The 133,035-nt window shown below is 56.5% G+C and overlaps 41 protein-coding genes across 41 annotated transcripts; 22 read left to right on the forward strand and 19 right to left on the reverse strand.

Annotated features, from left to right (window-relative positions):
• Positions 1-2,872: 2,872 nt before the first annotated feature.
• Positions 2,873-3,182, reverse strand: D7B24_006178 (uncharacterized protein; the record flags this gene model as incomplete). Its single annotated transcript, XM_028640317.1, has 2 exons — positions 2,873-2,915; positions 2,977-3,182. 2 exons carry the CDS (start codon positions 3,180-3,182, stop codon positions 2,873-2,875), a joined length of 249 nt encoding a protein of 82 aa, XP_028495429.1.
• Positions 3,183-12,129: 8,947 nt separating this feature from the next.
• Positions 12,130-12,375, forward strand: D7B24_006179 (uncharacterized protein; the record flags this gene model as incomplete). The annotated part of the gene is made up of 1 exon (XM_028640318.1): positions 12,130-12,375. One exon carries the CDS (start codon positions 12,130-12,132, stop codon positions 12,373-12,375), a length of 246 nt encoding a protein of 81 aa, XP_028495430.1.
• Positions 12,376-14,008: 1,633 nt separating this feature from the next.
• D7B24_006180 (uncharacterized protein) lies at positions 14,009-14,746 on the reverse strand (the record flags this gene model as incomplete). The annotated part of the gene is made up of 1 exon (XM_028640319.1): positions 14,009-14,746. One exon carries the CDS (start codon positions 14,744-14,746, stop codon positions 14,009-14,011), a length of 738 nt encoding a protein of 245 aa, XP_028495431.1.
• Positions 14,747-15,160: 414 nt separating this feature from the next.
• D7B24_006181 (uncharacterized protein) lies at positions 15,161-16,787 on the reverse strand (the record flags this gene model as incomplete). The annotated part of the gene is made up of 2 exons (XM_028640320.1): positions 15,161-16,668; positions 16,736-16,787. The coding sequence occupies 2 exons, from the start codon at positions 16,785-16,787 to the stop codon at positions 15,161-15,163; spliced, it is 1,560 nt and encodes a 519-aa protein (XP_028495432.1).
• A 500-nt stretch (positions 16,788-17,287) lies between these two features.
• On the reverse strand, positions 17,288-23,710 carry D7B24_006182 (uncharacterized protein; the record flags this gene model as incomplete). The annotated part of the gene is made up of 6 exons (XM_028640321.1): positions 17,288-17,662; positions 17,735-22,236; positions 22,304-22,469; positions 22,523-22,879; positions 22,943-23,183; positions 23,238-23,710. The coding sequence occupies 6 exons, from the start codon at positions 23,708-23,710 to the stop codon at positions 17,288-17,290; spliced, it is 6,114 nt and encodes a 2,037-aa protein (XP_028495433.1).
• Positions 23,711-24,210: 500 nt separating this feature from the next.
• D7B24_006183 (uncharacterized protein) lies at positions 24,211-25,125 on the forward strand (the record flags this gene model as incomplete). The annotated part of the gene is made up of 1 exon (XM_028640322.1): positions 24,211-25,125. The coding sequence occupies one exon, from the start codon at positions 24,211-24,213 to the stop codon at positions 25,123-25,125; it is 915 nt and encodes a 304-aa protein (XP_028495434.1).
• A 784-nt stretch (positions 25,126-25,909) lies between these two features.
• D7B24_006184 (uncharacterized protein) lies at positions 25,910-29,415 on the forward strand (the record flags this gene model as incomplete). The annotated part of the gene is made up of 4 exons (XM_028640323.1): positions 25,910-27,296; positions 27,375-27,898; positions 27,986-28,684; positions 28,738-29,415. 4 exons carry the CDS (start codon positions 25,910-25,912, stop codon positions 29,413-29,415), a joined length of 3,288 nt encoding a protein of 1,095 aa, XP_028495435.1.
• Positions 29,416-29,773: 358 nt separating this feature from the next.
• Positions 29,774-30,529, forward strand: D7B24_006185 (uncharacterized protein; the record flags this gene model as incomplete). Its single annotated transcript, XM_028640324.1, has 2 exons — positions 29,774-29,926; positions 29,984-30,529. The coding sequence occupies 2 exons, from the start codon at positions 29,774-29,776 to the stop codon at positions 30,527-30,529; spliced, it is 699 nt and encodes a 232-aa protein (XP_028495436.1).
• A 5,377-nt stretch (positions 30,530-35,906) lies between these two features.
• On the forward strand, positions 35,907-37,478 carry D7B24_006186 (uncharacterized protein; the record flags this gene model as incomplete). Its single annotated transcript, XM_028640325.1, has 1 exon — positions 35,907-37,478. The coding sequence occupies one exon, from the start codon at positions 35,907-35,909 to the stop codon at positions 37,476-37,478; it is 1,572 nt and encodes a 523-aa protein (XP_028495437.1).
• A 1,034-nt stretch (positions 37,479-38,512) lies between these two features.
• On the reverse strand, positions 38,513-39,946 carry D7B24_006187 (uncharacterized protein; the record flags this gene model as incomplete). The annotated part of the gene is made up of 4 exons (XM_028640326.1): positions 38,513-39,248; positions 39,325-39,451; positions 39,510-39,751; positions 39,816-39,946. The coding sequence occupies 4 exons, from the start codon at positions 39,944-39,946 to the stop codon at positions 38,513-38,515; spliced, it is 1,236 nt and encodes a 411-aa protein (XP_028495438.1).
• Positions 39,947-41,619: 1,673 nt separating this feature from the next.
• On the forward strand, positions 41,620-42,418 carry D7B24_006188 (uncharacterized protein; the record flags this gene model as incomplete). The annotated part of the gene is made up of 3 exons (XM_028640327.1): positions 41,620-41,895; positions 41,962-42,217; positions 42,294-42,418. 3 exons carry the CDS (start codon positions 41,620-41,622, stop codon positions 42,416-42,418), a joined length of 657 nt encoding a protein of 218 aa, XP_028495439.1.
• A 2,008-nt stretch (positions 42,419-44,426) lies between these two features.
• On the forward strand, positions 44,427-46,019 carry D7B24_006189 (uncharacterized protein; the record flags this gene model as incomplete). Its single annotated transcript, XM_028640328.1, has 3 exons — positions 44,427-44,615; positions 44,687-45,628; positions 45,687-46,019. The coding sequence occupies 3 exons, from the start codon at positions 44,427-44,429 to the stop codon at positions 46,017-46,019; spliced, it is 1,464 nt and encodes a 487-aa protein (XP_028495440.1).
• A 1,099-nt stretch (positions 46,020-47,118) lies between these two features.
• Positions 47,119-48,277, forward strand: D7B24_006190 (uncharacterized protein; the record flags this gene model as incomplete). Its single annotated transcript, XM_028640329.1, has 2 exons — positions 47,119-47,726; positions 47,788-48,277. 2 exons carry the CDS (start codon positions 47,119-47,121, stop codon positions 48,275-48,277), a joined length of 1,098 nt encoding a protein of 365 aa, XP_028495441.1.
• A 555-nt stretch (positions 48,278-48,832) lies between these two features.
• Positions 48,833-52,021, forward strand: TTF2_2 (transcription termination factor, RNA polymerase II; the record flags this gene model as incomplete). The annotated part of the gene is made up of 6 exons (XM_028640330.1): positions 48,833-49,193; positions 49,267-49,352; positions 49,430-49,522; positions 49,593-50,237; positions 50,296-50,705; positions 50,770-52,021. 6 exons carry the CDS (start codon positions 48,833-48,835, stop codon positions 52,019-52,021), a joined length of 2,847 nt encoding a protein of 948 aa, XP_028495442.1.
• Positions 52,022-52,500: 479 nt separating this feature from the next.
• Positions 52,501-54,949, forward strand: TYW1 (S-adenosyl-L-methionine-dependent tRNA 4-demethylwyosine synthase; the record flags this gene model as incomplete). Its single annotated transcript, XM_028640331.1, has 2 exons — positions 52,501-52,546; positions 52,629-54,949. 2 exons carry the CDS (start codon positions 52,501-52,503, stop codon positions 54,947-54,949), a joined length of 2,367 nt encoding a protein of 788 aa, XP_028495443.1.
• Positions 54,950-55,539: 590 nt separating this feature from the next.
• Positions 55,540-56,449, reverse strand: D7B24_006193 (uncharacterized protein; the record flags this gene model as incomplete). Its single annotated transcript, XM_028640332.1, has 4 exons — positions 55,540-55,668; positions 55,734-55,834; positions 55,937-56,182; positions 56,389-56,449. 4 exons carry the CDS (start codon positions 56,447-56,449, stop codon positions 55,540-55,542), a joined length of 537 nt encoding a protein of 178 aa, XP_028495444.1.
• A 680-nt stretch (positions 56,450-57,129) lies between these two features.
• On the forward strand, positions 57,130-59,363 carry EXO84 (exocyst complex component exo84; the record flags this gene model as incomplete). Its single annotated transcript, XM_028640333.1, has 4 exons — positions 57,130-57,363; positions 57,423-57,636; positions 57,693-58,959; positions 59,015-59,363. The coding sequence occupies 4 exons, from the start codon at positions 57,130-57,132 to the stop codon at positions 59,361-59,363; spliced, it is 2,064 nt and encodes a 687-aa protein (XP_028495445.1).
• Positions 59,364-60,071: 708 nt separating this feature from the next.
• Positions 60,072-60,950, forward strand: D7B24_006195 (uncharacterized protein; the record flags this gene model as incomplete). Its single annotated transcript, XM_028640334.1, has 4 exons — positions 60,072-60,135; positions 60,209-60,321; positions 60,360-60,450; positions 60,556-60,950. The coding sequence occupies 4 exons, from the start codon at positions 60,072-60,074 to the stop codon at positions 60,948-60,950; spliced, it is 663 nt and encodes a 220-aa protein (XP_028495446.1).
• Positions 60,951-61,344: 394 nt separating this feature from the next.
• SNRPA1 (U2 small nuclear ribonucleoprotein A') lies at positions 61,345-62,419 on the reverse strand (the record flags this gene model as incomplete). The annotated part of the gene is made up of 5 exons (XM_028640335.1): positions 61,345-61,587; positions 61,637-61,771; positions 61,855-62,119; positions 62,213-62,285; positions 62,341-62,419. The coding sequence occupies 5 exons, from the start codon at positions 62,417-62,419 to the stop codon at positions 61,345-61,347; spliced, it is 795 nt and encodes a 264-aa protein (XP_028495447.1).
• Positions 62,420-63,123: 704 nt separating this feature from the next.
• VPS15 (Serine/threonine-protein kinase) lies at positions 63,124-67,828 on the reverse strand (the record flags this gene model as incomplete). The annotated part of the gene is made up of 2 exons (XM_028640336.1): positions 63,124-67,541; positions 67,615-67,828. The coding sequence occupies 2 exons, from the start codon at positions 67,826-67,828 to the stop codon at positions 63,124-63,126; spliced, it is 4,632 nt and encodes a 1,543-aa protein (XP_028495448.1).
• Positions 67,829-68,928: 1,100 nt separating this feature from the next.
• Positions 68,929-70,854, reverse strand: D7B24_006198 (uncharacterized protein; the record flags this gene model as incomplete). The annotated part of the gene is made up of 3 exons (XM_028640337.1): positions 68,929-70,269; positions 70,325-70,487; positions 70,547-70,854. 3 exons carry the CDS (start codon positions 70,852-70,854, stop codon positions 68,929-68,931), a joined length of 1,812 nt encoding a protein of 603 aa, XP_028495449.1.
• A 4,646-nt stretch (positions 70,855-75,500) lies between these two features.
• D7B24_006199 (uncharacterized protein) lies at positions 75,501-76,668 on the forward strand (the record flags this gene model as incomplete). The annotated part of the gene is made up of 2 exons (XM_028640338.1): positions 75,501-75,539; positions 75,595-76,668. The coding sequence occupies 2 exons, from the start codon at positions 75,501-75,503 to the stop codon at positions 76,666-76,668; spliced, it is 1,113 nt and encodes a 370-aa protein (XP_028495450.1).
• Positions 76,669-77,571: 903 nt separating this feature from the next.
• PPH1 (Serine/threonine-protein phosphatase PP2A catalytic subunit) lies at positions 77,572-78,898 on the reverse strand (the record flags this gene model as incomplete). The annotated part of the gene is made up of 6 exons (XM_028640339.1): positions 77,572-77,644; positions 77,713-77,785; positions 77,844-78,377; positions 78,430-78,535; positions 78,591-78,632; positions 78,740-78,898. 6 exons carry the CDS (start codon positions 78,896-78,898, stop codon positions 77,572-77,574), a joined length of 987 nt encoding a protein of 328 aa, XP_028495451.1.
• An 882-nt stretch (positions 78,899-79,780) lies between these two features.
• Positions 79,781-82,303, forward strand: GEF1 (glycerol ethanol, ferric requiring protein; the record flags this gene model as incomplete). Its single annotated transcript, XM_028640340.1, has 1 exon — positions 79,781-82,303. One exon carries the CDS (start codon positions 79,781-79,783, stop codon positions 82,301-82,303), a length of 2,523 nt encoding a protein of 840 aa, XP_028495452.1.
• Positions 82,304-82,636: 333 nt separating this feature from the next.
• D7B24_006202 (uncharacterized protein) lies at positions 82,637-83,453 on the reverse strand (the record flags this gene model as incomplete). The annotated part of the gene is made up of 3 exons (XM_028640341.1): positions 82,637-83,047; positions 83,108-83,204; positions 83,263-83,453. 3 exons carry the CDS (start codon positions 83,451-83,453, stop codon positions 82,637-82,639), a joined length of 699 nt encoding a protein of 232 aa, XP_028495453.1.
• A 665-nt stretch (positions 83,454-84,118) lies between these two features.
• On the forward strand, positions 84,119-85,752 carry D7B24_006203 (uncharacterized protein; the record flags this gene model as incomplete). The annotated part of the gene is made up of 2 exons (XM_028640342.1): positions 84,119-84,142; positions 84,193-85,752. 2 exons carry the CDS (start codon positions 84,119-84,121, stop codon positions 85,750-85,752), a joined length of 1,584 nt encoding a protein of 527 aa, XP_028495454.1.
• An 82-nt stretch (positions 85,753-85,834) lies between these two features.
• Positions 85,835-87,475, reverse strand: D7B24_006204 (uncharacterized protein; the record flags this gene model as incomplete). The annotated part of the gene is made up of 1 exon (XM_028640343.1): positions 85,835-87,475. The coding sequence occupies one exon, from the start codon at positions 87,473-87,475 to the stop codon at positions 85,835-85,837; it is 1,641 nt and encodes a 546-aa protein (XP_028495455.1).
• Positions 87,476-88,593: 1,118 nt separating this feature from the next.
• On the reverse strand, positions 88,594-89,586 carry D7B24_006205 (uncharacterized protein; the record flags this gene model as incomplete). The annotated part of the gene is made up of 2 exons (XM_028640344.1): positions 88,594-89,304; positions 89,362-89,586. The coding sequence occupies 2 exons, from the start codon at positions 89,584-89,586 to the stop codon at positions 88,594-88,596; spliced, it is 936 nt and encodes a 311-aa protein (XP_028495456.1).
• A 604-nt stretch (positions 89,587-90,190) lies between these two features.
• VPS17 (Vacuolar protein sorting-associated protein 17) lies at positions 90,191-92,137 on the forward strand (the record flags this gene model as incomplete). The annotated part of the gene is made up of 3 exons (XM_028640345.1): positions 90,191-90,712; positions 90,772-91,225; positions 91,278-92,137. The coding sequence occupies 3 exons, from the start codon at positions 90,191-90,193 to the stop codon at positions 92,135-92,137; spliced, it is 1,836 nt and encodes a 611-aa protein (XP_028495457.1).
• Positions 92,138-98,431: 6,294 nt separating this feature from the next.
• Positions 98,432-99,851, forward strand: D7B24_006207 (uncharacterized protein; the record flags this gene model as incomplete). Its single annotated transcript, XM_028640346.1, has 2 exons — positions 98,432-98,542; positions 98,697-99,851. 2 exons carry the CDS (start codon positions 98,432-98,434, stop codon positions 99,849-99,851), a joined length of 1,266 nt encoding a protein of 421 aa, XP_028495458.1.
• Positions 99,852-100,467: 616 nt separating this feature from the next.
• On the reverse strand, positions 100,468-101,759 carry COPS6 (COP9 signalosome complex subunit 6; the record flags this gene model as incomplete). The annotated part of the gene is made up of 2 exons (XM_028640347.1): positions 100,468-101,423; positions 101,474-101,759. 2 exons carry the CDS (start codon positions 101,757-101,759, stop codon positions 100,468-100,470), a joined length of 1,242 nt encoding a protein of 413 aa, XP_028495459.1.
• A 4,440-nt stretch (positions 101,760-106,199) lies between these two features.
• On the forward strand, positions 106,200-107,109 carry BCP1 (Mss4p nuclear export; the record flags this gene model as incomplete). The annotated part of the gene is made up of 2 exons (XM_028640348.1): positions 106,200-106,280; positions 106,339-107,109. 2 exons carry the CDS (start codon positions 106,200-106,202, stop codon positions 107,107-107,109), a joined length of 852 nt encoding a protein of 283 aa, XP_028495460.1.
• A 106-nt stretch (positions 107,110-107,215) lies between these two features.
• Positions 107,216-108,082, reverse strand: ARO7 (chorismate mutase aro7; the record flags this gene model as incomplete). Its single annotated transcript, XM_028640349.1, has 2 exons — positions 107,216-107,951; positions 108,012-108,082. 2 exons carry the CDS (start codon positions 108,080-108,082, stop codon positions 107,216-107,218), a joined length of 807 nt encoding a protein of 268 aa, XP_028495461.1.
• Positions 108,083-108,708: 626 nt separating this feature from the next.
• Positions 108,709-110,892, forward strand: MDV1 (Mitochondrial fission protein; the record flags this gene model as incomplete). The annotated part of the gene is made up of 4 exons (XM_028640350.1): positions 108,709-108,780; positions 108,871-109,477; positions 109,533-110,557; positions 110,617-110,892. 4 exons carry the CDS (start codon positions 108,709-108,711, stop codon positions 110,890-110,892), a joined length of 1,980 nt encoding a protein of 659 aa, XP_028495462.1.
• Positions 110,893-111,999: 1,107 nt separating this feature from the next.
• Positions 112,000-114,857, forward strand: D7B24_006212 (uncharacterized protein; the record flags this gene model as incomplete). Its single annotated transcript, XM_028640351.1, has 3 exons — positions 112,000-112,107; positions 112,185-114,308; positions 114,399-114,857. The coding sequence occupies 3 exons, from the start codon at positions 112,000-112,002 to the stop codon at positions 114,855-114,857; spliced, it is 2,691 nt and encodes an 896-aa protein (XP_028495463.1).
• A 588-nt stretch (positions 114,858-115,445) lies between these two features.
• On the reverse strand, positions 115,446-117,548 carry D7B24_006213 (uncharacterized protein; the record flags this gene model as incomplete). Its single annotated transcript, XM_028640352.1, has 1 exon — positions 115,446-117,548. One exon carries the CDS (start codon positions 117,546-117,548, stop codon positions 115,446-115,448), a length of 2,103 nt encoding a protein of 700 aa, XP_028495464.1.
• Positions 117,549-119,112: 1,564 nt separating this feature from the next.
• D7B24_006214 (uncharacterized protein) lies at positions 119,113-120,916 on the reverse strand (the record flags this gene model as incomplete). Its single annotated transcript, XM_028640353.1, has 2 exons — positions 119,113-120,604; positions 120,675-120,916. 2 exons carry the CDS (start codon positions 120,914-120,916, stop codon positions 119,113-119,115), a joined length of 1,734 nt encoding a protein of 577 aa, XP_028495465.1.
• Positions 120,917-122,553: 1,637 nt separating this feature from the next.
• ALG7 (tunicamycin resistance protein) lies at positions 122,554-124,057 on the forward strand (the record flags this gene model as incomplete). The annotated part of the gene is made up of 2 exons (XM_028640354.1): positions 122,554-122,973; positions 123,068-124,057. 2 exons carry the CDS (start codon positions 122,554-122,556, stop codon positions 124,055-124,057), a joined length of 1,410 nt encoding a protein of 469 aa, XP_028495466.1.
• Positions 124,058-125,082: 1,025 nt separating this feature from the next.
• On the reverse strand, positions 125,083-127,914 carry MLL5 (myeloid lymphoid or mixed-lineage leukemia 5 (trithorax, ); the record flags this gene model as incomplete). The annotated part of the gene is made up of 1 exon (XM_028640355.1): positions 125,083-127,914. The coding sequence occupies one exon, from the start codon at positions 127,912-127,914 to the stop codon at positions 125,083-125,085; it is 2,832 nt and encodes a 943-aa protein (XP_028495467.1).
• Positions 127,915-131,274: 3,360 nt separating this feature from the next.
• NPC2 (Phosphatidylglycerol/phosphatidylinositol transfer protein) lies at positions 131,275-131,933 on the forward strand (the record flags this gene model as incomplete). Its single annotated transcript, XM_028640356.1, has 3 exons — positions 131,275-131,486; positions 131,554-131,770; positions 131,823-131,933. 3 exons carry the CDS (start codon positions 131,275-131,277, stop codon positions 131,931-131,933), a joined length of 540 nt encoding a protein of 179 aa, XP_028495468.1.
• Positions 131,934-132,273: 340 nt separating this feature from the next.
• On the reverse strand, positions 132,274-132,822 carry VMA7 (H(+)-transporting V1 sector ATPase subunit F; the record flags this gene model as incomplete). The annotated part of the gene is made up of 4 exons (XM_028640357.1): positions 132,274-132,414; positions 132,473-132,610; positions 132,673-132,708; positions 132,766-132,822. 4 exons carry the CDS (start codon positions 132,820-132,822, stop codon positions 132,274-132,276), a joined length of 372 nt encoding a protein of 123 aa, XP_028495469.1.
• Positions 132,823-133,035: the final 213 nt, after the last annotated feature.

The raw sequence follows: 133,035 nt of genomic DNA on the forward strand, positions 1-133,035 counted from the left end.
CTTCTCCATGGCAATCTTGCGCAGCTTCTCCTCCTCCTCACGGACGCCCCCCAAAATGAATAATGATCTGCCGGGGGAAGGGGGCAGGGGGGATCGGTACCTGGGCTGCCTTCCCTGCCTGCCTTGCCTTGCCTGCCTATCCCCTTGAGGCGTCAGTCAGAGGTAGTAAAACAGCTGCCCTGCCCTAGTCGCCCCCCATAAGGTATACCTAAATTGGCCTACCGTTCCTAAGCCAATACTTCTGCCATGCAAGCAATCGCCCGATCAGCGTCGTGATGCCTTCGCCAGCGACAAGCACAGACAGACACAGACACAGACACTGGCCCATGTCGCTCAGTGGCCTCGCTCGTTGCCGTCCAACAGCCGACACCGGGCCTGTCACCCGCGCACTAACCTGCATGTCGGCGCTTCTCCTGCCCGCACCTTGCGCCCCTTAACACCCCCCCTTGTTAATCCCCATCCATCACATCCGCAGTACCCGCAACGTCGAAGCGCAGATGGACGGGACCGAAGGACGCACACACGCACATGACTGGGTAATGGGAGTCTGCAGGTTCATGGAGGGGAAGCGGGACATGCGCTCACCCGACAGGCTTGGCAACGAGCATCCAATGCGTCAACTACGCCGCCGGCCAGTCAAAGCTTGGTGGCTCAAGCTGTGTGGGTTGGTGAGGTGAGGACGAGCGAGCGACAGACAGTCACGAGCATCGGCACACAAAGTTATCATCGTGTGGCCTGAAATAAGGTGTGAGGCGAGGGGAAAGAGGAGACCTGTCACGACAGCGGAGGGTCTTCACCCATGACAGTCCTGTTGTGACACTCTGTCTCTGGCTGTATTTTCTCTCTGTCTATTTCTTTATTTCCCTACCATTTCCCTTCTTGCATATCCCCGGCCGCCCTATGCTGTGTTTTCTCACATGGCGCTGCATGGCAGTCCTGGTGCAAATGACGTAATGAGGCATGCGAGACGCAAGTTGTAAGTTGCCCTCGTCTCGGGCCAAGCTCCTTCGAAAACCTCCTGTCTGCCCTGTCCTGGCCAACCTACCTAGATCCAAGGCAGGCAGAACATCAGACTGGCCCCCAAAGCGGGATCCTCGTTGCCAGAGTTTCGGTGTCATCGGCCGGCGACAGTAGGTAACTACCTGCCTAGTGGCTAATGCACCCTTCGCTTGGACGACGGAAGGTAACATCGGCCGGCCTCAACTGTCGTGTCTAGCGAAGCTTCCTCGCAACTGGTCAGCCTAGCTTCCGCCCTTAGCTCCCGCTCATTCCAATGCCCCGCCCCCTGGCCTTGCGACCTGTCATGAGCGATAAGGTGCGCCGATCAGAAGCTGACGTGTAAGCTTTGAGTGACCTGCTCGCCTTGCGCGCTGCTGCTAATGATAAAGGCCTGGGAGAGAGAGAGAGAGAGAGGGGGAGGGAGGGAGGGAGGGACAGAAAGGGGGAGCCGGCCCCGCGTTTCTCGAAGGACGATGCTGGCCGCTGCTCGACCCTGAATTCGATAAATTGGCTCGGGGTTGCGCACGCACGCCGTGGTCAAGTAGAGGCTCCCAGGCACAGGTCCTGCTCGACTCCCCCCCCTCCCTTTTCGCTTGTCTAAACCTGATCGATCCTCGCCTCAGCGTACCATCACATGACGCGGCTGCAATGCGAGTAAGGATCCACACAGAGTGCAAGGCCTCAATCCAAGCTCAGGCCCGGTCCCTGCGACATGAGCTTTTCCATTGTGTAGAGGCTGCCTTGGTTGGTCCTTGTTCTGGCCGACCTTGCATAGCCAAGGGACTCACCTTACCTGCCTTGACTTACTCAGTAGCCAACCGATGGACGGTTACGGTACCAACAGTCAATGGGCCGGCAGAGAGAGGCCTGGTTGTCGTCAGCGCGCGTGTTCGCAGCCTGAAAAAAGCTGTTGGCTGGCCGCAGGGATGAGAGACGCGTTGGACACGCAGACTGCTGCTGGCCCCTCCCGTCACTGATGTGCTGTGCCGAGCCCGCCCCGCCCTTGACAGGTTTGTTCATGCCAGGTGCGTGGGAAGCCGACGTCTCTCTCACACCCTGTACAACCTTCGTCATCCGTGCGCCCCTGCCCCCGAGGGCCGTGCTCGTTGTCGCTGCTGTCAACTGTCTTGCGAGCAAAGAAATTCCCCATCGTCGCGCAAAGTTGAACGGTGATCCTCGATGTCTCGCAGTGGGTACCCCTCAAATAAAGAGAAGATTGGCTCGGTGCAAGCAATGTGTACCGCTCAGCTTGTCGTGTGGCCTTGCCAAATGCTTTGGCTCGGGGTTTTTCGCCCACCACACATTGTGTGCCAGCCGCGTTGCGACCCGGTTGGTTGTTGTGTCCGCGCTAGAGAAAACTTCCGTGTCTGTTAACTGAAAACGTGCCGGTCAAAGTGAGAAAGGGATAAAAGAAATTGAAAATTTGATTACTCCAGCGGGAGCCAGAGAAGCCTATTGACCTGAAGCGTCTACTGAGATCCCTGCCATCCACGCTGCAGCCCACTGACTGTGCTTGTGCTAAGGATAAACCACACCGTCGTCATTGCCGCGGAGCCTTGCGCTAAGTCTTGTAGGAGAGAAGAAAATAATCTTAAGGATAGTGAAATGAGAAAAAGTGAATGGGAAAAGTCGAAGGTGGAAAAGGGTAGAAAGCTGAAGAGAATGACGTGTCCTGCCTGCTGTCATGACGGCATCACACTTGCAGTCATTATCCTCCAGCTGGTCTTGCGCTGCAGGCCAGCTCATCCGAAGACGTATTGGTGTAGAAGGGAGACAAAACCCGACCAGTCGAGTCTACTTATCTCGTGTGCGTCGGCTTCGCTGATAGATGCGAGCTGTTGTTGAGGGTCCATACTATAGGGATGGCTCCTCATCAGAGCTTGCGACTTCGGTAGCGAACCGTGGAGGGTGGAGGTCTTTTTTAGACTGTTAGGTGATCGTCATGTAGTTATGTGCATACAAAGGTCACCAACCTACGATCCACGGCCGGCAGCTTGGCAATCGGGGCAGTATGAATCCTTCTCATCCTTGACCTCGTTGTAGTTGGGGCAGCTCTCAACTGGCTGGTTCGACTGGTTCGCGCGAGCGATGGCGCTCCTGAAAGAGGCGCAAGATGTCTCGGCAGGAGGGTACGAGGGTGAGCTGTGGTTGCACCTGAAGACGGTAAAGATCTTGGAACACATTTTGGCTCGAGGTGATGACCGGTGGATGTCGGTGACTAGGTCGAGGGCGCGTCTAATGGAACAGGGTACTTTAAGAGAGACGTTGAGGAGATAAGATGTGAGGTTTGGTCTTCGTGCTGTGTAAAGCTGAAGACTGGTGACTTGAAAAGAATCTCGAAATGTGCCAGGGTGCCCAGTGGTGATGATGATGTAGGAGCTGCTTGGAGTCGAAGGATTTCTTTTTTTCGCAGAGGCGATGTCTTTGGGCCTTTATATGACTCTGTGACACGACAGCCAGACATTGGCTATTGACTTGAGAGTGAACGTATAATGGTGCGAGCTGACTTGTTTGCCATCGTCAATCCTTTCCAACCATGCAAGTGCAATAGGGCGAAATGATTTCACCGACGGGGCCGAATGGAAGTCTAGATAATGACGGTTGGTTGCTTGCACTCCCGCAGTGGTGATGTTGGAGGTGCTAACTGGGTGGTATGTATGTTGGTTCATTGAGGACCCGGTATCACAGCCGCAGGGAGATGTGTGTGAGCTGGCGGTGGAGGGAAATATGGCAAAGTCGGGCGCAGGTCAGAAGACAGAGAACTTGTACCTCTCTCGGTCGAGGTACATGCAGAGGCAACGGGGCCTCCAGGCGGGCCAGATGGGTACTGCGTCGATTTAAACCGCGCCGGTGCGGGAGATGCCTGCCAGGGAGCGTAAGGGTGGGAGGCCGTGGAGTGATGGGCCTGCGGTTGGGTCTAGCAGAAGTATCGACAACCTACACCACAACCGAAGTGGGTGATGGGGCCGGGGTACCTTTTTTTTTGTGCTCTTCTCGATCTTCCCACCAGAAAGTCGACGCAGGTTTCTAAGAGATACAAAAGACCACGCTAGCTACTATGAGGAGTGCATGCGCAGGTGACAACCAGCGTAGAGGGGGTGGCGTCTGACCTAGAGCTTCTGGAAGACGATCCGTAGTTGGTGCGTAGTAATTCGTCTCAAGGTGTGTGCATATGGTGTGGGTGTGTGCGTGTGAGTGGTTTGGAAGGGATCCCTGGTGTGTGTTGCATCAACCTACTGCTGCTGCTGCCGTCGCTGCTGGGTGGCCTCGTGCCTTGGGCTCGGTATTTCTGCGTTTCCCCCCCCAACTGACCAGGTAGGTGCGTGCATGCACAGGGTGTTGGACACTTGACGCAATGCCTCGACGGCAAGTCCGGTGTCCAGAGAAGCAGGCAATTTCAGCTATCCCGTTGCAAGGGCTGACTGGAGATGGTCTCCTGGGCAGGAAGTTGACCGTCTGATCATGGAGCCCCCAATGGAGCAACTGCCAACACAGAGAGTACGGGGCGGCCCGGTTGAGTCGTTGGTGAAAGATGAAAAACCACGTTGAGAAGTGGTTGACCCAGGCTGAGAGATGGAATATTACGCGATGAGCGAGTGTTGGTCGTGTCACAACTTGTGTGTGGGAGAAGAGACGGGCTGCTGGTTGGAGGGCCCCGCTCACGCATGGTGAAGGCAGATGCAGATATTCATAATCCTCCGCGATAGGTACCCGCTACTGCCCCATTGTTCTACGTACTGTCATATCCTAATTGGGATCGCGGTAAAGATGCGGGAGAACTACCTGGACGCCACAGCGCGCCCGCCCAGGTCACTCGAGGCAAGCAAGGGGGGGGCTGGTTGCAGGGCCTGCTTCCGATTTGTGGCGAGCAGGCGCGCCAACTGCACCTACGGTAAGGTAGGCAGGAGACCCCCATGTGCCGTCTGAAATGTGTGTTCAGGCAAGGAAGTAACGGGGGAAAGCGAGAGCTAGGTAATCTACGTACAATAGACAGATGGGCAGGTAAAGCAAGGCAGGGGAGGCAGGCAGGCAGTCTAGCCTCCCTGCAATCGCCCAGGCCGAACCTGCTTCGATATCACAATCCGCGGTCAGCAACGCTTTGGCAAGGTTGGCTTACCTTGTCTGCTTCTTTTCGGACCGGATACGCAGAAAGGTGCTTCACAGGAAGGTTGTCGACCCTTGCTTTTGAATCTGTAGGTACCTAGGTAGTCTTGTACGTCGAGCTTGTGCTACAGAGATGCGCTATGGACCGCTAAGATGTCACACATGGCAGCGCCGCAGTGCGTGTTCCGTGGTTAACTGGTTCAGGCATGGCCAGTACTAGGATGCCTTTGTTCTTTTAATCGCCTTCTTCAAGCCCCTGTGAGCCTAGCTGCTGATTAAAAGCCCGGAGAAGCGACGCCAGAGATGTGTGGCTTGCTGAGCCGGCTCGAGGGACAAAGCAATCGAACGAGGAAAACACGCCAAGGGAGCTACGGAGAGAACGATGAGAAAAGAAGACATCGTATTCCTTTCCTTCGCTGCTTGAGCGGCCTGCGCCTGACCACGTCCGCCAGTCATGCTGCCAGACAAGGACAAGGATTCAATGTACATGCAGGGGAGGGCCGGGTGGAGGGCAGAGAAGAGACGATTTCCCCAAGAAATAGCATGCCCGCGGTGCGAGCTCTGGGAGTGTCAAAACGCGATCATCAGTTGGTCTGGTTCCGGGGTGTCCCCAGCCAGGCCCGATCTGACTTTCAATTAGAGAGGGTACGTGCGTGCGTCGGTGTATCAAGGTCTCCATATTTGACACTCTGCCAACCGCGTGCCAGCGTGTGAATGCGTCGGTTCATGTACGTCGGCTAGTCCATGTCATGGACGTGGCCGGTCCCCCGCCTGCTTTTGATTGCGGTGATGCATGAGATTAGCAGCTCTCCTTGACAGGGAAACTGGGCAGAAGAAAATCGAATCTGGAGACTCGCTGTGTTGGCTCGATCTGCGCAGGCTTGATGACTACACAACGGACTGTCTGACCAGCGACCAGCTTTGCCTGCTTCAAGGCCATGGGGAATGGTTTTCTGCCTTATGCGACGCTGCAGCATCGGATCAAGAACTTCGTGTGCGGCGACGTGGTGCGGTGGGTTCGTCGGATGCTGTACTTCTTGCAAGCTGTACCAGATGTGCGTGTTTCTCTTTTTTTTTCTTTTGCTTTCATGTGCACACAAAGTGAACCCGCAACTTTGTGCGTGTGTGCAATGCAAATGACCCTTCCCCGGCCCGCTGTCCGCGATGTACGCAGCCGTGCCCTGTAGGACGCAGGGACAGCGAGGTCATCACTATCACATTATTCTGACCATGTCGATCTGAAGGCGGGATGGCGCCGCCGACGAAGAGGGGCGTGGCGATGGTGGTCGTTCTGCATTGCATTGGTAGCTGGCATGCCTGAGTCGAGCCGAGCCAGCTTGTCGACGACGGCCCCATGCGCAAGCAAGGAATGAAGTCCCAAGCCGTACCGACTGCTCAACAGGGCTCCCGGAACTGGCAAGGTCGAGATCGGCCTGTTTGGTCCGGGGCAGAAGGTGTTGAGAACCGACCGACGTCGATTGATCGTTGACAACGTGAGTGCAATCGCAAGCTTGCATGGCAAGTCCAACGTAGGTAGGTACATCGGAATCATTGAACAACACACGGGTCGAGATGATGCCCTGGCTTCTGGAACCCCTGCCACACTGCCTGTTCTCTGTATGACATCGATTTTGCCATGTCGTCGAGTGGTTGAATACCTGTCTTCATCGATTATTCAACCTCCTCTTTCTCCATGTTGACTTAGCAACTGCATTCGTGAGTGGAAGTAGTGCACAAAGATGCATCTAGACCAACGGGGCGACAATCACCATGCCTACTCCTCGTACCTGGAGTGAAAAAGGTGACGGGGAGCTGGGGTGGTTGAGGGGGAGGGGGGCCTGTGCATATGGCGGCTCTGGGGGATTGCACACAGTGTTAGAGGTGTGTGGGGGTATATTATCGTTCTCGCCTTTGACTTGTGATTTGAGTTCTAGAGCAATGAGAAGCGGCATTCTGCACGGACGCACTGTGTCAAGTGCATCACCACCACTTCGCCTACCCCTGTCTACCTAGGTACAAGTACATAGGTTGCCATGTCGCTGCAGGCAGACAGGACCTGGAACTGGGCAGGTTCGATACACATGGCAATGGTACAATGAGGCAGCGACTGCCTGCATCTGGTGAGTGCTTCCCTGTCCTCTTTTCTCCCAACGCTCCTGGCTCCTGGCTCTCGGTTCTGAACGACAACGGTCACGAGACGAACCCTGGAGGCAAGTGATGCTGGGGTCAGGATTGATTCGGGATGACGCCCCAGTTCTACTTCTCGCGCACCTCATCAACACGACTGTCTTTGCTTTTTGTCGGTGCTTGAGTCATTCCGGGTTTTGACTTGACGATTGACTCCTTCTCTAGACATACTTGATGGTCTCCAAGCATAACGAAGGGTAGGTGCCTGTAGCCAGACGCACACCACCAAAGTGCGCCAGTTCTTCAGCTCTGGCTAGCTTGGGGCAATATCACCAACATCACCGCCCCCCGTGGACACGTCGTCGACCTTCCACCTTCCTCTCTCGGATGAAACATGGAGCGGAGTCGTCAAAGCGAGGGCGAACTGATTGAAGATGCCGTCGCTCGATTTGTTACTAGCCCTAGTGGTGGCGCGATCATGGTCCACGGGCAGCTGGCCAGCTCCTGCGCACCATCACTCATTCCCTGCCCCTGACTGTCTCGGCATGCCGCTGACCAAGTTTGTCTCCCGTCGGCTCAACTATCTCGAGTTTGATTGAAAATAGCTTAAAGCTCTGAGGTCTGGGCAGAGCAAGGTTATGCAGCCTCCGCGCGGGACATTACGAAGAGAGGTGGTCTCCCACCATGCCGCCTCGTCTCTTTTCGGCTTTCAAGGCGTCCATCACAAAACAACTAACTCTCACCGAGATTCTGTTGGTTGGGAGCTCGTGTTGGCTGTCCGCTTAGATAAAAAACCAACGCCTGCGTCCTGACTCGTTTGGCCGCAAATCGAAGACCACTGACGCAAGCTGGAGTTACCGATCCATCGAACCATGCTCAAAGCCTTCATGCGGCCGACCTGCAACCCCCTCTTCTCTACCGGCATCATCTGTGAGCTCTCCTGGTCAGGCATCACCCTCGTGGTCCCAAAGTCATTAATTTTGCTGAATTAGCCAACCCTATCAACCTCACTTGGCTCCCAACCCAACGGACTACGGCAGGCAAGAGTGCAGCGCCGCATCTTCAATCCGTTTCGTGTCAATACACAGGTGTAGCCATGAATGAAGACTTTCGTTCGGCTTTACATAGTTGACTCTACGGCAGTCGGGCACCTTCTAGAACAAGCACCTGCCTGCGCAGCCACCATCAGCATTGCTGAGGTATGCAACTCCTCCGTCGTGCTCCGAACTGAGCTGCAATCGTCTACCGGCGCGGGAGGGGGGAGTCAGTAATTCAACCACTTTCAAGGTTTCTCCACAGAATTACCCATGACCGCACGAGTATTCGCTATGGGATAGAGCCAGTCGTGTCCGTTGCGGGATGCCAACAGTGGCGGAAGCTCACGCATATGCCTCACCACGCTTGTTGGACCGTCCATTGTGGACTGTGGCAAGCCATCATAATCGATCGCCGACTGCTGCCAATACAGTAGGTAAGATGAGGGAGGGGGGAGGGGGGTAACAAGGTTTCTACCATCAGGCACGCGCGCCTTCTCAACTTGCCAGGTTCAACCAGAGCTTGACCTACGTTGGCAGGCTGCCTCTACATGCGCATGCATTGCGTGCATCATGAGCTCATTCAGGTCGTCTGCGCCGACAAACGAGACGAGCTAAGCACGCAAGAGGCGTGTATCGGTTGTCTACCGCTCATTAACGCGGTGGACAAGTTGCATTTGGTGGATACCTGACAGACTAAGTTGCATGCCAGAAGCCACTTCGACCGGCCCCGTGCCCACCTCCAGGACCGGCTTGCGGGGACAAACACAAGAAGAGGTCATCGAGGCATCAATTTTCCCGCTCGGAAACGCAACAGACGAGCTCCAACACCTGGGCATGCGATAAGCGTGTGACGAAACCGCATGCGCGCTGGCAACCACCAATCAGCACCAACATTCTGACCTAAGCGCCGAGGCCAGTTCACGACTCGGCCATCAGCCACTACTACCGCTCGAGTAGCCGCACGCCCCTTTTAAGACGACCACAGACAACTGCTATCGACGACGTAATTTGTAACGTGCCGACTATTGATCACGGAAACAAGGAACAGCCCAGCTCTATACGATCAGGTGTCCAGCACAAGATCGTATGCGATTCAACATACCACTTCGTGATTGGTCTTGCCTCTCAACTTCCATATCAAGCTGCGGCCATGTCGAAAAGCGAAACCCCTGGCACAATCGAACATGGCGGTCTGGCTAGATGATTGTATAACGCCGAACGCCTGAGGCCTGCGGCGCGCGGTCTGCTCACGGCTAAGATGAACCTGCAGGTTGAACCACACCGTCACCAACACGGTTGCAGCGTCTGACCTCGAGACAACGCGGTCGACATACTGTTAACGGACCGATCTTTCCGTAACCAGTCGAGCAGGGCTGTATCGAGGATGATGGCGTCTGCCCGAGGCTATTGTGCCCCATGAAGCTGATCGAAACAGGCGAAATATCCCCGTTCTGGTTGACCCTGACACCCATCAATACCAACAACATGTGGCACTCGTAATCCCCGCCCCCCACAAATCAATTGCCTGGCCGGATGAGACCTCCGGCTAGCACAATCAGTTTCCTGCCTACGTTGACCAGCTCCATGCCTCTTCTGTGGCTTGAGAGGGGGTTCCAAGTCACCCCTGGTACTATTGGAAAAACTCTGCTTTGCTCGCCGCTCGGGTAACACTGCCAAATCATCTCCGCTAATGCATGACCGAATCACAATGCCTTTCTTTTGTGGCAGTATAGCGCACTCCGGCCACCCCTCAACAGGACTGTTGGCTCGGCAGGGACTTCAAGCCGGTGATGAGTTGGTCTGTTCATGGGACGATGCGGCATGCCGGTCATCAACGAAGTTGAAATTGACTCAGTTGGATGCCAAGCTCCCAGGGGTGCCGCGGCCGCGGCCCGTCTGGTCGCATAGCTGGCGACCTTAGCAGCCGCGGAACCTACCGTCATTCGTCTTGAGAGTGGGCAGATTCTAGTCTCTTCAGATCTGGCCTCTGTTGGGTCAATCATCTCGGGAATGCAGATTGATCCGTCAAAGCCTGTGGAAGACTCGGGCAGATCGAATAGCACTTGGCTACATTCTTTTTTTGCCACGTGAAGCCAGCCTCTACCTCAGAAGAAGAGGGCAAACCGATACGACGACGGACGCTTCCATCCTTGCAGGGCCAACCACGAACCCGAAGAAGTAGGCAACGCCAGCCGACTTGACCGTTCAATGCGTTACAAGTGGTGAAGTGATCTAGCTTTCGTCACTCACCATATGCCGGCCAAACGGCTGTCCTTAAGTGGTGCGGTGGTCATGGGTTGGAGGTGGAGTGGTTGAAGCCTCGTCATGACCTGAAAACGCATGGCCTGTCAGCTGATTTGATGAGTCTGCAGTCCCCTTTCGAGATGCATACCCGGTGGAAGGTGAGTCGAGCACGAGCTGTCGAGGGAACATACTTGCAGGTCACGAGATCCTCCCCCGAAAATCACATACCTGACTTGCAAGTGACACCGAGGACTAAAACTTGCCAAGGCCAGGAAAATGCCAGGCCTGTTGCTCCCCGGCTAGACTCGGACAACCTTTATGAGGGCTAATGGTGGACAATGACTGGGTGTGAATCGCTGGCAAGGAGAAGATTGCCGACTGACCCCCGCACCTCCACACCCTTTCACCTGCGAGCACGGAATACACAGAATGCACGAGAAAATGGTAGACGGAAAGGAAAAATTGCCGTATGCCCGGCACCGTGAGAGTGTGTGGCACACTGTCACTGGCACAGTAAGGCTCGGTAAGGCATCGGCAAGCAGGCGGGCGACCGGCTCCAGCTGCGGTGATTATCGTCGTTCCGAGAAATCCTCTTGACATGCGCCGGAGACCCAATGGAAGACGGCCAGGGCACCGTTGAACCGGCTTCTTGGCTCGGAGCACATGGAAAGACAATCTGACATCTGAGCCGAATGTCTCCACATCTGCTGACGATGCTACGATATCCACGCCGGGCCGGCGCCGTCGATTTTCTGGAGTCGTAGAAACCACCTGTGATGACCTCTTACCTGGGGCTCGCTCCCCGCGCCCCGCGCGACACATGACAACCTCCAATTTTCTCTCTCTACTGGGTGTCCAGCACCAGCTGCACCACCCTTGCGCCACCTGCGGGTACCATTGGCACTGGGGGCAACAGCGGCTTTTCTCTTACGCATTCCTCTATCATCATTGCGCCTCTGTTGCTCTCTTCAACGGAGGGCCAATTGACTGAATTTCGGCCCCACGTGTGTGTGCGAGCGAGCGCGCGCTGTTGTTACTGGCGCGGCAGGCCGCAGCGGGGACAGAACGAGAGACACTGCGAAATGATGTGAGGGGGTCTCGAGACGAAGATGCGATCCAGATTCTTTTTTGGGCCTGGGTCATGGAGCTTTTGCGGCCCCATCGTCTCTGATTTGGGCGCAGAAGGTGGGTGAAACACCGTGGCCTTCGGTACAGTGGGGGTCTTTTTTTTTGGCATCTTCGGCCGAGCACTGGTTTTGGGGGTGGTTCTGATCTCAGGTCGCTCCCCGCCTGCACGTCTCCCCCCTCCCAGCCCGAGACGGTCGTCCACCCTCTGCTCGAGGCGGCATTCCTGTGGCCACCTGTCGTGGTGCTGAGGTGGCCTGACACCCTTGGAAACTTAGCTCATCACGTCCGAGCTGGTGGTGCTCAGTCTACCGCCGTGTGTGGCCTGGTATATAAATATGAGATGCTGTCCTGCTGCATCCAACAGTCCATCTCTTCTTCATCAGCCCAAGCTACCAACCTGCATCTCGCACAAACACAACCTCTCGAAAATACACTCCTACGTTTGAACACCTACGACGCCGTTTTAGCCAACCGACAAACATCATTCACAATGTCTTCTCCTTCTTCCTCCCCTCAGCTCGAGCAGGCGAGCAGCTTCGCCGTCCCCGGCCGCCCTACCAACTTCCTTTCGCTGGCGCCTACTACCTCTTCCACCTATCCTCAAGCTCCTGATGCGAGCCGCCCTCTTGCTCGCCGCTCTTCCAGCGTGAGCAGCTCCAACTCGAACGCCGCCGGCCTGCAGTTCCTGCGCCTGGGCCCCGTTCACTACGGCGAGCACCCTGATGACCGCGAGTAAATCGTCGCTCTTGTCAGCAGGGACATTCGTTACCATGCTGGATCATGACAAGCGCCCGTTGCATGACAACGGCTGATGATGCAGGGCATCTGAGGGCGAGGCTGACATGTGGACGCGGGGAAACGGGAATGCAGGCAGCGAGCATGTTTTGTCTTTCATGGGTTTCGAGTTTATCTGGTGGAACCTACGACGGGAGCTTGGGGAGTCAGCGCTAGAATGGGATATTGCTTTTTGTTTGCCTGTCAAATCTTTAGGGCGGTCGGTACTCCAGAAAGCGATAACAACTTGGAAGCCTCACAGAACACACAAATGACGACATGAAGTTTTGACTTTGCTTGCGCATCAACCTAATCATGCCGGCCTGGCCGTGTTGGTTTTGTCGCCTCACTGTCTCTTTCCTGGCCTCTTGGCATGTGAAATATGCCCGTCGTCGACATTCTCTGTTTGGCCCGAATGTCAATCAGGTGCCGTGCCAGGCAGGCCTTGGCTGGGTTCAGCAGCATGCCTGATGACGAGGGCGGCGGAAGAAGCTGCGGTGGTGTCGATCGTGGCGGTGAATGTGCCGAGGGGCGGGATGAGACGGGCATGTCTCACGCGTGTGAGATGAGTCTAAGTCTAAATTGGTGAGGAATGGGGGGTCACGGAGGGGAAAGACCATCAGTGCCCGTGACAATGTGCCACGGCATTGATGAGCTGTGGGGGTTTGGGTGGGAAGGACGACTGTGCGTGTCTGCTTTGCGAATCGAGCTAGTCATGGAAATCGGTCAACTTCTCAGCAATCGGTCTCTGGTTGCACACACATACACACATGCGTACGCTTTGCTGGCAAGGTGGACAAAGGAGGGGGCGTGTGTGGCACGGACGGGAAGCGCGGGGCGGGACGACTGTAGAGCGAGCGGGTGGCTTGTTTTCTGCCCTGTTACTAATTCCCATGCCGTACTTTGTAGGAGGGGGGGGACATTCGGTGTTTGCGGCGACGAGATCATGGCGGAGTGGTGAGGATTGGGGGCCCGGCCGGGCTGGCGGGTGGGATGTTTTGTTTCGTGTGGTGATGGGTCATGGTGTGGGAAACAAGCTTAAAACGAGCGTTGATGCGCTTGCTTGGCTACCTACCTATATTTAGGGGGATAGGAGAAGTGTGTGGTTCGTGCGGCTCGTTCGGCGGTGCCATCTGATCTTTTTTTTTTTTTTGTTTTTGTGGTCTGTCCCGCTTGGCTTGCTTTGCTTTCTGGAACGCGGCCTTGTCACGGTGATAGGGAGAGCTTCAGGATAAGAATAGCGAAGGTCGGACGGACCAAAGCGGCTTTCCCCTGTGGACAGGATTGCGAATCGTGCATGTTTGTTTTCCGCTGCGAAGCCATCTTGACTCTGCGCTTCTCACGTGTGAGCGTCGGCTTGCATGATGCTGACGACCCTTTGTGAGTGAGAGCGAGTTTCGCGCTTTGGAAAGCGTCCACACTAGCTTGCTCTCTGGCAGACAATGTAGCTGCAGGCACTGTGTATAGGGATTGCGATGGGGGATTGGCTGCAGATGACCATCAGCTTGCCGCAGGATCACAGCCTGCGTGACAAGCCAGAGCCCGAGATGTTGCGCCGTGCGAAGATCTGATCACTGCCGACGCCAGGAAAGGCTTCATCTCCCCACCCGTGCAATGTGCAGCTCCGGGTCCTCGCCCGCGCACTCGGCCGCCAGAGCCCGCCAGTCCACGTCAGCCACGCCGCGGCCGCGCCCGGCGTAGCAGCACGCGGCCCCCTCGTCGTGGTACGCGCACCACAGCGGCCTGTGCGCGGCCAGGACCGTCAGCCGCGCCGTCTCGAGGTCCGGGTCGGCGAGCAGGCGCAGCAGGGCGCGGAAGGCGGGCGACGACGCAAAGGCGGCATCCTCGGCGCGCTCGGTCTGCGTCGGCGGCGGGGCGGGACGGTTCGGGGCTACGGGGCCGCGGTGCCGGCGGACGGGCATCAGGACCGTCAGATGGCGGAGGCTGCCGGCGAGGATCATGTCTGTCAGGGCCGGCAGCACGAGGGCCGTGAAGGCTGTGCCGAGGCGGGCGGGGCGGAATGTGAGGTGGCGGATGCGGCGGCGGGCGGAGGGGGTCAGGAGGATGTTGTGGTAGGGGTCGGCGAGGGCGCGTTCGGTGGCGGCGCGGGCGTGGGCTGTCAGGTCCAGGATGAACGTGTTGGAGGTGTAGTAGAGCAACGAGGCCGTCGCATGGAGGAGGGGGTGAGAGAGGAAGAGATCGTGAGGGAAGGGGGTGCAAGGCGTCAGAGGGTTGAGGGGTATGAGATCTGGGGCGGTGGTGAGGTAGGAAATGATCTCCTCGCGAATCTCAGGGGGAAGGTCAAAGAACCGATCGAATTCGGGAGTGCCCATGGCGAGGTATCGGCAGGCAGCGCGACTGGCGCCGTGGGGCGCATGGTTGAGTACGGTAGGTAGCGAAGAGGGTGATGAAGCTCGTTGAACATGCCCACTAGCGATGGACCATGATACAGTGTGGCTAACTACCTGAACAGCCCGTACACAGTGCATGCGGCTGAAGCGTGTGTTCAGTACCAGAAGTCAGCTAGGCTGCTCTCTATGTGCCATATCACTTCTGACGAGATTGCGAATCGAGTTTGGTTGTAAAGAATCAATAGTCAATAATTGCAGCAGTACTATCAACAAGAGGACTCTACAGCGCCTGACCTATTTGCCACCCCTCTGCCCCCCCCAAAGGGGACCATGATCATACGCCTGCCGGGTTCAACGCCTTTCGCAACCTTGCGTAGAAAGAAAAAAGAACCATGCCTAGAATACCGTCAATGTGTTAACCAACCCGTTCTTGAGAACTTCAAACACGAGCCCTGGGAAACCATAAAGCGTCGTGGTCGAATCATCACCGCCGTCCAGCTTCTGCACGCCACCATGGCCGCCGCTGTCTTCCCAGCCACCGAGAAACTCGACGCTGCTTCCGGGGCTATCGCCCCATCCACGGTTCAATACCATGCCCCGTTGCCTCTGCGTCCCATCTCCGCTTGGTAGTAGGCCCTTCCACGCTTCGTGCAGCCTCTCTTCGATGTCCGTGAACCTGGCCTCCGAGTTGGCTGTTATTGTACCAGCAGCGTCATCCTCAAGATAGCTAATCTCCCACCGACACCTCCGATGACGGTTGAACTCGTAGGAACCCGGCACGTTTCCGTGAAGCACCAACTTTGTCGCTACGAGCCGGTCTGGGGACTCGGAGATCGCCGTGCTGCTCGGCGGCAGTGTCGTCGTGTCAGTGGTTGGGGGAGGCTGTGATGGCGGATTAGGTGTCGAAACGAGGACATCAAACCCGAGGTAGAAATAGTTGTAAAAACACTCGCCACCTACGCGGCCCACGGCATCGTCCTCAACAACTTCGTCGTTGGAGTCATCGGAGCCCGTGTGCGCCGACGACTGATCCGTGTCAGTCAGCTCGTCAGGGCGCGTAGTATCCGTCCCGTTGGCGCGCGTGCGGCTGTGACTTGCGGTGCGGATCTTGTGAATGGTCATTCTCTGGTCGTTCTTGCGGTATGTCGCATTCGGGGGTCCCAGCTCGGCCACGAGCTCCTGAGGCGTCGTCTCGCCGAGCCTGACCCAGAAGGATGCGCCCGTCCACTTACGAAAGAGCTGAATCTTTCCACCCCCGTGTATCTTGACGAGCGATATCTCATCGGGTACCACGTCCTTCCCCCTTGGAAGAACAGGTACCGTTTTGATGCTGGGGAGGATCTCGCTCCAGATGTTCTCTCGCGCCTGTGACCACGAGTCGCCGGCGAAGACAGCCATAGACGTCGCTATCTGGGCGGCGGAGGATGAGAGGAGAGAGACGACGTCCTTGTTGGGCGAGTAGGCCGACTGCGCGAGGCGAAAGGTGAAGGCCACGCCTGGGTACGACAGCACGTAGTTTCCCACGTCGTCCGGCGAGTCAGCCGTCGGAGGAATGTACTCGCCGCCATAGGTCGGGCCCAGAAGCCGGTGGTATATATGTCGAAACGTGGGTCCGGCACTCGATTCTCCGGGCGTGGGCGACGAGGGCGGACCTTGCGCGTTCGCAGGTTTGACAAGGTCACGATCTTTGAACGTGATGTGGTTCTTCGTGAAGTCGATGATCTCAATCAGTCGCAGACGCTGCTCTGGTCCGTCGAAGCGCAAGCGCAGGCCGTTGGCAGGGAGGGTGAGAGACACAGGGTCCTCTATTGGACGTTCACGAGAGTAAGCGAGGTCGAGCTGCGGGAAGCGTTGGGGTTCGGCCTTGAGTCTGGTCAGGACATCATGGAGCGAGGCGCCGAGAACTGACAGGACGTGCTGATTAGCAGCGGAATGATGAAGAGCCAAGCACAAGGTCGTGGAATAGCATACTGAGGAACCCCAAGGCCCGGCCTGGGTGAAGCTGTGCGGCGAAGAGAGACATGGCTGGTCGATGGTGGGGAGTTGAGGTCAAGGAGGCCTACCAGAGGTCCTCAGCCTGGCGTGGGAAGGTAGAGCTAAATCGGCGAAGAGCGCATTCGGATGTTGAAAGACAACGAAAGTCGGAAGGGAGGGCGGTTTGCTGTCGCGAAGAGCTGATCGAGGCAGGGTGTTGTTGCGTAGTCTGCGCGTTGTTTGACGGCCCTGGGCCTGGATGACGAACGTCACGGGATGGAGTTGGGATAGAGGGGAAGGTCCAGGTGATAAGATAGATGCGTGGTACCTGCTGCCCCTCAAACAGGTTCAGACACAGTGCGGGCTGGATCTCCACGCGCCGTCCGACCTGCTGACTCGGTTATTCAATTATAGAGTCGGTGTATCTGTCGAGAATACACCTGATGCACATGGGCGATGATGCGGTGTACTCTGATGCCTCTAGATCAGCTTCATCCAAAGCCCTACCGCAGCGTTCTTTCTACCTTGGATACAACATGTGTCGGCGTTCTACTTCTCGTCCCCACTACTCTCGTCCTCATTGAGGCCTTCGTCACTATCCTCGTCCTCGATACCGATACTGCTGTCGCTCCTACTGTCGCTGTTGCTGCTGCGACTTGCGCGGCGATCTCTCTTCGTTATCCTGAGCTCGGTCTCGCCATCATCTGACAACGATCCGGATGCATTATCGCCATGGTCCCCAAAAGGCGTGTTCGCCCCAGCTGCTTCCAGACTTTTCAACCTCTCATGCTCAAACTCGAATCCCTCTTCCTTGAATTCATGCTGTCCGTGGATCATCTCTTTGTATCGATAACATTTGAAGCAGATTTCAACAAAAGATTCCACGGGACACGATATGCAGCGCCAGCGTTTTCCGCTCATGTCCTAGGATCAAACGCACGTCAGCTCACGACTCCAAGGCCGTCAGGGTTGGTCCCATGTCGGGGCACGACTCACCGACATGCAAGCAAAGCATTCGCCATGTGACCAATTGCCCTCCTCAATCTGGTGAAACTCTTCGTCCCATACTCGTTCAGGCTCGACACCTTCACTACCTTTGGCTGCGCTGTCCGGCTGCAGCAGAGCTTGAACCTCTGCGTCAAGGCCGTTGAACCTCGCCAGTCGCAGCGGGGACCACTGATGGTCCCAGCCATCTCCTCGTGCCCATATATCTGCGCCCTTGGCGATTAAGAGGTTGATCCTTTCGACTGGGAACCGTCTGTTGGTACAAGCCCACATGAGCGGGGTCCATCCGTCAGTGTCGGGCGCGTTGACCAAAACGCCCGGTTGATCGAGCAGGACTTCAAGCTGTTCGGGGTGCCCGCCGTGAGCAGCGTAGTGCACTGGTAACAAACCCATCTTGTCGGACGTCAAAACCGAGGCACCGCGTGATATGAGTGATCGCAATGCCGGCCCAAAATCTAGCCCTATTGCAGCCACATGTGTTGGCCGTCGACCGATGCTATCCTCAACTTCAGTGTTGGCCCCATGCTCCAGCAAGTACTCGAAGGCGACGCCCGGCCTATGAGCCGCCGCCGTCAATGGCCACCCGAGTGGTCCACCATAGATGTTGACCGGCAAACCGAGCTCTTCCACGAAATACTCCAGCGTCTCCCGGGTCCCTGTCATGCTGCTACTCAAGTAGCGTGCCATCAGATACAGTATGGATGAACCTGTTTCACCGCTGAGCGCGTTGACATCTGCACCAGCTTTCACGAGCGCTTTGAGCACTGGAAGGTCGCAGTTTCGGACAGCCTCGTGGAGAATTCCTTCGAAACCTGGAGCTGTTAAGTTCGGCTGGGCCCCTTTCTTGATTAAGTACAAGGCCGACACGTCGTTGAAGGGACTTTTCACGGCCTTTGCGAGAGGTGTCAACCCACCGTTGTTGACAGCTTCAATGTCTGCCCCTCCCATGACTAATTTTCGAAGAACGTTCCCTGTTGCAAGCAATGGGATAAGATGCAATGCCGAATCACCTTGGCTGTCTTTGGCATCCAGTTGGGGTCGGGATTCCAGCAATGCCTGCAAGCATGCCTCTTGCTTCAGACAGTGGTGCAGAGGCAGGTTGTCCGTACCGGCGCCATGGTTCGGGTCCGCCCCTTCGTCCAAGAGAGCTCGAATCATTTCTGGCGCATCATCTGATGACGACTGACACGCGCGGCATAGAGCCGTCATATGTTCGTCATCCTCAGCCTCAAGATTCGGTCGCGGGGACCGCTCGAGTACCGCTTTCAGAGTTCCCAAGTTATCCCACCTGACTGCTAGAAGCAAGGCCGTACTCGAGTCTGCCACACGATCCGGATCACCCCCTTTTGCGAGCAGCAGCCGCATAGCTTCTGGGTTGTCATACGCAGCATGAACGGCGGTCCAATCCTGGCCGTCCAGCTGTGCGTTCGGGTCCGCACCCTTCTCGAGCAACATCTTGACGATCAGGACATGGCCACGCCAGCTTGCTAAGTACAACGGGGGGTCGAGATCACCCTCGTAGTGATTCGGATTAGCCCCGCGTTCCAGCAAAAGCTCCACAATCTCTGTCAAACCTTGCCTTGCGGCGATGGTCAAAGGCGTGTCTTTGGTGTCATCATCCCCGGTGCCTTTGAAGACAGCTTCAATCTCAGCCCCGTGATCTAGCAGCAGCTGAACGAGTTCCAATTTGCCGGTCTCAACGGCAACAGAGAGAGGCGAGGCAAATTCTGTCGTTGACACGTTGGCTACGGCCCCGTTCTCAAGCAGCATCTTGCAAACGTCGACATGTCCTCCTCTGGCAGCGAGGTACAACGCACAGCCACTGGGTCCGTTGGCGTTGGCATCGGCCCCTTTGGACAGGAGCAGGGCCACAATTTTGGCGTAATTATTCTGGGAGGCCTGTACGATGGGTTTCCAAGTTGTCGAATTGGCCTCTTTGTCGTCGGTCTGCCCATAGGAGTGATCAGCCCCGTGTGCTAGCATGACTTCGACCGCTTTGAGCCGGCCCCAGTCTGTGGCGCCTTGCAGGGCTGTCACGCCGTTCTCGTCTTGCGCCTCGATTTCGGCGCCCTTTTCGATGAGAAGCCTGACAATCTCAGGGTCGCCGACTAGACAGGCTACCGTCAGGGGCCGAGCGCCTTTCTTCCCCACCGCCAGAATGTCGGCTTTGGCGTCAACAAGCACTTTGGTTGCCTCAAGGTGAGGGCCGGACAGAGCTACGGAGAGTGGCGAGGGAAAGTATGGCTCCATAGTGTGGGAGTCCTTGGGATCTGGACTCAGGCCCAACGCAAGGAGTCTTCGCAAGTGATCGTGCCTCCCCAGGTCACTGAGCTGGGATAGCAAGTTGTCGGGCCATTCCACTTTGGCGGCGTTACCGTCACGGGATGCGTATTCGATGAGAACCTCGACGACAGCGTCGCATCCGTCGCCGGCTGCGAATCGAAAGGCGTCTTTGAGTGCCGCTGGACTCGGATCCCTTCTCTCGATGAGCAGAGAAACGACAGAACTGTGGTTGCTGGATGCTGCCTCGCTCAACGCGAGGTCGCAGTCCGCTGAAAAGGTGGCCGAGTCCTTGTCCTCCTCGAGGCGTCGATCAAGAAGATCGTCAAGACCTGTCGACGCAATCTGGGGAATGGGGGAAAAGTAGTGGCGAAGCGGAAATCCGAACATCATACGACTGATGGCAGCCTCTCGCCAGGACCTTGATGCCTTTACGTCGCCGAAGAAGGAGTATGCGTACTCTTTGGGGGCGTCCGAGCCGGCAAGACGGTAGTGGTCCAACCAGTACCGGGCTGCATAGGAAACAAAGTCGCGACGAGGCTCAAAAGCAACCCAGGAGTCTTTGGCAACATTGTCAGAGTGTTCTTCGATCAGAGGATGGACGTCCGGCTGGAGCAGGTACTGTAAACATAACTCTGCCATCGCACCATGGGCCTTCGAGTCCATTTCTTCCGACAATGGTTCAAAGAGGGACCAGACGAAGATCTCTTGGCCTCTCAACTCAAAAACGCCTGGGAAGTTGTGAAGCAGAGGGTCGATTATGCCCGCAACATCAGCGCCCGTGAGTGTCGCTCGAGGATGCGCCATGGCGGTCAGAGCAACGGCGGCTTCGTGGCTCGACAGTGGTCGCAGTGTGTGTCGAAGAAGAGTGACGAGCCTATGCGCCTGGGATTGGGTCTCCTGGTCGACAAAGTCAAGCATGCTCCGGAAAACTTCATCAGGGCCAAGCGACTTTGGCCTGGCGACAAGCGCCTCGACTGTGGCCATTGTGGCGTGTTGGCTCTTGCGGAAGAGCCAGTCGAGAACAGCACAGGCGGGTTTCGTGGTCTCGCCCTTATGTTGGCAGACTAGAGCCTTGAGTTCCTCTTTGATGTGGTGGAGCACTGGCCTGTCATCCAGCACCCTTAAAATCCGGGAGTTCATGGCTGGGACCGGCACGGCATCGTCAACCTCTGAAGTGGGGGTTCCCTCGCCCGCTACAGGGTCATCATCCGCTGCTGGAGTTTCTGAGGTGTTTTGAGGGATCTCAATGAGGATATCGCCATCCGTTTTCGATACCTGGTCGGCAGCTGGAGCTTCGGCATCATCCTTCTTTGATTCTGTATCAGGATGGATATCTGGGCCATCGACAACGGCATCGCCGCTCTTCTGGGTATTCCCGTCGCCGACGACAGATCCCGCAACTGCCACGTCTGGCTCTGGTACTGGGCTGGACCCTCGCACGCTGACACTCGCCTGAGAGTTGGAACTCGGACTGCGCGGACGCCACGTCGCCGCGTCTGCGGCGTTGATCCTCCAAATACCGCCAGACGGCACCTCCTCCGCCTTGAGGAAGTCGGGATCGCTACTGTCGAACAGCCACTTGTCACGGCTTTCCTTGAGACTTCCCAGTCGGATCAACTCTCTCAAAAACCAGTTGCGGGACTCCTCCTCGCACTGGTCGAAACAGCCGACGCAAAACGTGATTTTCTCCGTGTTGTAGTTGTCTCGTAGCCCCATAAAGCCCTGGAAGATGTCGACCAGGTCGCTAACATTGACGTTCCTGTCAAAATCTTCCATCCCCTCCGCAGCACTGCCGACGTCAAAGCTAAAGCGGGAAATGATCATGGTGAGAAATGTTATGAGCATCGCCTTGATGTCCCTGTAACGCGCATCGGTCTTATCGAAACGGAAGTAGCATATCCAGTTCTCTCCTTTGGATGGATGATCCTTGAGGTACGTGTATATGCAGGTGAAGATGGCCTGTGACATGCCGACAGCTCGTGAAGCGCCGATGGACTGCGAGGCACTATTGTCTGCCTCTTCGACTTGATGATGCACATGCATTATGCTGAGACCTCGATTGCTTGCCAACCACTCGTTGCATGATTCATGGTCGATGAACCACGAATACAGGTCCTCGTGATAATCCCTCCCCGAGTATGGATAAATCGGAGGAGTCGATGAGAGGAGCCTCTTACTGGGTCTTGCTATGCTATCATGGATGTTTGTATCTGGTAACTGGTAAGTACACCAGCAGCAGTCTGCGGCAAGGAGAATTTGGGCGGGGGCACAACTTACAAAAGGGGAGTTCATTAATTACCCTCTTGATTTCCAAGGGCCAGTCTGAGTCTCCTTTTGCTGGCTTACGGGTGATGTTTTTGTGCGATCTGTATGTGTGGCAACAAAACTCAAACGGCGTCTCGAAGACGGCCGTGAATCTGTTGAATGGGAAGGGCGAGCCAGTCTGGGAGCCCGGTCAGAGGATATTGCGCGGTCTGAAATGGCACAGGCGCTTACTGTTTCATTCTCAGTCGCGAAGTCGCGGTTGTCACGACAGTACACGCTGAAAATGCTTGCGCGGAGCAGCATGTTGGTGTCGAGAAACTCGGCGTTGACCGTCCTGATATCGCGTGCCAGTTGCGACGCCTTGCGCACCAGGCCCGGGATCGTTGTGTCCGTGCTGATTAGGTCGATCAGCTCATCCTCTAGTCGCTCCAGCTCTCTGATGCGGTTTGGGACTGATAAGAAGATCAGGGTTGACGTCTCCCAAGGAATGTTGCCATATTTGGCGGCATTTGAGGCTGCGATGACAAGAGCTTTCTTGACGATGAGGCCGCCGATATCATGGCCTACGAAGACGATTGGACGGGGCTTCTATTGAAACGTTTCTGTAAGGCATAATCTTGCAAGGGGCGCTTCACACAGGTGCTCACTTACCTCTGTGTCGAGACCTTTCCTCGCCTCCACCAATTCATCCACCAATTTCTGTGCTTCCTCGTTGATGCCGTCAGGGAAGTAAATGTGAGTTGACTCCCAGTTGGTTTCGTACCAGTAGTATAGTTCCCGGACTGTCCAATAACCAAACAGGTCTTCTTTGATCAGAGTTTTGTTCCACGACTCCCCTTCATCACACCATGTGGTTGCCTTGCTGCCATGGAGGCCATGCACGAGAACAACGCTGCGACGACGTTAGCTCAGCCCACACGGATAAGAGGTAGAAAAGGCGACGAACTCAAAGTCTATGCCATCTTTAAGAACGCCGCGATCCCCGTCCACGAGGCCAAAATCAGGCTCATCATACGGCACATATTCTATAGGTGCAATCTGGTCTGCCGGTGATTGTGTTCTCACGCTCTCCGGCGGCGGCGGTGTAGTGGTATCAGCTTTCCCGTCGCCGTTCTCGTCGACGCTTTTGTCTTTGGCTTTCTCGCCAGATTTGATGTCGTCCATGGCGTCGCGGCTTTGAGTTGACCCCGCGTCCGACCTGTCGTCGGCATGACTACCAAGCTCATCTTCCGAGTTGCTTCTCAGGGAGGCGGCATCACCGTTGGGTCCATCGTCTTCGTCTTCGTCTTCATCATCGTTTGCAGACGAGCCTTCGTCCTCCGACTCAATGACCTGGGACATCTTGCCTCTGCGTCGCTCAGTGCCGCCGCTCTCATGACTGCTGGATCGCGAGCTTTTTGGTGATGTCGCCCGCGCCATCGTTGCTGTGTGTGGTTCTGCTCAGGCTTGTTGGCCTACAGTGTGGCATGCAGCTGTCCCATGTGAAGCAGCGAAATGAGTCGCAAGTATGACTAGATGACTTTGCAGGTGATCACGGGCTGAACTGGGTAAGCTGTCTGGCCATTGCGAGTCTAGGCCGAAGCAAGTCAGCCAAATGCGCGGGCAGGGTACACTGCAGGAAATGCAGCTGATAATTAGCCCCGCGAGCCAGCAGATGAGGGCTGACGAAGATCCCTCGTGGGGGCTGAAGGATTACACCCCCTGTCGGAGTTGAAGCCAGGGTGCGGGTGTGTTCTGTATCACCGACAAGGTCGTGGGACCAAAAACGGCGCATTGCCGCTGTGAGATGGAGCACGCTTTAGTATTTAGGAATGGGACGACTCAAGTCTCTATGAGGTGCTGTGGGATAATAGCACGACACGAGGACTTTTCCTACCATCGTTACTTGATTCCCTTTATCGCACCAAGACCAGCTCAACATGGCAGACGAAGCTACCACAAAGGACGCCAGCGAGCTTGGACTCGATGAGACTACTGAGACCTTTGACATTGACCTGTTTGGAGGTGGCGACGAACAAAGTGGCTTCCATACGAAGAACGATCCCAGCGCGCCATTTCAGCGTACAAACGTGACCAACCGCAAGGGCGCCATCGATATCAAGTGCAATCTCGTCGATGTCGTCCACGGCAAATTCGACCCCGACGGGGACGAGTACGCGACCCTCATCGTGCTGCTGTTCCGCTTTGACCCGCGGAAGCGTGCCCGGCGCGTGGCCGAGGCGCAAATCTCGCTGGTCTTCGACGGCCTCACAGAGGACGACCCGCGGCCCGTTGTGGAGGCAATTTCCTTCGATGGACGCTATTCCGTCGCGCCGACGACGCAGTCCGAGTCTGTGACCCGGGGAGCTGAGGGCACTCTCGGCCTCAGCGCCATCCAAGGCGCCGAGCTGTCGGGTGGTCTCAAGGTCGAGAAGACAGTGACGCGCGACATGGAGCACTTCACAACAGTCATTGGGTCGGTGGACCTCATCGGCTACAACTACGGCGAGCCCAACTGCGCGACCTGGTCGCTTATCGAGAACGAGGCGCGCGAGACAGGTGTGCCGGCTGCCGTGAGGGCGGGGATCCTGCTGCGACGGACGGAGGAAGAGGCCAGGTTCAAAGCGACGATCAAGATTGAAGTCAAGGCCGATTTTAAGACTTCGATGGAGCGCTTCTTTGGTGGAAAGCCGAAAGATGACCCTGTGCTCTTCGACCCCGCGAAGAAGCCGACAAACAAGCTCATGGTGTATGACACGGAGGATCTGGGGGCCTTGGACCTGGAGAAGGTTTCAGACGTCACGTTCCTGACTGTGAGAGACGGTGCAGTGAAGAAGATTGGATCAACACAGTGAGCTTGTTAGGCATTGATGTCAGAGATCAAAGTCAGGCAGTTCGGACCTCTTTTCAGACTGAATAACATCTGAGGTCATTTTTTGTTGTCACCATGCAAAATGTCTTTGTTCATCCTCGTCCACAGCCCTGAAACCCGTCTAAGTCAAGACATCGAGGCTAGGCTCGGCCCGGGGCCTTGATTCATTGCAAATACCTACCTGCTGCGGGTCTGAGTGACTCGTTTCTGCTACGGCTAATACTACCTAAATTCTTAGCAAAGCTGGCTCGCTCGAACGACATGTCGGATCATACCCAAACATTTATCGCATTCATGATCCCATCCTAGTTCCAGGCTCATGGTGGCATGGATGCTGACAGTGACCAAAGTCCATCCTCTAGACCCTCTCTCAGGGGGGTGCAACATGACGGTCGAGCTGCATGGCTCAGCTGCCCACATTCGGTTCGGGGGGCCCTGGCTTAGCGCTTACAGGTCTTTGTCCTACTCGCCAGCCTTCCAGTGAAATCCATGTCCTGCTTACACCTGGCCGTCCACCCGCCCATCCTCAGTGGTGAGGGCGCCTGCAGCAGAACAGAAGTGGGTTAATTATCACTCGGCGGATTTGGGGGCCGAGGAGCGATCACGTCGCCCTTGGCCAGCCTTTCCAGCAGCTGGCTTGTGTTGCTATGCTGGCAAGTGGTCCGTCTGTCGAGCTGCCATGCCGCGACTTGACTTCAGACGCTATACCTACCTGCTCGTCGTGACTGGACTCCAGGTATGAGACGAGACTGATCGTGGCTGTCGCAATGGACACTCCAAAGACGCCGATTGAGGGCAGCGCCTTTCTGCCAGTTGGCGAACCAGATGGCGATGAGGAGCACAACATGAGCGCTGTAGAAAGCGAGCTCGACGATGAGGCGGAGAACGACGACGATGAGACCGATGACGATGATGAGAGTCATGCGTCGTCGGAGGAAGACCCGGAAGTCGCAAAACCCATTCAGACGAAGATCTTCGAAGCGATCGAGAAGATCAAAACGAAGACCTACAAGCTCGGCAATCGCGACCAGCGCAAGCAGTTCTTCGACACCTACGGCGAAGCCATGAAGAACCGAACTGAGGACGACGATCTTACATTTCTGCACGTTCTTCTCAATACGCGCGACATACCGGTCAAGACGCTCGAGTCGCCCGTCAAGCACATTGTGCAGAAGTACCCTCGACTGCTCCTCGAGGCTGACCGCGAGAAGAAGACGCCGCTGTATATCGCCATCGAGTCCTCCAAGATGAGCCGCCTCGCCGAGATCATGATCGACGGCTGCAAGTACTTCGACAGGGCCCTTGCTAAGCCATGTCGTGAGAAGGGCGAGAACTGCCTGCACCTTGCCATGCGATCGCGACATCTGCCGGGTGCCGTCAAGCAGAAATTTATCAGGCTTGCGCCCAAAGAGGCCATTTACGCTCAGGACAGCAAGGGCTACACCCCGCTCCATTACGCTGTCGAATTCAAGCGTGCGAATGAGGAGCAGCTCGAGGTTGTCAAGCAACTCATCGCCAAGGACGACACGGCATTTCTCAAGGTCACCAAGGCTCCCGATCCCCGGTCGGTGTACCAGTATGCAGAGCACACTCGCCTTACCTACGACGTCCCGAAGGCATCAACAAGGACCCCCGCAAGCTCCAGATCAAAGGATAAGAATGCCGACTCGAGGACGCCAGGAGAGCAAGACGCATCCAGGGATCAGCCTGAGCCACAAGCACCGGCAGCGCCCAAGCGTGAACTAGATCCCAAGTCCAAGCGAGAGGCCGAGAGAAAAGCGCGCGAGGAGATAGAGGCGCGACAGAAGAAGGAAGCCAGTTCGCGCCATGGTCAGGGCAGAAACGAGAACCCCGATGTTAAGTCTCGTGAGCCTGTGGGCCCGCCGCCCGTTGATGGATCGCGGAAAGGGGACGCCGTCGATCCGCTGATCCGGTCGCTCACCCGCAAAGCTACTGTCACATTTGATGAGACGGCAAAGGAAAAGTCTTCACGCAAGTCTCGCAAGACGGTCGAAGATCCAAAAGAAGCTGAGGAAACGAAGAAGAAGCTGGAGGAGTGGTCAGCGAAGATCCGTTTGGAGCTCAAGCTGCATTGCATGAGGACCAGAGCTCCGGACGAGACGACACGGTTCTTGTACGGGAAGAATAAGGCTGGTAAGATTCCGCCCTGTTACAGGCGCAGTGTGCTCAGCTTTGGTTGTGAAGGTTGGCTGACTGAGTTCTGACGATCAGGCACACAAATCTGTTTCGAGTACTTCGGCGCTCCAGCTGCCATCAAGTCTCGCGATTTCAAAGCTAGTTTCGAGCACCTCCGTTTTGATGAGGTCCTGCAATATGTTGCCTTTCCTCGTCTTGAAGTCGAGCCCAAGCCGGCTCTACACCCGAGAACTAACGCCGCAGACGAGGACTATCCCCTCGAGAACCTAGGACGCGGCCGGACCGACATGATCTACTTCTTCGACTGGCTTCGCAAGAAAAATGTTAAGCGCATTATCAGAGTCATCGTACAGGAGGTCGACGGTCAGCCTTCGCACAGTGACGAGGCTATCGAGCGGGCCTTGGCTGGCTTTCAGGTCGAGGCACTGGACTGGCAGAAGCCAGATCTCGACCCAGATACGATATGTGCCGTCAGCGAAGAACTAAGGGAACTGACGCTCCACTGGCGAGGAAACAATGCCGTGCTAAAGGGCTGGAGTGATAACGACGGCCTTCGCCGGCTGCGGCATCTGGAGAAGGTCCATATGCACATTCATCGGGTAAGCTCTCTCCTTTGCTTGGTGACAATTCCCCCACAGCTGCCTGCTGGGTACGATGAGAAGGCAGAAGTTAACCCAATGACCCAGGACCTTGAGACCGTTGATCGATCCCTGCTGTACTTTCAAAGGTTCTGCAAGAGACTCAATGAGGATTGTGTTCCAGCCGCTCGAGAGGCACCGCTACCAACAGACGAGGCTAGACTGTCCATCTCGATTCCCAACGGCAACGGCATTGGTGATGATGCATCTGAAGTAAGCAGAGATGATCAGGGTGAAAAGATCGAGACATTGGCCTTCGCGCGTCGCAAACCCGTGCAGGTTATCTCACACAACAACGACATTAGAGCAGACACATCCCTTGGTGCTACACCCTCTGCCTCGCAAGCAGAGGCCAAGGCGCAGGCAACTTCTCATCGCTGGCTTGACACGACTGACAACTTTGCTGACATGATTCAAAATGTGTGGATGACTGCCATGCGCAAGGGTCGCGGGGGGCCAACTCGTGACCAACCTCTGCTGAAGCATGTCGTTGTTGCTCTCATCGACGATGGAGTTGACATGCATGATCAATCTCTCCAGGGCAAGATCCTCGATGGTCAAACATTCGACCACGGAGACGACTTCCGCGTTCGTCCATACTGGGTGTCGGAAAAGGGCCACGGTACAGTCATGGCAAACATGATCTGCCGAGTCTGCCCCATGGTCAAGATTGTGGCCATCCGCTTGGATACAAGAGCTTCGTCCACTCCAGGCAAGACGAGCATTGTTGTTCGAAGTGCGGCAGAGGTAATTTCAATCTTTATTCATCCTTTTAGTCGGACCACAACTGACACTTTCAGGCCATCGAAGCGGCCGTCGAGAAGGACGCGCACATCATCTCCATGTCCTGGACTGTCGCTCCACCCACCGACACCGAGGATAAGGAGAAGTTTGACGAGGCGATCCGTATTGCTGCCAAGCAGAAGATCCTCATGTTTTGTTCCTCCAGCGACGGCGGCCACTATTCCGACACTGACTACCCGAGCGCCAGTGCCCGCGACAGCCTATTCCGCATTGGCGCCGCCCAAGACGACGGTCTTCCGTACTCGTGGGCTGGGCCCGTCGACAAACTCGACTACATTTTCCCCGGCGTGGAGGTGGTGCAGCGCAGCTCGCGGCCAGCACCAGGCACGCTCGCCAAATGGAAGCCCGAAACAGGGTCCAGCATCGCGACCGCTCTAGCGGCTGGGCTGGCGGCGTTGGTGGTGTACTGCGTCAAGATAGGGGCGCTGCATACGCAGAGCAATCCAGGGGCCAAGACAACCGGCGTCACGGCAGCTGATGTTGACCTGATCAAGATGCACAAGAACATGAAGCAGGCTTTCGACGGTATCGGTGCAAGCCGGGAGACGCAGCACAAGTTCATCGAGGTCTGGCGGTTGTTTGAGTCGGCGGTTGGCGAGCTGAGATCAGGAGACCATGACAGCCGCATGGCGGTGATTGCCAACTTGGCAAGGAACCTGGTGCGAAGGTCATGACCTGAACCAAAGGCATTAGACAGGGCAAATACATGCAATGATAAGCTGAGACATGAAAATCGGATCATGATCCGAGGCGGGTGCAAATGATCGTGTTCCCGGCATCAACGGCATCAAAATGCTTCCGAACAGCAAGTCCGCGGGATATGGCGACTGAATTCCGAGCTATGACGATGAGAGCGACATGGGACCATTCATCCTGTCACTGATGCGGAGTTTGTTTGAATCCGTGATTATCACGAACGGAGGAATGGTACAAGATGATTTAAAGCTGAGAACCGTCGCTCTTCCTCGTGAGGCGGAGAAAAATCCTCTTTCGCTCTGTTCAAGTAACCCAACAATCAACGCAGATCAAGCGATGGCATCTTCTACGATCCTCATCTTCGGCGCAACCGGCCCAGCAGGCGTTTGTTTGCTGCGCGAGAGCCTCTTCCGCAAACATGCCACGGTCGCCTACGTGCGCAATGCCTCGAAGCTTCCTGACGACCTCACCAAGAACCCTCTGCTTGAGGTAAGATGAACAGTCGCCTATTCGCACGCACGACTCTGGAACCTAATCCAAACATAGGTAGTAGAAGGCCAGATGGATGATACAGACAAGCTCAGTCTCGTCGTTTCAAGGGCTGCAGTCATCATTTCCCTTCTGGGACCGACCGGAAAGACTACAGGGGAGTATCCATACCCGGGCTATTACTCGACCATTATTCCGTTGGTGCGCCAGCACTCGGTCAAGCGCATCCTCGTCTTGGCCACCGTGTCCGTCGAAGACAGCGACGATAAGTCCTCCTTCGTGCGTCGCGCTTTGGTGACGGGCGTCAAATACGGGTTCGCGGCAGCCTATCGCACCAATGTGGCCATAGCAAAGGTATTCCGGGAGACTGCCGAGGGTGTCAACTGGACAGTCTTCCGCGTCGGCATGGTTCAGGGCGAGCATGACGAGGGGAGCTGGCGGAATGACAGGCAGGGTGTCGTCTTCGCGGGATCGGTCGGCGAGCCTGGCTGGACTTGGAACATCAAGAGGGGCGCTTTGGCGAAGTGGCTCATCGATCGTGCTGAGGTTCCGAACGAAACTCTGGCCAACCGGACGCCTGCTGTGAGTAACCTCAAGGCATAGGATCCGGAACATCGGCTAGCGAGGAGCTTAGTATGGACACTTGACACTTGAATGGTGGCATCTCGGGCATGGGGTATTATCAGGGTGCACTCGTGAGATCAATTACTTATTGAAAGGAAATTTTATCATCTCAGCGGGGCACTTATCCTAGTGTTGACGAAGTTCGTTATGTTGAATTTACAGAAGCCATTTATGTCACGACAACCACTTCATCGATCTTGTCTCCCACGCTAATGAACCAACATGTATGAATGAATGCTCACGAACCGAACAGAATGGGTTGCCTGACTTGTGTAGATTTAACATGCATCAGGTTGACCATTTGATCACTTAAGATCGAGAAACATCTGTTTAAACCTCCTCCCCCTATTGGAAGCTCTGCGCAGGACAACTGTGGACGAGCTTATGAGTATGGATGGCGAGCCGCCGGAATATCTTTCAGTGTACTTTTCAGACCCTCCCAGCTCAAACTTCGATATTATAGTGGTATTGGGCAAGGCCGTAACGGAAGCCGTGGCCGGAGAGCCAGCAACGTGATACTCGGACGTAGCGGTGCTCGCAGGTCCGAGCACGAAAGCTATTGAATAGACTGGCATCAAGAAGTCTGCAGCAAACTTTGAAGCGGACCGCATCAAGGGATACCCTAAGAGATACCGGCACAGCTTTGGGGAGGCATCGGGTAAATGCGACTGATTTTTCAGTGCAGGAACTGTGAAGGACCAGGGACGGACCAGAATATGTATACACCTTGAATTAACTGCCATTCATCCACTGCGATGTGTGTGCTGCCGGAGAGCTATTCGCTGCCATTGCAAATAAGCTGTCAGAAGAAATAAATTAGCAAAGGAGACAGAACAAATATAATAAAGATGCAATTCCGTGAACACAGTCGCTGACCATCATAGCGAGGCCAGTTGTAACTCGGCCGAATGCACGTGAACCAGGCCAAGAATGACTTGGGATGCGCCGTTCAGAATTTGAACCACAACTTTATTGTCATTTTACACGCAGATTTTGAGAGCTTCTCGGGGCCGTCGGGAGTTATATACACGGTCTGGTCTCGGGTGTCTGCTGATGGTAGCTTATATCTTGCATATGACGATCAGCCTACTAGTTAGTACTTGCCGTACGTTAAGCAGTGCTTGCAAAAGCCATATCTGTAGAAACTGTAGTTGCCAAGAAACCTCTTAAATCACGTAGAGGACCATGTAGCTTCTCGTTCAGATATGCTGCTTTCGAAAGTTATATCCCACTGACGATCAGGATGCACACCAAGAACCTGATTCAAGTTCCAAAACGAGGGCGACTGGCCATTCAAGCTGTCTCCTGGATGGGGATAGACGAGGGCAGATGTGCAGGAATGACGACATTCCTGAAATATCTGTCTGAATTCACGAGGCATATGCCATGGCAGGCCCCAGAGCCATGCAACACATGGTAGATCTGAAGCAGTCGCGTCCAATGACCTGAACCCGTAGCTGCTAACCCTAACCCGATTCGATTAGATAAGCCATATATGCCGTTGTCAGAAGCAGCAATCACAAGCCAAGCCGCAGATCCGGCCACCCGCCATGGCGAAGGCGGCGCCAGGCATTCCCAGCCAAGCGTCGCACCCAGCGACCGACCCTCAGCAACCCACCCCCCCAAGCAACCGGGGCGCTGCCGGTGCCGCGGGAGAGCAGCGCGTTAGACCAAACCTGGCTGCTAGGTCTGCCTATCGGCGCTACCCTCGGCGAGCGGTCGTCTGCTGTGCGATGGCACTCCTGTCGATTCTGGTGTGTGCCTGTCCGCGCGGGCTGTCCTGGCCTAGGCATTAGCTGGTGCACCGGCGCCGGTGTCGCCGGGCGGCCTCTCCAAGGCGCAAGCTCGCAAGAGAGAGGGGCAGGCTTCGTGGCCTCAGCCGCGTTTGGCCTGGATCGAGGGGTAGACGCAAGTCAGTGAAACAGAGTTTGGACGGAATGATGATTAGTTTGCGGGGATTTTTGCTTTCTTCTCTTCTGGCATTGATTTCTCGCTTTTTCTTGCGCCAACTCACTCGTTCGTCGATGGGCTGGAGGATGTCGTGTCATTCGCGCAGCGGGCTGAGATTCCAGCTTCGGAGACGTCGGGGATGTGGGAGGATTGTCCATATGGAGCAGACGACGTGGATGCGGTACGGGCATACGAAGACGGACTGTGACTGGAGCGATGGAACTGGAATGGAGGGGTCGGCTTCAGACGAGAAGCGAGGCCAGCCAGTCCTGACCGCCTGGACGGCCACCCTTACCCCCCATCCCCCCAAAAAGGCAGATAGCTGAGGATAGGATTGCCGCCGCCACCTGTATGGTCGATGCAAGGCGGAGGAACAAGGTCATGTGCGGATGGCGGGGTAGAGGAATGTGATGTGACAGTGAGATTGGAATGTAGATTGCTGACGGTGCCGGGATCTTGGGCCGCTCGCTGTTTTCGGTCGGTGCAAACTGTCCAGGACATGAGGCTTTTCGGTGCATCTGGCAAAGAGAAACCGGCAATCATGCCAGAAGATCATGCCAAAAAGACTACTGGCACTAGAGAGTGAGTGGTTTGACGCTCAGTTGGGAACGACGACTCAAGATGTTGGATCGCAGATTGAATGGGCCATCGACGTTTGTTGTGACGGCACGAGTGGATGCGCAAGCGGGTACCTATCTGGCAATGTCATGTCATCGCCGGGTCGGGATAGATGGGCCGGGATTGTGTTGACTGTTCATGTCTGTTACATCTGGTAGGATGGTACGTACGAGTATACGGTCCGCTCGTCTCTGGGCTGTTGCCAGGTTGTCAGTCATTTGTCGTCACTCGATCGGTCAATCATCCACTAGATCAGAGGGCCGGACCCGTGTTGTTGGTGGTGGCCTGGCCTTGGCCGGCGGACCTTTTCCTGGATGAACCCTTGGCGGCTTGGTCCCTTCTTCGCGTCAACAAATCATCACCACCGCCACGACCCCTTCTTCTTTGTCCACGTCTGTCAGCCAGACAGGCACCAGGCAGGCGGCGCTGTGGCTGGGATCCGCGATGATGCAGGCAGACACACACACTGCAGAACGCACAACGCCTGAGACATGGCTTTCTCCGCCATGGTGTCTCTTGCGGCCCTGTTGCTTACATTGGGTGCACGTCTTGAGGGCGGTGTGCTGCGGGATTGCAGGGTGCAGACTAACTCTCCCGTATGCTCAACAGGCTGCGTGCGGTAGTCGTGTCGTGCGTGGCCCAGCAGTGGCCAGCAGAGCAGCGGGCCGGTGGGAGAAGCAGAAGAAGAAGTACACATGGAAAGACATGCGCCACAACGCTGAGGAATCTCATGCGATGTATGAATCGCGGAGAGGTTTGCATCGGCGACCAGATGCGCGACGGGGAAAGAGGGCCACGGAGGGGCAGTATAATAATGGCTGAGCGGCGGACGAAGCTGAGCGCGAATGGACAAAGGGAGAAAATCGGGGGCAGTGAGGGGCAAATGGCGCGCAGCAGAGGCGAGGGCATTCGCACTATGAACGCTTGGCTCGGGCTCGTTGCGCGGCGCCGAGGCGGCGCACTTGGGTGGCATGATCACTTGCAAGGCTTGCGAGGGTGATGGGGAGGACTGGCTGGCCCACAACTCGGGGTTGTCGGCAAACGAACACAGACGGAAGGGGGGGAAATGATGGGTACCCAAGCAGATGATGATGTGAAAGGGTAGTGAAGGATGGCAAACTGTGTGTTTCTGAATTGGCGATCAGTCATTAATCTGGGGTTCACCTGGTGGTCCTGGCGGCGCCTGATGTTTGACGGTTGACGTCGCCGGCGGGGATCAGTGCAGGGATGAGGAACAGCTCCTCCTGGACTGGTCGTTCCCTGGTCCTCCAGGATGAAGATGATGATGCTGGTGAGCCGTGCTGTGCTGGTTGTGCTATGCTGTGTTGTGCCTTGGTCTGACCCAACGGTAGGCTGGCGCGCGCGTCATGTTCGTGATGCTGGTTTCAATTTGATGCAGACGAAGACGGGACGCGGGTAACGGTAACGGTAACGGGTAGCTCGAGTCGTACGGGTGCAAGGTGGTGGCGAGCAAGGTGAGAGGCCTCTCAAACATGGAAATGATGGCCCAGACGAAAGCGAAATGGGCGACGGGCTGTCATTCCAGTCAATGCTGTCAATCCAGTGAGACCCTCGCCTTTCCCATGCTGAGACCCTCCCACGATCTCCCCAGCAATCTCCCCCCCACGTGCCACCGCTCCACCACCGCCGGAAGCACTGATCTGCTTCTGCGCCGGCCCTGCCAGTGTGCCTGCCTGCCTGCCTTGCCTGCGTCGTACCCGCCGTGTCGTGTCGCTCCTGCCATCCATCGCTGCTTTCCTCTTGCCAAGCCAACCGATCCTCGGCGACCCTGAGGCCGGCCTGCGCTGCGTTGTCAGGGAAGACGTTGTCAGGCAAAACGAGATCGAGAGGGAAAGAGCAGCCACCCAGGGGGGAAAGAGGGACCAGAGTCAGTCTGCTTGCAGCACACAGCCCAAAAGCTCGCAAGCAGGAAGCAAGCACACGGGCGAGGCACCTTCTTGGCACCTTCTTCTCAGCGCTCAGCGGAGAAGGTCCCGCAGCACCGCCGCGCCCGCACTACCCGACATTGCGGTAGGTGGGTGTCGTCGTATCCTCCATCTCCCTTCTTGACTCTTGCTCTCTGCGCTGCTCCCCACCTCCTTCCCCCTCCCCCCTAGTCCCTGGCGCCTAGTACCTCGCACCTAGTACCTAGGTAGTACCTAGTGCCCAGTCACCCCATCTCAGCCTGCCTGGTCTCTCCGCTTGCTTGCTCGCTCGCTCGCTCGGTTGGCTGGTGAGGTGCATGCCATCCTCCCCGACGGCGCAACCTCCATCTCTCTTCCGCCTCTTCCTTTCCTTCCTACCTCCCCTCCTACTCTGATCCTCTGCTCTGCAACCACCAGGTTTCTTGTCCTTGTCCTCGACCAGGCAGCAGACAGCCCTTCAACACCGACAACAACAGCAGCAACTGCTGTCGGTACGCAAACGCATACGCATACGCACACGGCGGTCCGGCACACACTACATCGTTCGATCGATCGACCCCAGATTTCACCCCGTATTGCGTCTCGCGCTACCACCCCCTCTCACTGACGGCAAAACGTCAAAACACCAAACAACTCCGCCGGACCCAGACCCGAAACACCAAAAGCCCAGTCTACGATACGCAACACAGCTTTCTGCCACGACGATCTCCAATGTATTCGAAAGGCCAGACGCCTGTGCCCTGCGCCAAGTCATAGCTCTCGCCCGCGTCAATCACCTGGACGTCACCCGTCCACCCATACTCGACCCACTGCCGCCGGCACAGCGACAACCTACGCACAGCATTCAGAACAGGCACAACAACATGAAGGGCATGGCCGTGGCCGAGTCGTATGCCGACTTGGCTGGCACCGCACCTGCCAAGTTGACCAAGTCACGCAGCAAGGCTGTCGTCAAACCCATCCTCAAGAAGGTGGGCTCTCAGTCGGCGAAGAGCTCTCTCGACATTGACCGCACCTGGGAGGAGCAAATACACTATGGCAGCCACGGCTGGGGCGGGGGAGCCGGCCGTGAGCGTGATGTGAGCTTCACCACATCAACTACCGAGCTCGACAATAGCAGCTACGCCAACACCAGCAGCGCGAATGCACGATCTAAGTACTCGCATGCCCGGTCCACGAGCGGTGCCTCACACGCAAGCATCGCCACGAGTAGCGGCAGCGGGCCTGGAGGGTATCGCAGCGGCAGCTTTGTTCACCCCTTTCAGCAGACCCCGCGGACCTCAACACCGCCCCTCTCTTACGCCAACTCTCTCGCCAGCCTGGATCAGCCCACACAGCAAGGCAATAACAACTCTCGCGACTACTCACCGACGATCACGGAGGATGAGGACCTGGACTTTGATCCCAGCTACAGTTATAACCACCCTGCCAATGGCCTCCAACCTCAGTCGCGCTCGCTCTCGCAAAACAACCTCCACAACTACGCCGCCAATACCAACACAGCCGGCAACACGAGCAGCAGTAGCCCCAGGCGCCCCTCGCTTGCCAGCCAGCGCACATCCTCCCTCTCCGACGTCAACCAGAACCCCCTGCGCATCAACACCTCGAACCGCTCCACCTCGGTATCGGGAGGTTCCCGCCTGGCCAATGTTTCGAGCACCTCTGATCTCAACCTTCTCTCCGAGTCGTACGACTCGCCCGGCGCATTGTCCCTAGCTACTTCGCCGCCTTCCAGCAGCACGCCCGCCTTCTCTCCGCACTCTTTCACAGCGACCTCTCCCATCTCACTCTCCACGTCGGCCTCTGCCATGGGTCTACGTACTTCGCTCGAGGGCTTTCGCCTGCGCTCTCGCTCTGAGCTTGGCTCGGATTATCACCAGGAGCGTATTCGTATCGAGCGTCAAAAATGGCAAGACAAGGAGCGTGCGAAGCAGCAGAAACGCGATGAGAAGGAGCAAAAACGACGCGCGCGCGGCGACCATCACCGTACCGAGTCAGACGCTCGGGATCAGCAGGTAGAGGCCGCTGCCGAGGCCCTCATCAAGGCTCGTGCCGCCGCTCTCGACGACGGACTTGACGACCATACCTTCATCCGCAGTGACACTGCTGTTGAATCCACCTATGCCGGTGCTGGCTTCGCCGAGCTCAAGGAGCTCCCGCGCAGAGCTCGGTCTTCGGAGGAAGGTCGGCGCACGAGGAAGAAGACTGCCGCCGCTTCTCTTGGCGCGAGCTTGTCCCCTGTCACAAGCCAGCATGCCATGTCGGAGAAGAGCGTGCCAACGTTCGCAACCCGTGGCTACGCAAGCGTCGCGGCACAGGGTGTGGCATTTGAGACGCCACCGCGTGGCCGTACTGCTAAACGCAAGACTCAAAGCGCGTGGACAACTTTTACCTTGTGGTTCAAGTCGCTGCTGCTCAAGTCGAAGCGCCAGTAGCTTCTTTACCTGAAGGATGAGCCTCCGGACACAACGCAGACGCAGTTTCCCCTATGAACGTATGGGCTATCAAACTGCGATGCACAGGACATGGTCATCGAAAACGATGGCAAAATGTCTTTCTTCTCTGGCGCTAGAAAAAACAACAAACAACATACACGGCCATATCTTTCGCTTCGCCACTATACCCCTTTCTCACGGCAGCAGTACAAACCTCGACCAACTTTTCTCTTGGTAGAGGCAACCAGTCTCGTTTGCAGGCTGAGAGTGCTGCCGTTCTCTTTTTGATTTTATCTCGTCAGGATCTTGATCATCTGGTTTTTTGCAGGGCGTTAGGTTATGATTTAGGGATTGGGTTCGGGCCTCTTTATATCTTGGCATCATCCCCAGCAAGGGGCCAAACGGACGGGCCAGGGGTGCATTGCAGGAGACATTCATGCCAGGGAAACATTTTGGCTCCCGAAGGAGGGCCTGGAGTTGGTGGGTTTTGTGATTTTAGAGCGTTGGCTTTGGTCGGAAGTTATGGATAGATAGCCTTTTGAGGACAATGAACAGACAATCCGCCTTCCTACTTTCCGCTCTTCTCCCGTTTCTTCTTTTCAATTCGCTTCAAAATTGAGAACGTGAAGAGGCATGTGAGAGCACTCTGCTCGGACCCCACCACCTCTACCTTCATCGATGATCCAAGAAAACAAAAAGGTGATACACAAAACATACAACACCAGGTATTCGCTGGTGGTCACCCACCCAACTACTGATCCGGCCCTTACTGGTTTATCGCTGGGAGAGCAGACGGGATCCCGAGTTTTCCAGTAGGTATGGTCGTATGTGGTGGTTAGCACCCTTTGCAGAGATCATGTTTGTGGTCAGGGCTCTTGTGTGACGGGCTACGCATGTTGAGAAGGGCAATGGAACTAGGAATGCAGAGCATTCATTGAATACGTGCTTTGATTAAACTGTTCGATTTTTCGATGATGAAAGCTTCCAATCACATGCGTGGAAGAAGGTCGGGTCAAAGTTCTCACGCAGGCGACCTACACTCTCCTATCCCCGCCTCCCTGCTGCCCCTTCTCTCTGAGGTCTTTCAAGCACGGCGCATGGAACATCTCGCCCGTGAGCGCCAGCCGCAGCGTCCGCACAGCAACAACAAGCCACAAAAGGCACACAGATAGCGACAAGACCATGGTCAGGACCCGAAACACGTCGCTGTCGAGCTCCCGTCCCAGCATGCCCGTGCAGGTGGCCAACACGCCCAGGGGGAACGTGAAGCCCCACCAGCCCATGTTGAAAGGGAACTTCTGCAGGGCAGCGAGGCTCAGCAGCGCGAAGGACAGCCATGCCAGCGCAAACCCCCACATGCAGAGGGCCAGAAAGATGCCGAGGACGTAGAGGATCTCGCCTGCGCGCAGCAGCGGGTCGGCGTCGACGGTGCCGGCTGGGAAGAGCGACAGGGCGACGTTGCCGAGCTGCAGGATGCCGAAGCCGCCCTGGCCGAGGGGCCCGATGGGCAGGAAGACGGAGACGATGGCCTCGCGCGGAGGAAGGCTGTGGACGGTAAGGCGATGAAGGTATAGAGCGAGAACGAGGGCGGAGAAGCACTGTCCAAGACCCCAGAGGATGTATGAGACGGCAAGCGTTGTCACGGCGTGAGTGCGGGAGGGGAGGGCGGACGCAACGATGCCACCCGTGGCCGCGGCAACGACGGTTGGTACGATGGGGAGCAGGTAGGCGGCTGTGACGGCTTGAAGACCGGGCTTGTGTCGATGCATGCTGCTTTCATCAGCGGAGTTCCGACAGCGAAAGGTCAGGTATTCTCATGATAGTCGAGCTTTGTATTGCCACTTACACGATGAAGGGGACGGCTACACAGGTCGTGACAGAGATGAGCGCATCAAACCACCAGAAGCCCCAGGCCAGATACACAAGCCAATCTCCCCAGTGAGAACAGACAAAAATCATCATGTTGATGATGGCTGCTATAAGTCAGCGTTGATCCTGGTCGTCATGGTCGTGTAAGTGCGTGAGACTCACTGGCAAAACCCATGGGAAAGCAGCCCAGGAAGAGAGACTGGGCGGGATGTACCATCATAGCAGTCCAGATTTCCGGGTACAAGGCGTAGCGAACGACGGTCATGACGGTAAACACGGAGAACAAGCCAATGTTGAGGATGAAGAAGCCAACAGCAACGCCGTGAGAGATCCAAGGCATGTTGTAGGGCAGGTTGCGAAGCAAGATGCTGACGATGCCAGTGCCCATTGTGACTGCAAACCATCTGCATGTCTGGTCAGATCTTGTGGTCTGCTCGGCAAGCTCGTCTGGGGATCGTGGGTTCTCACGATGGGGTAAAGTTGCGGATGATCCTTCGCCATCCTACTTCCTCCTTGCGCTGGGTGCCTGAGCAGCCACCATTCCTAAGTTGGAGGGCGCAGGGCGTCTCTGCTGTGACTACTGTCGCCGCACTGGACATGGTGAATTCCCGGGGCGTGGTAAAGTCTGGTTGTTGACGAGCTCAAGATTGTAAAGATGCTGTCGACTTCGGGCCAAGTCAGGGTGTTCTTGCAGTCGCGTCGGCACTGCACTTCACGAGATAGCTACGGAGAGGAGACCAGTGGCGAGTCGACGACCTTGGACTATGTATTCTAGACATTTCCAGCCAGAAGTTCTGCCTCCAAACAGCCAAAACTCTTCACCGTCATGTCCAGGCGAAGCTGTGACTAATAGCCCGTAGGATGACCCCATCTCGGGTACTGCCACTTGCCTGAGTCCCTAGTGTTTGGTTACGAGCTTAGATCCCTCTAGGTGTTACGTTTCAGTGGCGTGCGGTCGCTGTGTCCGCTAAAAAAAAACCACTGGCGACCCCTTGGAGAACGCGCCAGCGGAGGAATGCCCGATGTGATCCAGGCGCCCTTACATAAGCAAGAGACCTTCCCCCTCAAGCCCAATGGGCACGGCGCCCTGTGAGGTCGAAATCTGTCTTACGGCCCTGACTCTTGGCTTTTCGCATCACTTCACATGGTAGGCAGCTAGTGTAACATCAACAAGGTTCGATCCAGGTCCTGCGTAAGCGCATCTTGATATCTCGCTATGTTGTGCCTACTCCGAACGTGATGCCATCGAGCCCCGGCCCTTGGCCGATGCGTGCTATTTTCTGTGGTGCTCACTCCTCACGCAAACTGGCGTTGTGCATCGAATGGCAGGTCTGTTACGACAGACTTGAGATCACCAGAAATAGAACTCTTCACCTCTTTGCACTCGACGGGACCAAGAGTTGACTTCGTATTGAGGAATGAAATCAAAAGCATACTACGTACATATCCTCAATGGTCTTCGATGTGGACTGCGTGGTGGTCGGCGCCGATGCGGCCCCTGCACTCCACTCGCCATCGGCCCCGCCGTCCGCCTTGGAGACTCAATCACACCACTGCGAACTTCGGCGCTAAGTCGGCGGAGACCCGTGACGCAAGCCCAACAAAGGCTGCTAAAATTGGACCGTTGTAGCGGTTCAGGGTCTAGTGTGCAACTGTTCAGCAAAACCTCGCATGCGTTGTTTCCGCTGTCGGAAGCTGCCGACAAACCGGCCACCATTTCCACTTTGTGACCTCAAACTTGCTCATACCAAGACGTTGACGACGACGAAAACAAGACGCCAGACAACGCCCTCCATCGCCTATCGACGGCTTTTGCCTCCGCATAGATCCCATCTTTGCCGCCACCCGGACTGGCACACCGCATTCCCCGCCAAGCAGGCTATGACCTTATGCGTCGCACCCCTGATCACGAGGAACCCTTTTGCCGCAGCCCTCCGCACGACCTCCAATCGATCCGACGACAATCTCCGTGTCGCTGGCGCTGCGAGTACGCACCACCGACCACTCAGCCCGAGTCAACGTCCACTTCTGCCCCACACCACCCCAGTGTCGACGACCATCGGATCATCCAGTCTCTCCGAGCCCTTCCGCCCACGTCGAATTGTCGGGTCGCCAGACAGCAGCGAGCCTGAAACTAAAGGACAGTCGACGGCCCTCATCTGCCCCCGCTTCCCAGCCAAGACTCATTCATCACCGCCATCGTTCCATAGCCATATGATCAACCTTTGAACCAAACAAGACCCCCTCCAACGTATACTTCATCTTCCCAACCATGGCCATCGACATCATCAACCAGATCCACTCGGCCTTCGGGTACGGTTCCTCCAAGGCCGATGCAAACAAGTTCGATCGTCTCGTGCAAGCGTTGAAAACAGCCCTTGGGCCGTCATCGGGCCTCGACTCGGATGACATCGACGTCGACTACTTAGCCGCTCTGATGCGAGACTACATCTCGTCTGAGGAGGATTGGGCCAAGTACGCCTTCGCTGATGCATCGAGGGGATACACCAGAAACCTCGTCGATGACGGCAACGGCAAGAGCAACCTCGTAAGTCCTAGACCGATAGTCGTAAAACCATGCCGGCATCGAATAGCATCTAACCCCCGAGGGCAGCTCGTCCTCGTCTGGTCGCCAGGCAAGGGCAGTCCCATCCATGACCATGGCAATGCCCACTGCCTGATGAAGATCCTCAAGGGAGACCTGACCGAGACCCGATATGCCTTCCCCGAGAGTGGTGGTGATCAAGACAAACCCATGAAGGTTGTGTCTGAAAGAACGCACAAGGAAGATGACTGCGCCTACATGGCAGATGAACTTGGTGTCCATCGTGTGTGGAACAAGGGCAGCGACTTCGCTGTATCCCTTCACCGTGCGTAGCTTCCTCCCCACCCCCCTCCGTCGCTTGACGTCGCGGCATCGACTTGACTGACAACTGGGACTACCAGTGTACACACCACCTAATGTCGCCAAGGGGGGTTGCAATGTCTTCAACCCAGAGACGGGCAAGCGTAGCCACGTGCCCAAATGTGGCTACTACTCGGCACATGGTCGTCGCCTGCCGAGTTCGTAAGCCATAAGGTGACGTGATCGATAAGGGCGGCGTTTGGGTTCGAGTTTGAATATGGATAAGGCGTGCTTGGAATTCTACTTGGCAAATTGCTATGATCTGGAAGATGGCTGCGTGCGATGGCATTTCGTTTCGTGTCGGCGTTGATGGCGCAGAGCAGAGCAGAGCGTCGTGACCGTGGCAGATTGATCGGCGACTAACCGGAGTTCAACATCCTCAAGTCATGTAACCCATTAAGGGTAAATATGGATAGCAAATATAACGAAGAACCATCCTACACAAGCATGAGAAGATGAAATGAGGTTGCAGGAAGAGAAAACCACCAGAGAGAGCCGCATAGTTGCTCATTGCCCTTGTGCTGGGCCATCTTCTGGTCACGTGAAATGTCGTGATTTTGCAACATACATATCATTGGTCAGAATGGATCCACCCGCGATGGCGTGCTTTTCTCGGATCAAGGGCCTGGAGGCTTCATCATCAGGCTTGACAGGGTGGCATCCGTCCGCGGTTCAAGTACTCCGTGTAGGTACTGACGGCTACAGGTAGTGCTTATCGGGGCAACATTCGATAATCTCATTCATCGCTGGCTGGTGCTACCTCATTGCTCGTCCGTCACGGCACCCACCCAGCACCTAAGGTAGGGTGCCGCGGGGAAGCCCATTCAAGGCCCCAGAGTACCTTACCTACCAACCTTACCTACCTAATTATAGGTAGCTCGGAATTAGTGATCAAGTCTTGAAAGTGCCACTCATCCATAGCAGTTTGTTCTACCTGTTGGTAAAGGTAAGCCCATCCAGCACGACGCGCCTGCACGAGGAGCCATGGTCGTGCTCAGGACGAGAACAAGTAATAAAACGTCCTTCCACAGTAGTCCTCGAACCCAGGTACTCGGGGTCTCTAACATGGGTAATATTCAGCACGTACGCATAGTATAATATCTTAGGAGGAGTATCAGCAAAACTTCGGTTTTCTCATCACCCTAGGTTGCTGCATTGCGAGGGGGCAACGTAGCCTGCAAACCACTTGGCGCCTATCAACCCTTCACGCTTTTTCAACCAAGCCACCAACACCTCCTATTTCATTGATACACCTTCAGTCCGCCAAATTTGTGCTCAGATGAAAGTGTAGGAAGATCATTTTTCGGAGCCTGCAGCATCGGAGTGGTTGATCTTCGGTTGAGCATGTTGCCAGCAAGATCTAGTTCCTCACATTGACTTCCACTTCAGAACAGAACACTTGCTTGCTTATCTCCTCTGGCTAGATCCTGTGCTCTCCCTTGTCTCTGTCGAAAAGATGCTCGGTGGTTCAGTGGATTTGATATCGAGATGCTGCTTGTCCTCAACAGCATGAGCAAAGATGACTATGAGCACTACCTTTTCTCCCATGTCGCCATCCGGTACGCCAGTCGCATCTTTGTGAAGCTGCGGCCGGCCGGAGGCGATCGTCGACTGCGGAACAGTCTGCCCGCCGGGCGATAAGACGGCGCCGCGGGCAAAAGGTCGAGTCCCCCCAAGCCCGCAGATCAACCCCGACCTGACTGCATCGGGCAGAAAATATGCCTCCATCTCAGCGTCACAAGTATCTCGAAGTACTCATAAGTGCACAGGGACCTAATCCTCTCGTGCCTAAAGATCATAGCCTTCTTATCGACTCGAACTCGGCGACGCCCTTACCCCACGTCAAGATAAGATTCCCGGTCTTTGAGGAAGACCGAGGTCAACCCCCAGATTCTTGGCGGAATATTGATAGGTAGGCATGAGCTGAGCATCATTCAGATGGTAGATCTTGATAGAGGGCACAGCACATAACCGCGGGCCAATATGCCCATGGCCTGGTGTAGATATATTGAGGTGAGGCCTCGCGAAGGATACGGTAAAAGGAAAACTCATCAAACCTGAGAAGTCAAGCATCAATCGATCCGCAAAACTTAGGTGCAGTCTTGTGACATTATACGTCTAACTTACCTCGAAAATACCCTATCTTGCCCAGATTATCCTTCGCCTCATCCGTCATGTCGCTCAAGATTGACGAGAAAGAAGGGGACGTGACCACAACACCAACGGCTGGGAGTGTGGTGGCGGAATCGAGCAATGCTATTGATCCAGTCTTGCAGAAACGGGTCATGCTTAAGCTCGACGCAGTCGTGTTGGGATGCTTTGGAATCATGTATCTGATGGCGAATCTGGACAGAAACAACCTGGTGAGTCGCCGATTCCCGCAACTGCGTACTCTGACCTTCAAGATGACTGACATGAATTTCTCGTTGTGAAGGGCAACACCAATATCATGGGGCTGCCCGAAGATCTGGGCCTCGAAGGCAATGAATTTGGCAACGCAGTAACATTATTCTTCGCGACTTACGTTGCCTTCGAGGCCCCTTGTTCAATTGCCCTCAAAGTCGTCGGACCAAAAAACCTGCTGTCGGTCTGTATGCTCGGCTGGGGCGTCACTTGCCTCGGCATGGGCTTCATCACCAACGTCCAACAGCTGTACGCCTGCCGCCTGATCATTGGTGCGTTCGAAGCCGGACTGATACCTTGCATCAACGCCTACATCGGCATGGTCTATCTCCGTAATGAGATGTCCCTGCGCTCTGCCATTATGTACGGCTTCAGCGCTTTGGCAGGTGCTGTTGGAGGTCTGCTAGCCTCAGCCGTTTCCAACATCAACGCAGGCGGCCTGCCCTCTTGGTCCTGGCTATTCATCATCGAAGGCATCATCACCATCGCCTGCGTTCCTGTCCTCTATACCATTTTCCCCAAGGATCCCCGGACCGCCTGGTTCTTGAATGAACAGGAGCGCGAAGTCATGCGTCTTCGTTTCGAATTAAACCCTCACCTGTCTCTCGAGGACAAGTTCTCGTGGGCCAAGGTGTTCAGCGCTTTCAAAGACCCGAAACTATACCTGCATGCCGTCCTCGAGTTCTGCGTCAGTCTTTCGCTCTTCAGTTTCATGACCTTCTTGCCTGCCGTCATCAGAGGATTGGGGTACGCTAGTGTCAAGGCCCAGCTACTCACGGTGCCGGTCTACCTCTGGGCCACCGTCGCTTATATCGGTATTGCCTTGGCGTCTGACCGTATCGGACTGCGCAGCCCCTTCATCGTTGGCGCGTGTGTGGCGCTCATCACTGGCTACACGATGATGCTCGCTAGCACGACCATTGGAGTCCGCCTCGCGGCAGTGTTTTGCCTCGGAACAGGCGTCTACGCAACGGTAAGCCATGTGAACAAAGCTGATCGTATGGCCGGTTCACTAATGTTTCTTTTGACAGTGTGGCCTCTGCATTGTGTGGCTAAATAGCAATTTCGCGGGACACTTCAAGCGTGCCACGGCGCTCGGCATCGTGTACAGCGTAGGGAACAGCTCAGGCATCGTCGTTGGCCAAATCTTTACCACGTCGAGCGCGCCACGGTATCTGAAAGGCGTGCGCATCAACACAGCTTTCGCTTCATTTGGGATCGTGCTTGTCATTCTACACGTCTTGGCACTGCGGCATGTGAATGCGAAGCGGAGGGAGAGATTGGCGACGCGGCTTCCAGTGGTGGTGGAACAGCCCAACGTGGGCTTCAGTGACTATGACGACACTTTTCGGTACAACTTGTAGGCGCACTGGGCGTCGGTGGTGGCTCATGAAGCTTGACTTCAGCGTCATGAGATGCAGGATATTTTCATCGATTTGTGGCCTGGCATGAAGTACCAAGGCGATTTTGTGGAGTGTCCAAATGGAATGGATGATGAATCTATGCTCTTTGTCCTCGCACCGACCGCCCTTTTCACCCCAAAGTAGGTGCGCAAAAGTACATTACATGAGAGGGAGTTGCCGACTGAACGAGAGCGACGGAGATACTTGACCCTTGGGTCGACTGTAGTGCGAGTTGGACTTCGCCCAGTCGATATCGAGTAGTATGACACATCACCATGTGATTGCCGTCGAAGCAAAGTGTGTGTGCCCTGACCAGAGTATTAATGTTGTCTCTGAACCAGCGAGCCATATATCTCTTTCGGTGGGCCTTCTTGTCTGTGTAAATTGCTGACGAAGGGCAAATACGAGAAGGGGTCCGGAAGACAGCTTCATGTTCCGAGTGCTCGGAACATTCCGATGCGAGCTCTGTTCACAGCACCCCTCAGTATACCGCTAAATCTACAGCATCCATGCGTTGCATTGCGTGAGTCGTAAAACACTTTGGGTTTGTCATCGTAATTGATGTGTCGTATCCGGTTGGGTTGATGAGCCTACGTCATTCGCTTCACTGGTATCGTCGGCCGGCCCGATGGCCGGGATAGGGTGCAGTGCACCGGACTAGGTTATCAGATCAAGCTTGGCCGCCTGTCCGGCCGGTCAGCGCACCATCCCATGCCAGAACTCGAAGATGGCAGCAAGGCAAACTGAATCATGGTGCCTAGCTTACGCCAAAAAAAAAAAAAGTGACCAGAGCGGCTGAAACAACACCCTAGGAACCTGGTCATCGCGATTTCTCACTACCTCTGACTCGTTAAATGCCGATTTGAAAACGTTCGGGTCGAGCTAGCCGCGCGCGATGTCAAGGCAGCAACAAGAGGATCATCGACGTCACGCAGGATACCCTTTTCATGATCTGTTGTGGATCTTATAAAATCACCGGGGACCTTCTGGCCTCGATTGGCGGGTTCAAGTCAACCCGGATAATCGTTGCCTCCCAACCACTCTCCTACTACATCACATCATGCCGTCAACCCTCTCACAGCTATGTAGTGCCCTGATAATTGGCACCCAACTTTGTTCTGCCGATACACTCTTCAGGTTCAACTCCACTCCGGAGGTTGAGGTCAGGTCGCTGGATGAAATCCATAAGGCTGCCCTTGCTGAAGGCGGCGTTGTTACGCTGTGGCACGGCGGCGACGAGACGAACCAGCAAGATGCCCTCAAGCAGGCGTTTGAGGCCCGGTTTCCTGGCATGACTCTCAACGTTACTGTCGACCTTTCCAAGTACCATGACGCCGCTTTCGATGACCAACTGGCACATGGAAACGTCACCGTCGACTCGATCATACTACAGACCGTTCACGACTATCCCCGCTGGGCGGACGAGGGCGCTCTGCTAAACTACGCACCTCTGGGATTTGATGAGATTACACCAGCCTATAAGGACTCTGTCGGCGCATCCTGGTATGGCATAGTCATATTTTTTTGGTCCACCATCTACAACACCAAGAAGCTGCCCGGCATCACCATCAAGGAATGGGACGACTACCTCCAGCCAGCGCTCAAGAATAAGCTGGTGTTGACCTACCCTAACGACGACGACGCCGTTCTCTACGCCTTTGATCTCGTGTAAGTTTTGCTGTGTTCCCTCCTTTTCGGGCGTTGAAGCATCGGCTGACACGCAGCGCAGCCTCCAACGCTACGGAGTCGCTTGGTTCGACGCCTTGCTCGCCCAGAACCCTCGCTGGGTCCGCGGCACGGCGACGCCGAACACGGTCCTCTCAGCCGCCAACATGACGCAGGCCGCCTCGTTCACATCGTCTATCGGATACCAGGCGCCGACAGGCATCAACATTACACTTCCCGAGCAGGGGTTCTTCGTGTCCTGGCCCCAGACGGCCGCGATCCCTAAGGATGCGCCTCACCCCGAGGGCGCGAAGCTGCTGCACAGTTACATCTTGTCGCCCGAGTACCAGCAGCTGCAGGGCTGGTCGGTCCGACGCGACGTGCCTCTGCCGGACGGCTTCCCCTGGGGCGCGCTCGAGACGCTCAACTCGACCAACACGGCCGCCTTCATGGACTGGATGATGGACAGAGAGAAGGTCGGGAGGCTGAGGGATTGGTTCGAGAGGCGGATCGGCACGGCGCAGGGACTCAGCCCTCTCGTGGATAACCTGTAGAAACCATACCTGGAGCAAGTTTGCCGTCAAGATGGAAGCATTTCGCTAGTGAGAATGGTCAAGTCGTTGTTGATGCTGCTTTGTCCTCTTGCGCTGTGTGCCGTCCCTGCTTGAAGTGTTTGCAAGGCGTGGTGCAGCAAACCAAGATTGGTCGACAGAGCAGGCAGGCCATGTCTGTACATGTAGTCAGGGTCTTAGTGGGCCTCATTGGGCCTCAATGGGCCTAGACCTGCAGCTACAGGGGAAGGTAGCACCCGGAACCCGGAATCCGTCACCTGGCAGGAGGGCGGGTATACGCCAAACTGCCGGACCCGCAGCCCTGTACTGTATGGGAAGGAAAACGAACCGTGACACGAACCAACGCGTCTCGCTTCATGGCCTGGGATTTCAATGCCCATCTGATTCCCTTTCACCCATGTTAACCTCTCCCATATCTTTCTTTCTTGACTACTAGAATTCAATTCAAGAGAAAGCGCCAGAGGCTACACTACTGCATCTTTCCAATCCATAGGCTGGGTCGACAGCTCTACAACCCACCCCGTCTGTTCACCCAGCATGTCAGGTCCAAAGAGGTATCACGACGTCATCGACCTCACAGACGATGTCGACGAAGGCAGTGGTAGAGACGAAACCTTCTCGGGAGGGCCTCCACGCAAGAGACATGCTCCGTCGTCACACCTCTCGCAGAGCTCTCCAAGTCGAGGACACATAGCTTCATCCCAGTCGAGCTCGAGTCAAAGACATAACGCCACTTCTACGTCTCAGTCATCGTGGAGTCCACGGGTGCCTCCACATCGGGGCCCCCAGAACGGGAGGGTCTATCCATCATCGTCTCAGCCCATCGCGGATGACGTCGAGGTCATTGACCTCACGCAGTCCAATGATGAACCGTCAATGGAGTTTTACGGATCATTGCGTACGTTTCCCGTGACATGCTTCGCATACAGGTCTCTTGACCAGGTAATCACATCAAACTGACTCTGCGGCAGCTACCAAGGTTGTTGGCGTTCGATATTATGCTGGCAACGCCTCGGCGGGAGAGATCGTGCTGTGCAACCGAGAACCTCACAATCAGGTATGCGACCGACTTCTAAGCGCCATGTTGGATTGCTGTGTGGCAGCACGGAACCATGACACTGACGGGTGCAAAAGTACGATGCAAATGCTCTGCAAGTGACCAATGTGTTGGGAGACCAGATTGGACACATACCGCGCAACGTGGCTGCCAAACTCGCACCTTACCTGGTGAGCCCCTGGCCGCCTCAGGTTCCGACGAATCATAGACGGGAAGTTGGACAGCTGACAGCCGTCCTAGGATCGAGGCGAGATAATGCTAGAGTGTCAACTGAGCGGCGAAATGAATTTCTACGATTGTCCCATCCGCCTGAGGGTCTACGGTCCAAGTGATCGCGCCGCGCGCAGAGCCCTGGAAGACCGCCTTAAGAAAGACAGGATCTTCAAGGCCGCCGAGCTCAGCTCAAGTAGGACCGAGGCCGAGACGAGACGTGATGAGGAGGCACGCGGCGTAGAATTTCGCGGAGTCGGAACAGAGACGAACGCGCACCTCAAAGCAAGGGCTGATGCTGCCGAGCTGCGTATGCAGCAAGCTCGCAACGCGACGAAGTATGAACCACCTGAGGGTGTAACCATAGTGGATCTCGTGGCAACGAGCGAGACAATCGATGTACGTAAGGGTGCGGATGCCATCAAAACCATGACCGAAGAGCAAATGGCTGCCATGCCCATGGCGGACGAGCCGGCCTTTTTGGTGTCGAAACTGCTTCCGTATCAGCTGCAAGGCTTGCACTGGATGCTTGCCAAAGAAGACCCCCAGCTCCCGAAGAAGGATTCCTCCGATTCTGTCCAGCTGTGGAGGTGGCAACAGAACAAGCGCGGCATGGTCAATATCGCGACGAAATTTTCCGTCGCCGGTGAGGCAAAACTGCTGTCGGGCGGGATTGTGAGTTTTGCTTCCAGCCTGGATTTGGCGTATAAGTTGCTGACGATGCTTCCCGAAGCTTGCCGATGACATGGGTCTCGGAAAGACATTGCAGGTGATCAGCTTGATCCTCTCAGGCACAGGCAGCGGCCCGACATTGATCGTGGCGCCCGTGAGTGTCATGAGCAACTGGCAGCAGCAATTCGATGCACACGTTCGCAAGGATAAGGCACCGAAAATCCACATCCACCACGGCTCTGCGGCCTCTGAAGAGTTGTCCGGGTACGACGTCGTCATAACAAGCTACGGGAAACTAGCCAAGGAGCGTCTGGAGAAGACGGATTCTGCTCGTGGACCGTTGATGAGTGTTGACTGGAGGCGAGTCGTGCTCGACGAGGGTCATACCATCCGCAATGCGAAGACTCAGGCAGCCCGGGCGGCCTGCCAACTCAGGGCCGCGTCTCGGTGGGTGCTCACCGGCACGCCAATGTACGTTTGTCCTCAGATTGAAAAGCCTCGAATCACAAGAGAGAACATCTGCTTACGAACCCAGTGTCAACAATCTCCAGGACCTCCAATCAATGCTGGCGTTCCTCCATATGACGGGCGGCGTCGAGCAGCCAACCATTTTCAACACGGTCATCACGCGACCCCTGACCTGGGGGCACAAAAGAGCGGAAGCCCTTCTCCAAAGCATTATGCACGATTTGTGCCTTCGCCGTAGGAAGGACATGGCTTTTGTCGACCTTAAACTCCCGCCCAAGACAGAGTATGTCCATCGAATCACGTTCAGGAGGGACGAGAACGAAAAGTACAAGGTGCTGCTGCAAGAGGCGCAGGGCGTCCTCCAAGAATACCAGCGTAAGGCCAGGACGGGCCGCGTACAATTTCAGAGCGTCCTTGAGAAGCTGCTGCGCCTGCGGCAGACATGCAATCATTGGACGCTCTGTCGTGCTCGCATAGACGACTTGCTCAAGGTCCTCGAGGGCCAAGACGTCGTGATCCTCAACGACAAGAACAAGGCGCTCTTGCAGCAGGCGCTGCGGCTGTTCATCGAGACGCAGGAGGACTGCCCCGTCTGCTTTGACACGCTCAGCGAGCCCGTCATTACGCACTGCAAGCATGTCTACTGCCGGAGGTGCATCACCAAGGTTATTGAGCTGCAGAGGAAGTGCCCCATGTGCCGGCAGACGTTGGGCATGGAAAACCTACTTGAGCCGGCCCCCGAGGAAGGGCAGGACGATGACGCCAATGCGTTCGACGGCGATTTCAAGAGCTCCAAGACGGAGGCACTGCTGAAGATTGTTCAGGCGACGTGCAAGGACCCACAGTCCAAGGTTGTCATCTTCTCGCAGTGGACGTCGTTCCTCAACATCATCCAGACGCAGATCGAGGAGGCGGGGCTCAAGTGGACGCGCATCGACGGCAGCATGAAGCCCGACAAACGCGATGCCGCCATCGCGGCGCTGTATGACGATGCCGACACGAAGGTCATGCTCGCCAGTCTGGCTGTGTGCAGCGTCGGCCTCAACCTCGTCGCGGCCGACACGGTCATTCTGGCGGACAGCTGGTGGGCGCCGGCCATCGAGGATCAGGCCGTCGATCGCGTGCACCGGCTGGGTCAGAAGCGGCCGACGACAGTGTGGCGCCTTGTCATGGAGAACACAATCGAAGAGCAGGTGCTGGAGATTCAGGCGGCGAAGCGGGAGCTTATCAGTAAGGCCTTCCAGGAGAAGAGCAAGGAGAAGAAAACGAAGGAGACGCGTATGGCGGACATTGTCAAGCTATTGGGATCGCCTGCCTAAGGGCTGCAGGTGGGTTGTACGATATATCAAGAGCGCAGGCGGAGACGCTCGTGATGCACAAACTGGCTCGTCGAGCGTCCTCTGGTAGGTAGCAAGAGCCCGGCATGTTGGACACAAGCGTCACGTCAGCGAGTTGGCCGTCGTCACAGACAGGTCTCGTGAATAGAATTGAGAGCATTTCACAAGAAGCCCGCTTCCGAAGTCTGGAGTCTGAAGACTGAAGGCATGCCAGACAAAATGAAAGGGGGCTCCAGGAGCCTGTCTGTTCTGTGGTGGGCGAGGTGGGGCAGGCATGCAGGAAGCCCCGCGCCAACGCGCCGCAGACTTTATTTTAGTGAATTCGACATCGACCCAAAGTCGACCGCGGGGCACCATCTCTGCATCGCTCAGAGCGTCGACAGCCCTCGGAGGATTTTTTTCCCCCTTTGCGACGACTGACTGAAGACCTGGTCTTTGACCGAATACTACAGAATCAAACCATGTCTGGTTCCCGGGACAGCTGGGCCTTGATGCCCCTGCTCAATGGTAAGAGAAACTGCCCTCCTGAGACCACCTAGCCAATCGACTCGTGCGCAAAGTTGCTGACATGGGCTACCGAAATGTCCAGGCCTCCACGATGCATGGCAGCAGGTTCGCATCCCTGTGCTGCTCGTCGTCGCTCTCGGCCTCGTCGGCCTCCGAATCTATCTGCAGGCCACCGGCGCAAAACCCGAACAGCTAAAGGCCCTGCCCAAGAAGCTCGCCGCCGACAAGACAGTCGCCGAGAAGGCGGCCCTCGCGCGCGATGCGAAAACCGAAAAGCCCCCCCTCGTCACCGAAGCATCTGCCGCACCCAAAGCACCCAAGACGACCGCCGGCCCGAGGCGAGTCAAAGGCGGCGTCGTGCGCCGCCGGTCCTCGGACGACAACGTCGACAAGGCCGCAGCGCGGCCGCCGCGCCGGATCCAGCCGCTCATCTTCTTCTCGAGCATCACGGCCACGACGCCCAAGATTGCCAAGCAGTTCGCCGAGGACCTCGGGCGCGACATGCACCGGGCGGCGCCCGAGACGAGCTGCACGTTCGAGGCGCCCGAGCTCCTCGACCTCGCCGAGGTCGACTTTGACGACTACTTCATCACGCCGCCCAAGGCCAAGGGCGACGTCGAGCTCCTGTACCTGTTCCTGCTGCCGAGCTTCAACATTGACACCATCAACGACACGTTCCTCGAGCACCTCAAGGAGATTCACCACGACTTCAGGATCGACACGGCCCCGCTCGCCCCGCTGCTCGGCTACTCTGTCTTTGGCTTTGGCGACCGCGAGGGCTGGCCCAACGAGCAGGAGGGCTTCTGCTTCCAGGCGAAGGAGCTCGACAAGTGGATGGCGAGGCTGACGGGCAGGAAGCGAGCTGCTCCCGTCGGCATGGGCGACCCCAGGACGGACTACGCCGAGCGACTGGCGGAATGGTCGGAGGGCATCGTCGAGATTCTGGGCCAGCTGGCGCGCACGGGTGGTCTCGGTGAGGGCATGCCGGGCAGCGGTGCGCCTGTCGAGAGCGACGAGGAGGACGTTGACGAAGAAGACGACGACGAGACCTTGGTTGAGGACGGCGAAGCCAAGCCGGAAAAACTGAAGAACAGCAAGAACCTCGAAGACGTCGAGGATCTGGGCCGCATCATGAAGGATTCCAGACCCGACGCCGCGCCGGCTAAAGGAAAGGGAGCGCCCATCGCTGTCGACTTTACGACCTATGGCAAGACGGCGGCCAAGATGGCGCCCGCTCCGACGGTCAAGGAGATGGTGCCCAAGAACTCGCCCACCTATGCCTCGCTCACAAAGCAGGGCTACACCATCGTCGGCTCACACTCGGGCGTCAAGATCTGTCGGTGGACAAAGTCGGCCCTGCGCGGTCGCGGCTCCTGCTACAAGTTCTCGTTCTACGGCATCGCCTCGCACCAGTGCATGGAAACGACGCCGTCGCTGTCCTGCTCCAACAAGTGCGTCTTCTGCTGGCGCCACGGCACGAACCCGGTCGGCACGACGTGGCGCTGGGTCGTCGACCCGCCCGAGGACATTTTCAACGGCGTCAAGGCGGGCCACTACCAAAAGATCAAGGTGCTCCGCGGCATGGCGGGTGTGCGCGCCGACCGGTACGCCGAGGCGCTGCGGATCCGCCACTGCGCCCTTTCCCTCGTGGGCGAGCCCATCTTCTACCCGCACATCAACGAGTTCCTCGCCATGCTGCACGCCGAGCGCATCTCGTCCTTCCTCGTCTGCAACGCGCAGCACCCGGACCAGCTCGCCTCGCTGCGCGCCGTGACGCAGCTCTACGTGTCCATCGATGCCGCCGACAAGGAGTCGCTGCGGCGCATCGACCGGCCGCTGCACCGCGACTTTTGGGAGCGCTTCATGCGCTGCCTCGACATCCTGCGCGAGCGCCGCCTCAAGCAGCGCACCGTCTACCGCCTGACCCTGGTCAAGGGCTTCAACGTCGACGAGGAGGTCGACGGCTACGCCGCCCTCGTCGAGCGCGGCCTGCCCTGCTTCATCGAGGTCAAGGGCGTCACCTACTGCGGCACCTCGACCGCCTCCAACGCCGGCCTCAGCATGAGCAACGTGCCCTGGTACTGGGAGGTCTGCGACTTTGTCAAGAAGCTCGAGGCCCGCCTCGGCGAGAAGGGCCTCCAGTACGGCATCGCCGCCGAGCACGCCCACAGCTGCTGCATCCTGCTGGCGAGCGACCGCTTCCGTGTCGACGGCAAGTGGCACACCACCATTGACTACCAGCGCTTCTTCGAGCTGCTCGAGGAGAGGGGGCCCGACGGCGAGTGGCGCGCCGAGGACTACATGGGGCCCGCGACGCCCGAGTGGGCCACCTGGGGCAACGGCGGGTTCGACCCCCGTGACGACCGCGTCGACAGGAAGGGCCGGAAGATTGAAGCCAAATAAGTTGGGCGGGTATCTTGCAACCCAGTAGTTGAAAAAAAGAAAATACGATTCATGACAACCCCACGTATACGTGCCCCTGAATGCCCATGGTCCTGACATGTCCTAACATGTCGTGCCGTGAACAATGACAGCAAGATCGCGCCAATCGAAAACAGTAATGGGACAACTTCAGCATGACGCATAGCAGGGCAATTAAACGTGTATTGTCCGCGGACGCGCCGCCTCGGGCTACGCATCCCCTTTCACTTTTTAACAAAACTTCGCCCCCCTCCCTTCTCCCCCAATCATCAGTATACAGTTGGCTACCACGCGGGCGTCTTCTCCCCGCGGGTCCCTCTATCAAACAGCGCATTCGGCTGGTATGGTACAATCAAAGACGTCGTAAATCCTTGTGGGTCAGGATTGCCCCTTCATGCCGGATATCGCTGTGAACAATGCTGCACGAGGGGTCGCTCCTGCGATGTCCGGCTTCGGAGTGGGTTTTTCTTTTTTGGGCGGTGGTACAGAGTGGAGGAGTTGGATCGTCGGGCCAGGCCCTTCGAGGTGTGCTCGACGGGAACGACCCTGGATGTTGTGGCCGTCACAGCGCTTTAGTCGAGTCCAACGGTGGGCATGTCGGACAGGTTAGGGCCGCTGCCGGTGTAGGAGCCCTGGCCACCGGAGCTGATCTTCAGATCAGAGTCGGAGGCGATCATCTCGGCGAGGATGTCGAGAACGGGCTGTGGTGCGATTAGCGTCTGCAAGCAACCTCGGTTGAAGTCATGGTGAGAGTGGTCTCGCATACCTTGGGGACGGTCTTGTCGTAGATGCTGATCAGGTCGTTGGGGGTAGGGTAGACCTTGAGGCCCTTGTAGAAAGCAAGAGCGGCCTCGACGACGTGGTTGGCTATTGTTTCGCAGCGGTTAGCTTCCGATCATGCTGTTGTCCCCCATCTTTGTAGCTAGACTGGCCCGACGGGGGGAGAGAAGCAAGCAATGGCAAACTCACGATCGGCGGCCAGCGTCTCGCCCTCGGAGACCTGTTGCAGGAAGTAGGCCTCGCGGCCCTCGACATCCTCGGGGAAGCCCTCTTCCTTCGCCTGGACAACGGCCTGGGCGATAGCCTGACGCTGGCGGACGGTCTCGAGCTGGGCCTCCTCCTTCTCGGCGCGGTGCTGCTTGCGCTCGTTGCGGCGAAGGTCACGACGGAAGTTGGCGTTGACGCGGCGCTGGTAGTCAAAGTAGAAGAGGTAGGCTGAAGAGGTGCATGCTGGTTAGCGGACGATGGCCTTGTGCGTAGAATGGAGGATCCCATAGGACAACCAGGCGCATGGTGCTTATGCTGCCAGAGACGACGCAATGCGGACAGCCAAAGGGGTGCTTGATAGTTTCTGATGATGCCTCGGTCGAGCTCTCATCTACTTCCTCAAGCCCTGGCAAGGAGGTTGATAAGAAACTTACCAACAACGCCGGTCGCGGCAGCGGCGACGGATGCCGTCACTATCGTGGATGATTGGACCATGATGAAATGAAGATGGAACGAAGGAGCCTCGAAAGAGAAAAGGCGGCGACAAGAAATCCAAGCGATGGATGATCGGTGGCAGACGTCGGAGCGGGCTCGGTCTAGGAGCTGGTCGTCAAAGAGTTGAGGGTGGTGACGAGATGGGAGAGCGTCGGGGGTTGATAGGTCGAGTGTCGAGAAATGAAGCTGGTCTATCGGCCAGGGACTCGGTAGGGCCCTCGATTGATGGAGCTCTACTACCAATTTTTTTAGTTGGTCTTGAGCCGGGGTCTCACGCGCCAGTGCAGCACCACACCGGCGAGGCCTTGTCCGATGCATGTGTGTTCGGCTAAACATCGCCAAAACCGTGAGCTCTGGCAGAGAAACATCCACGCCGACCCACGGATGCTGGACGCCTGTAACTCAGGCTACTGATCCCTCCCAAGCTGTTCCCCACACAGGCCAAGCCAACACGTCTGAGCTGCCAGAGCTCAGTCAACGTCGACGACCTGAACCGAACCCCGGTCCTGACGAAACACCACCTACCTACCTACATATTCATTCAACCCCAGCTTGATGCGTCTCGTCACTGCCACCACGCTGGAAGTGAATGTGAGCAGTGGCATCTCGACCACAACCGACGAGCTCGCCTCTTTCGCATCACGGCCTCCGGTCCACCACTCACCTATTCGGCCCATCCAATGTCCTCCGAACGCAGTAGGATCTCCTTGAGATCAGGCCCCCGCCGGAAGGGGGGTCGCCCAACCATCAGCGCCCCGCGACAGATCTCTGAACCCATCCCACAGAATGGACCGTCTCCCTTGCGCAATGCGAATGGCCCTGCCAGTGGCCCAGCCCTTCGACCCGTCAATGAGGCACCACCGCCTCCCCAGCAGCGCCAGCGCCCTCCGATTCAGCCTGGCGGAGGTAATGCGGTAGGTCGAATGAACAAGAGAGATCATGCACAGAAAGCTGACGCGTGCTTTGGACGTAGACCTCCGACCTAGTCAAACGACGATACTCAACGCGCTTTGGCAACTTTCCCGAGGCAGGCTTCGACGTCAACAATCCCCCCGTACCCGCCTTACCCACTCTCGACAAGTACGAATCTCGCGAGAAGCGTGGAGGGCCTCCACCATCTAGAGGTGGCGCGGCACCCACGATCGACCTGAAGGCTCTACGAGATCCCAATCTCAACGCCGATCAATGTGGGAAGATGATGACCCATCGTTCGCGACTTGACCACTGACCAAATGCTTCTCAGATGTCGCCGGGCTGCTCAGTGATGCAACCGAGGACCAGATTCAGGAGTACCAGGACTCCCTTCGACAGCTCAAGTCGAGAGCCCAGGCCGATCTCCAACAGAATGTGATGCAAAACCGTACCCAGTTCATTAAGATTGCCCACGAAGCCGACAAGCTGAAGGATGAGATGCGGACGCTCCGAAACCTCATGGCTGAGTTGAAGGCGAACACTACCTCTCTCCGTGCAGCAGCGGGCGGTCGTAACGAATCAACCAGCCTCAATGGCGAGCTGTCAACGGGCCTCAGCAAGAGGGACAAGCGCAGCTCCGTAGCCGACCGCAGCGCCTTGTGGAACTCGCAGATGCAAGCCCTGTACAAGAACGTCGAGGGGACGCAAAAGTTCTTGCCCAACGCCCCCGGTCGCCATGTCATACAGAACGCCGGCCAGTGGATCGAACTCGACAATGCCACCTACAAGTCCCGGCGCGCCACACAGATCTTCTTGCTGAACGACCACCTGCTCATCGCGTCGCGCAAGAAGCGCAAGACCGACGGGCCACCCCGTGAGGGACAAGGCAACATCATCAAGCTGGTTGCAGACCGGTGCTGGCCCCTCTTGGATGTGGAGGTTTTCGACATGGCTGGGTCGAGTGAGTCGTCCAGCACGAGGAGCAAGCTGACGGACGCCATTCGCGTCCGAGGCAACGGCCAGGAGTCTTTTATCTACCGCACGGAGAAACCGGACGATCCCGACAAGCCGTCCCTGCTTCTGAACATTCGCAAGGCCGTGGAGGAGCTCCGCAAGAGCCTGCAGTCTGAGATGGAGGCCAACAATAAGACCAAGGAGACGATCAACTACTTTGCGTCACGCGACCCGGGGCTGTTGCAGAAGGCTGAGCTCCTGGAGACTCTGTCGGATATCAAGGACATGCGCATCGAGGTGGACGGCAATCAACAGAACCTCCGCTGGGTGGAGGGCCAGATGGACGAGCTCGACATTGAGATTGCGCTGCAACACTTTGAGAATGCCGTTGAGAGGGTCGAGAAGCTCAAGAAGCTTGCGAGGGGCTTGAAGAGCAACGCCGTGGCGCAGGACTTTATCAACTTCAAGGTCGAAGAGCGCTGCGTCAAGGTGGCCGATATGCTGCTCCGCGAGCTCGACATGTACCACAACATGGCCACCAAGACGAGGCGCATCGTGTCGTGGCTGACGAGACTCGGCTACGAAGACCGTGCGCGCGAGTCGTACCTCCTGGCGAGGCACAATGTGATCCAGCATCGATCAAGGTCAGTCAAGCTTGCTGTCAGCTGTACCATGACCCATGCTAACCCAGAATGCCAGGCAATGCACGTTCCAGGGCGACCTCCACCAGTACATCTGGGAGATCTCGTTCTGCTACTTTACGCTCATCAAAAACACCGTTACCGTTTACCAGTCTTGCTTCCCACCGCCCATGATGAGCACTTGCGTCAAGTGGGCCAAGGAAGAGGTGGAGGCCTTCAACCTGATTCTTTCTCGCCAGCTCAGCAGCACGGAGCGCGACGGCAAGGTGTGGTCCGAGTGCATGGATCGCGCGCAGAAGCACGCCTCCATGCTGGCCGAAGTTGGTTTGGACTTTAAGACAATGGTCGGCCAGGAGCTGCGTGAGTTTAAGCGGTCAGACAGCCCAGTAGGCCTGGGCTTGGAGTGAGGGATCTGGAGGGCGCATGAGGGGTCTTGGGGGTGCTGTATGAGCGCGAGGCTCGATATTTGTCGATGTCTTTCAACTCTTATAACGATTCTATGCAGCCTCTATTCAATCTAGCCATGTCATCGTCAAATTCAAACACTGTGGATAGGGCAGTCTGCTGGAATGATGTCCTGTACAGCGATGCTGAGTGCGAGGGTTCAGGGGCACATCAGGGGTTGGTGCCAGCCGAGGGCAGCTGGCGCATTTTGGAGCTCCCTCGCGCGACCATCAACGCGTCCCTGACGCCCCATCTTTTCAACCTCACCTCTTAGACGGTTGTTCCAATTCTCATAGCTGTCCAGACTTGACACACAACGTTGAGAAGCTGTGCTATTCTTGCCAGACAGAATATTAGAGGTTTCTACGACGGTTGAGGTAAGCATGTCCCTTGTCAACGATCGCGTCCACGTCGGCCCAGCCTTATAAAGGCTTCCCATGACAATGTGAGCTTGGCATACCCTATGATGAGTTAGCTATGCCAATTTCATCTCGAAGTGAGCAGTGGGCCAAGCTTCAAGTCATCAGCCTCTTGGTCACGCAAGTCAAGCATCATGAGGAGCCGCTCACATCAAGCACAAATGAGAAGCTTCATGACCGCATCACTAATGAGACCTCTAGATCTGATCCCGTTACCACCAGCTCTCTCAGTCCCACCACGTCCTCACCGCCATGCCCTACAACACCACAGCCATCCCTCCCCGCAAGGAGGTCACAGGCCAGCCGGCCCTGCCCCGTATGTGCACCGGCTCTCACGACCGATGAAAGCGGCCAGCCGGCCAGACAGAGCACTAACAAGGCCGCCCCAGTCGCTCGCGTCAAGAAGATCATCGCTCAGGACCCAGACATCAGCATCTGTTCCAGCAACGCCGCGTTCATCATCACAGTCGCCACGGCACGTGCAAGACAGATCCTCGCCGATGTGGCGATTCGACACGGCCAGCTGCTAACAGGGCGCAGGAGATGTTCATCCAGCACCTCGCCAACGAAGCCCACAACCAGGCCAAGCTCGACCGGAAGCCCCGCCGCAACGTGCAGTACAAGGACCTAGGTGAGTCCTCTCTCGCCTCCATTCAGCACATGCATTCCTCGCAGTTATTCGCTACTGTTTCGGTCGCCATAGGTGCCACTAAACTAACAGAAAGAAAAAAAAAAGCCAACGCCGTCGCGCACAATGACAATCTCGAGTTCCTCGAGGACGTCATCCCCAAGACGACAACGTACAAGAAGATCAAGGGCCAGGCCCAGGCGACCCGCGCCCGCGTCGCCGGCGAAAAGGTCGCCGCCGACGAGACGCTGCCCGCGCTGGCGGGCACCAAGAAGTCGCGCGCCGCCGGTGCCGGTACCGGCACCAATGGTGCTGCGGACACGGGGGCGCTCCGGCCGGGTGGTGGTGCCAACGGTGTCAATGGCACCGCGTCGCGCGGCGGCCCAGGTGCGGCCTCTGCTGCTTCCGCTGCGGCCATGGACGACCCCAGTGCGCAGCTGCAGGCCGAGATGCGGCAGGCGGCCGGGGCGGATCACGATGGCGACGTCGACATGACGGGCTAGTGGCCGGTTGGCGCGTCGGTTTTGCGGTACTGGGCGGAAAGGGAGTGATGCGCGCGCTGTGGTGGACAGGGGCGCAGTGTCAGCAGCAGCAGCAGCAGCAGCAGCAGTGGATGTACGGAGTGTACAGTAATGACCTGTAATGATGACAACGAGGTGTTTTGATCATAAACTACCCAGGCCTCCCTCGGGACCTGTTTTTTCCTCTACCGATGCCGTTTTAACGCCGTGTGACAATGTCAAGTGGTAACGAAAAATGAGAAACAAAAAAAAAAGAGCCAAATGTGCCATCGGGGGCATCTGTTCCCCTCCTCCACAGCCCTTTGCATACGTCATGTTCATGTCGAGAATCGACTGCCGTTCTCCAGAGGGTTCAAGCCACAAGAAGAAGGCAGGTTTATTCCTCCATGACATCAGCATCGAGGTGCACGCCGGGGGGTAATGTCCCCTCGTTGAGCATCTTCTCGAGCCGGATGATCTCCTGCAGGCTGTCGGCGCGCTTGATCATCTCCTGCAGACGCTTCTTCTCCTTGTCGGTGAGTTTGATGCGAGACAGGCGCGAGCCCTGCGCCTGGTCGCCGGCAGTAGCGGTGCCGCCCGCAGCGCCCGTGTCGAACGTTTTGGACTTGACGCCCATGATCTGCGCAGTCAGCATGCCGTGTTGGGAAGGCGGAGGGTAGGCGACGCACCTTGGAGGCGAGCGCCGTCGGCTCGTCGGCCGTGCCAAACAGGGCGACGGCCTGCTGGCGCTCGGCGTCCTTGACCTTGACATAGTCGAGGAAACGGACGCCGGGACACCGCCAGAGCACCCAGTAGCGGTAGTTCTGCGACGCGGTCAGCTTTTCCAAGGTCCTCCATTCGCTCGCCCGTCAACATGACGCGTGCGGAAGGGGAGGGGACCACGCACCTCCTTCCTGGTGACAGGGTTCTCGATCAGCACGAGGTGGGTTAGGCGGGCAAACTTGGCGAGGACATCGAGGTCGGCGAGCTCGGCGATCTGGTTCGAGGCGAGCACGAGGTGGCGCAGGTTCGGGATGGCGGTGGGCAGGGCGGGCTGTATGGAGGCGACGCGGTTGCGGGCGAGCAGCAGGGTGGTGATGCGCGGCGACAGGGGGAAGTTGCCGAGGGTCTGGATGTCGTTGTCGGTGAAGTCGATCGAGTCGTGGGGCTGGCTTGTCAGTCTTGTGTTTGTATTGCGGGGACAGCATCTCGGACCCTGCCAGACAGGCGCAGGGGCACAGCAGGAGGAAGGGAAAGAGACTCACGCCGGCAGCGCCCAGGTTCTCAATGGCGGGGATTCGGTGTCCTGTCTCGCACGCGCCCGGCGAAGGGGCCTCGCTATCAATTCTGGCTCTAGATCAAAAGTGTAGCATCTGTTCTTGTCGCAACGCACCTCGGAGATCGAGCTCGCGCTCCTTGAGCGGGTTCAGGTAGGAGAGAGAGTCCCTGATGAGCTCCGCCGTGAGCCGCATCGTGGGCGGTCGGTGGGGTTACCGTGGTGGTGTCGTGTGCCTCGTGGCGAAGGTGATTGAGACTGAAGGCTCTGAGTATGGCTTCTTCCGTCCAAATTGTGTACAAGCCGCTGAGGGAGGGTGGATAGTGGCGGCGACGGTCGTTGGTTGTGGTGCAGGAATCGGCAGGGCTAATAAGCGTGGAGTGCGCTTCTCATGGTCGACAAGGCTGAAGATGCGGTATGCGGAATGTGGTGGGCGCCCAGAGCAAGCACGGAGCGGGCAGCAGCGACCAGACCAGACCAGACCAGGGTCAGTCAGTGAGGTGCAAGTGCCGCGGGGAGGAAATTTTGGTGGTGCGATAAGATAAGAGCTCGACGCTTGTGCTCGCACTGTACACACTGTGGGACGCCACGAGAACAGCTGCAGAGAGAGGGTGCCTCTTCTCATGGATTTGATCTGGTGCTTTTGTTTCTGATAAATGACACTCATGGGCGAGGAGCTCATGCCAAGGAGCAAAGTTCAATCCAACACAAGCTCGAGGCCTTGTCGCTGATCCTGGTACGAATGTTCATGTCGTGATCACCAACTCGCAAGCAAACATCACAGGACAACGGACAAGCATATGTCGATCATCATCACCTGAAAAAGAAAGCCCAGAACCATGTATCGGTATCTATCCATGTTCTACCCTGTCCCAAGCGCCAAACAGCAAAAACGCCCTCTCATGAGAAGATGAACACGACACCAGACCGATCAGTAGACACCGTCATGCAATAGGGCATCTCCAACACGGCCACGTCCGTAACCGAGTCGAGATGCGCCTTGAGGAGCTGCTGCTGCTGGACCGAAACGACCGTGGACCGCGAGCTGCGCCCGCCACCGCCGCCCGCACCGTTCTTCTCACGCCCGGCCCCGGCATTGGGTGCCGTGGGCGCCGCACGCGGGATCCTCTCCGTTTTGACCGTCAGCGCCGCCGTCGGCTGAGACGCCGTGAACACGGGCCTCTGTTCCTCGGCCGTGAGCCCGCTGTAGACGGTCGAGTTCTCGACGCGCGCGAGGTCCCAGAACCGCAACTTCTTGTCCGAGCCCCCCGTCACGATGAATGCGTGCCGCACGTCGCGTGTGTCTTCGCCGACCGCCGTGCCCGCGACCATGGCGCGCACGCCGCCGTCCGCTGTGCCGTGGCTGCCGCCGCCGCCGCCGCTCGGCTCGATGTTGGTCGCATACCGGCCCAGCATGCCCTCGGCCCTGTCCTCGTCGACCTGCCACGGCTCGTAGCCCCTGAGTGCCTCCTTGCTGCTGCCGCCGACCCGGTAGATCTCGCGACATGTTGTGCGCTCGAGGTCCCACACCGTGACTTCGCCCTGGCCCGTACCGCCCGCAACGCAGACCCACTTGCCCCGGCCCTTACTAGGATGCACGCAGACGCGGTGGATGGCGCTCTTGCCCGGCACGCCCCAGCCCTTGAGGCGCATCTTGAAGCGCAGGTCCCACAAGTCTAGGACGCCGTGCGACGTGCCGACGCAGAGCCAGTTACGCTTGCGGTCGATGCAGAAGCACGTCGGTGTGCCGTGATGTACCGGGTTCTCCAGCACATACAGCAGCGACATGGTCCGCAGGTCAATGGCCAGGATTCTCGATCTGTTCGTCGCCAGCATCAAGACTGAGCTGGCGTCCATCTTGAAATGCTCACACCACACGGCATGCTCGCCCTGCGGCAGCTGGTACTCGCGCAGCAGGCGCAGCTTCAGATATCGCAGAACCCCGGCGGCGCCCACTGTCTCAACCTTGACAACGTGGACACTGCCGTCGCTGGCGCAGCTGATGAAGGTATGCGTGTTCTCCACGAAACACAGTGCGAGGACGTGCGCGTCAGGCGCGTGCTTGTGAATCTGCCTCGAGCGGTTGGTAATATTCTTCTCCAGCCTTGCCGTATCCCAGACCCGAACGGTGCCATCGTCTCCGCCGGTAAGGAAGAAGACGTGGTCTGGGGAAGCGATGAGACGGTTGATGGCGCCCGCATGCTCCCCAAAAGTCGCCACAAGCCGTCCGGTAGGTCTCCATGGCTCATCGCCCCCGGGTCCTGTCGTCTTGTTGACAATCTCGCGGCGGCTGACAGGCGTGACGAGTGGTCCGAATTCGACAATGTCATGCGGGAACACATTGACGTACATGGCATCGAGCATCTTCAATATACTGGGGTCGTTCCCCTCGTATGAGTGATTGGCCTTCACATTTCCGCTGAGAGTCGCTGCGCTCGGTTGGCGGTCCCCAACACCGGGGCGGGCGCCGGTATCCTGTGAAAAGGGGCCTTCGACCTCTCCAAACGCATTCGTCTCCGTCATGCTCGTCTCAGGCACGCTCTTATTACTCTCCTTGCGTCCCAGAAGACTCAACGCGCTTGCTTGGTGTCGCATGGCTCTCCGTGACGCATAAGGCTGATCCTTAACGGAAGAATCGTCATCAACTGGGCTGCCGACGGTCAAAAGGCTCCCTTGACCCGTCCCTACCCTCTTCTTTGTGTCAATCGGTCGTGTGCGCGAAACGTCACGAGAGGGAGGCCCTTCAACCACACGTGTCCTCAAGCTGTTCAAGGTAGCCAGGCGTCTCTTACTCGCCGAGTCGTTGATCGTCATGGACGCATCGAGCAGTGCGTCCGCAATAGTGTAGGGCCCTTGCTTGACCGGCTCAGGCGTATCCGGCAGCTGCGGAGGTAGCTCTTGGTCAAAAAAGACCGTCTGACGGGTGATGCCGAGGCTCTGGAGGGATACCACTTCGTTAGTCGTGGTGGGCTCGCCGGGACTCTCAATGCCGGTCTTTGTGCGGCTGAGCCGCCAGATAAAGTCTCGCAACGCTACGAGCTTGAACTCATCTTCGTGGCTCAAGCCAAGGTTCTTCAGCCTCGCCAGCCACTGGTCATCTTCCATCGTCCTCGCTGACTGCCTGAGTGTATTGACGTGCAGGTCCTTGGACGACTTGGTCGCAAGGCTGGTGGGCAACGAGCTAGATACTGAGGGACGCAGCTCCTGCGACGGCGTCCAGAACTTGCTCTTTTTGGTCTTCTGCGCCCAGCTCAAAGCCTGGTCGAACGCAGCTCGGGATAGCGGTCGTTTCAAGGTGTCCAATAGCTCGAGCTCGCCGAATGCCGGTATCCTGTCTGTTTTCAGATACGGCTGAATGAGCGGCAGCACGATACCGATGATGTCGGCCGGCGACAGCGACTTGGACGCCTGCGAGAGGAACTCTGACGCCGACTCGCGAATCCACTGGTTTGGGTGCATTGTAAATCTGCCAATAATATCGATCAGCTCCCACAACCTCGCCCGGGACAAGAGCCCGAGATTAGCCAGCTGCGCCAGGCAGTGGAGAGTGGACTGCACGACAAACTCCTCGGGGTCGGTCAGCGCCTGCACCATGAGGGGCAGCATGAACTCCTCGAGGCTGACGCTGCCGACAAGCGCCGAGATCCCCACTATGGCATCGAAGAAAGCGCACTTCAGTTTCCAGTCCCGATCGTTGAGGTATGTGTTGAGGTGGGTGAGCAGAATGTCGTTGGCCTCAGCCGGGCCGAAGAAGATGCACAGCTCCGGAACCGATGTCAAAAAGGCGCGCCGGACCGAGACATCCGTGTCTTCGATGAGTGTTTTCGTGTGTGCTTCGAACATGGAGAAGAGTTCGCGCTGAGCATCATCGAAGAGATTATCAGCCAATACCTCTGCTTCTTTGCCTGGTTCCACCTCAGGATCAGCCACAGTCAGAGCACCGTTGGCTTTCAAGGTCGCCGCCATCTCAAGGAAGCGCAATGCAGTCGACGCGAGGCCTCCCAGGCACGAGGCATACGTTGCTCGCACGAGTGGGCTCACGGGTGGGGAGGGGCCGAGAAGCGAAGTCTGGAAGCGCGGAAGAATGTACTCGATGAACACATGCGCGTTGACAGGGGAAATGGCTGTCACAAGCTGCAGAAGCTGCGTGATCGACCGAGTCGCCGCGATGACAACAAGGTCCGACTTGTCACCGAGCAACAGCACCAAGTACGGCAGCACCCGGTCCAACTTGGCCAAGTCGGGTATTCGCTCAGCAAAGGCAAGCAGGATATCGCACGCCCGGACCCTGGAAGCCGCGCGAGCCGTATGCCTGATACTCGACACGACAAGAGTCAAGAAGATAAGGGTGCCGTCATTTTTGGGACCATCCGGATTGCCCGTCACGTACTGCTCATGGTTCGGAATGTTGAGTCGAACTGGGAAATGCCCGAGGCCGAGCTTGCTCGCCAGGGGTACGACCTGGGTGTCGCGCTTGCCAGGTTGATAACCGAGGAAATATGAAATCTTATCAAAATCGAGGAAAATGCGGTCTATCCTGTCATCGGCCTCGCCAAGGTTTCTGGACGCGCCAGAGATCGGGCTGTTGCCCGAAGAAGGGTCCGTGACCAGCTCCATGTACTGGTGAAGAAAGTTGTAGAAATACTCTGGAAAGACCTTGCCCTTCCAGAAGTCGAGATATTGCTCCGCTGAGTATCGTCTCTCAGGATCAAGTTGCACCATGCTCGATATCATGTCCCGAACGTCCCTGTCCGGTATGCGGCTTATCTGCGAGATGACCGGGTCATACTCGCCCCTGCGGAACTTGTAGATTTGACTCAGGGTGAAGATGGGCGCTTCGAGGAAGACTTCGGCGATGACGCAACCGGCGCTGAAGACATCCATGGCCCAGGTGAGCTTGGCCTCTTTCGTGCCCACGTCATCCGGCGCAACGAATCTCTCGGGCGCCAAGTAGCAGGTCCGCCGTCCAGAGGAGTCAAAGTAGTACGAGAAATCGCCGGGGTTGTCATCGGGAAGCAATATTGGTTTGATGGGCGAGGAAAAGTCAGTCAGGTACAGCCAGTTCCAAGACGTCACAAGGGTATTCTCGGACTTGATGTCGCCGTGGTAGATGTCCCGTGCGTGGCAGTCACGCAGGGCGCAGAGCAGCTGAAAGGCGAGCCACTTCTTCTCAATGTCTTCGAGGAAGGGTCTCGTGCTCATGCGGTCGTACAGCGAGTTGTAGAGAAACTGACGGACGAGGTAGCCGTTCGTCTCGGTTTCGATGATGCGTTGAAAGGGGAGTGCGTTTGGGACTTCGGCGAGGGCCTTTCGCTGAGCTAGACAAGAAGAGAGAAAGTCAACATGAGGGGGCACATACATAGGTGCGGGCGCCATCGTATCTCTACCTACCGATGAGCTCCTTTTTGTACTGGTCGAGCGACAGGGGTGTGTAGGGTTTGGCCAGGACCTTGACCAACACGACGCCATCGTGGTGTCGTGCGCGGACGCTCTTCATGAAGCGCGCCGTGCCGAGGCTCCGCTCGTACACAAGGTCAGACAGCTCAGGAACATCGATGCTGGCCGAGCCAGCATACGGCGTCGCGAGAGAGAAGCCTTGGCCCATGGTGTCCGTCTGGCGTTGTGCCTATATGGTGCCTGGTGTCGGTGTGGCGGATAGGCCAGTCATCTTGGTAAGGTAGAGGGCAGGTGGTCAGGTCGGAGCTGGGAGCTCTGGGTCTTGGCTGCGAGGAAACACAAAAGCGCTGGTTGATCGTCTATGTCGGGCCTCTGCCCGTGCTGCCTGTTGTCGATTTGCTTTGTCGTCAATGCTGCAGCTTGCTAGCTACCCGCTACTTAAGAGGTACCTGCATAGCGTTGTCGTGGTGGGACTGTGAATGGCTTGGTGGTTGGAGCTCAGTACCTGGGCAAGGTAGGGAGCACGCGTGCGGGGACTGACGTCGGCGGGACAGGTCGTCTAACCCCCGACAGTGTGCATTTGGAGGCTCGTGATTGGCTTAACAGACGCTCCATGCGTTGCTTGTCACGAGCTTCGATCCTTCACAGACCTAGCCTCATACAGACGACCTTGAGTACAATTGTTGCACGTGGGCAAAGAGCACTATTCAACTACATTCGACACGGCCATATTGGTCACGAGCGCAAGTTAAGACAGGTCATTTAAGTAAATTAGGATGGCATGAAGCCAATACCTTATGAAGATGCTTAGAACCTTCAAAAACTCTATCCTCTTCACCTCTGTCTAACCCTGCCAGTCATAACTTCTACAACGACGTGCAGCATCTGGCGTGCCCCTTTTCAACATGAAAACGGACAAGTCAAAATTAAAGCCACAGAGGTGCTCTGCCCGACCTCTTCTCATCCCCCAAAACCACCTCTGACGCGCAGTCCGGGTATAGTGACAGGGCGGTTAATTCGATAGAGAGAAAAGAGCCACGCCAGATTGGTCGCACGATGAGTAGGGACACGGAGAGCTGCCGATCAAGCGCAACAGAAGCGGACCTGTATGTGCAACAAACGTCGGTCGAGAACGACGTGGCCCGCCTTCGCTTGACTGGTCGTGTATGAGCATGGTAAGCTCGCCGCAAACGGAGAATGGTAGTATGAATCGTAAAAGCCTGAACGCCATAGCCAAATGCCACAAAAAACAAGAAACTGCTGTCGTAAAGACGTATCTCAAGCTCATCACAAGTGTGAGTGTGAGTGTCAGGGTATCGGATGGCCACTGGATCCCGTTTCCGTGGAGCCGTCGCCTTCAATCGTTTTGCGCCAATGTTCTGGCAGGCAGACGCATACCAACGGGAACGCCTTGATCTCGCCGCTGACGGGTGGTGATGTGTCGCGCGCGCGGGCTGATGTGCTGGACACACCGCTGTCTCGCTGTGCTTGTCGTCGGGCGTCCCACTCGTCGGCGCGCTCGTCCATCATGACACCTGTCGCCCAGCCATCGTCCCAGATGCCCACCACTTTGAGCATGTCGCCCCGTTCCAGCGAGAACTCATCATTGGCTCGAGGTTGGTAGGCCCACAACACGGCAACCCTATCGCCCGGGTGAATGTCGTCAGACGAGTAGTAGTCTTTGAAGAATGGCAGCTGCTCGGATTGCTGACTCGCCATGCCCTGGGGAGACGACATGCCGCCCGCACTAGTCGGGGACTGCGGGTCTTCGCCTGCCAGGACCGAGCTGCTTGATAAGGAACCGTGTCTCCGGGTGGGGGGCGGGCGCAGAACACCCATTCCGGTGCGGCCATCGGAACCCGGGCTGCTGCCAAAGTCGGAGGATGAATTGTCGTCTCTACCCCGGCCTGCCATGTACCCAGCGCCGGCACCTGCCGCGGCCGCCAGGCCCGTGTGGCGTCCACCGCTCGGCGATGAGTCCGAAGTACCCTCGAGAGCCGACATGCGTGCGATGCGACCGCCGGGCAGAACGTCAAACCCAGGAGCAGCGGCGGGCGCGCCCGTCTTCTCTGCCAAAGGACCTTGTCTTGAGGGCGAGGGCTGGTTGAAGACACTCCCATTATGGCTGTCGTTCCTTCTGCGGCGCCGTCGCAGGCAGACAATACAGAGGAAAATGAGACCTGCAATGAGGATGAGGCCCACAATAGAACCAATAACAATTCCAGCGATTGCACCGCCGGAGAGACCACCGCCGCTTCCATTGTCGTTACCGTCTTCCGATGGTGCCGAGGTACTGCTGGTGCTGGAAGTGGGCGAAGATGTCGGCGGCGTGAACGTCATGGAAGGAACCAGAGAGGGGAGGACAACATCGGCGCATCTGTTGTCGACATCCGAGTTATAACAGCAAGTATCCGTAGAGTTGATGCCACCGGATGCGCAGTAAGAGCAAAGACCGATAGTGCTGTTGCCGTAACCGCAGTTGTTTGGTTCGTTGGCCACGCCTTGCACACAATTGGCAGTCGAAAGAGAGCCAGGCGGGATGTAGCAGTTTGTGAAGTCGGCTCGGATGAGGGAGATCAAATCATTGCTTGGGTTGGGGCAGAGGTTTCGATCAGATGTGATCAGCGCTTCGCTTTGCGCGTAGAACGCCTAGAACTCGTCAGCACAAAGCTTGTTGAACAGAGCCACAGCAATGGGCGCTTACGCAAGTGTCCGCACACAGTGGCGGCGCATCATCGCCCGCCAAGTTGCAGGCCTGAATGGAGTTTTGCACAATGGCATTGCAGATGACCGAGGTTGTGAAACGGGGGTACAGCTCATCGGTGTTTCTCAGGTCGATGTTGCCGCATCCAAAGTTCTGGGCGAATCTGAGCAGGAGGGTTAGTTCTTTTTGCTGTTTTTACGTGACTTTACTCGTCAGACTTACTTCTGCTGCACATAGGTCGTCCGGATGTAGGATCCCATTTGCTGATCGAAGGTCTCTCGACTGGAAACGAAGGGCAGGAAAGGGAAGATGTCTGCCACAAAGCCAGTCGTCGAGACAGAGGCGGACTGGAATGCCGGGCACATCTTGGAGCCTTGGAGTGAGACACATTGGCCGTTGCCTTGCGCAGAAACCACGAGGGGGGCGGATAGCAGAGACAGCAGGATTCCGGTGGTCGTCGGTTTGGACCGAGTGGCGTGGCTCGAACGCGAGCGTCTCGCCGAGGGAGCGGCGCCTCGAGAAACGGCCATGACGATGCGCGTCTTGGAGAGAAGTGTGATTGTTGAATTATAGGAGCTGATGGTCCCAGAAATGTAGAAGGTAGGCGGTAGGCGTGATAGCTGGTAACCAAGAATTTCTCTGAAGACATAGGTTGGTCAATTTGATCGAGCGAAAAGTAGAGAGCGGGTTCGAAATCGAATCTGGTCAACTGCCGTCGTTCCAGTCCTGGCGTGCCAGCGACGGCCTCTAGCCAAGAGCCGGCGCATGGAAGCGTGGCAGCCACGAGCGGCGAGCGGAGGGGGGTGTGGACGGGCAGCGACCATTCAATCTAGCGACACGACTCAAGTGTGGTATGGGAAGGTACGAACCTGGTTTCACAGCAGCAGCACGGGTATGATTAAGATATCCCGACAACGAGACAAAGGCAGTAATAATCCGGAGAAGGAGAGGCGCAGGATAACGGTGGAAAGAGTGTCAGGCGACTTCTGGACGTGATTCAGCTGTTGTGGTTGCCTCTGCCAATTGCAGCGGATCCGAGGAGTCGAGGATACTGCCGCAAGTGTGGAGCTGAACGGCTGAGGAGGCGGACATGCGCTGTCCACTGTCGGGACTAGGTCGAGCAGCCGTCGTCGTGTTGAAATGGGGGAGGGTGGAAAAAGAATAGATCGAGACTGAATGCGGGTGTCGCGCAAAGAATGGCTAACGAGTGTGTGGTGAGGGTTGTACGGCGTATGATTAAGAGTAACAAAGGCGCGGATCTGGTCTAGAAGGAAGGTCGAAGGCAGCGGTGGCCGGGTGATGGAGAACCCTCCGGTCTAGTCGTCGAGGTTGAGTGAGTCGTGAGGCTGGGAGACGGAAGACGGAAGAGACTCGAGGCTAGCGATGGTGCGGGTATCGTTCTCTTTGTTTGTCGTTAGGAGAATTGTCGTTGACAGAGAGGGGCAACCCATGAGAGGATATCTCGCTCGCTCCAACCTCTGGCGCGCGGGATGCCACACGATACACTTGACGAGGTCGACGGAAGGAATGCACGTCGACGACCTGACGAGACGAAACAACAAGACGACACAGCGGCAGCGAGAGAGAAGGGGAATGAATGGGCCGGGTGGGCAAGATCAGAGAGAGAGAGGTACAAGCCAGACAGGAAGGGGAGGAGGTGGTGAACGGACCAACCGAATAGGCAAGGAAGCCCCGGGTCTGATTCAGGTCCAGGAACCAGCGCCAGTCGTGAGGGACAGGGGTCCTGGCCGGGGTGGTGATTGGACGGTATGAGGATACGTCCAGGTGGGGCAGGTGTGTGCAGTGGTCTCGCCCCGACCGCCTCCTTTCAGGGCATGCATCCGCTACAGGATCCCCCCGTCAAATCGGCCCTGGCCTCTGCGTCTTTTACCTTCAATACATGTACATGGTACACACCGTCCTGACAAGCACCACGAACCCTGAATCGAACCCTCTTGGCCTCCGAAGCGAAGCAGCGGGAAGGGGGTAGGAGACGGAGCAAAACGCGATGCGCACACAAAGAGCGGGAGGTTCCAGCCGGCCCGCGACCGCGACAGGGCCATGTCAGGGCACGCCATGGCCAGACACAGCTTCCTGGGATTCTCGTTGACAGAGCTGTCAATCTACAGGAGGTTCCTAGCGAAGGGCTAGGCATGGGAGGCCGAGCGGTACGAGCGGTCGGTGTTCCTGGACACACAAATGTTGCACATTTGCGAGGTAAATGATGTACATGTACTCGACATGAACAAGTGGAAGAAGGCAAGTATAAAATCGCCAGTCTGCGAGACTATCTTCTCCATGGCAAACGAAACACACAATTTCGTCCCGGGGAAACGAACAGTTTCTCGCTGTCTCCCTTGCTTCACTGTATCTCAGGTCAGGTCCGCCAGCTCGCTGCTAGCGGCGTCATTATGATTCGACGAGCAATAGGACCGTCCAGGTTCCGGACAATATACCATGCCCAGGTACTTGTATCTCTTCGAGGCGCTGGCGAGACGACTCTTGTTTCTATCGGAGCGGGCATCATTAACGCGACCTGCTTGTGTTTGTGCCTGTCGAGATGACAGGCCTCTACGATCTCAGGTGTTCCTACAAGCTCGACACCAGTCCATGGTGCACCACTTGATGAGAGGTACAGGTTGAGTCCTTCAGCAAAGAATTCTTCTTCTGCATCAACTTTATTGTCATGATTGCACGACAGGCCCAGTTTGGCTCCCGGACCTCGTCCGTGCTACCTATAACGGTCGCGATGCACAAGGCTGTGCACCCGTTGTCCACACGGAAATCTCGTCTGATGTTCGCTCCCACGCTGCCGCCAGGGTCGTTTATATGTATGTAGATTCTCAGTGGTATCAGGTTACACACCACCAGGACATCCTCCATTCCAGCAGGACGTTCGCGGAAAGCTTCAGATGGGTGTAATACAACGACGCCCTCTGGCCTTCTCTCGGGCCGCTTCAACGCCTCGAGAGACGGTTGAATCAGCAATGGAGGTCGGCAAGGTCGAGTGATAAACAACGACCTGACGGAGGCGCGCGTTGACAAGGACCAGGTCTGGGTTCCAGGATGATCATACACGGCCACTAACGAAGAGGGACTAGCCTGGAAGAAGAAACCCCCCGGCCAGCCAAGGCCACGTTTAAGATTTGTCTTGGGTTGGCCTGCGGTTATTGGCTGAAGAGGGCTGCCAAACTGTCCGGGGCTTGGGCAGAGCGAAATGACGATGCGTGTACCGTGGTATCGCTTCGTCGTGTCGCTGGTTCGCCGCCAGCCTGTCAGCCGTGAGCGCTGTTGGGTCGAACAGACGATGAGAGCCAATCTCCGCCAAGCCGCCCAACTGCCGTCGTGTTTGTTGAAAATGACGCGCTCGACGTGCGTTTCTTCGCGCCAAGGACGAAAGCCTTCAAGTCATCGGCTGTTTTGTTTTTCCGAGCACGAAACGCGGCACGTCCTGACCAAGATAATAGTACATCGTAGTACCCTACGCAGGAAAGTTACTGTGGCACACGGTGATATTGGGTCAAGTAAGGGACACGAACTGGGACGCTCGGCATTACTTTGCCCCTGAGTGATGAGCATCACATTCAAGACTCGGCAATGGCCCCATGTCTCCCATCTCGAACCCTTCCCTCGACTATCTGAGACCTAGGCAACCTATGCGACGCGCCGTCGACGGTGTCTTTGCCTGGCCTGATGCGAACCCCCCTTTCTAGGCCTACGTTGCGAGGCCCCGAGCTGGCACTTCGAAACAAGTGATCGCTGTAGAATTGGACCATAACAGCCAATGCTATCGCCGTGGTCCCTGAACCACATCACACGTTGCTCGTTCTGCGATTCGACGGGCAAGACGCAGGGCATCTTGGAATGCAATACGGGCTTCACGCGAACTCTCCTCAAATCGTTACATCGCGAGGTGGAGAGCCCTACCAACGGCATGGCATGTATGGCAGTGTGACGTATATGTCGCCTTCATTCCTGGGAGCGAGCGACAGAACCACGGGCTTGGGTCGTGTTACCGCATGGCCTGCTCGTGGAGGTCGCAAGGTGCCATTGGGCGGCTTGACAACCGGCGCTGCGTTCCCACGCCTTTCAGTCAGCCCTCGGGGTCGAGGTTTGGTCGCGTAGCCTGCCCACCACCTGGCCGCATGACTGACCAAAATGCAGCATGACAGAGGGAACAGCGCCCGGCAACCCTCACATCAACAAGATGGCCACCGTTCGTTTGCTGCGACCACGTCTTTTGGGGGGGCTCACAGCTAGCAGATGACAATTGTTGGTAGGTGGACAACGCGTTTGCGTCACCAGTCACATCCCTGGCACCAAGCAATCGAGCCTTCAGAGTATCTCTCTTTATGAGCCATGAGCGAGCTGAACTCCACGGCGACCACGAAGGCCGGCGTTTGGGGAGCTGGCACGTGGAGCATTATTCAGCCTGCGCTCGCTTTCGGGCTCTGGCGCGTAGATCGAACCCGTGCAAAGGCGAGAGAGCAGTGCTGGAGGCCGAGCTTGGTCGCCCGATTGAGCGTCAGCACGGCCAACCGGCGCTTACATTGTCCGTGGTCGCGCTGGTTCACAGCAAACACGGTGCAACCGACGCTGCTCATAACCACCGACCTCCGACATCACGACCAGTGACCCACCACTTCGTCCACCTTGGGATGAGCCTGGATGCCCGATGCACGCAGCGCCCACTCCTTGAGTGGCCTGCTGTCGCATGGGCTGCGTGGAACTGTGTGGCACGTTCTTGTCATGTCACGGCAAGGCGTGGCCAACGGGCCTGGCAAACACCCTCTGGACTTAACAAATCCCGACCCCCGGCAAAATGCGGAGGTCAGTGAAGGGGTTTCTTGATGAAGAGCTCTGGGTATATAGCCTGTTACCGTCGTCTTCCCCTGACGACGAGCTTGTCTGGACATACTGTATATCAGCCGCGATCCCAAGTCATTCATCATCATCATCCTGGTTGCAGCCTCAATATCACCAACATCCTTTCCGTCTTCGGTGTGTCTTCTAGAACACTTCCTGCGCAGATCGGGGGCCCCTTGCCTGCATCCTGTACACACAGAAGGCGCAGCGGGTTACAGTTCCGATACACCATCACGATTATTGGTGCCGATACTTGCATTCTCTTGGCACCTATCAGCCCTGTACTTATCCATCTTCGGGCTTCGATACCATGTCTGATCAGGTGCGTCTAATCCACAACGCCCAGGGCGTTGACGCCCGCGACGTCTTACGTCGTCGTCCCTGGCTTGACTAACATCATCTAGCCTCGCCCTCCATATCTCTCGCCGTTTCCCGTGGCGGGTCTCATCCCCAATACGTCCACTGACGTGCCCGTGTCCGCCGTCCTCCTCGTCTTATACCTTGCCAGCGTACTATCCAACATCCTCATCCTACGCCAAAATAAAGACCGGGGCCGCCCCTTTCCCTTCCAGGTACTCCTCATCATCTACAGCGTCTTCCGCATCGTGGCTCTCACGCTCCGCATCTCCTACGCTGCCGGGCCGGACAACACCAACCTCGCCATCGCCGCCAACATCATCTCCAATGCCGGCGTCATCGTCATTTTTGTCCTCAACCTCCTGGTCTCGCCCCGCCTCATGCGCCGTTTCTTCGGTGCCCGTGGTGCAACAGGCTGGCGTCGCAAGATTTCCACCATCCCCTTCTTCGCCGCCATCCCCTTCCTCCCCATCATGCTGCTGACGGTCGTCAACGTCACGATTCTCACCTACTTCACCAACGACCCCAAGGTGCGCCTAGACTGCCTTACCGCCCAAAAGGTCGCCTCTGTAACCTTCGTCGTCATCGCTTTCCTGCCCGCCCCCTTTGCCGCCGCCGTCGCCATCCTGTCACCCCCCATGAAGAAACAGCACCACCAGGAGCAGGCCGAGAAGGAGGCGACCGGCAGCTCTGCCGCCCGCCGTAGCTTCGCCTCCCGCGTCATCCACCCCGACGACCGAAGCACCGGCACCATCCGCGGCTCTGCTTTGCTCATGGTCTTTGGCTCCGCCGTCCTGACCGTCGGCGCCGCCTACCGCACCACCTCCATCCTCAGCCCCCGTCGCATGCCCGGCGATCCGGCCTGGTACCACGAGCGCCCGGCCTACTATTGCTTCAACTACATGCTCGAGCTCATTGTCGTGGCCGCCTACCTCATCTTCCGCTTCGACCAGCGCTTCCGCGAGATCACGGAAGAGGAACAGGAGGCGCAGGGCACCCTCGTCGCGCCCAGCTACTCGGACCGGAAAGATAGCGAGGAGGCCGTCGCGTCCAGGGCTGATGGCGAGCAGGATGGGCCTTCGGCGGCGGCTGCTGCTTCCAAAGACGGCGAGATTGTCTGAGGCGGAAATGTCGGCAGGATTGCAGCACGGGAAGGCGTTTGGCTGTTTTGATACCACTCCACACTAGACCATAGAGAGCTCCAGCGGGCAGGGCTGCCACGATTAAGTTTTGTTCTGTTCAATACCAATGAATATATCGAAAGGCAATCCCATGCATAGTTTGCTGTCGCAAGTCATGACGAGCAAGTACTCGCAGGTGGTCGATGAAAGAAGAATGGCACACTAAGTGATGGCACAGATTGTAGGCGGAGGAATGATGCCAAGTTGCAGACCTTTGAGGGCTCTGCCTACCTGTAGATTGCAGCGAGGAGGAGACAGAACTCGTCATCTTTTTTTAAACTGACGTGATCCCAACCGATGATACAGGTTTTACATGAGTGAATAGGCCGCACCTAACATGAGACTTGTCAATATTGGCAAGTCAGGCGAATGGTCGGCTACGGGTCAGCCGACAATGCAAGTGGATGAACACAGAGCAGAGCAGAGCAGAGCAGCCATCTCTCGTCACAATCAATCCGACGTAATATGTAACATGACTTCTCATTAGGCATCAGCATCTTCACCTGGCGCTGCTTGTCTATGACCCGTAGAGTATCTAGAAGTGCCGCCAGCGATCATTATACGAGGGTTGCCCTTACGGTGAAACATCTACTGGCTTGCGCGAACCGCACGCAGACAAAACGCTAGTGACGCTCCCAGCATAATTGGGACAGCAAATACAAGGCTCTTTTTGGGTCGGTTGGAAACAAGTGCTGGCCCTTGGATTGATCCTATCATACTAGGGTGGCCGCGTACTGGCGCACGTGGCCCATGGTCCAGCGCGTCATCATAGCCTGCACCTTTCCGTGGAGAACATGCAGAATGCTCACGAAACGACGGTATTTGGGTATACATGGGATTTGATCAAAGGAAGTAATCAGGCGTGCGTCTAGACACCATGGGCTCCCCAGCACGAGGGCATGGGTCGAATTGCAGGCTGTTGAATGTCAGTTGCGGGAGATCAGGTATTGCTTGCGCGGGCGCGAGACGGGTGGGATTACTCACAAGGTGTATTTGAGGTGCTCATCGATTTCCATAATCGCCGCCTGATTACCGCAACGGTAGCAGTAGTTGGGTGCTGCAAAAATTAGACATTGCTTTCGAATTGGTATTGATGGAGCTAAGGGCAGACTCACCAGAGAAAATGGTGACAACATTCCGGTCTTGCGACCAATTATAGCCCTCCATAACAAGCTGATGCGCACGTGCGATGAGCGTCAGGCCGTTGTTGTGGTTGAAAGCTTCGGAAATGTCCTGGCCGAATGTGTAGCCCGCACCACGGGGAGAGATTCCCCATCCGCAGCGGTCATCGGGGTCAGACCACAGGAGGTCGCACATGGGCCCCTCGTGGGGAACCTCCTGAATCCTGTCAAGGGCTCTGATGTTATCGAGAGTATCAATACTCGGGGAGAGACCGCCGTGAAGGCAGAAGATCTGGTTGTCGATGAGGGCAGTGAGGGGAAGGTAGTCGAAGAGGTCGGTGAAGAACTTCCACACGTTGGCATTGCCATACTTTCGGAGGCACTCGTCGTAAAAGCCGTAGACCTGGGTGATCTGACGCGACTCGTGGTTGCCGCGGAGAATGGTGATGCGTTGCGGGTAGCGGATCTTGAGCGCGACGAGAAGAGTCACGGTCTCGACGGAGTAGTAGCCTCGATCGACATAGTCGCCTGTCCATCAATCAGCAAGGGCGCAAGTAAATAGGAAGCGTCTTGGGCGCACCCATGAAGAGGTAGTTGGTGTCAGGGTTAGGGCCGCCAATCTTGAAGAGTTCCATCAAGTCGTGAAATTGGCCGTGGATATCACCACAGACTGTGACGGGGCATTTCTATGATGCGGGGTCAGCAAGCTGGCGACCGGGCTGAAGCGGTGGCGATACGTACGACTGGTTGAACATTGGACTCCTCCTGTAGGACTTCGCGTGCCTGTAGGTTGTTCATGGTCAGATCAATCATTCTGAAGGGTCACGCGAGTCCTTGCGATAAGATCACGATGTTTGTGTGTTCAGGTCTCAACGAGTGGCGCAGCTAACCTTTTCGCAGAGCCTCTGGACATCCGTCTCGGCCAGCTGCTTGCAGCTCATCAGGCTCTCGATCCATCCATCGAGAGTAGGTATGGTGGTTGGCTCCAGGTTCGCGAGGACGGGGGAGACTTCGGCTGGGCGCCCAGCGTCTTCCATGTTGGTGTCCATGTTTCTTGAGGTCAATAGCTCGAGACGATTGGGGGAAAGTGCGGTGAGATGGAGCAACCGGGCGTGTGCGTGTTCGTAAGCGTGATCGTCGTCAAGGACAGGGTCGTGGAGGTCGTCAGCAAAGGAGATGGGAATGTGTTGCTTGGTCAGGGAGCTGATCGCGAGGTCGGAGGGAGAGGGACGGCTTGGGGAGGTGGTGTGTAGCACCGGGACGGATCAGGGTGTGAAGACGTGGGGCAATAGCCTCGTTGAGCGGCGCCCGAGCTTTCCCCGTTGATGCTTTTGATCGGAAATGCCGATGGTGGATGGATGCGATGCGCGACCAAAAGCGTCTTCGTCGTTGTCGTCGTAGCCTGGTTGGTTGCGAGGTCGGAATCTGGGTGAGGTGGTGGACGTTGGGTTGTTGTTGATGGAGGTAATTGGCAGGAGAAAGGATGACGAGACGGTGCGATGCAGTGCGTGTGCAGGTCCCATTTCCATCAACCCAGTGTTGCTTGCTGTGAGAGATGAAGGGATGGGGCCAGGGGCGGTGGGGTTACTGAGGTACCAGCACGTGCACCATAGTTCCACCACATTGCAAAGTCTCTCATTACCAGCGTAGCTCTGTCCTGGGAGTGAACGCAATCCCCCCCCCCCGGAACCCCTTGGGTACCTGCTTTACCTCACCAGGTGGTAGGTGCATCGGCGGTACGTCAAGGTCCCTTGGCCAAAGAACAGCTCGCTGCCTCGATCGAGCTCGAGCTTCAACGATTGCCAATACCCCCCCCCACGACCAAACCCCCAGAGAATCGACCCCGAGTTGCAGAAGCAGCCCTTACCGACGTCATTCAAGCGTCAACACTGATTCGAGCGTCTCGCGAACATGATCGTGCCCTCAACACCATGACGTCGCACACCACTTCCTTCACGCAGACCCCAAACCTCAGTAGTCGCCGGCCGTCCATCAGCTCGAGGTTATCGTTCGCGATCTCCACTGCCGAAGAGGGCGGGGGCACGAGACGTAGATTGCCGGCACAACAGCAGATTGAAGAAGAGATCGCTGAGATTAAGAGATATGAGGACTTTACAACAATAGACTGGGTTCAAGATGCCGCGCGGGAACAAGCGCGCAGGAAGTCCCGGCGTCGTCGCCGGGCTGGCCTTGTCGACAACGGCATGCCCGGATGGAGGTATCGCTTGTGGGAGTCATACGACGCTGCACAAGGCTGGCTTGTTGTCACCCTGATAGGCATAGCCATTGGTCTCAACGCTGCGTTTTTGAACATCATCACTGAGTGGCTGTCCGACATCAAGATGGGCTACTGTACGACCGCTTTCTACCTCAACGAGAACTTTTGCTGCTGGGGCGAGGACAATGGCTGCGACGCATGGCATCGATGGACTGGCTTTGGGCCCGCAAACTACTTTCTCTACATCGTCTTCGCGACGATATTCGCATGCACGTCGGCGACCCTTGTCAAGTCATTCGCCCCATACGCCGCAGGTTCTGGCATCTCCGAAATCAAATGCATCATTGCCGGCTTTGTAATGAAGGGCTTCCTGGGATTCTGGACCCTGGTCATCAAGTCTGTCTGCTTGCCACTAGCCATCGCATCGGGCCTCTCCGTAGGAAAGGAGGGTCCCAGTGTTCACTATGCCGTCTGCACGGGCAATGTCATTTCGAGATTATTCGCAAAGTACCGGAACAACGCCTCGAAGACGCGGGAGATTCTGAGTGCCTGCGCCGCGGCTGGCGTTGCTGTCGCCTTCGGAAGTCCCATTGGCGGGGTTTTGTTCTCCCTTGAGGAGATGTCCAGCTATTTCCCGTTAAAGACCCTTTGGCGAAGCTACTTCTGCGCCCTGGTTGCTGTTGCTGTCTTGGCAGCCATGAACCCCTTCCGAACCGGCCAACTGGTCATGTTCCAGGTCAGCTATGACCGCGACTGGCACTTCTTTGAAACGTTCTTCTACATTGTCTTGGGTATCTTCGGTGGCCTCTATGGTGCCTTCGTCATGAAGTGGAATTTGCGGTACCAGGCATTCAGAAAGAAGTATTTGTCCAAGTATCCCGTACTCGAGGCAACTCTCCTCGCCTTTGCGACGGGCATCATCTGCTACCCCAATGTCTTCTTACGGATTGACATGACAGAGAGCATGGAGATCCTGTTCCTCGAGTGCGAGGGCGGCGAAGATTATCACGGCCTCTGTGAGAAGGAAAAGCAATGGTGGAACGTCTTCTCGCTCTCTATAGCGACTGTCCTGAGAGTATTCTTGGTCATTATCTCCTATGGCTGCAAAGTCCCGGCAGGCATATTCGTACCATCCATGGCCATTGGCGCTTCATTTGGGCGGACCGTGGGCATTCTGGTTGAAATGTTGTACCAGGCGAATCCGCAGAGCGTATTCTTTGCCGCTTGCAAGCCCGACGAGCCTTGTATTACTCCTGGAACCTACGCCTTCCTCGGATCAGCTGCCGCCCTGAGTGGCATCATGCACATCACGGTCTCCGTGGTCGTCATCATGTTTGAACTCACCGGAGCCCTGACCTACATCCTGCCGACCATGATTGTGGTTGGTGTCACGAAAGCAGTTAGCGACCTTTTCGGCCACGGCGGAATCGCTGATCGCATGATTTGGTTCAGCGGATTCCCTTTTCTCGACAACAAGGAAGAGCACAATTTCGGCGTCCCTGTATCTGAGGTTATGGGTGACTCCGTCGTCTTCTTACCCGCCGAGGGCATGGTAATCGAAGAGATTGAACAACTAATGGAAGAACACAAGTATCAAGGATTTCCCATTGTGGAAGATGCCAGGACCAAAATCTTGGCTGGCTATATCGGTCGTACCGAGTTGCAATATGCCCTTGAACGGATCAGACGAGAAAGGACCATCTTGCCTCGGACCAAGTGCATTTTCATGCAGCCATCATCGCATGGCTCACCGAACCCGAACGCGCCCTCTGCATCGGCCAACGCCGACTCCACACCACCCAGCACCGTCGATTTCAGTCGCTACATTGACAGCACCCCCGTCACGGTCCACCCCCGACTCCAGCTCGAGACGGTGATGGAGTTGTTCCGCAAGATCGGACCCCGTGTCATTCTCATCGAGTACCATGGCAAGCTCGCTGGCCTCGTGACGGTCAAAGACTGTCTCAAGTACCAATTCAAGGTCGAGGCGGCCGAAAATCCGCGCGTCGACCATCACCTTGTGGAGGGTCAGGAGAGACTTTGGACCTTTATACGCAGAGCCGCGGGGTGGGTGTCCGGCAAGGTATCAAGCGCTTCTGGTGGCAGGATTCGTCTGAATTCTGTTGATGAGCCACGGAGATTTGGCGGGCCCAGCAGCAGTCGGCAGGGCACCCAGATCATGGACGGCGATGAGGATGATATCCACGATGGAGGCGTGGAGCTTGAGCACCGCTGATTGTGTACGATTTCACGCTTTGAAAGTTATTAGATCTGCTATTTAGGTACATTGGTTTGGGCGGCGCATCGGAATTTGTTCTACGTGCGGTACTTTATTCAAAGACATACGCCAACAGTGGCATTGGGTTGTATTCGTCACCAGTGTTCTATCAGTCTTACAATTTTAACTGTCAACACACAGCCTGCCTTCTTTCCGATTCCGTGTCATAAGTCATCTTGTCTGTTCAGGTGCAACCAGCTGCAGCTCGGCCATGATGTAGCGTAACCTAGAGCAGGTGTATGGAAACTCCTTCCACATATGGAAACACCATAAGCAGTCACATGATGTAATCTACCTCCGACCCTGCCCATTGCTTCCCTCAGTGCTCAGATCACCCAAATCGATGATATCTTCGTCGTCGTTGTACCCGTTGATCTTGGGGCCACGCTCGTCAACCGGGCTGTCCGGTACAAGTGCAGGCTGCTGCGGTACCGCCGCGTACCCGCCATCGGTGGCCTCCTCGCCGGCAGAGTCATCCTTGCGGCCGACAATCACGTTGCCAGCCACGAGGAGAAAGGCGCCAAACCACCACATGGGCGGCAGGGACTCGGAGAAGATGACGAGGCCGAGAAGGGCCGTAAGGACGAAGTTGGACGACGTGTTGATGATGGACACGCGCGTCGTGGAGCTGCCTTTTGCGAGGGCCTTGGTAAACAGAGTCCACATGATGCCGTTGAAGAGAAGGTTGAGGCCGAAAAAGACCTGAAAGGAGGGAGGGTTGTTAGATTGATGAGCTGCGGCGGGAGCCTAGATAGGGCTTACGGCTCGGAGCACAACTTCAAAGGCGCCTTCAACGCTGGTCAGGTGAAGCATCTTAGAAAGGCTGCTTGCGATGGTCGTTGTGAGTTGCGTAGTCGTCCTGGTAGCGTGAGTGGGTGAGGTCCTACGTAAGAATGGGTTGGGCTGAGGCAACTCACAGCTTAGCGAAGACGCCGTTGAAGGCAGCGCAGGCGCCGCTCGCAATTGCGAGAACGACCCATTTGTTTTGCTCAGCCCAGCTCATCGTGAATATAGGGCTTTGGACCCCAGTCTGAGGTTGAATTGAGTTAATCGAAGCCCTAGGTCTTTGTTCTTGTTGACTTGGCTTCGGCTGTCTCTGGCGCAGCATCGGGCGTCGGGCTGATGATGCTTCGATGGAGTGGAAAAATCGAAGATGATCTTAGCGACTGCGGACGGCGGCCAGACGTTCAAGACGATTCCGGCAGATTCTTAAATTAGAAAGCAAGCAATGTCGGCAACAAATGAGAGCGGCGTACAAAGTATCAGTAGCTCAATCTTTGATCTCGATCACTGGCGAGCTTCGTCGTGAGATGTTGTTGACAGACCACCGAGTGAACCGGCGGCTATCCAGAGGTGGCATTGGACGGGATAGCCGACATAGATTTGCCGCACTTCAATGGCATTTGCCACACACAGCGCCACCAGCGCCTTATCATAAGCGCACGTCGATCATCTGAGCTGCTGCAAGCTGCGGGGGGATTTCTGGGGAAGGTCCATTCCGAAGACGGCCAAAAGTGTCCACCAGCATCGCATCACAGGCGGAACCTCGAATACGTACCGAGTAGCTGTCTGCTTTCCCTTGTTTTCGCTTCAGCTTTGCGCAAGTGAACAGACCCTCTTTTTAAACCGTGCTACAACTTCACTTCGAGCATACACGCAGAAGAATCGGAAGCCGAATTAAAACAAACTGAGTGTTGCCAACGAATTCCACTGGATCGATGTGACCGTCATCCGTCTGGGTGCGTCACACGATCGATCAAGATCCCAGCCAACATGGAAGAATCACCTTTAACAAAGGTTTGCATTTCAGCTGTTAACGGCCGCACCTAAAGCTGACATTGAGACAGGCGCACGACCATGCGAGAGCTGCCGCAAATGCATCAACAACTATTGCCATCAACGAACATACTCTTGCTGCAGGCGAGTTCGCCAAGGCCGCCCAGTCCACGACAAGCATCGAAGCTCTGAGGACACTCAAGCTCCTTGAGGAGCACCACCTGCGCCTCTCCGAACTCCTAAAACTCCCCGTGCGCCGTCTTGAGCGAACCGAATCCGACGAGAAGCAAGCAAACAACGCTACGGAAATCACCAACGATGCGACATCCAAGGGCGAACAGCCAGCAACGGCGCCGCCTGCCAAGACAGGACCTGTCCCATCTCTTCTACAGTCCAAGCGATACCAGGCCGCCAGGCCCATGACGTCTTCCATCGCCAGCAACCTAGCCTCGGCCAGGGGCATCAAGGCTCGCGACAGGGGTCAGCCAGTGCCGCCCAGCGTTAGCAATGATCAGGCCCCCGGCAACCTTGAGGTGTCGCCACGCAGCGAAAGATCCAGATCCAAGATGCAGAATGTGCTCGATCAATCCGGCAGGCCTGGCTGGGTGCCCCCTACAGCTGGACCATCAAGAGCGGAGACACAGAGGTCGAAGGAACCGGAGGCTGAGGAGACAGCGGCGGCACCGAGCGATGATGGTTATTCTCGTTTCTACAACACCTTTGGAACTATCATGAATCGCCTTTCCGCTCCCTTGGCTTTCGCTGGACTGCCCCTCATCGCAGAGGAATCTGCCCTGCAGGAAGTTGCAGAAACCTGGACCCCTGAAGCCTCACCGCCTGTCAAGCGCACAAAGCACAAGTCGCCAGCACCGGCAGCCGAACCGGATCTGTCAAAAATCTATTCGCGCGCGACCATGCGCGCCATGTCTGGCCAGAACCCCAACGAGTCTTTCTACGTAGTCCCTACAAGCGGACACACCATGTCATACGCCAACATTCTCAACTTTGCCGACAAGGAAAAACGTCGTATGGACGCCTCCCTCCACGTCGGAGGCGACAGCGGTCGTTTCGAAGATGACGAGGACGATTTCGTGGATGCTCGAGATACACCGATTGCGCCCCCCTCGCCCACGAAGCGCCGTGGCCGCGGCACCATGAGCCACGCCAACGAAGCCCGGTCGTTTGCTTCGGGGTCTCACAAGACGGCGGAGGAGCTGGCCATGGAGAACAAGAGTCTCAAGGATGTTCTCGACAAGCTGAGCCGCCGCCTACACGCTTTTGAAGCGAGTGCCCAGAACTCAAGCCTTGCGCTCGCAGAGAGTATGCGTTTTCGGAGGCCAACTTCGCCACTAGCCACCTCAGCTGGCGGCCCTCCCTCTGGGCCAGGGATCGAAGATACGGCCGCTCTAAAGGCGAAGAATAAGGAGCTTGAGGAGCAGATGGCGTTGACTGTGCAGCGGATAGAGGCGTTGGAGAAGGAGAACCAGAAAATGGAGCGCACGCTGGCCAAGTATCGCGAGAAGTGGGAGAAATTGAAGGCGGGCGCGAAGGCAAGGCGGGAGGCGCAAGGAAGCGTAGAAAATGCCGCTGCTGAGGAGGACCCCGGCGCCAGCGAGTCTAGGGGCGGCTGAAAGCAAGAGTCGCAGACCTGAGACTTGGCAACCCATCCAGCCAGTATAATAATGGCAGTAATCGTGACGGCCTCAGCTGTTATCATGCGCTGTCCTCGGCCGCACTCCCATCGTTGGCGATGAAGTGATCTCCATTCCACCAGAAGCTCACGCTGAAACTGACACTCAAGCTCCTCACGTAATGCCACCATCCGATGGGGATGTAGAGCATGTCCCCCTCTTCCAGGATGCACTCCCAGTACTTCAGGCTCCTGAACTCCTCCAGTTCGATCGCATCCCGTGCCTCCTCGCCGTCGGGTAACTCGTCCCAGCCTTCGATCACGCCGACGTCGAACGCACTCGTGTTGTGCATGTCGATGCCCTGGTCATCCTCGCCTCGCGGACAAAGCGCCTCGGTATCATGGGGCGAGTAGAGCCGGACGTACTTGGCGCCAACGACCTGGGCGAGGAGGTTGTGGTAGGCGTCCGTATGAAGGGGTGTGATGGTGCCGGCCGGGCCCAGCCATGCGTTGATCAGGGGGAGTGGCGTTTCCGGCTTGTCAAGTTCGCGAGATAGAGGGTGGGGTGGTGGGCTGGTGTAGCAGAGGTCTGGGGTCGGTATATCATTGCGGAGGACGGGGAGCTGCGTGAAGAGCTCATGTTGAGCTAGGTAGCTGACCGGCTTCGGATCAATAGACTCGGTAGTCTTCTTTTGAATATCATCATCGCGGACCTCGGATTTATTGGGCGCTTCGGGGCATTCGAGCCTATCAAGAAGCTCTCGAAAGGTGATGAGCTCCTGGCCCCAGCCCTCATCGACGTAGGTGCGCCCGACCTCTACCGGAACGAGCCTTCGACCGCCAAAGGTCCTTGAGAGGAGATATTCGGGCTTGCGCCACGGCCTGGTCGTCATGGCGGGCCAGTCATCCATGAGCCCTTTGACAACGAAAGGCAAGAGCCCGTTCGGGCCGCGTGAGGTACCTTCGTCCATGTACTGCTGGAACTTCTGCATGGATATTTGGCGGAAATTTTCCACAGGATGTCGAAGGTCTGGTTCGAAGATGCGACTCTGAGGGAACGACCGTTCGCTATCCCATGACCCAGAACATGATGGCCCGGTATCCAGCCGTGGCCTTTTGGAAGGACGGGTTTCACTGTTGTTGTCTGACTTTGTGTGGTCCACCGCCGCGTCCTCAAGAAGCTGCAGGAAGCACTCAACTGACTGCCTCCCACGCGTGATGCCAGCGCCGCCGGCCAGGATCAGTGCCTTGTCAAGCGCCTTCACGGCCTGATTGAGGTCGCAGTCGCTTAGCAGAGTTGATGCAGGTCCATCACTGGCTGGATTCGTGGGTTCATGCAGTGGCGATGAGGCGACGAGACAACTTAATTTGAGAAGACTGAGGTCTGTGTATAGTTGACGCCAGCAGTACGGCAAATCTTGGTACACAAACTCATAGAACTTCTTGTAAGTCCTGTCGAGCTCCTGATCAAGTCGTTCCAGCAGCTCAAGCGCATCCCCTCTTGAACCTAACGAATTGGTAGGACTGAAAGCTCGGAGCGCCAGTGTGTCAGCTGCCAGGCGGCCCAGCGTCTCCAAAACTTCTTTGGGCAAAGCAAGCAGTCCTTGTCCGGCCGGCGAGCCTGTCGGCATGCTGCTGCGCTTGTGTGCATCCAGTCCAATATCCGTCACAGTCACCTTGCATTTAACCATCAAGGCATCTCTAGAACTCCGCATCGCTTCCATCGTCGGAGAAGCGATGGACTTCAGGAAAATAAGGGGAGTGAGGCCGTGGTGTTCAGGCGATAGAAATTTAAAGTGGTCGTCTTTTGTTGTTGTTGTTTCGACAATTGTCGGTTTGGCGCTACTGACCAATAGCGTACCTGCAACCAGAAGTATCTGAGTGAGCTTTACGATAGTCTGCTGAACACATAGACAACTGTGGTCCAGGAAAGGGAAAATCTGTCTATGAGATAGTTTTCAACAACATTTCGATTGAGCAACATTATCTTGGTTTCCGTATCCCATTGATCCAGTCTACGCCCTGCGCCCCCCCATAGATGCAACGCCATGATTTGTGCCGAAATTCAAGAGCTGGCAAGGTCACAAGGCTATTCAATTCCTGATGAGCCAGATCCAGAAAATCGTGCAGAGTTTTGTTGACAGATTGACAAGAAGATCATCCGAAACGACTTTCCTCTGGCGATAACGGCTTCTCCGTGGACCTTAGCCCCGAATAGCAGATCTGAATGAATCCTCGATGTAAAACCTTGCTAAGCCCCTGATGGCTTTAGTTCATCCTCGATGTGAACGAAATCAAGGCAAAAACCTCCAAGCCCGTAAGCCCCTTCTACCAGATGGACAGAGTCTTTGGCCAATGCGTGAGCCTGATCTGGCATTTACGGTCACCCCACCGCAGTATTACACTAGCTGACCCAATGTTGGGTACGTGTGTGGACTTGTTTGAACTTGCGAGGCCACCTGTAGAGACCAACCAAGCTTTCGACTTGGTCAATCCATGTGAAGATACTTGAATGACAGCATTTCTCCAATCGTAATGTTGGCTTTCCCGTCTGTGTTTGATCCCAGTTAGCTACCCGATGGGTACCATGTTTCATGGCATTGTCGCTTCTCCAACAACAGACTTACCTCTGCGGAGCTCGACGGACAGAATTATACCCACAAGTCGTGGTAGACCTCTGGCTGCACAGATTGCGGCATGGGCAGCCTTAGATAGCGAACGGAAGGGATGGGCCTGACTTCTCCTGTCGACTTCTTCCCCCGCCAGTCCTCCATTTTGCTGTCAGCGCATCGCCAGACTCAATGGCGTCACAAGAAAAAAGTCGACGGTGATCAGAGGACTGCTATGCGTCTGTCATTTTTGCGTCCATTTTTCGCATCATCTCTTCCTCCTCATCGAGGGCTTTGTCGCCATTCCCAGTATGGACGCCCCTCCTCCTCATTTCTTCGTCCACCTTTTCCCTCGTCACCATGCCCTCGCACACGAGACTGGGCAATGTCTCCTGTTGCTGCGTGACCCAGCCTTCCAGGCTCCGCATGCCGACCACGAGAAAGCCAAGCTCCTCCCGATCGACATCAAAGACTTCCCACCACTCGCACTCCGGCATCTTGGCCTCGAGGTCCTTCGCCGCGTTGTATATTGCTGCCGTGGCGAGCGCGTTGGGTTGATGTGTCAGGTAGAGCATTTGCGGTGACAGCAGCGCTGTGTTCAGGTACTCAATCGTGCGCTTGCCAATCGTGCCTTTGGGCAGTCCTAGAAAGTCCAGCGTCTGCAGATATGTCACTCCCAGGGGATGTGGTAGCGACACGTGCGTGTCGAAGGACAAGGCGTAGAGTATGCGTGCCTCGATGGCGAGCATTCGATTCTTGAAGGCAAAGTATTCGTCCTCGGGTTGGTAGTAGGCCGTCGGGTCTTGGTCTGCTGGCGGTTTGCCGCCGTGAAAGAAAGCTGAACCGGGTGAGAGAAGATATGCGTATACGTTAGAGAGGTCGCGTTGTGATCGTGGGGAAGAGCCCATCTTGGCGACAAGGTAAAGGGAAGCTGCCGAGGCATCCTGCGTCTTGTCAGCTCCAGTGCAAACTTGAGAGCAAGGCAAAGAGGGGTGTCATACGCTGAACTCGTAGGCCATGGGAGGCTCAACTAGCCAATATCGGGCGAGGAGAACGTTGGCCTGGGCTGTCGTGGACTGCGGCAACTCCAGGAGCATGCCGGCAGCCTGTGTCAGGCATTGTGTCGAGTAGAGGATGATGTCCTGGAGATCTGTTGGCAGCGAGCTGAAAGAAGTTCGACGATGTAATTGCGCGGCTGTCGCCAATGAATTAATCATGTGCGCCATGGCTCAGGGTATCAACGTCGACCTGGTTGCTTCTTTCTCGTCACCGATTCTCCAGCTTGTCGCCAGTGCCCTTCAGTCTGCTATCGAATTCACCTTCCCGACGAAAGAACGAGCAAGACACGAACGACGTCATGTCATTGGCCGGAGCTTGTCTTCTCTTCACTGTCGGTTAGCGCTATCAGCCGTACCTGTCGCGCGTCCGGGTTAGGGTCAAATGGCCCAAGCTCATCCCCACGTTGTACCTACCTTGCCCGACCTCCCAATCCGACCCACTACCCATGAACGACGACAGGCAGGGCGAGGCAGCAGCTACGTAGGCGGAGAAAAGCACCAGTCGCGAATCAAACACCATCATACGCAGCAACGCACCCACGGATTCGTCTCGGGCACTGCGAGGAATACATTCAAGAGACACTCGGAACTCTCATCTCGGCTCTTCGTCTTCCAGGCATGAAAGCTACCGCCTGAAGACCGAGTACCTGCCCGAGCCATCACGATTATCCCCGCATCTTCCGACTTCGACCTGCTAACCTAAGCCCACACCATCACCCTTCGTTCGCCCAACGTCCACCACCCGCAACCTCAATCCGACCGAGTTCGCACAATGGACTACAGTGCATCAATGCAAGACGATAACCCCGCTGGAGCCTCGCCCTGGGGCAATTCGCCCGCCTCCTCGCCGCGCCAGGCCAAGACGGGCTTCGGCTCGGTTCTAGGCAGTGAACCTCCAGCGTCTCCCTTTCGCTACAATTCCACATCCTCCGGCAACAGCCTCTCTCAAGAGCAAGAAGGCGGTTTCGAGAGCCAGGATTCGTTCCGGAGACCTGGTACGGCGAGCTCCGCGTCTGGGACCGATGCCGGCACTGAGGACCTCGAAAGCACCGAGTCGGCACCCGAGAGCCAACGGCAGGAGGCCACGGAACCTGCCGAGCAGCAGCAGCAGCAGCAAGGCGGCTCCGACGCGCCGCACCTGCCGGCCGGTCAGGAACCTGGCAGGCCAGCGGCGCCTGGTCAGCAGAGCCAACGGCCACCGCAACCCCAGCAGCCCCAGTATAAGCTCATCGCAAAGATCACTGGCCTTGAGAGGACCGGGAAGAAGGATCCTCTCTTGAGGTTTGATGTTCACGTAAGGACAAGTCAATGCTATGAGATCTTTCTTCATCGAGTCTTGCTAACCATCGGCAGACTAACAACCCGAGGTTCCGAACCACACAATACCGCGATGTGCGCCGCCTTCATTCCGAATTCGTCAAACTTGCCGAGCATCTGATCTCCGCCAACCCAGATTCGCTCGTCCCGGCGGTACCCCCGGCGCTGACTTCCGCAGGCGCTGGCACAGACGAGGACGAGAACAGGGTCAAGGCGCTGATGCAGCGCTGGTTCAACTACGTTTGCAGTAGTGACACCCTGACGAGGGATGACGAGATGGTCCTGTTCGTCGAGAGCGACTTTGGCTACAGCCCCATGGTAAAGAAGAAGCAGCCCGCTACGGGCGTGCGCCGCAAGATTCTCAAACAGTTCGCTCCGCCTCCTGACGACACGCCCGAGCTTCAGGAGGCTCGGCCAATCGTCAAGCTGTTCTATCTCGGCAGCATGGATGCTGGGCACAAGGTAGACAAGATGGTCAAGTGCCGCCGAGGTGAGTTGGTATTTCTCATATAACAATGTAGCCAGTTACTGATGCGCCTCAGGCCTCGGATTAGCCGAGTCGGACTTTGGAGTCAAGCTCGGAGCGATGAACGTTCAGGAACCACACCCTGGCCTGTCCAACGCCTACCGGAAGCTGGGCAAGGTCATTCAGACCGTGGGCGATTACCACGCCGCTCAGGCAACGGCACAAGCCACAACCATTGGAGATCCCTTCCAGTACCACTCGACTGATGCCTTCATTGTCAAGGAAACCCTGACCAACAGGCAAATCCTCACGCGCGAGTTCATTCAGGCGCAGGAGAACACGCGCAGCAAGCTCAATGCGGCTGACCGCCTCAAAGCGAGCTCTAACGTACGCCGCGAGAAGGTGGACGAGGCCATCACGGCCCTCGACGACGCACGCCAGAACGAAACCTACCTGTATCAGAAGACGACACGCGTCACCCAGAACCTCGTCCAGGAGCGCCGCAAATGGTTCGGACGCACGGCCGCCGATCTGCGCCTCAGTATTCGCGAGTATGTCCTCCGCGAGATTGACGCCGAGCGCCGCACCCTCGCGCTACTCGAGAGCGTTCGCCCAGACATTCGCTCCATTGACGCCTCCGGCGGCCTGAGCAGGCTCGGCCGTGAAGCGCACCCCGCAGTGCGTCGCACGAGCCTGGCCGCCAGCCAAGGTCCCAAGGGCGATGCTTGGAGCGGCGTGCCGAGGCGATCCGAGGTCCACCGCACCCTCTCGAGCAGCGTGATGCCCGGCCTACCTGAGGACGGCGAGGCCGACGATGCGCAGGGCGCAGGTCACGGCAGCGCGGCAGGTGCTCGCGGAAGCCTGGCCGAGGAGGATGACGAGGACCGGATCGACGCGAGGAACGCGGCCAGCCGATTGGCGACGAGCACGTTCTGATAGCTTAGTGCGGTTGGCGGCAGGCAAAACGAAGAAGGCGACGGCATGTCCTTGGGAGTGTTGTGAGTGGTCTAGTTGGTGTCGGCGGCAGCAGTGAATTCCCAAGCCTTATTGTTTCTTACCCCCCCTCTCTACCCTCCTTAGATGGAGTGATTACCACGAGGCCGATTGTTGATTGATGCCTTACGGTAGACAAGAGACTCGCAGGCATGACGTGTTTATGCTGTGTCTGTCCATGCATGCGTTGTTCCACACACCAGTCTGTCTTTCGCCTCACGTATCGAAACGAAACAAGTCAAGGCATGTGCTTCCGTCTAATCCGTACCGCAAGCTCCGCATCTCGGTCGCGCAGCGGAAACTATGTCAAACAGGTCCGCGTTCCGAACCTTGTAGCTGAACGAGATGTGACGAATGCAGAAGACAAAAAGTATGCCTCCCCCGGCTCTGCCTCCGGGTGCCGGTGGAGGGTATGTGGTAGCAGCTCGCGGGCAGGATTGGCTGGTTGGTGCATGTCCGATCCGACCCCCTCCCTCCGTGACGCACAACAATGCTGCTGTTGCTCTCGTCGTCGGTTGCCTACCTACCCTGCCGTGACACGCAGGTTGCAGCTTGGGGACCGCACGCGCATGCATGCATGCACAATCTTCCCTTGCTCATGGTCGGTAGGTAGGTAGGTAGGTCCCCAAGTTATCTACCGCCATAGAGGGTCCATATTGCAACATCGACCGCCTCCTCATCCTGGAAGAGAGGCACAGCGGCCGCTTCAAGAGAGTACTATGTAATGTGGCAAATAGGGGACCATCACACTGTACCATGCCGTCACATGCCGCTGGCCACCGTCCTCGGTCTGTTCCGATCGGTATAGATTAGCGGTGAGGGAGGCGCCAAGGATGTGTTGAACGAGGGATGGTGACCTGAAGCACTCGCCGCCCGCGCAAGAAAACATGGTCGGCTGCATGGCACGGCACCTGATGTCCCACCCACCTTTCAGTGAACGTCATTTACCCGTTGGGCATGGTTCGGACTGTGCTCTCCCAGCGCCCGAATCGGGAGCTTCCCAGGCCCCAACCGAGTCCATCAACACTCTTAGATAAGGACGACCAATGATTTGGGCAGATAACTGGGTGGTCTCGGTCAGAATTCGCGCCGTAAAGACTCATTGTACCCAAGATGTCGGTCAAGCTTTGTCCCAGCAGCATGCCGTGGTACTCGAGGTGCAGCGAGCGACAGCGTGTCATCCCAATCTTGTCACGATGGCCAGATAGAGATAACCCAATGTGTTGAAGCTTGACGACAGCATGTGGCAATCTCATTGACAATAGGTCGCCGCGGCTGGTCAAGGTGTCCGTTCCCAAATTGGTCTTGTGACCGAGGAAAATCCTAAGCTCGTAGAGTCCTCGAGGAGTGTCAGTTTTCGCCCCCAGAGGATGCGTCGATGACTCGGACCTTGACTGCCAGTCGCTCAAGGCTGCACGTCCCTTTACAGGCCTGACAAACATGTCAAGTAAGCCAGCGGTGTTGGGTCAATCTATCTGACATCTGCAAATCAATCTGACTGATTATGTGTCTCGGGCTTGATCCCGGAGACCTGGTCAGGCCTTGTATTGTAGTTTGATTTAGCCACAATGCTACAGTGAGCAGAATGGCCAGAGTTTTCCCTTGCTCTCAGCATATTCCGCCGTTGCGTCGTTGACCACACTCAGGCCTCAAATGTCAGGACTCCCCGACTGATTTGAGGTGGATACCATGTTGAAATCGAACGCAGGGCGATGGCAGAGTGTTTACTGGCACAGCGGGTTCTCAGAGCCGGCGGCCCTGGTGCCAATGACAGGGTTACGTACCGACGAGCCGGGGACAGAAATATGGTTGTTCTTTGCTTTTGGACTCAAAGAGGGGTTCAAGGGGTTCAAGCCTTGGACCCCGAGAGATTCCCCAAATCGATTCCGTCACGAAAGCTGGCGGCTAATCACTCCTCTTGTTGGAAGTGGAGAAACTGTTCCGTCAGGGCCCAGGGGTTGTGGAGATTTAGTCAACCTGGGACTTTGATCGATGCCGGCTGCCTATATTATCATCGGTGTCGACGGTTGCGATCATGGAAATACTGTTGAAAATCATATTGGCATGAGAGCATTGCACTTGTTATTCCTCAGCAGGTACAGCCGCTGTCTGGGGTCATATTATGCCATGTGGCTCTCACCAGGTAGTGCCATGTGCGCATGATGTTGCTGCTAGTCAATAACAAAAGCAGGCAAAAGATGCTGGTCCATGACCGTACTGCGTCATCTCAATAAGGATCGGTCTATTATGGACCAAGTCGGATCACTGGCAGTTTGGAGTACTACATGTACTGTGGTGGATGCTTAGAACTGGTGTGGCAGCTCTGATTCCAGGACAGCAACAGGGTTTGGATGCAGCACCTTGCTTGAAATCCGATTCGCGGGATATTATCTCTGTGCTCTTCGGGCGTAGCGACTGACTGGCTTCTTTAGTCGCGCCGATTCTGATAGCAGACGACATGGTTATCGTCATGACTCGATATGGCTCTGTTATCGCGTGAAGTTATCGCGGTGAGTGAGCGGTGCCAGCGCCTTCGATAGGCCGCAGGGCAGATCATTCCTAGTCGAGTCCCTGCGCGGACGGGCTACCATTTCCGAGGCTTCAGGATCACTCACTCCTTTCTAGCGGAGCGAATCGCATAGAAAAACGAGGGACTCCAGCGAGTCAAAATGTGTGCAACGGCGTAGAGGTTTGGTGCAAGATTTATGCAAGTTGCACGGGGAGAGAGATCATCAGTAAGTGTGACCTTGAGATACTCGTCATCTCCTAGGATAACACCCTTTCGAGGCATCAGTTGCACCATGTCCAGGACAGGACATGAGATAGCCTGCGCAATTTGGCTACTCGTGTTAGCAGGGGGCACAGTGGCATATACAAAGTTTCGTTTTCTTGAATTTGGTTTTCTGCTTGACCATGTACCGTGAAGCGGCGGTCGTTTCTGCCGGCAGAGGGAGTGGCAGCTTCCTCAGGGTCCAAGATGGTATAATGTAGAACCAGGCCTCGAGGTCGCGAGTTTGTGAGCGCGCTGTACTTACTGTACCTGGGTACCTTGACCCAAGGTAAGGTACCTAAGTAGAGACTAGGCGCATAGGTGGGTTGAACCCTGTAGGTGCCATGTGTAGACGCAGCCATCCTCGGTGGCGGCGTCAATCGCTATACAACCGCTGTCCACGGATAAATTGAAGTGGCCCACGATGTCCGCTGGCGAGCATGGCCCGCTGTCGTGGTTCCATGACTGTTCGGCCTGATGTGTGGGGCGGCCAGGGGAGGCAGGGGGCTGGACGCGACCGACTCTCCTGTCATCGGCGATGTCAGGCCCTCCAATCCGGCCTCTTCCTGGGACACCGTGACCGAGTCGTGCCGCGTGGGCGCCCGCTGGCATTGTCGATTGTCGACTAGGTATCATGGATGGGAAGACATCGGGAGGAGAAAGCCCGGCACCTGAGTTAAGGTACCCAAGTTACGGTAAGGTATGTGGAACTGAACCACCCTCGACGAGTCCTTGCCATACGCCTGAACTAGGTACCTAGGTAGCTTGGTGGGGTTCCACAAGGCGGGAGGGGAGGCAGGAGCTCTGCCACAGCACACTTTGCAACCATCCGTTGCCAGGCATGTACGACTTGGGGAAGCTGGGGCGCTGTCTGGGGTTTTCGTCCCCACTGGAGGTGATGGGCGAGTGGGCCAGCCTTGCCTGTCTGCATCGTAAAGGCGGTAGGTGTAAAATGCCGGACGGATGGTGATGGTGGCTGCCTGTTGATTTTTGCTGACCATGTCACCTCAGATGCCATGCGTTCTGTCCACAAATTTTACTTTCATAAAACTTCCCTTTCGTTTCTCTCGGTAAGTCTTTGGGTTGACACTGACGACATGGATCTACGAGCACCCACAGAAGCAGACGCTTCGTCTCGTTATACACGGAACTGGCATAACCTTGTCCCTGCGGCACCTTGTACTGCGATTTCGTGGTGGCAAGCGCCAATCGAAGACTCGACCGTTCGCACCTTATCCCGCGATTTCGACTAGCCAAGCTCTTTCCGAGGCTATTCCAGGCATATACGAGTACCCTGCGTCCAGCCATGTCGATAGACCATGAAACACGCAGATTCAAGCCATTTCGCGTAGCATGGAGCCAGAGATGCGGCGGCGGACCAGCTATCCCTGGAGAAATGACAACCTACATGCCTTGCATCATCGCTAGCTACACCCAAGTCGTCCAAGCCGCTTCGGCTTCCGAACATTTTCTCCATCTGGCCGACAACGGGGTAACCAGCAACAGTGCCCTTCATTGCCGAGACGATCAAACTCAGGTCATGTTATTTCGGAGACTTGATCTGCAAGCCTGCTTGCACGGCACCATTGATGGCCCTTCGCATGTCATCCCAGCTAAGGCCATGCGTTTTCGCCGTATCACCTCCGTGGCTGGCAAGTCGCCAAACTGTTGAACATGAGAGCCATCAGGCACCGAGGCCTGATCATAGCTGATTCAGTATCCTGTTGACCTTGAAATTCTCTTCCCGCTTCTGTGGTTCTCGGCCCACGTCTACCGTGTCATCTGCGCCCAAGATGGCGCGCTCGAGCTCGTCACCAGCAATCAATACCACTGGGCGAACCAAGCCCTGCATCGTGCGGCGAACCCATACGGTCTTTCTTTATCTTTCTTTCTTAAGCAAGGCAGTTCTCCTGCTCGTATCAAGGTCTTCACGTCTGCCAGTCCAGTTTGCGAGCCAGCCGGCCCCTGGCCGTCGTATCTTCGGGTGTTCTGACTGACTTATTTCACCGCTTTTCCAGCGTCGCTGTCGGCTTGCCCGGCTAAGACGATGAGCATCTATTTCGCAATGTTTCCAAGCCTGCACACATTGTTATTTCACACCTTGTCAGGCAATAACAAGGGGGTTTGACCTGACCGCCTCGTAACCGCTCACTGGACGTGTTGCGAAAGCAATTGTGCGGTTCTCATCCTGGACTGTTTGACCCGCCGCCACCAATCGCCGTGCATATCATCATTCGTCTCTCGCATGGTTCCCCTCACCGCAAGCCCAAGCACCCAGAAACCCAAATTTCGTGCGGCCTTGCAGCTTGGAGCAAATCCTTTTGTCTCCCGGATTTAGTTGCCCTGTTCCATCTTCAGAACTGGTACATGGGCGAGCCTGGTTGAAGTTGAGCACATGTAAGACTATGTACCTACTTGGAGAGTCCGGTAGTGCAAGATTCTGGTTCGCACGCCAACAATAGCCATGGCACATGCGACTGACACTTGGCTCCCACCTTCCTGAAGCTGCGTTCCCAGCAGCAAGAGCAAAAGCTATCGTCATGACAGGGGTCCAGCCCTGGGGACCGAAGAAGACCACCAGGGCGACCGTCCTTTACTCCAACGGAAGAAGCCTTGGTTGTACCTTTTACATGGTACTCACTACCTGGGCCCTGAAGCTTTCTGCCCCTAATCGACACAGGGCACCAACGATCAGCAGCACACGGCAGCACTTACTCCTACATGCCCCTCTCACACTGGCCCGAACATCGCTGCCGTCCCCCTTTTCTGTTTGATGTATCCGCCATCGCCCCCTGTCGAAGACGACAATTGACCCCGTTCCAGTGGTTCCCCTTTGCAGGAGATGGCCCGAAATTGCACAGGAAGGAAGCAGCGCCTAGCTTGGCCCCGATAACTTGTTGATCGATGACTGGGCCAGACGTGCCGTACTTCGCATGCCACCCCTTCGACACGCGCAGATGGCTCCGCCTCCCCTTCGCCCAAAGAAGTACCACAAGCCCCGGATACCTTGTCGGCCCTGACGAGATGATTTTCACCGGCCGGAAGGGACGTGATGCTCCAGGACACTCGGGCAAAAAGACGTGAGAAGTGGGGAGGGACCGCACTGCGATGCCGCACTCGCACAGCATCGATTGCCCTTCCACCATCCTGTTGTGCCGTCGTGTCAGTGATAAAGGTTCCCTCCACCCTTCAGACTGGCATGTGCTCGACGTTGATTCTCCTCAAATTCTTCATTCCAAGACGGCCTTGCTACCATTCTGTCATAGCCCCTCAAGCCATCCCACGCCGGTCCGCTCTCCTCCCTTGCTCACCCTCGACGTTTGTCTCCTTTCTCAAGGCATCTCGGCCAATCCCACTGAACCACCACACCCCAATAGGCAGTCCAGCCAAGGGCCATACTATCCCAACCTCCAGACCCTCCCAGCATCCCACTCCATCCCACGCCGCCAGCGTCATCCGTATTCACAATGGCCCCTGTTGCTACTGAGGAGTTCGCACCACTGCAACTACCCGTCCACAGCTCGAAGCCCTCTTCGATCAGTGCGTCTGTCTTGCATGGACCCAGAGACCTACGATTGGTATGTCGTCTCCCGTCTTTGCCTCCACGTGGGGGTTTTGGGTATTGGGTTACACAAGATGCCTGTCCCCACGTCGTCGGCTGTCTCTCGCCTATTCTCGCCTAACTGTTAGCCCCCCATGATAAACAAAAGACTGACTTCATGTCTTGCTTAGGAGACGAGAACGCTGGAGAACCCTGGTGTCGGCGAGCTCCAGATTTCGATTCGCAGTACAGGCATTTGTGGTTCCGATGTCAGCTATTACAAGAAGTTTGCCAATGGCGACCTCTGTGCCTGCCATCCCCTGTCCCTTGGACACGAGTCATCAGGAGTTGTCGTTGCCATTGGATCGCAAGTCAACGGCTTCAAGCTTGGCGATCGCGTGGCTCTCGAAGTCGGTGTGCCTTGCAGCCAGTGCTCCACCTGCAGGAAAGGCAGGTACAATCTATGCAAAAAGTTGAGATTCAGGAGCAGCGCCAAAACCGTCCCCCACTATCAGGGCACCCTCCAGGATCGGATCAACCACCCGGCCAACTGGTGCCACAAGATTCCAGACCATGTTTCCTTCGACTCGGCCGCTCTTCTCGAACCCCTTTCCGTCGCTATCCATGCGGTCAATCGCGCCGCCCCAGCGCCTGGCTCCACGGCGCTCGTCATCGGTGCCGGGACAGTCGGCCTGCTGACTGCTGCCATGGCGCGACAGGCTGGCTGTTCTGAGGTCACCATCACGGACGTAGATGCCGGCCGGGTCAACTATGCCATCACAAAGGGCTTCGCCACGCACGGCTATGTCGTGCCCAACATGCAGTCTGGCACCTCAACTCCGGCCGATTCGGGCGTCATGACGCCTTCCAGCATCTTCTCAGTCCAGAGCGTGCAGAGCAAATTTGACGGCGCAAAGTCACTTGCCGCCGAGCTTTTGGCCATTACCAAGGTGCCTGAGTATCTTGACGACGATGACGAGCATGACGGTGTCGATATCGCTTTCGAGTGTACCGGCAAGGAGGTGTGCATGCACACCAGCTTATATGCGACGAAGCCGGGCGGCAAGGTCATCATGGTCGGCATGGGCACGCCAGTACAGACACTGCCTCTGTCCGTCGCTCACCTCAAAGAAATTGACATCCTGGGCATCTTCAGATACGCCAATACCTACCCGACGGGCGTTCAGCTTCTGTGCGCAAAGAACAGAGCCAACATTCCGAACCTCGATGAAATGGTCACGCACCGTTTCAAGGGGCTCGAGAACGCGTCCAAGGCGTTTGAGCTGGCGAGTCGGACGTTTGACGACGAGGGGAAATTGGTGCTCAAGGTTGTTATCGAGGCTTGAGCATAACCACCATACGTCTCAGACCTGCGGCACTTCTCAAGGATCGATTGGTTGGCTGGCATTACATCCAGCTTATGATACCCTGGTGGCAGAAGGGGGCGGTGGACAGGATGAGGAGGTCGCCCCATCCGGAGCGGATGGACGGTAGCGCATATTTACGAATACAACAGGTCGCGACTAGCATGCCTAGCAGGGAGGGAGTTTGAGGGTTTGCAAGGATACAGGGCACAAAACTAGATAGGATTCACATCAGGCGGTTATTTCTTTCTTTTTACTCTTAAGCGAGCACTTGGGTGGACTGTTCAATTTCAAGGGGATATTTTATGCCTGAACCTTGATCAGCCTGAAATACAGAGGTTATGAGACGCCAACGTGCCGGATGCAATTTGTCGTGTGTCGTCATTACTCATTGATCCGTGATCTTTTATTCATCACGCGGCAACTCATACTCTCCCTGTCAGCTCATGACCATCTCTCTATGCTCCTGTTTCGTGTAGGTGCAATGTCATACCTTGAACCCTGAACGCCTTGCAGTCATGATGCCATTGTAGAAAATGCATTTTGCTCTTTTCCCTGCCCAAATCGATCCATTTCCCCTTGAACGGATCCCGTACGCTCAAAACATGATGTCCCCAGCGCCCTGTATACCGTAAGGGCTGGGCCTACCCGTGGAGATCTCCCAGGGTGTCCTATTCCGCTGGTCACGGGCCTTGGCTGAGTCGACAACGTCGAATTTGCGACCCATGGACCGCACTTCCTGCACGCTCTGCATGACGTCATTGAGGAGGGAGACGAGGTGGACGTCGTTCTGCTCGCATACCACCTCCCTCCGGAAGGCCTCAACATCCGACGGCTCAACCAGGTCCAGTCGGCCGACGAGTGCGTGAATCTGTCGCAAAATGGTATTCGACGGCGTCGTCTCGTGGTCGCCTGCAGGTTGTGCAGACATTTCTTTGCCCGAGACGTACGCCGCGGGCAGACGCTCGAGGTAGGTCATGATGAGGTGGATGCGTGACAAGAGCATCTTGGTCGCATTGGCCTTGGCCGTCAGCGCGGCGATCATCTCTTCCTCCTCCGGCGTCAGCGCCGCATCATCCTCTACCGGGAGGAGGCTGTCGGCTTTTTGCTTGCCCTTTCCGCCGGCGGTGTTGACGTCCTTTCCCTTCTGCTTCTCCTTGGGGGGCTCGACGGCGGTGGCCGTTCCGCTGCCCCGCGCCACAAAGTCCATGCTGATCATCTCGGCCTCGCCCGTCTCGACTGTGTAGCCCAGCTCGCGGAAGCGGAGCTTCAGCGTAGACTCGCCGTCTTCCATCGTCTTGTCGCCTTCCGTATCGGCGGCTTTAGCGGCGTCGTCGACTTCATAGTTGCTCTCGTACACGGTCAGAGGAAGCTTGCCGCCGACAGAATGGTCGAGAACCTCCTTCGGGTGGAAGCCGAGGAGGATGGCCGACTCGTTAATGTGGTTGAGGATGGTGTTGTGGATATGGGTGAGTTCATGGGTGGGGCCCGTTTTGGGCAGCAGCGTGTACCAGCCGACAAAGTCGAGATTTCGGTCCTTGTGGACAGCACGCACTGCGTAGATGTTAGCAAGGTACGTGTGCGGACCCAGCTGTAGTTCTCACTCTGCTCTATCCGTCCAAGCACTCTAGGCAGGTCCAGACTGTATTTGTAGGGCGTGTCGGGGGACGGGGCAACATGGCAGTCAAAGGCGTGCTCGATGGTGACTTCACGGCCGTTGTGCTGACCCATTAGGCCACCAACTATGGGCCACTCATGTTCTCGGAGAGTGTGGCGGGTGATGTAGTCGGAGATGCTGAGTAGCACGAGGGGGTGCAGGACCGCTTGGAGTTCAGAAGACTGGTTCGAGATGAGCGGGTTGACCGACTTCAGGCCCGCGTTGGACGACATTTCAAACGGGGCTTTGCAGCTGGACAATAGAATATCCCGGTCGAAAGATGGAGGCTATGTTGGAGTTGTGCCAGTTCTGACTTTCGGCACCTGCTCGGGTCGGGCGGAGAGCATGTGAACAGGGACGGATGCTGGTAACTGAAGTTGGAGATGGGAGGTCTCAAGCTTCCATTTGATACGGGAGCTGCCTGCCATTCTGCCCCGCGTCCCACCTTCGATTACGTAATATGATCGCGGGACACCTACCTGCTACAGCCATATCTTAAGGTATGCAACTACAATGAGGCCAACATGCTGAGGCCCACCAGAGGCGGCCCGCCACCCGGTGTCCACCCTTGGCACGGAGCTCGGGGTGGCTCGCCGGACACTCCGGCCCCATAGGTTTCATTTGCCAATATTATCAGCCGCGGGCCACATAGTTAAACAAGAGAATTGAGACGAGTGCTATTCAGGTTAATTTGAGTGACCACGCTGAGGGGCTCTATCGTGAAGTCCACCTGCTCCTCCTCACCTTGCTTTCTATTGAGACTGCGAATGTCCCCTCTCGAGAGCCCCCTGTCATGGGTTTTGTGATCACAGGATCTTGACCTTTCAGGGCCATTTTCACTTTGCCGTCTCGCTTCCTAGTAGCGCTCGCATCTCAAAGCAGTGAGCCATAGAAAACTGCCAAAATTGCCCAAAACGTTGACAAGGCACTACGACACCCAATTTCTCGCTCTTCTCCCTGAAACTATTCGATCAATTGGCATGAAATATTGCCATTTAGAGCGCTTTATTAACCGATCACCCTTCTGAATAAAGCAGCATAGAGGCTTTTCCAACCCTTTGAACTCTTCAGAAGTATGGAATACAACTCAACAGAGTCAAAACTACTTTTGTCTGCACCGTTGCAATTTTGCATGGCTAAAGCCCTTTCCTTTCTACGTCACGAAGTCATCTTGCAAATCTTCAAAGATTCGATGTTTCGTAAAGACAACTAAACAAAGAAAAGCAAGAGTAGGCGGAGAGGCACTCGCGGGATCCGGGTACCACCAAGATGTTTTGCTGGCCATACCTGATTCCCCATCATGAGTTCTTTCTCTTCAGAGTATGCATCTTTTGTTTAAGAGCCCCGTTCATATGCGGTCTTGCCCATTTGGTGCGAACTCAAGGCTTGACGTAAATTTACATTGCTCCAAAGACCCCAGGCAAATGTTTGGTCCATGACAACACCCTTCCTCTGCTTGCCTCATAGACTTTGTTTGACAGCATTGCCGTGAATAATTTGGTAGGAAGCATACATACCTTACAGTGTCATCTGATTTAACACGTCTGCAACCGTATCGCGCTCCACAAATTTTAATCATCAACTTTCCCCTTTTCCGAACTACCTGAACCGTCCTTCAAGAGTTTCTATGCTATTCCGCATTTGATACTGCGGAATTTCTACGAGTATTCAAGTAAAGTGGCGATGGCAACCCCGACTGGCCCTTTCGTTCTGAGACCTGCAACACCAGCCTCAGTATTACCCGCGAAAAGAATGGACGATGAGCTTCAGATTTTAGCGGTCAACCCTGTGAAGAAGAGAAGGCTCAACAATTTTGGGGTTGCCCCTACACCTCAAGCTTTCGAACACAGCACATCGGCCGCTCCATCTCCACGAACTGCTCCGATGACCTCCGGCCCCAAGAGATCCGGCCCCAAAATAGAGCAGAGAATCAGTACTGCGGCAGCGGTGCTGTCCTCACAGCCTCCAGAACCGCCAACCGCTTGGTCTGCGACAAGGACCTTAGGACCCGGGTTTGGCAAGTTGAATAATCTTGACACTCTCTGGATCGCGCCAGCCAGCAGCCTTTGCGATTCTCCTCCTCTGTCGCCTAGACAATTGCCGCAAAGATTGTTGCCTGGTTCTACAAGCTCTCAATCGATTCGAAAATTCACAGTTCCAGTCAAGAGGGAGGGTTCCGATGGGCTTGGAAGCCATGCGTTCAGAACTGGAATGGAGGGTCACATGTCCGCAATGACCCCTCCTTATATTGCCGGAGCAGCTCCAGACCCAGCAGAAGATGCGATGATAGCCATTCTTGCCGAGACCACTGATTTAAAACCATATGATACAACTAAGGCGTGTGGTTTGAACGACTGGCTTCTTGAATTCCGGGACACTGAGTGTGGGCGGGACGGACTACGGCATGAGGTTCGCGTCCCGCCAACCCAGATTGTTGACCACGTGTCACACGTCAAGCGCAGTGGCAAGAAGAACTACCACAGTCAGTCCTCCATCAGTCTCGTGTACCAGTCTTCATCCCCTCAGCCATTGAGCCTCGCGTCTAGACTAGACTTCGGCCGCAGGATCAGCTTCCGTGAGCTCGACCGCCCCCCAAACAAACTGGAACAACCTTCGGTGGCGCCTCCAAACCCATCAACGAGCCATAATGCAACAACGAGTTCATACAATACTACTTCAATGAAAGATTACAAAGATGGGTCAAAAGCTCAGGGGACTTGCTTGAAATGCCTTCAAGCCAAGCTCCGGCAACGAGCAGCAGCAATTTCGGCGAACGAGATACACTCGTCTCTAGCACCGGGTGACTTTCCGACCTCGAGTCTGGCGCAACCAGCTTGGACACCGGGATTCAATATGGATAGCACAGCGAGTGGGAATATGATGCCGGCTGCACATGGTCAATTGATACCTTCGCAGTTCATTACCGGACTAGTGGGCTCCGCTCAACAATCTCAATTCCTTGGTCTTCTACCCCTCGGCCAGAACACGACCAGACCTACTCCGTTCTCTTCATCAACGGACGATACGCTCGGTCGCCGGAACTCACAGGTGCCGATCCATTCACCTCAGGCAACGACTAGTAGTAAACACTTGATTGTCGATATCGCAGACACATGCGCGGAAGTGTTTCCTTTTGAAGCTGTTGCCAAACGACACCACCAGCCCGTCCAGAAAGTCAGGGATGTCTTTAGCGCCATCATACAGGTACCACTGCTGCGCTGCCCAGCGGACAAACGGAGAGCGGGTAAGCTGGGCACAGCTCGATTAAAGGAGTACACTCAGGCCAAGAGGAGAATAGTTTCAGACAACGAAGGCCGAGGAGACAGGCACCGGAAGCTTGTTCAGGAAGACCAGTATTTTTCAGCTTGGGATGTTGCAAAGTTACTCGGCCCGACTGACGCACAGCCGGAGCACCATTTCGATTCCGCTGGTCCTTGGTAAGACGCCACCAATCGATAAAATTAACCTCGCGGTGTTATACGGAAGGTGAAGATGGAGACAAGACATGCAAAGTCTCAGGTGCGCCCTTCGTAGCCAATACGCACATAATCATTTAAAGTACTACATCGATTTCGCCCACAACACATCGTTTCCTTTACGAGTTTTGCAGAGTGTAGCATTCTTTGCGCGCACATAACGAGGTAGTTCCATCATGAGATGCTCCAGCCTCACCATCTCCTCCTGATTCCCTGTTCTTTTGGCATGGATGTATTGTGTCATAAGCAGCTCATGGCGACTTTCGTAGGAAAGCTTCGTCCAGTGTTTGAGGGCCTCTTGGTCGCATGGGGCGCATGTGTCGTTGATGCAGTTCTTCGTCACTGGTTGTTCTTTGCACCTCGATGTGTTTTTGCATATGCTGGTCGATTTGAGGACATGGCCGCAACCCATTGTGGTTTCGGTCGTTTGACACATCTCATACACACAAGTTTTCGCCTCTTCGTTTGTACGATGCTCTATCGACTCTGTTGGCGAAGATCTGCTGATTTATAGCTCTTCAGTATGTTGAGAATAGAATACAATAGACGTTGCAGGTTGTGCGTTTGGTGATTTCTTTGTCAGTGATGATGCGTTGGCTTTGATCATCCCCATTGAAATCACATTAATATGTATCATAAACATGACTGCTTTCAGAACAGCTGTCCTGAAAGTGTACTGACCGACATCAACATCCCGGCAATGATAGACTTTCTGGACTGAACTTCATGCGCAAGACGGAGATGAATTGCATTGCACACCCAGGTAGGACATGCATGTCCAATTAGTGGTTTTCGGTCTGTTTCGTCACGCCGATGTAGGCTGAACAACCCACGAAGCTAATGAAGTGAGATACAGCAACTACAACCGACAGAAAGAGAGAAGGCTCTCGACAATTCCACACATATAATGTCGAGGGGAGGGCAAGTTCTCAAGAGATGAGGCAAGATCAAGAGCCAAGATGGTCGGCCATTTCTTGGAGGGCCGCTATCACCTTGTTATCAGTCCAGAACAGGACTAGTGCGGGGTATGAATCGAGAAATTTCGTCTCCGCCAGGCTCGCCCAGCAACATCAACACGAATTCAACAACGGGCCACAGCTTCTCAGACAACAAATCACGCTATCGCCGACTTCGAGAACATCGGTCCGAGCCCAAAAATCCCAAGACAACTCCGAATAAGCATTTCCGATCAACAAAATGGGCAAGAAGAGGGAGAGAGACGAGCAGAACCCCGCCCATGACGGCGACAAGATGGATGAAGATGACTCTGAGGATGACGTACGTTCAGCTCCCTGACAAGCTCCGTTGGCTGTCAAGCGCTAACATATGGGTTGAGTTTGACGTTGTGAACGTCGACTTTGAGTGGTTCAACTTTGACGCCGACATCGACTTCCACGGCACCAAGGCTCTTCTCCGCCAGCTCTTCGACGTGGACGCCGTCAAGTTCAACATATCCGGCCTCGCAGACCTCGTCATTTCCCAGCCCACCATCGGCTCAACCGTCAAGGTCGACGACAAGGCGAACGATGCCTATGCCCTCATGACAGTTCTCAACATGCACGAGCACCGCGACAAGCCGGCGTTCGCCGACCTCACCAAGTACATCATCGAGAAGGCGCAGACGAACGAGGCGCTCGCACCCATCCCCCAATTGCTCACCAGCGGTGCTCAAGTCGGTCTCGTGCTTACGGAGCGTCTCATCAATATGCCGACCGAGATTGCGCCGCCCATGTACCGCATGCTCATCGACGAGATCGAGGCTGCCGTGGAGGACAAGGAGCCGTACGAGTTTACACATTATCTCGTCCTCTCCAAGACGTACCGCGAAGTCGAGCCAGAGGCCGAGCTGCGCACCGAGCGCAAGGGCAAGAAGCAGAAGGGTGAGGATGGCTCCATGTGGTACTTCCACCCGGAGGATGAGGTTACGGCCAAGCACGCTGTCGCTCACGGCGCCTACTCTTACTCCCACGAGAACGAGGGCTCGGCGGAGAGCAAGAGGGCGTTCCAGGAAATGGGCATCAAGCCGCAGGGTTACTTGATGCTCGTGGAGGCGAGCAAGTGGAAGGGGGCTGTGGATGCCGTAGAGCAGTATCTCAAGCCGCAATGAAAAAAGATCCACTCGTGGACCAGCAGCGCTTTGTTCGAATCTTTTTTTTTTCGCTTCACTTTGATTGCTTCTGTCTGTCTTTTGAACTCAGGGGCCTTGATCTGCATTAGTCCGTCTCCTCGAGCCGCTGCATCAGGTACTCCACTTCGACCTCCTTCGTCAGGGGTATCACAAAATTCTCATACATGGACACGACAGCGTCGACGTCAATCTTTGGCTTCACGTCCCCGATTATCGTCGCGTTGGACGGGTCTGTTCCGTACGTCGTGACCTTGAGTCGCAGCCTCTCGAGCACCTTCTTCTCCACCTCTGGCTTGGTGATGGCGTCCGCAATGCCCTTACGGTCCTCCGCCTTGATGAGCTTCACGAAACGCTCCCGCTCCGACACGAACTTGGACTCGGCGACGAACTTGCCAAAGTGGATGCGCCTCGACAGGGCCTGAAGGCACGCAATGTCGCAGGTGGCGCTCGAGCCGTAGTTCTCCTGCGACTCGCCGCGGTCCTCGCTGCGACCAAAGTCGGGGCACATGGCCGGCAGGAGAGAGTCGACATAGAACCGGCGGATCTTGTCGTTAACGTCGACATTGTTCGGGTGCAAGACCTTGGGGTAGTTGAGAGGCTTGAGGATGGGCTTCTGCACGACGTCTGGAAAGAAGGGGTATTCGTCAGGGGACTCGTAACGGCGGATGATGGATTGCAACCGCTCTTGCTCGCGCAGGTACCAGTCCACGAAGCTGAGCTCGCTGTCGGGGATGTTGAGGGCTCCAGGGATGTAGATGGACCTATTCAGAGCAAACTGAGCACGCTCGATGAGGTGATAGGTGATGGTGTCCTCGAGACGGCTAGCAGGGCTACGTGTTACCGACTGCGCAGGACAGAGACGGTGGGAGGGAGTTTCTCACATCAACTGGTACCGGATCCGGTTCAGGTCGAGAGCTTTGGAAGCATCGTTGAGGTCGATGAGAGAGTCCATCACGGCGGGAGCTGGAAAGTGCCAGGACATAAAACGCTGCAAGGACCTCACTGAGGAGCCGATCAGGTACACGCAGGTCAATTGAGGAGAGGGAGTCAACGTACGTGGCGTACCTCGTCAAAGCAAATGCGTCGAGTCAGAGTTTCGGGTGGAGCGGAGGGGCAGAAAGCGCCGCCGATGAAGCTCCGATGATAAAGGCGTGGGGTAGTATTCGTCGCAATCCCCTACTTGTACACCCAGCTGTCGCCAGCCGAAGAAGCCCAGCGCCTGAAGCTAAAATCGGTGAGCTTCGGTGACCGCCATTGCTTGGCTGCGGGGTTCCAGGGTGTGTCAGGGTGGAGCAGCGCGTGCTTGTACTTCGCATTCGATTGCTTGCATCGCCTCAGCCTCAGCCGTCACACACGCGCATCAAGTGAAGCTGGGTGGCCCGAGCTCCCAAGCCGGGCCTTTACCGATCTGCGGGCCTGGTGCAGTGGATTCGGCTTCGGCTTCGCGCGAAAGCAAGTTGAAGACAGCAAAACTCCCACCTAACACTCGCGCACACCACCACAAATTTGCTCGTCCTGTTCGCGACCCGTGGTCTGCTCCCCCCCTTCCTCCCGACGACCACGACACCCAGAGCACGGATGGCCGACGCCGATCACCAGTATGGCTACTATGACGAAACGGCCCCCGATGACGACCAGCCTATCGTCTCTGTAAGTATTGCCGCCATTGTGCTGCGCCTGTAGAGGCAAAGTTGCCGTTGTACTGCCAGCAGCGCATGCTGATCGATGGAAATCGCACAGACTCGTGGCCTTGAAGCTTTCGGACGCAAGGTCACAACGACAGCGAGCCATCTGATGGGGCCCCTCTCCGAGGCAGGGCCCGGCAACCCCCAATACCAGAGCGCCATGGCCGAGGTCCACAAACAGTTGAAGCGCCCGACAATGCAGCGCAGCATGTTCTCCATGGCCAGGACGACGCCGTCCGAGATGGTTCGGGCTAAGCTGTCCAAGACGGAGATTCAACATCGTGCCTTGACCTATCTTCCCGACGAGCTGCTTGTCAACATACCCGACAACGACAACTCGTACTCGCTCTTCCAGGGTTTCCAGGCCAGCTTTCCGGAGCTCACCGACGAGGGCAAAAAGCACAAGCGACGAGTATCGAGGGGCAGGAAGTTGATTGATGATGGCAAGGCCACCGCAGGCACACCGCAGTCATTACACAACCTGAAACAGGAAAAGTCCTCGATGATGCACGAGCTGGAAATGCTGAGCGTCCGCAAAAATATGGCCAGCAGCGAGATCAGGGAGATTGACATCAAAATCGCGAACCTGGGCGGCATGCGCAGAATCATCCTGGAGAGGCTGGCTGGGTTGGAGCAGGATGAAGCTATCCTGGAGCACGATCGTGAGCACACTCGACATCCCCTCGCTCGGATCGCCGTCATGCTAATTACAAAAAGTGATTGATGTGGAAGGTCGCCTCGAGGACGCGCAGCTACTCGTCGAGGAAGCTGAAACGATAGCCCAGCAAACACCGACCCGAGAAGAGCTGGATCTCGCGGGTGACCACGAGGACGATGGCTTTATGTCCCAATCTGTGTACGAGAAGATTCCTGCCTCCCCTAGCACGCCTTCCAAGTCGAAGAGGCCGAGAACGGTCCGACGAAAGTCCATGCCTATCCTCCACGAACACTTCGAGCCCGGCACCGCGATCCGGGAAATACGAGCACACCAGGACACCATCACAGCTCTCGACTTTGACGCCCCTTTCGGAACAATGGTCACGTCTGCTATGGATGATACTGTCAAGGTATGGGATCTGAACGCGGGCCGGTGCATCGGCATGCTCGAGGGCCACACTGCCTCGGTGCGCGCACTCCAAGTGGAGGACAACATTCTGGCCACGGGTTCTCGTGACGCCACCATCCGGCTGTGGGACCTGAGCAAGGCGCACTACGACCCACAGGGCGGCCAGTTCGGCAAAGGAGGCGAGGAGGACGATGATGGCATCGCCTTCGAGAACCCAGATGATCAGCCGGTAGACCCGCCCGAGGGCAGCATGGACGACTGTCACCTGTTCACGCTGCAGGCGCACGTCGACGAAATCACGGCGCTCCACTTCCGCGGCGACATCCTCGTGTCCGGCTCGGCTGACAAGACTCTACGACACTGGGACCTGGAAAAGGGACGCTGCATACAGACGCTGGACATTATGTGGGCGGCGACACAGGCCTCAGCTACAATGGGAGACGACGGTCCTTGGCGGCAGACGAGCCGCTCGGCATCGTCGTCGGCAGACTTTGTGGGCGCTGTGCAGGTATTCGAGTCGGCGCTGGCGTGCGGCACAGCAGACGGCATGGTGAGGCTTTGGGATCTGCGCAGCGGCACCGTCCACCGCAGCCTCGTTGGCCACACGGGCCCCGTGACGTGCCTACAATTCGACGACGTGCATCTGGTCACAGGCAGTGCGGACAGGAGTGTCAGAGTAAGTCTACTGTCACAGATGTTTGTATGAGAGTCGAGAATGTGCTGACGCATGGACAGATCTGGGACCTGCGGACTGGGTCAATCTCAGACGCTTACGCTTACGACCACGGTATCACGAGTATGATGTTTGACGCCCGCCGGATCGTGTCGGCGGCAGGCGAGGATGTTGTCAAGGTGTACGACAAGCTCGAGGGCCGGCAGTGGGAGTGCGGGGCGGGCATCGTCCAGGCGGAGGAAGGCAAATCGCCAGCAGTCGTGGAGCAGGTGCGCGTCCGTGACGGATACATGGTGGAAGGCCGGCAGGATGGCGTTGTAGGAGTATGGACATGTTGAGCGTAGAGCCTGGGAGGCCAGATGTGTACTACATACCTTGTAAAAGTACTTATAACTGAGTAACAAAAGATGCCGATGAACGGCCCAAGTGAGTCTTGTTACAGTGCACTGGCTGACGGTCCAACTCAACAAATTGACTTGCACGGTTTCCAGGGTTGACATTATGGATGCCCGAGCTCAATCTAGCAAGGCGTACGACAGGCGTGCGGTCGGTTACTCTGACATGCATTGCGCGAGACATAGGTGAGACATAGCTGTTGGACGGGACCTTGGCCGGGATGGCTGGCGGTCAAGATTTGCTGGATGCCTTGGTTCGGACGTGCTAGGCCGATAGCATCTTGGGATGTTCATCCTGGGATGAAGTCAGCTGTCGCAGTCCAGTGTTGCGACCATGTGGGCATCCGATGAAGATCAATAGAAAAGCACAGCCATGAATGGAGAAGAAGAGGCTTAGACTGTCGGTACTTCGGAGCAGGTGTCATGCTAAGCTTTGGAGCTTGGAGCAGCCAGCGCGCTGGACCTGCACGTGCCAAACAGTGGTCTCCCATGTTTCCATTGACACCCCCGCGCCTTCCACTCGGTGCACACTGCTGATGCCAGGGATCTTTCCACTTCCAACCAATCCAGGCGCCCCCAACACCTGCCCCCCCCGCCCTTTTAGCACCAACCGCTAACAGCCCCATTGTCCACTTTGGCCGCGACGGCGCTCTGCAACCGCCTGCCTACCCTGCCTGGGGGGGGGGACCTACCAGCCTCACCTTGCGACCGTCCAGAACCTGTTCCACCTGGCACCTTTCCTCGCCTTGCATCTTCCCATGCATGTCGACTGGATTTTGCCTTGCGTGTTCTCCCAGAGACCTTCACCTGTTTCTCCTTCAGCATACCTACAGTATCTTGATTCAAGCGTCACCGAACGCGCAGCATCCATCACATAATTGCTTTATGCTCACTCTACTTGTGTCTGACTCAGGCATTATCCTGCCCTTGCCTACCTTACAGTTACTGGCCTGGACTCAAGATACCAGGTGACTACAATCGAGAGGACAACCATCAGTTCCCGTTGCCACTCGACCCCGATCCTTTCCAGCGCCGGGACCCGTTGTCGTCATGGCCTCGGCGGCGACGTCGCAATGCCATGAAGGGCCGTTCCCTGGCAAGGAGCCTCCTGGGTTTCTTGATCTGCCCATTGAGGCCCAGAATCTCATCTTTAATCATGTAAGGCGCCGTGCTGCACCCACACACCCAGCCTCGGCTGGGTCCGCCGCCGACCGTGGTTAACATGTCATGCGCAGTGCTCGCAAGCCGACCTCATCTGCCTCGCCCTTGTGTCGAAGCATTTTCGAGACCTCGCTGCCGCCCAACTCTACCGCATTTTCCACATTGTATTTCCAGACGAAGAGGACCCCGCGTCCGACTCGCCTATCGACAGCCTCGCTGGTGGGCTGGATACCTTTGTCACCAGTGATTACAACTACGCCAGGTGGCTGCGCGATATCTCCCTCGACACCCTCAGCGCGGGTGAAAAGGCCGAAAGCGCCTACAAACCATACTTGTACAGCACAAGCTGCGGCAAGTTCCTCAACACCTTGCTCCTAATCACACTGCGCAAGGCCAAGTCTTTGGAGAGATTCCAATGGAACATCCGAGTCGAGCTCAGCCGTCCCGTCTACCAGGCGCTTCACCAGATCACCACATTGAAGCACCTGCACCTACGACTCCAAGCCGGACCCTCACTCTTTGAGCCGCCCCCTCCCCTTCCATACCCGATCCCCACTGCTCCTCAACCAAACCCTCCCATCAACGACTGGCACCCCATCACCATCAGCCTCCCTCTGCCACCACCGCCTCCGATCGGTCTCGGGACCGGCCTCGTCAGCTTGCCGTACGCCTCCACACCCGTGCTCCCCCCGCCAATGCCACCAGCACCCAAGGCCCATGCACCCAAGGCTAAGCGTAAACCTCTGCCAGCGAACGAACCTGCCACACTTGCTGGCTTCAAAAAGCTCAGGTCACTCGCCGTTCTCGACATTGATAATCTGGAACTGGTTTCGGAGATCAAAAAGTGTGTGCAGAGCTCCTACTTGACGCTCAACAAGCTCAAGCTCTCCCTCTCTCCCAGCCTAGCCATTCAATCTCGGAAACCGAACCCCAATCTTGATCACGATGAGGACGATCCTGATGACGAATTCCATATCGTTCCCATGGCCTCGGGACCGCACTGGGATGACGCTGCCGCACCCGTCAAGGCGTTCCGCGCCCAGGAGGAGCGGAAGCGCCAGGAAGAAGTCCTCGCTAGCGTCTTTGGCGTAGAACCTGCCTGGATCGATAAGGCGCAGAAGAAGGTGAAGGACAAGAAGGACAGGAAGCTCAAACATGATCCCAAAGAGACTCGCTCCGGCGCCGAGATCTTCATGGAGCGTCTGAAGGAGGTGTCAGCCAAGCTGATCGCAGGTACAGAGGGCACGGAGCAAGACGATCTTGAGTCGAGGGAAGCTGTCTTGACCATGATTCAAGAAGCTGCTGAGAAGTACCTCCAGTCGAACGAAGCTAAGGAAGCGACCGAGACAGCAGCTAAGACTGAGAAGGAGAACTCTACAACGAACCCGCCGAATGAAGTGTCGACATTTTCCAAGCCTGCGAAGCCAAAATTCAAGGAAGCATCGCCTGAGGATATTGACGTTGAGGAACCCATCCCGGATGAGGCTGACGATAACATGGAGACGAAGAGTGCGCCTGAGAAGGAAGCACCACCTTCAGCACCTCCCACCACAGCAAATGCGACGCCTTCTAGCAGCACAGACAGTCGCTCACCAGATGCCCCAAAAGTCTCTTCCACCAATACTCGAGAGACGGGCGGAAAGGACTCAACGACGCCGCAGAAGAAGGACAATGACGACCCCACAACGATGAGCGATTACATCCGGTCCACCCGTGGTGCCTCTCTGCACTCATTCAGCGTCCACCTGATACCTGTCAAGGCATCTGTGCTCAAGGCTTCCCTTGACCTGAGGGTCTTGAAGAGGCTCACATTGCTGAATGTCGGTCCACAGACTAGCATATGGTCAATGCTCTCGAAGGAAAACAAAATCTCGCCATTGCCCTTGCGCAAGATCTTCACCGACAACGTGTCCATGGCTTTCCTGACCTGCGTGGCCCAATTGGAGGAGGTCACGGAGCTGTTCATGCTAGAACGTGCAGAGAATTACCGACCAGAAAGTTTCGCGCCAAAGACGTCAGTCAACATGGATAACATTCGCCGGCTCGTGCTACGACGTCACATCGGTACACTCAAGAGGCTGATGGTTAAGAATGACATGGACTCAAGCTGGGATGCTGACGAGAAAACGGTGTTGTTGATATGCAACCGCGGGAAGCAGCTCGAAGAGCTGGCAGTGGGCATGGGAATTCGCGCAATGGTAAGTTCCGTAACAGACAAGCCCCTTTGGCCTCCCGCCTCCCTGGCTACCCTAGAAAGCGTCAGTTGGAACTGACAAATTTGGTTGCAGCACACCTTCTTGCAGCATTTCCCGGGCCTGCCCAAACTGCGCGCCCTCAATGTCGTCCACTTCCGCAGCGAGGACACTTGTCCGTGGGTCATGCGCGAGACACGTCGATTCTTGATCGACAATCTCTCTCATCATCCTGAGCTCGCGCTGGAGTGGATCTCCATTGACGATGACAGAGTTGAACGTGTCATACGTGGGCCGTTCCCTTCAGATCGACCCAACAGCGACAAGAAGAAGAAGAAGGGCAAAGGCAAGGCCACGGTTTTGACCTCCAGCGATACGGAGACGAGCCCTTTCCCCGAGCTGCCCCTCCATAACTGGGACAACCCCAGCGACAGTGACGACGAGGACACGGACGTATCGGCGCAGTTGAAGCTGGACACGATCACAGACGTGCACTTTTACGACGTGTGGGGCGTCCGCATATTCAAGAAGGAGGTTATGACCGGCCGCCTCTGATCACGGTGATAATGAACGTATTTGCACGTAGGACATGGACAGGGGGCATACAGGGCCACGACGTTTTTTAAATGAGTGCGTTGGACGCTTTTCTCGCGGCTTGAATCGATAGGCAGGTTCATCCGAGGACCAAGCGTGTTATGAGGATATTTTGGGCATGGCGTGGTGAGGCTTCTCTCTTGACTTTTCTTTTTTTTTCTTGTCTTTTCAGGCGTCAAATAGCGGGGTATTCTTCTTTTTGATAGCGTGATAGGTTTCGTGGGCGAATGAGATGCAAAAAACATGTGCCTGTAACAATAGTCTGGCTCTTTTTCGGGATGAGACCATGGTCTGAATGCACATCATTTGGCACTGATGATCCAATTTCGTTCCGTTGCCTTTTGGGGTTCGATTACTCAGAATGCCTGATGTCCGGTTTCTGTCCGCCACAATGACGACCCCATCGCTTGACAGACGTGGAAGACGATATCATTATCATTACTGAATATCATTACTGAACTAAGCCAATCCCCTATCCTGAAAATCATGTGCTGGTTCGTGATAGCCACGATAGCCTCGAGCCAAATTCATGTCTTGGGTGTGCTGGTTTCAAATCAAATCCCACTTGATGATCCCGGCAAACGCCATGCCGACCCTGCCCCTTTTCGCGAGGAACTCCTCCTTGGAGAGGCCCCTGCCGTCCTTCCCGTCGAATTTGGTTACCATGAAGATGCTTAACCCTTCACCCGGCGCACCGAGATCAATGGCGTTAACATCGAGCCACCACCAGTAGCCATCCGTGTCCATCGGCACCATTTCCTTCTTGCGGCCGTCTCGACCACCAATGCTCAGGAGCAGCAGTGGCGGCTTCCCGAGTCCGTGCCGCTCTGACGTCCAGTGCTCGCACAGCTTGGAGAACTGGAAGCGCACGCACTCGCCGCTGTACACTGAAATCTGCTTCTCCTGCGGATAGACGCTGCTTCCCTCGATGCCTTCCTGATGCGCGTTGGTGTACACCGTCGGTGTTTCCCCGTGGACGGGGCCAATGTAATACTCCTCCCACGTTGGTATGCGGCCGTCACTTCGGAAAAAGTGGCTGTTGTCCTTCGGGTAGTGGGATAGGCCAAACATCTCGTTCGACCGCGTGAACTGTTCCGGCTTGAACGATGGAGTGTATGATTTAGTTGCTGACGAGACGTTGCCGGCTCCCCAGCATGAGTCGAGGAGCTTCCATTCTCCCCCATCGATCCGCACAGCGTTCCAAGCATGACCATCTGCTTTCTTTGGAGGGGGACGTTCGCCTTTTTTGAGGGCTGTGTGTCCGATGCCCTTGCCGTGACCCGTCACTGTTATACACTCTAGCCCGGCGCGCTCCGCTATGGCTTTGTAGGTGTCAGCGTAGCCGGAACACACAGCTCTCCCCATCTGTATTGTTTCCTCGGCACCACGAGCTCGAACACTGTTGCCGAAAAACGCTGGACAATCGTACGCAATGTTATGATGGAACCAAGTGAAAATAGCCCGCGCCTTGTCAGTATGAGATGTGAAAGGGGCGCAAAGATAATGAGCAAGATAGCCGACAGGGTCATCGCGCGGCAACGATTCCCTGGGGTATTGAGCTGCCACGCCATCCGGGCTTGAAAAGTCGCGGCAGGTCAGGCAGTCGTTGCGTTGCTGTACAGCTGGGGCATGCTGGGTGGCTGTGGCGCTCGGCTGGGAAGTTGTGGGTCTGGAGCTCAAGGGAATAGGTGGCGGAACATCTCCTTCATCCAGATAATTATCTGTGGCCTGCGATGGCACGTTGTGACCCTCTATGTCTTGGACATGATGCCCATGCCCGTTGGTGACTGGTTGCGGACGAACAATGGGCCTTACAGCAGGGGCCTCAGATGCTGGGGGTGGTAGTCGGCGAGGTTTGGTGGGAAGGAGCTCTGGGTCCGGTGCGTGCTGGTGAGCTGTATGGTTTTGTTGGTTGGCAGAGGCGTTACTCAGGCGCGGAGGTAATGTGGGCCGCTGAGGAGCCTCAATCTGTCTGATGGCTGGGGCAGACTTGATGGGAATAGGGGCTCGGGGTCTCGCAGGTTCCTTGAGAACGGCCTCCTTCGCTGCCTGAGCTTCTCTTTCCCTCTTGGTCGGCGGCAGCGGGGGAAGACTGGCGGGGTCGAACGCCGGAGGCAATTTGCGACCTGCGCCATCAACGGAGTGTATGCTTGTAGCTGATGACACCGTATTGTTGTTCAGGGAAAGAGACGAAAGTGTTGAGATTTCCGAAGCGTTTGAGTTTCGTCGGGCTTCCAGATACTGCGGTGTCTGAGTGGAAGGTCGCCGTGGCGGCAGCGCAGGTGAGTTATGTGAGGTGGCACTACGTGAGAGGATCTGTGGAGGTGGCGCGACACGATCTCTGGCCGCCGGTGAATGTTGCGGCTGGATCTGCGGTGACTCAGTCGTTCGTCGAGGCAGTGGCGGGGGGTTGGCCTTGGGAGGTAATGCTCTCGAAGGACGGGGAGGTATCGATGGTGTCGGGCGCTCTTGGGGTGCTGCGACTGTGGGAGCTGAAGACAATGCCTGGCCTTGGTTGTCGGCCTTGACGGGCGGTGGGGGTGGAGGGGCTCGTTTCGCCTTGACCTCCGGAGCCTTGAAGTTTTTCTGCTTATTCAAGGCAGCAATCCTCTCGGCGAGAGTGGTGAACTGGGGTTCCTCGACGTCGGCCATTGTGCTTTAGGGCCCAGTCAGTCGATTGATTGGAGGTCAATCCGTCAGCGAGAGTGAAGGAAAGGCCGGATGGATTATGGATGTATCGATGTAGGTGAGCGAAGTGAAAAAGAGAAAGAGATGTCGTCGAATCCAGGAGGGTACGCAGCGAACGGATGGCGGGGTTCGGAGCGATAACGGGCAGTCAGTCAGTCGATCGTTGTCTCAAGCCATGTGTTTGTCCCGCCCTCGTGCTCGGCGAGGTGAAAGCGCCTGGTCAGCGGCAGAGTTGCCGAGGGGTACGACGAGCGGACAAGCGGCAGCAAGCTGGGTGGACGGTGCTTCTTTGGCTGGGATGGTGTTGGATGCGCAGCCACAGGTGGGACAGGCGAGGTAATGACTGTGACTCCAACTACAAGCGTCTATGACGGAGGCGACGGAAAGTTTGCTGGCAGCGTCGGATGGATGGATGAAGGATGTGGCACAGCAGACAAGAAGCGGCACGAGCAGACCCGTATGAAAGAGGGGATGAGAGGGGAGGGGATCAGTGATGGGCTGAAGGACGCAACTTGATGTTGAGAGGAGAGAACACGAGGGATTCTGATCTGAGGCTAGCAAGTCCCGTCCCATCAGCCCAACCCCAGCCCAGCCCAGTCTTCCTTCCGGGATTCAAGGTGCACTGCACTGAGAAGCGCCTCCCTGCCGCTCAATACCAAGGAGGGGAGCTTGGGGGCGTTTGTGGATGTCCATGTGTTCATGTGGGGTGCCTTGCGCGTCCCCTGCTCCCCTGCTTCCTTGGCGCTAGTCGAGGGGGGCGCAGGGTGCCGACTGCCTGTTCTGCGAGCCTGGTCTCGTAGGGCAGCCACTACCGGAAACGCCCCTAAGAATAGGGGCGGGAAGTCGGCACTGCGCATGGTCCTGCTCCCGCTCCTGCTGCTTCTGCACCTGCTTCTGCTCCCCACCGTTCGTGGGCCTTCCTGCCCGCGTGCATGCGTGCGGTCTCCATTCTAAAGCACATTGATAGTCATGCAAGCTGGTGCCAAACCAGCTCGCCAAAGCCGACTTGTTCGTGGATCCAGTCTTGTCAAAGCAGCATACGCTTTGCTCATCCATGGAGTATCGGCGAGGTAGCCCCTCTGTCAGCCCCCATGCCCAGGATACCCCCGCCTCGTGGACTCGAATGCCAGTAGCAAGAAGTCTGTGCGTGGCTCAGGGACCAGCTCAGACAATCTATTCCGGGCTCTTTGAAAGGGGCAGCAGCAGCATCCTTGCCGCCCGACGTGAAGGCAGCTTCGAGAAAACCCAAAGCTTCTCGTGGACTGCGTTCGAGGCACACATGTCCGTGTCTCTTTGGGCAGCGTAACCAGCTCCCCCCGCTACCACTTCGCTACATCTCAGCTATTGAGCCAGCTGACACGAACACGCGGAGCTTGGAGATACTCGTGATAAGGTTCAAGTGACAACACGAGACCTTGTGCACGGCTTACTCATAGCGCAAATATCTTGTGTGAATTCAAGCGATATCGCATGCTAGTAGATATCTCGGAAAATCAAATCGCTGACTACCAACATCACCATGGTCTATTTACAAGTTCAACTTTTGCGCCCTGAACCTCGCGCCATACTTGCATATCAAAGCCGGCACTGGGATCAGCGCGATAGCCACGAACCCCAACAAGCTGTTTCCCCACCCTAGGCCGAGGGCGTCGTACATTTTGGGCCCTGCCAGTGGCAGAAACGCAGCGACGACGCTCCGGAAGACCGTGAAAGCGGCGAGAGCGCTGGCCGCGTACTCGGGGAACGCGTCGATGATGTACGCCTGAATGGGCTGCCAGACGCCGACGAGACCGAGGCCAAAGGGCAAGAGAGCAAGGATGGGGGAGATCCAGTGGACCTGGGCGTACGCGGACCAGCCGTACCAGAAGAAGGTCAGGGGCAACAGGCAGGCGAAGTAAACACAGTCCGGCAAGCGCATTTCCGGTTCATATACGCCGTGATTGGCGGCGGTGAGACGGATAACGGTGCGGTCGGAGATGTAGTTGAAGAGGGCGAGAGAAACCCCGTAGCCGACGCCCATGGGTATGTAGACGAGGCCAGTCATGCCGAGTGAGAAGCCATACTGATCCTGAAAGACGAGAGGAATGGTGTTGAAGAGCAGGTAGAGCACGCCGTAGCAGAAGGCAATATACAGGGACAGGGAGAAGAGGAGCGGCGAAAGGAAGAGCATCTTGAGGGGCCGGGTCAGTCCGCGAGCAAGAACCATAGACTTGGACTGCGGTGGCGCATTTGCGTCCACATAGACGGACCGTAGATCGGGGCGGTTGAGTTCGATGCGGAGGCGGTCCGTCTTCCTTTGAATGAGTACACGGGCGTTGGTCTCTTGTGAAAGGATGGCTATGGCAACGACCATGGGAACTGAGGCAGCCAAGACGATCCACCCCGTCCAGCGCCAGCCGATGTCCTGCGCAACAAAGGCACCGATGAGTGGCCCGATGGTGGGGCCGATGAGCGGGCCGAGCATCCAGACGGTGATGGCGCGGCCACGCTGGTGGACCGGTATGATGTCGGCAATGATGCCACCTCCGATGGTCAGGCAGCCGGATCCGCCGACACCCGTCAGAAAACGAAACACAATCAGTGCGTTCAGCGAGGGTGCGAGGGCGCAGCCGATGAGCCACACACAAAAGAAGGCATTGGCGGACGAGAGAACAAGGTGACGGCCGTAAATCTCCGATAGGGGGGAGAGGAAGAGAGGTCCTACAGCATATCCGAGGAGATAGATGCTGATGGGAAAGGAGGCCATGGTGAGATCAGCTTCTCCGTTCCCACTGAAGTCCTCGGCCAGGAAGCCAATCGCGGGGGCCAGAATGGTCGAGGCGAAAGGGGTGAGGAATGTAATGGCGGCGACGAAGCCAACTATAGTCCACTTGCGCTTTGCGCTAAAGTTCATGGGCATCTCGGGGTCATCTTGGCTCTCCCAGCCAACGACACCGTTGTCGAGGTCAGAAACCGGGACGGGTGCTGGCGGAGGTGGAGGGAGCTTGGTGCGCCGGGAACTGGCGAAGGAGCGCCTCGTCCTGGTGGTGATTTGAGAGGGCTGTCTGCTGAGCACTCTCTCGACGACGTCCTGAGAAGCTGTCAGCTCACGCTCCAAGGGGCAAAGGTAACGAAATCCAAGGTGGCACACGGACTTCTTCATAGGGGTCTGCTTTTCGCTCCTGTCGGCTGCGCCCACGTTCGAGCTTTTCCGTCAACACTTCCTGCTCGATGCTGTCTCTGTCACTAAGGGACGGTGGGGGAGGTTCGGTTTCTGCATGTTCATGAGAGTATTGGGCAGTCGCGTCAGAGCCCCAGCCGGCCTCGACATCTTTCTCCTTTCCGTCGCGCATGGTTCGGCCTTGGCACACAACGTGCGTGTCACGACAATCCACGCCCTAGGGTGAATAGGAGGAAAGCAGCGTCCGATGAGCTGTCGTTGCCGCGTGCGCGAGGAAGGAAGATGAGTGAACGATGGTCCAGAGTCTAGCGCTCTACAGATGAGGATGTCGCCCCCAGAAAAAGGGGAGAAGAGTTGGGGGTTTCTGGTGTCCATATTTTGCTTCGCTGCTTTTTCTGACGGGGAATCGTTTCCAATTGCAGTCTCGGGCCTACCAGGGGGTGAGGGGCTCAAGAGGCCCGAGAGGGCTTGAGAGCGCTGTGGATAAGAAGTGGGCGTACTTTAGGCCTCGGCACCGACGGTCGGCCCCTCATCGTCATCCTCTCCAACAGTCGCGGGACCCCGGATCCGATGGCCACAGTGGAGCCCAAGTCGCGGGGGTCAGGGTATCTCCAGGGTTTATATCCGTGTGTCCGTCGAAAGCGCCCCCTCTCCAGGCCTCCAACAAAACCTCATCCTCCTCAGGCGATGAGCAAATGGCATCGAGTGGAGCCAGTCACTAGAAAGGACCACCGTTGAAGTATGTGTCTGTCGATGCCGAGAGCCGAGATGGGAGGCGAGACGAGACGAGAGAGAGAGGTGGGGGGACGGATGAAGTCAGGCGTCTGACCACTTGAGAAGCGACTGGGCTCCCATCAGGGGCGCTATTGCTTTGAAATCCAGACGATAGATGGCTTGGCGGTGAGAGATCATCAGCACCTTCAGTGCGGAGTGGTAGGTGGTGGGGGATACCAGAGAGGGGGCCCCGAAGAAGCAAAGTGCAGACAGAGAGCTGTTGGAGTTGGCTAGCTAGCTGCATCAAAGGGCGCGGAAGCCATGCCCAGCAAACGGCGTGAGAACATGGCCTTGATGGTGCCATACCCACATGGTGCGAGCAACTCATGCACCCCGCAAAGAATGCAAGCGATGCACGCTGGGGAGAAGGGTGGATGGAGGGCGGTTCACGGAGAAGGACAAGGTCGAAGGGCTGGCTTCCACGACGGGACGGCGTCAGGGCCACCCGCCTGGAGTCACGTTTACCCGGATCCGGAACCTTAGCCCACCCGATCAATGACCACGAACCGGCCAGACCCACTTGCGAGCACATGGGGAAGGGAAAGAAATGATGGGCATCAATTGGGGAAATCCGTCACAGATGGTGGCTTATGCTTTGCGGCATGGGTCGAGCAAGAGCCCATTCATCGAGAATAGTCGCGTTACCATTCGATACATGGCGCGTCTTCTCTTCTGGATCTGTTCCATCGACGGTCCACCTCTCCTCTCTGATCCCTCGCCCAACTCGGTACCTGGGTCGGTACCTGGGTCGGTACCTGTGTCGACCTACCTGTTAGGGGGCCTTGCCTGTGCTAGCCCTGGAGAGTGATAGATCCCTGTCAACTGCGCCTCGGCATCTGGATACGGTGTCCCAACCCAAGACAACGTCGAGCGCAAAGTTCATCAGCATCATACACAACCTTTCATCGACCACCCGGTCCGCCCCATTGTCGAACGTTTGTTGCGCGGCCATGGTCACGGCGTGAAGGGCTCTCTTCACCACCAACCTCTCATCGTCTCTTTCTTTGCCAGTCATTACCACCATCCCCTGTCATCATGGCGGTGCCTTCGGGACTAACGCGCACTGAGACGCTCTCGCACCTCGCCATCTCAGGTGCCGCTCTCATCATCCTCGCCAACACCTTCACTGGCGAGGGCGAGCCCCTCATCGCGTCGCTGGCCCTGTCGACCCTCGCCTTTTCTCTCGCCTACTGCATGGTCCGCTGGCTGGGCCCCACCTTCGTGAAGGCCGGCTTCAAGGGAAAGGACCTCTCCAAAGCGCACCAGCCTCTCATTCCCGAATGCATGGGCGCTGTCTGCGCCGCCGTCTACCTCCTCGTCATTATTGTTTTCATCCCTTTCCCCTTTTACAAGGACATTGTCGCCGCGACCAGCGGTGGAGGCAACCGCGACGTCGTCCTGCACGTCGAACACGTTCAGCAGGGACGCTTCCTGCATCGCTTCCCGCATAGCAAGGTACGTACTTGCTCCTGAATCCCTGACAACCAGAGGCGACCTGTGATCTGTGATCTGGAGCCCATGAGTGCGCCTCGACTGACGCACAACGCAGCTGGCTAGTTATCTGTCCGCCATCATCTCGCTGCAGACCACCGCCCTGCTCGGCATCGGCGATGACCTCTTCGACATTCGCTGGCGCCACAAGTGGTGGATTCCCGGTCTGGCATCCATCCCCATCCTCGTCGTCTACTTTGTCGACTTTGGCGTCACCTCCATCGTCATCCCGATTCCCCTGCAGCCCTACCTCGGCGAGCTCTTCAACCTGGGGCCTCTCTACTACCTCTACATGGCCTGCGTCGCCATGTTCTGCCCCCAGTCCATCAACATGCTCGCCGGCATCAACGGCATCGAGGTGTCCCAGTGCCTCGTCGTCTCCCTGCTCCTCGCTCTCAACGACGCCCTCTACCTGCTGACCCCCTATCCCCACCCGGCCACCGACTCGCACCTTTTCTCTCTCTACCTGCTCCTCCCGTGGATCGGCGTCTCCGCCGCCCTCCTCTGCCACAACTGGTACCCCGCCCGTGTCTTCGTCGGCGACACCTACTGCTACTTCTCCGGCATGGTCTTCGCCACCGTCGGCATCCTCGGCCACTTCTCCAAGACGCTCGGCCTCCTGCTCGTGCCCCAGCTCGCCAACTTTCTCTACTCGACACCCCAGCTCTTCGGCCTCGTCCCCTGCCCACGCCACCGCCTGCCGCGCTTCGTCGCTCGCACCGGCCTCCTCGAGCCCAGCGTCACCCCCTGGCCGCGTGACGCCCAGCCCCACCCCCTCGTCGCCCGCGCCCTCCGCCTGCTCGCCCGCCTGCGCCTCCTCGCCCTGCGCGTCCGCGACGACGACCCGGCCTCCATCGAGACAACGAGCAACCTCACCCTCCTCAACCTCTGGCTCGTCTGGCGCGGGCCTCTGCGCGAGGACCGCCTCGCCTGGGAGGTCACCCTGCTGCAACTCGCCGTCGGCCTCTTCGGCCTCTTTGTCCGCCACCGCCTCGCCCTGCTCATCTTTAAGGAGGACAACTGGGTCTTCTCGACGACTGCCGTTTGAGAATGGCGAATGCGGATGCGCGCCATGTCGCCGGCCGGAGACACGATGAGGAGAAACAGATGTATTTTCCTTCGTCTTTGTATTTGGCTGGGCTGAGGCCCTTATTACTCCATAGCAGGGACATGCGTATTTGAACACGAAAGACTACGAGAGATATGCATGCGACAGGGGGGGGGAAAGGGAATAGATTTCATCTTCAGGTTGCTCGCTTGTCGTGCAAAGGCTGGGAGCCCCGTTGTACTGCTGCTGTATTGAAGATACCCCCAGACTAGAAAGTATAGAAAAATTCATCATGCTTGTAGTGATGTCGGCCAGAATGTCACAGCTACAGCATGAAAGTTGAAAAAACTACACACCTTCTCGATGTATGTCGTGCTACCCATCCTTACGTAGATGCCGCCACACCCTGTTGAACCATGAGCGACTCGACGACTCTTTTATCCGACTTTTCCTATGAGAAACAGACAAGCTTAATCACTTTGTGCAAGCCATCACGAGCTCGGTAGTCATGAAAGAGTGCGAAAAAAACGGCAGCCTTGGCCGCACATCATCCATTGAATCAATACCTCATCAGACCCTCTACCCGAGGCGCCTCGACGCGGGACGAGGCGTCCGACAAGCCGTCCCTGGAATAAACCATATAATACACACAAAGGACGTAACATTGCCGCCATTCCCGCAGGCCAAGCCAACAAAATAAATCAGAGAAGAGCTGTGTACAAGAAGCGCCTGTCGACCCCGACGGAGAGTTCCGCTTTGAGCGGCGCTCCCTGCCCTCCACATCCCCCGTGTGTGGAGTTTCCCGCACGCCAGTCTCGACCCTCCAGAAAAAGGGGGGGTTTTCCCACATTTCCCCCCTTGGCCGAGTACGCCCCGTTCCCGGCACACATGCCGTCCGTTCAACGCCGTAAGAAAATCAAAAAGAACCAACTATTTCCTGCCCCGACGCTTTTTCAACGAGTTGGAGATTCGTAGATGGTCATGTTGACATGGCATGTCGCACAGTCCATCTTCCTCTATTTATATTACAAGGGTGTATCGGTTGCGGTGAGCGTCGGACTGACACCGTTGACTCGAGCCGTCTCTGTCGCTTCGTTCGCCTTCGTCGTATCAACCGCGTCGACGATGCCATCGACGCCTGCCTTTGTCTCTTTCGTTGTGGGTGTCTTCGGTCCACCATCTGGTTTCGACGCAGCCTTGTTCAACCTGCTCTTTGTGTAGTCGCTAAGACTCAGCTTCTTCTTGACCGGGCTAGGATGTGTGATGCCATTGACAGCAGGAGGCATCAGAGCGCTCGACGGAGCACCAGTCGAGGTGGAAAGCAAGGGTGCTTGCGAGTCAGTGGCCACTTGAGGCGTCGTGACATTGGCCACGGCTGATGTGGCGTCACCAAAAGCAGGGACTGGAGGCAGATGGACGCGCAACTCCGGCGACTTGACCTCCACCGGACTGCTGACTCCATTGACCTCAGGCAGCTGCGCCGTTGTTGTCGTGGGAGAAATCGACGCCGCATCTGTTGGGGGCGCGTCTGTCATCGGAACATCCTCCAGGCTCTTCGCCTCCGGCGTTGGCGAAGGGGGCAAGTGCTCCGATTCCTTGGGCAAGGAGGGCGAGTCCGACGTCCTCCGGGGGTCCACTGGAGGGTCGATTTCCATTGCCGTTGGCGTTGTTGGCGCGGGGAGCGATGTCCGACGCTTGAACTGGTCGACCCCATCACAGCGCGCCCGATGGCGGTTGTTGAGCAGACGTTGTGACAAAGAGATGATCCGTCGTCGAGGCTTCGGTGTCGGCTCTGCTTCGCTGTACCACTCACCGGCGACTGGATCGGTTTGAACAGACGCGTCGCAATACTTGGGCCTGGGTGCGGTCGATGCCGGTCGTGAGTTCGAGGCGACAGAGTCCGTTCTGGAGGTGGGGCCTTTGAACGGGTTCTGCCATCCTGTAGAGTGGGCGCTCGCTGGAGATCCCGATTTGCTACGTGACGTTCCAGCATCGACATACCTACTCGTACCATTGGAGCCAGAAGTGCTTGATGTGAGCGCGTTCTTTGACTTTGGCGGTTTGGTGTTGGTGCCATCAGATGTCCTCTTCTTTTTGCGAGCAGGAGGTTGTTGCTCCATGCGTCGGAAAGAGTCTTCGACCATTTGTACCTTACGCTTTTCTCTCTCCGTAGGCTCCGTCAAGATGCCGGGTTGATCGAGAGACCCTTGACGCAAAGGCGTGCGGTCTCGGCTTGGCGGCTTGCTTCGCTCTGACGTTGATCGACCGTCTTGGTCGGGGTCGTCGTTGTGGCTTTCGCTAGCTGCCCTGCTATTTGCTGCGTGTCCTGTACTAGTGGGAGAGATGGTATGCACTTTCGGCTTTCGTGACTTCTTCTTGGGCAGCTGGTTTCGAGACTGTGACCTGGCTTGATAGTGGCGATGGAAGCGAGCAAAGGCGCAGTTGCTACCAAGATCGCATGCGCAACCGCCGAATTCGGACAGAACGCGGTGAAGCCAACCGGATGTCTGCTGGTACTCGGCTTCGTCCATGTCTGGCTCATCTCGACCATTGACTTCGTCGTCGCCGAGGCCGATGAGGTGCATCATTCGCGCCTTCTGCAACTTTGGCAGCCGGAAGTCCCACGGCAGTGTAATCTGTTCGTTTGCGGCAACGAAACGATCGCTGACGAGCCAGAAATGGTATTCGGAAGTATTGGAAAGGTAGGTATCGAGGACGGCATTGGGCTTGCAGCTCCGGCGGACGTAGCGGGCTTGCGACATTTCGTTTCGTGTGTCAATGCACAGAGGCAGCATGGGGTGGAAGAATACAAACGGAAGAGGCGAGGTCAACTCTTCCCACAAGTTGGTCGGATCAGCACAGTAGTCTTTTTGGAACAGGATTTGACCGCACAGCTCGATCAGCGGGACGTCCTTATCTATCGCCGCCGGAGTCGTGAGATACTTCCATCGCAAGACGGTGTCGGGTGCCAACGGTATTTGCTTGTCTTGGACGACGAGTTGCTGCTGTCCTTTGCTGATGTCCGGGGGCAGCTTTTGAAAGACGTCGTTGTAGGACTCACCCGTCTCTTGCCTCATCATGTCGGGTTCCCGAAGCCAGAGAGACATTGTGTTGGATATCGCCAGGCTTGAGAAGGAGTTGCTTGGCGTTCTTTGAGGGTCAGTCTCGGGCTCGTTCCGATACAGCGTGACGAAGCGATCGGAATAACCGTGGATCTCAAAGTCGGTGGGCAGCTCGGGAGGACTCGTCGCAGGACTCGGGGGCTGCCCATTCAATCGTACGTTGCCGTCGGACGGGCTTCGCTTGTTTGCTTGTGAGCTGACAGAATTGGAAGGGCGATGGGAGCCCTTGGCCTTTTTGGCTGGGTGGTTGAGGTCGCCGGGGCTTCCGTGTTTGCCATTTTCTTGACCCACGGAGAGACCGTTCAATTGTAGGTCTGTTGGCTTCGGCTTCTTCTTGTGGCTTTTCGAGGGGGGTCGCCGAGGCTTCTTGTCCTGAGCGTCTTCCTGCGTGGAGCCATTCTTGAGTCGTCGCGTGCGCTCAATGGCTTTTTGTCGATCGAGAGGACGCGGCTTGCAGTCGGCGCACGAGTGAGAAAAGTCCTCGCGAAGTGCCTCTTCCTTGCGGTTCGGGTAATAGCACTCAATGTGTTGCCATGTGTCACATGTCTCGCAGTATATCGTGTTTCCATCATCATCAGAAAAGTTGCAAATGCACTTGATCGTGTACGGCTCCTCCTCAACGGCCTCAACCTTGCGCGCCGGAGCGGGTTGAGGAACGGGGATGGCTGGAGGAACGACATGTGCCTGACTAGGAATCGCAATCTGCGTCGGCAACGGTTGCGGGTTTTCGGTCATACTCTAAGGAGGGCCTCGCGTTGGTATAATTGCGGTCGGGAGGGTTATGGACGAAGCTGGTTACTGTTGCGGTCTGGGGAGCATGACGACGCTTGCCCAGACGCGCGTGAATGGGTAACCGAGCTGTTGTTTCGGAGCAACGACACCAGACGCGGCGCTCATTCGGCAGCTACCACGAGGCTCTCGACAATTGTGGCCAGAGATTGTGAACTGCTCGCTCGGAAGAGGTAGAGTAGACGTGGTCGGAACCGGCGCTCACAGCAACGGGGAGGGGATGAAAGGTAACGGGCAACAGAGATTAGGTCGAGAGACGAGTCGCAGATGTAGGTGGTGATCGCAGAGTGTCGGATTCGCAAGTGACACGTTCCGGGTGAGGATTTGTTGTGGAAAATTCTTCGTGGTCGCGAAAAGGACAGTCGTCGAAGACACGACGAGAACGGGGAACCGCGAGAGGGGCGATCACGAATTACGTCGAGTACATGCGCCTGGGAAACAAAGACGGCAAGACTTGGTCGAATGGTCAAGTCCAGATGTTGGAAGCCGATCCGGAGACTGGGTTCGAGGTTCGTCGGGAAGAGGCAACGCGAGTTGGTAGAGGGCGTCGTGGTCGAAGGGGGGAGGATGGGTGGGAAAGAGATTGGAGAGAGGAGGAGAGGGGACAACACGAAGAGAAAGAATGGATGGGGCAGGAGACTGGGCGAGCGCACCGAGCAATGGATTGGGGGGGGGGGGGGCGTGTGGGTGTCTGGCGTGGAGCGTGGGCGAGAAGACCTGAGCAGCTGGTAGGTAGGCGGGTTGGCTTGGGCTCAGGCCTGGGAGTAGGGAGGCACAAGAGCGAGACGGCAAGCGAAAAGACCCAGTGATTACCTCGACCAGACGGCAGGTATCTGGAGGTAGGGGGTCTGCGCTGGAACGGGAGCAGAGCCCAGCACTGGCGGGTGCAGCGCCGCGGCAGCAGGAGCATCCTAGTGTGCAGCAAGCAGCGCGCAAGGCAGGACAACTGGAGGGATGAGCAAGGCAGCAAGCACCGGGAAGCACCAGGCAGCGCCCGGGGGCCATTGGGGGTGCGAGCTGCTACCCTCCCTCCCTCCATCCATCCATCCTCCTCTCCTGTCCGTCTTCCGCCTTCCGCTAGGAAAGGCAGACCAGGCGTGCGCAGGAGATGAATGGACGATAAAACTGGAGAAAGGAGGTACATGGTACCTGTACTTCGAGAAGCGTGAGGAGCTAGCCCGAAAAAAGCGGTGGACTCGCTGATTTGGTGGCGGGCTCGCACCAATCAGAGCAGCACTGGCATGACTGTTGACTGGCCTCAGGCCGACGTTTCAGGCTGCAAGCAGAGAGGGTGGGATTCGAGAACGGGGAACTGGACCCAAGTCATGGGAGCCGACCTGACACGAAATTTGCTCCCGCAGATGAGGGCCTCGAAGTAAGAATGCTGGGCGGCATCTGAGCTTTCTCTGGCGTCGTGATGTGGAAGAAGGGCTCCAGGATCAAAAGGAAGAGATTTGGGAGAGGGAGGTCAACGCCGGACTTCTCCTCGCTGTTGCTGTTGCTGTTGCTGTTGCTGCAACATGCTGCGTGGCATGCCAGGTCTGAAGCGACCATAAGATCCAGGTGATATACATGGTATGAGACGATGGCAAACGGAGGGGGAAAAGGAAGTTGGTGACTGTTGTGTAAGCGATGCGCGCGAGGGCAAAGACCGAAAGGGCTTTGAGAGGCTGGACTTGGGAGGGGAGGAGCGGGAATGGAGGGCATGAATTCATGCAGGATTTATCAACAACAGCGGTCTGCCGTAGAAACCGGCATCAGCCAAAAACCTGGCGACTTGCGGCAGAAGTGCAGGGTTGGGAGGGGTCCCTCGCAGGTGTACAGGACTCGGTGAGTGGTCAACCTCGAGAAGCTAAAGGTATGGCCTCTCATATGATTGGGTCATCAGTCGTCTATGTACCGCTACTTACTGCCACCAAGCGATGCGACACCAATTTCGAGTCATCAGGCTAGAGGCTTCCCAAGTCGCGGTACTTTTTAGTCTGCTCCACGGTTTCGAGATAGGATGTGGTCTTATTGGTCTGTACTACTAGACTGGCATTGAATTCTTACAAATCCCTGCCCGGCGGGCACTGGTCAGTGGCTGTCTCCACGAGATCGCCGTCTTTGACCTTTGACCCAGGCACCGACGGTGTTTACGTAGATCAGGTCGTATGCCAGTTCCTGGGCTGCTCCAGCAGGGGAATGGCTCATCGGAGGTGACGGTCTGCAGTGAGAGACGTTGAAGTTGAACGAGGCAACCCGAACAAATGAAATAGTCCGCCCAGAGATTGCCAGTACTTCGTGTTTACCTGTGCCTCGCCAGCATTGGAGGGCGCAAGATGCATCTGTTGACTGGTAGACACAGCCGCTTCCGACGTCCAACTTCTATCCGTCGGCACCGACATGGCTGACGTGGGTATCCATCTGTGTGTTACCGGATGGCTTGTCATACCTTTGTTGGAGCAAGCAGGACCTACATGATAGAGGCATGGCTGAACACAGTCAGGCTGTGGTGCCTTGAAGTGCATATCATACACAGTCTCAAGACGGCTTTTAGGGTTGAACAGAGTTTCATGATAGACTTTTGTCGCGCCCGCCATGTTTAAGCGCCCTGTCGGGACAGAAAGCAACATGATCGCCACTGTACTTGACGACTCCAGGGCGAGCTCCGGCAGTCCGCTTTCTTCAATCAAGGATACTCGTGTGACCATGCTCGAGTATTCCGAGAATAGTTTTAATCTATAACATAGATCATCGTTGATGCCGTAACCGGCGAGACATGAAAATGCTGGGAGGAATTGTCTTGGTCAAACGCGCGAGGCTGGGCTGTGGAGTGGAAATGGCAAGTACATGTAGCCAGGGTCGCAGGAGAAGCACTGCATTGTCTGAGGCGGGCTGGCAAATGTGATGCATCCAGCAACGGGAGGCAAGGGGAAGATAAGAAAGCGGGCGTGATAGTCAAGGCCGTTTAGATAGCATCACGTGGGGCTTCCTGGTCCGCTGGCTAAAGGCACCTTGGTGGCGGTGCAACGAATCATCGACCACTTGGTCGCCCCATGACGTGCTCACTGCCTGACGCCCGGGCCAGGTCTTCCTTGCAAGCCAACCAACTTGCAGCCTCCCTCGCCCGTGCCACTGGGCCTCCGCCTCCGCACCCAACCACCGGCTGAGTTGTGCGAGGTACCTCTTCAGTCATCAGCCGTCTCCAACTCAACAACATCCTTACGATATTGACGAACGCCCAAACCAAACGACTCCACGAGGCTGTACGAAGTAGAAACAATCACCGAACACTCAGAAATCTACGGACTTGAAGTTTACGCCATGCGTTTCACTTCCGCTATACTCGCTGTCCTCTCTGTTGGTCTTGTCCCGGCATCGGCCAGGTCCGTCCTCGTTGAGCGGGACCAGAGCATCATTACTGGCGATGATCGGAAGATTCCTGGCGACTCACCACTCGAGCTGTGCGATAAGGACCACGGGAAGGATATCGTTCACATCAAGAAGGTCGACCTCTCGCCCAACCCTCCCAAAGCGTACGTTTGCTACTCAGCCTCGCGAGGCATTCCTCATTATCGACGGGTGCTAACCAAGGGTGGACAGTGGCGAGGACCTTGTAATCACAGCCAGCGGAACAGTTGACGAAGATATTGAGGAAGGGGCCTACGTTCTGCTTCAGGTCAAGTACGGCCTCATTCGCCTTATCAGCACCAAGGCGGACTTCTGTGAGCAGGTTGGCGAGGTCGACCTGGAGTGCCCCATCAAGAAGGGCGACCTGGCCCTCACAAAGACTGTCAAATTGCCTGCTGAGATTCCTCCTGTAAGCATCATCCGCTCCAACAGCGCGGACATACCACTGACACCTGCCGCAGGGAAAGTACACTGTCTTCGCCGATCTTTACACCAAGGACGACGAGCCCATTACTTGCTTGACGGCCTCCGTTGCCTTCTCTCGTGGAAGCCTCCTTGGATTTGAGCTGTGAGGGTCGACTGGCAATGATTCCAGCTCAGATTCTAGTGATTAGTTGGCTGAGCGGGGCAGCACATGTTGTAAACCTCTTTTGCACATAAATCAGGTCGCGAACGTCGTTTTGTCGTTTTCTGTAGCATTGACGAAGTCCGAGCATGGGCACTCTTAACGTAGCAAAGCTGGCGCTCTTAGGCATTCATAGGATAGGTAAATTGTACTTGGCATCAACAGCCACTGCTCAAAGCCTCAAGAAGTCGTTGTGACCCCCACCGAGCCTCTGCTTCGTCAAGCATGACGCCGGCTTGTATGTGCTTCTCTCCTCTAGCCGTGACGCCATCCCGTGTATGCGTGATTTACTCGCCAAACAGCCTCCTAACCCTCCTCAGCACGCTGTCCTTTTCGGGATCGTAGGGGTGGTCTTTGCTGGGGATTTCGAGCACCGTAGGGAAGGCCGCCGTGTACGTGTCAATCCGATGCCTAATCTTGTCGGCAATCTATACAGAGGTCAGCGCCTTAATAGCGTATTGCGTTGCAGCCATCTCATCTACGCACATGCTGATTGATCAAAATGATACCAATATCCTTTCGCTCAGTTGTGAAGCTTTCGAATGCCTTCTCGATTGCAGAGGTCTCCGTCTTGCTGTCAACAACGAGGAAGTTCTTCGCCTGATCTGCACCAGTGTTGACGTGCTGGAATGACCGGTTAGATATGCGCACGTCGACTTCGAGGGAGGGGTTACAGCAAAACGTACCCCGATGCCTGCGAGGAGAAGGCCCGTGACAGAGTCCTAAGTATTGGGTTAGTGGACAGCACAGACAGACTGGTGCTTGAGCGCAATTCGTACCTCGTCGCCAATGACAGCTAGGAATTGCCTGTCTTTGTAATCGGCTTGCGACGCCATATTGAGGGTTTGCTCGTTGGTACGAGACCGAGCGAGGTTGTAGGTGGTGGTTGGCGTTGTCGTCCAACGTCAAGTGCCAGGAACAAGAGCAGACAGACTAGACGGACTCGTCGCCCAGTGGTGGGCTGGACAGCGACAGTCAGCGGATGAGAGCTCTGACCGCCCATAAGCCCAGGCAGCACCCCCTGGCACCCCACACTGCGTGGATGTGGT

Source organism: Verticillium nonalfalfae (genome assembly GCF_003724135.2).
Source record: "Verticillium nonalfalfae strain VnAa140/NRRL 66861 chromosome Unknown scaffold_42, whole genome shotgun sequence".
NCBI classification, from domain to species: domain Eukaryota; kingdom Fungi; phylum Ascomycota; class Sordariomycetes; order Glomerellales; family Plectosphaerellaceae; genus Verticillium; species Verticillium nonalfalfae.